Raw genomic sequence first — 144,179 nt, 5'->3', positions numbered from 1 at the left:
TATAGGTGGAAATGTCAGCTCTCTTGGTGAATGATAGAGTGTGTAGACAAAAATATCAACAAGAACATAGAAAAAATGAATGGTGTGTGTACCACCTTAATATAAGGCTATTTGTAGCATACTTCAGCCAAAAGCAATTCAACACATATTCTTTTCAAGAGAATATTCACCAAGAGAGAGATCATATTCTAGGCTAAAAAAATAACATTATATGGAGCAAAAAAAAAATGAGACATTAAAAAGTGCATTCTGCATTTTTCCTGTGTAGGAAGTTCTCAACAAGTCACACTAATCTGAGCTGAAAGGAGACTCATAAAATGATTGCCCCGCTGGCCGGGGTTGACTAGGAAGGGACATGAAGGAGCATTCGAGGGTGGTTAATATCATTCTGCATTTCGATAAGGGTTTCAGCTGCACAGGTGTACGCATTTTTCAGAACGCATTAAATAACACACTTAAGATTTTTGCATTTCATTACAAGTCAATTTTACCTCAAAGAGAAAAAAAAAATGGCATTGAACTCCACTTAGCAATTCTGAAGCTACCTTCTGCATTCCCCAGGCTTGAGCAAATGAGTAAGTTGATGGAGGAAACTGGAGCTAGACACCTCATGTTAGAGGAGGAAGTGAAACATACAGGAGCACCCTAAAAATAAAGGCGTAAAACGCCATTTGCACTAAAAGGAGCCAGAAAGCCTGGAGGGAAATGTTGATCTCAGAGATGAGGCACAGAAAGTACACAGGGTCAGAAAACATGCTATTCCCTAAGTGTAACGGGGATGCATCAACATCAAATGGCTGTCAGCTTGAAGGAACCCTCACCGATCAACTCCGATGGAGCAAGAGTAACCACGAAATGATTGTTACTTTCTCTAACTCAGTGAATGGAATAGCCCCTATATCAACCCAAGCCAATTCCTCTGTTGGCTGAACTCATTTTGCCAAGAAGCTGGTAGGCCTGTCTGCCAGAGGGGAAAATTAAAGCAAGGGAGTAAAACAAATCCCCTGGCATTTCTCAACACTACCTTGGCACCTGTAGCATTGTCACCAAAGCTACGCATCACAAGCGAGTCTGGAGCATAGGTGCCGTATTTATGGGCTGATACGTTTCTTTCAAGTTGGCTCTGTCTTTGACAATCTTATCTTGAAAAATACAGGGGAAGAAAAATACTTATCTGTGCCTTGGAAATTTGGGAAAAACATATCTATTGCTTTGCAAATGGGGCACCATTTTAAAATTATTAATTTGTGGCCGGGTACAGTAGCCTAGTGGCTAAAGTCCTTGCTTTGTATGTACTGGGATCCCATATGGACACCAGTTCATATCCCAGGTGCTCCATTTCCCTTCCAGCTCCCTGCTTGTGGCCTGGGAAAGCAGTATAGGATGGCCCAAACCCTTTGGACCCTGCAACCACGTGAGCAACCTGGAGGAAGCTCCAAGCTCCTGGCTTCAGATAGGCTCAGCTCTGGCTGTTGTGGCCACCTAGTGGGTGAACCAGTGGATGGAAGATTTTTGTCTCTCCTTCTCTCTGTAAATCTGATTTTTCAATAAAAATAAATAAATCTTTTTAAAAACAATTATTAATTTATTTGACAGGCAAAGTGACAGAGAAAGGAGGAGTGTTGACTGATTTCTCATTTGCTATTCCACTCCCCAAATGGCCACAATGGCCAATGCTGTTCCAGGTTGAATGCAGGAGCAGGTACTCCATTCAGGTCTCCAAAAAGGTACTCCATTCAGGTCTCCAAAATGGTGATAGTGGCTCAAGTTCTTGGTCATTTCTGTTGCTTTTCAGATACATTAGCAGGGAGCCAGATCAAAAACAGAGCAGCCAAGACTAGCCAGCACTCATATATGGGATGCTGCCATTGCGGGCTTAACATGCTGTGTCACAACACCAGCTCCTAGAACTGTACTTTCATGAATCCTGTACACATTCTACAAATCTTGTGTGTACTCTTTGTGCTGGGCAGTGCCGATGGTCAATATGACATGATTCCCAGCATTAAGGCACTCACAGCCAGGTTGGGGAGAGAAACACAGGTAAAGACCATGACAACTTGATCAGAGAAATGTCAATAAAAACCTGGTCAGAGAATCTGGGAGGGTTACAAAGGGATAGCTGAGCTTGAGAGAAAGGTGGGGAATGTTTCACTAGAAGAGGAAGTTTGAAACTCACAGGAAGAATAAATGTTTATCAGGCAGATTATGCAGGGTGTGGAAGAGAGGAGCGTCATTGTAAAGGCATGGAGGCAGGGAGCAGCTTTATAGCTCAGAGTTCTGCAAGTGGCTTTCTTGCCAGGAGTCCAAAGGGGAATGAAGGTAAAAAAAAAAAAAAAATCAGACTCCAAAGAACTGAAATGCCAAACCATCAACTTTAACCTTTACACTGAAGGCAATGAGAAGACACTGAAGATTTTTCCAAAGAGGAATGATGATATTGGTGTCTTATGCTGAGAGTTAAGTGTATATGGGGTAGTATTATAACATAGTGAGTTAAGCAGCAGCCTATGATGCCAGCACCCCATATCAGAGTGCTGATGGAGTTCCAGCTGCTGAGCTTCCTATCCAACTCCCTGCTAATGCCCATGCGAAGGCAGTGGAAGATGACCTTGGGCTTCTGCTGCCCACATGTGGAAACCCAGATGGAGCTCCTGGTTCAAGGTTTTGGCCTGGGCTGTTGCAGCCATCTCTGGAATAAATCAGCTCAGGGAAAATCTCTGTGTCTCCTTTTCTTTCTCTGTAACTCTGCCTTTCAAATAAATAAATCTTTGAAATAAATAAACATGTACATTCTATAATTGTAAATAGAAGCAATAACCATAAAATAATTTTAAGGCAGCTATTAGACAACAACAATGATGGTGTCAGATCTGTGATGTAGCAGAGCTGCAGCACCAGCATCCCACATGGGTGCTGATTTGAGTCCCAGCTGTTCCACTCCCGGTCTAGTTCCCTGCTGACACATCTAGGGAAGCAGCACAGAATGGACCAAGTATTGGGCAGAGCAGAGTGACTCCAGCACCCAGTCAAAGTCAAGCAGACACTCCCATGCAGGAATGTTTGCAATACTGGGTCTGCACAGAAGGTCAACACATCAGCCATGATGACACATCACAAGCATGCGCAAACTGTGGAGCTGCTACCATCTCCCATCCCCCACACCTGAGCTGTATAAAAGCCCAGTACTGTATACCCTTAGCGGCCAATTCCCTCACATGGTTACCCTGCCATGTGGGAGTGGTCCCAGGCTGCTTCCCACCAGGGAGCAGTTTGTCAGATTCTCTCTCTTCTTCTGATTAATCAAACCCTTTATCTAAACTAAAGACACACATACACACACACTCTCTTTCTCAATCACTTTCGTTTTGCTTTCATGCTCTACTAGCAAGCTGCTGCTTCTTTTGCTTAGAAAGATAGCCTTGCTGGTGGGGCCCTGGCGAATCTGTGTAATTCCTGGTGTGGTGTGGTTTTGTGGTTCTAAGAGCTAACACAAAGTGCTTGGGTCCCTGCACCCAAGTGGGAAACCTGGAGAAATCTCCTGGTTCCTGGCTTTGAATTGGCAGTTATGGCCATTTGGAGAGTGAATCAGCAGATGGAAGATCTCTCTCCTTTTTGCCTCATGTGCAACTCTGTCTTTCAAATGAAGAAATAAACCCTAAAACCAAGTGAAAAGAAATGTGAACCTGGGTTAGAATAAGGGGTTTCTAGGTATAAAACCATTTGAGAAAGCACAAAAAATAAAATACAGCAGATTAAATAAAAACATGAGGCATCTATTTGTTAAAAAAAAAAAGGAAGACAATTAAAATTCAGACTACAAACTGAAAGAAACATGTGCCACACGGGACAAAGAAGGTCAGGTTATCCACATGATGATGTGGAATATCCCCTCTGCCAAAAGCAAAGGAGCTAAAGAGAGACCTCACAGAGGAACTCCAGCAGCCAACCCACGTTCTAATGATAGTCAGGGGGAAATGAAATGGCCTGCCCTTAGGAGCTGTATTTCAGAGTAAACAAACAGTCCCCATTACAGAGGGAAAGCTGTAATTAACAGCATAATGGAAAGAACCATAACAGCAGGAACGATTGAATTAGAAAATCATCATGTTCAGCCCTGAATGAAAACATTGAGTTAGATAGAAATTGACAGTCTTTGGTAAAGCCATCGGGGGAATGACAGGCTGGCAAAAGATATTCTTATGGTGACAAAGGTTACTGTTCTGTCCCTAGCAGAAGCCTACCAGCACCATGGAGGAAACAGATTGTCACTACAGAACCTAAGATCCAGTTGAGCGTCCTGAATGAGTGTTCAGCCATGTGATATGAATCCATCTCCCAGTATGAGACCAGAACAAGTATACAGCCTCTTCTAGAATGTGTTCTTTCCAGAAAGGTTTCACTTGAACACAACTGGCCTTGAGGGTTGGCTCCTCATTAGCCAAAGCACAGGGGTCAGAGGATGAAGGCAAACAGCATCACTCTGGAATAATCAGACCAATGTTGGAAAACGAAAATTCTGAAGGCGTCTTCTGTAAGTCAGTGGAGAGAAGGAAAGAATAAAGAAGTTAGACTGAAGGACTCTCAAAGGACAAGACAGCCACGTGTAATGCAAGGGTTCCGGCTGAATTTCATCTGAATGAAGCAGAAAATACATTTTGAGATAATCAGTGCGATTGAACTATAACATAAATATTAGATGAGATTAGGAGGTTGTTGTTACTGCTTTTAAATATTTATTTATTTTTGGAAATCAGGTTGACAGAGATCGAGGGAGAGAGAGAGAGATCTTCCATCTACTGGTTCACTCCCCAGATGGCCACAATAGCCAGCACTGAGTCAAGCTGAAGTCAGGAGCCAGTAGTTTCATTTAGATCTCCCATTTGGACCAGGGGCCCAACACTTGGGCCATTCTCTGCTGCTTTTCTCAGGCCGTTCCTAGGGAGCTGGATCAGAAGTGGAGCAGCCAGCATAGGAGCCAGTTCCCATGTGTGGTGCTGGCATTGCAGGAGATAGCTTTGCTTACTGTGTCACGCAGGTGCCGCCTGCTATTACTTATTCAACTGTGATAATGCTTTTGGGTTATGAGGCAAATTTTTTAAAACTACAAACAGAAATAAATATGCATAAATTTTTTGAACTACACTCTCAAATACATACAAATTTCAAAAAGCAAAAACAAAAAAAATTGTACCTTATAGGCCAATAATTTCATTATTTATTTAAAATTAAAATGAGGCCACTAGCCACAATAAGATGGTCTAAGCTTCAGCCTGTCTGATTCCCTTCTGGTAAAAGGGAAATTAATTCAGCTTTTCCGGGAGCCAATTTGTTACCCTGAGAATCTTTAAAATATTCATGGCAAATCTTAAATTTAGCCTTCCTTTGCTGGAAATGTATACTGAAGAAACAATCAGAGACAATGGAACATGCACAAATTTATATGCATGCTTACTATTCATAATAGCAAAGAATTGGAAATTATCAAAATGGTTAAATCACTAAACATATCACAATATAATGTAACTGAAAGTTGTGCCAAAAATGATTTAAAAGATGATGAAATGCTCATAATAAAATGTTAAGTGAAAAATCAGTGTAGTCTACCTGTAATTCCATTTTGTTAAGAATTTATGGTGGGCCTTATGCAGTAGCCTAGTGGCTAGAGTCCTTGCCTTGCATGTGCTGGGACCCCATATGGGCACCAGATTGTATGCCAACAACTGCTCCACTTCCCATCCAGCTCCCTGCTTGTGGCCTGGGAAAGCAGTAGAGGATGGCTCAAAGACTTGGGACCCTGCACTTTGTGTGGGAGACCTGGAAGAAGCTATTGGCTCCTGGTTTTGGATCGGCTCAGCTCTGACCATTGCGGTCACTTGGGCAGTGAAGCAGCAGACAGAAGATCTTCTTCTCTGTCCCGCCTCCTCTCTGTATTTCTGACTTTCCAATAAAGATGATAAATCTTTTTTTTTTTTAATGCCATCCAGAACAAAAACAGAAAAAAAAAAAAACACAAACAAACAAAAGAAAAATCTGGGTTAATGCTGTGTGCTGGACGGGCTGAAAAAAAAAGAGCTATAAAAGCCCCTTTGTAAAATTACATGCTATTTTTGGGGGGGCTGGCACCATGCATGGTGGGCTAAGCTTCTGCTTACGATGTGGCTCCCCATAGAGGTGCTGGTTCGCGTTCTAACTGCTGCACTTCTGATCTAGCTCCCTGCTTATGGCCTGGGAAGGCAGCAGAGGATGGCTCAAGTCCTTAGGACTCTGCACCCATATTATATCGGAGACCCAGAGGAAGATTCTGGCTCCTGGCTTTGGAATGGCTCAACTCCAGCCATTGTAGCCATTTGGAGAGTGAACCAGTAGATGGAAGATCTCTCTCTCCCTCTCTGTCTCTTTCTCTTTCTCTTTCCTCCTCCTTTTCTCTATAACTCTTTCAAATTAAAATAAATATTTTAAAATATAATTATTTGTTATTTTACAACAAAAGTAATCTATACTTGCTATGAAAATAGTGTAGAGGGCCCGGCGGCATGGCCTAGCGGCTAAAGTCTTCACCTTGAACGTGCCCGGGATCCCATATGGGCACCGGTTCTTATCCCAGCAGCTCCACTTTCCCATCCAGCTGCCTGCTTGTGGCCTGGGAAAGCAGTTGAGGATGGCCCAAAGCTTTGGGACCCTGCATCTGTGAGGGAGACCCAGAAGAAACTTCTGTCTCCTGGCTTCGGATCAGCATAGCATCGGCCGTTGCGCTCACTTGAGGAGTGAATCATTGGACAGAAGATCTTCATCTCTGTCTCTCCTCCTCTCTGTATATCTGACTCTCCAATAAATAAATAAATCTTTAAAAAAATAGTGTAGAAAAATATAAAATAAATAAAGAAAAGTCATCCATTTCTTTTTTTCTGCAACATTCCTATTATTTGTTTAGAGGATATTCTTCATTTTGCCAAAAATAAAATTATATTCTATATATTCTTCCATAACTTGTATTTATGACAATATTTTATGGCCTCTCTCCACCACTGTCTGTCAGTATGTGTGGATTTACTTCATTAGAAATCACTTTCTATTAAGGGATGTAAGTGTGTTCCCTTCTCATAAACACCAAGTATGCATATTTAGGTAGCACAGATTTCTTGAAGTATTATTAATCAAGGTTTAAAATTAATCAGGTTTAAAATTTTTGAACGACTATTGGGCTGCTGTAAAAACTTCTGCAATGTGGCCTAGCAGGTAAAGCCATCAGGATGCTCTGCTTCCTATCTGACTTTGCTAATCAGCCTAGGAAGGCAGCAGAAGATAACCCAAGCACTTGGACCCTTGTTGCCCATGTGGGAGACCACAGTAGAGTTCCTGGCTCCTGGCTTCAGCCTGGCCCAGAACTTTGTCTTGTGGCCAGTTAGGGAATGAATGAGTAGATATAAGATCTCTTTGTTAGTCTCTCCCTCTCTGTCACTTCACCTTTTAAATAAATAACTAAATCTATTTTTAAAATCTTATGGTAACTTAAACTGTCATCAATAATGTGCCTATTTCATTATCAAACTAGACTTGTATCATTAGATTTAAATTTGTTTAATTTGAAAAATGAAAAGAAAAAATCCACAAAACTTAACTCATTGTTTCCAATTTTTATATTACTGGTGGTGTCGGCCATTATTTTATGGTTCTTTGCTAAATAGCATGTGAGCACTGTTGATTTGATGAAGCTCTGGATTTAGAGTGGTTTCTTTTGTGGTCGAGTACCTAGAATGGAATGAAGTCTCACCTTTGCTTCTGATCCAGCTTCCTGCTAATGTCCCTGGGAGGCAGCAGAGGATGGCCCAAGGACTTGAATCCCTGCTGCCAACCTGAGAGACCCATATGGAGTTCTTGGCTCAACTTGGCTTTAGCCTGCCCCAGCTCTGGCTTCAGTGGACATTTGGGAAGTGAAAGCAGCAGATGGGAAATCTCTCTCTCTTCCCCTTTCTCTGTCATTCTACCTTTCAAGTAAATAAATCTGTCAAACTTAAAGAACAAATACAATACATTGGCTTCTTTAAACATTACAAATCCTGCCAATAAAATATAAATCCCAGGATTTTAGAGTGTCATTTTAAATGCTTGCCTGTTTGGTTGCAAAAGCCCAAATGCCATATTAATGTTCTCCTATATTTCAGAAACAGAATCTCATGTCATACTCTCCAGATAGTCAGATTAACATAATTTTACTGGTGAGGAATCAGAGCACGGAATCTTGTTCTTGGTGAGACTCACAAAATGATTCAGAGGCAAACATGAGTCTAAAATCCATCACTCCATCTTATTTTTCAATTATCTGTCCAATCCTTTCACATCTCAATTCACTCCCCACCACAGTCTCATTTACTGGAATAAAGAGCCAGTTAGTATTCATAGGTTTTACTCAAACCCATAAATATGTAAGCTCATGAAAGAGTGGAACAATGGCACGTTGGCTATAAATTATTTCTTGTTCCTGTTTACAAATGTTTTAATTACAGTCTACTTCTTGGCCATAGGAAAAATGACTTGGAAATGATTTTCCTTCCAACCAAAACTCAGTAAGCAATATGTTTAGTATAGTGGTGCCCGCACCAAGAGAGAGACCTCAATGTGACATTGCCGCTATAGTGTTAGGGAATACACACACACACACACACACACACACTCTCTCTCTCTCTTCAGGTAAGCTGCAAGGAAAAGACTTTAAACTTTTATTACAGGAGGTTTAAGGTGAGGGAAGTTCTCTCCATTCAAAATACACTTTCCCGAACTGCTATAAATATATATATCATTTCCTCACTATCTCTATGCGACAGTGATCTTGTTGGGCAGATGGAAGAGAGAACAGTCTATTGCTCAGAAATGAGGAGTCAATTGTGTGATACAACAATCCTCTGCTTTCACTCTTCTCTGCATTCTTGGAAATGCTGCTGTTAACACTGAGAAAAATTATTTTTAAAATATCTGTGAATATTTCTAATGTGCTAATGACTTTGCACTCATTTCTTTTTTTCTAACAACCCAATGCATTAAGGCTTATTATTATTTCCCCAGAGGGAACCCAAACAGGACAGCGCAAGAAATGTGAATACAGACAAAATTCAAGACTAGAGAGGACCCAGAGATGGGGAAATACAAACAGCAGGAAAGCAAAAGTCAGAGAAAGTAAGACCAAGTTATGCTGGAGCGGTCAAGGCATTGAGTAGCCAGCCAAAGGGCCATTAGGAGCTCCAAGGAACAAAAATGGCCTCTCCTACCTAGAGAGAAAGCAGTCTGTACAATGCTTGCTGTGAGAGTCAGCAACGTGGCAGAGCAGGTAAAACCACTACCTGTGTTGCTAACAACCCAAAGGGGTGCTGCTGGTTCAAGTCCCAACTGCTACACTTATGATCCAACTCACTGCTAATGTGCCTGAGAAAGCAGCAGAAGATAACCCAAGTGCTTGAATCCTGTACCCACATCACAGACACAGAAAAAGACGCTCTTGGCTTTGTTCTGGCTCAACCTCAGCCCTCTGGGAAGTGAACCAGCAAATGGAAGAACTCCCTCTTTGTATTTCTTTCTCTGTAACTCTGCCTCTGAAATAATAGAAGTTTTTTTTTTTTTTAAAGTATCTTAACAAACCTCCCCATCCTAAGGATAAAAACATTTAATTTTTAGATTTATTGTTTTTAATTGGAAAGGAAACTACAGAGGAGAGAAAGGTCTTCCATCTGCTGATTTCCTCCCCAAATGATTGCAATAGCCACTGGTTTACTGCCCAACTAATCACAATGGCTCGGACTGGGCCAGGCTGAAACCAGGAGCCTGGAACTCCATCCGGGTTTCCCACAAGCTCTCTGGTGTTTTCCCAGGTGCAATAACAGGGAACTGGATTGGAAGTGAAGCAGCCAGACTCAGAATGGGTACTCTGATATGGGATGCTAGTATCATAGGTTTGGGCTTTACCCAATGTGCCATAATACCACCCCTCCAAACCCCTTAGTTTTCACATAAAGCTTTACTTATTTGTTTGAAAGGCAGAGCTTTGTGGATCTCAAGAAATTATGGGTTGGAGGCACGGGTGCTTACCCTCCCAGGTGCATGGCTACAGCTGGAGGAGTTTAGGCCGGTCTGGCTTGAGGCTTGGGATCCTAGCTCCATCCACTGTTGCCAGGTGGTGGGCAGATCTTGAGCTAGTCTAGGTTTGAGGCTCGAGAATTTTATCTGTCTAAGGCACCATGCTGTGGGTAGATCTTGAGTGGGTCCAGGCATGCTTAGAATCTTGGCTCTGCCCACTGCCGCCATGCTGTGGGCGGCTCCCAAGTAAGTCTGGGCTGGAGGCACTGGTACTTACTCTCTCAGCTGTGCAGCTACAGCTGGGGGAACTTGGGACCAGGCAAACCTGGGAGCCAATGGCGCTGGGTGAAACCCCCGGGCTGACTGGAGGTGTGCTCTGGGGACTTGGGGGTGTGAGGTTACAGGTAGTCTGGGGAATGGCGCGAGTGGGGGATGAGCAGGGACCTGAGGCTTCATGCACAGGTGAGGAATGACTTCTCTGGGACTTCTATGGACAAGGTGACTGTACTTGAAGGGCTAGAACATGGAACCCACCAGAGAGCATCAGAAAAGAGAGTGGGAACTGTAGACTGAACAATGAAGCTAACAAATACATACTTGAGTGAATCAGGTCTGGGGGTAGAATCTGCGGGTGAGTACATGGGCTCACCCATGTGAAACAGCAATCTCCATTGGCACACGCAACATCTGTGGCTAGGAGCTAAGGGGATGCCCTGGCTGGGCCAGAATTCCTGCTGGTGAGCTCGAGAGCCAGTGTCAGGGCATTGTGCTGTGCTGGACCTTGGCATGGCTGTGGACCGGGTCTGGTTCATGCCAGACTGGGCTAGACTCTAGTACCCACTGGTCAGGGTAGGTGTAGAACAGGCTGAGGTAGGTCTCAGCTCCCGCTGATCCATGTGAGAGCTATGTCTGGACACAGACCAGATATGGCTGGGCTGCAGCACCTAACAGTAAGAACCAGAGAGGGATGGGCTGGTTGGGCAATGACACCATTCCTGCCAGGACAACAGGTGGACAAAGTCAGCCTACGCCAAGGACCCACCAGTGTGTATAAGATCTGCTACTGGAAGGAGACCAAATGAGGAGTTTAGTGATTGCAGTCCCTATAGGCAAGCGCAAGAACCAAGCAAGTATCAGCCCAATTCAGATCAGGTTACAGTACCCACCGCCATACATGTGGCTCAGGTCTGGGGCTAGGCCAGGCTGGGCCAGTTCCTAACATCCACTGGCAAATCTGAGAACCAGAATGAGGTGCAGGAGGGACTGAGCTGGGCCATATCACCAGCCAGTTTACACTGAAGCTGGGATAGGGGACTGAAGCAACTGTTGGTAGATCCAAGGTGAGATGAGCCATGCCAGTCTGGAGGCAGTAGGTGCCGGGTCCATAAGCTCCAGAGACGGAGGGGCCCTTCAGTCCACCTGCAAGGAGGGTGCTGGATCCATGAACCCCAGAGGTGGCTCCAGGTACCGGGTCCCACCAGCATGGTAGATGTTGTGTCTGTGAGTCAGGGGTCATATGGCCTAGAACTTTCAGCCCCCCTGTAAGGTGGGTGCTGGATCCATGAGCCCCATGGGTGGGGGGGTCCAAAGGGGCCTGGGTCTCCTGGCCAAGGTGTATAAGCCCACCTATGAGATCTGATCCTCCTCAATGTAAAGGATGGCATGCTGGTGCACACAGAGGACATCGTAGCCCGTTGGGTCCTGCAGAGGACATCTGGTACTACAGCAGAGAATGGAGAACAGAACATATGGACAACAAGCCCAACCAAATGATGACAGCAAATATCGGGGCAGCCAATGGATATTTCTTTATTTTAGATTTATTTTATTTTTATTGGAAAGGCTGATACACAGAGAGGAGACAGAGGATATACAGAGAGGAAGATCTTCCGTCTGATGATTCACTCCCCAAGTGAGCGCAATGGCCGATGCTATGCCGATCCGAAGCCAGGAGGCTCTTCCAGGTCTCCCACGTGGGTGCAGGGTCCCAAAGCTTTGGGCCATCCTCCACTGCTTTCCCGGGCCACAGGCAGGGAGCTGGATGGGAAGTGGAGCCACCGGGACTAGAACTGGCGCCCATATGGGATCCCGGGCGTGCAAAGCAAGGACCTTAACCACTGCACCATCGCGCCAGGCCCAATAGATATTAAAAGGGATTCCTCACCCATAGATTAGTAAGATTGACAGCATTTCAGAACTATCGCATCCACCTTGGGAGAACCTTCAGAGCATGTGCCACATTGTGATGCTGGGTTGGTATCGGGTGACTTTTCCCCAACCTTGGGCACTGGGATGATTGGGAGGTTGGATATGGCCTTCCCCTTCTCTCTCCCCTCCCCCCAGAAATGGGAAGAAGAAATAGAAAGTTTGGAAACAATGATCACACCCACATCTCCCTAACTTTAGATCCTAACCCCACACCCCATCCACTATGTAAACAGTTTCTAAAATAATAATAATAATGATAATAATAATGATGATGATAAGAAGAAGAAGAAAGTATCACCCAGAACCAAAATAAAAGAAAAGCAGAGTTACAGAGATAGAGAACAATCTTTCATCCACAGGTGAAATGATCCCACAAATGGCTGCAATGGTCAGGGCGAGACCAGGCTAGACTGAAGCCAGGAACCTCCTGAGCTGCCCTTGATTCTCCCACCTGAGTGGCATGGGTCCAAAGCATTCAGGTCCTCTTTCACTGTTTTCTCAGTCCATTAGCATGGGGCTGGATCAGAATTGGAGCAACCAGAACACAAAAGGATGCCAATATGGGATGTTGGTGGCTCAGAGAGTAAAAACGGGTTTTTTTTTTTTTTTAGTTTCTTAAACTGGTTTCTTATCTAAAACCCATTCTGACAAAGGCACTGCTTTATAAAGAAAAGTGCCACTGTATCCACAAAAAATGAGATGAACCTTCCTAGCAAGAATTCATAGGTGGCATTCATGGGAAATAGAATTAACAACCAGAACGTCACTTAGTGAGCAGGCTGTCAGAGCCCTGGGTGCAGGATCGTCTTGTATGAGATCAGCACCCATGGAGGCAGCAGCCTGAGAGGACTCCTCCCTGGGAAGCAGGAGAACTGAGCAATTACTGAGCATCTCTGAAGGAACCTTAGGTGGTACAAAGGAACGGTATCATTTAGTTCCCATGATCCTATCTTTGACTTGTAGAGTCCGAGGCTCCAGGAGGTTAACCAGACTGGCCAAGCTCACACAAGGAAGAAGCAGTTGAGTTCAGAGTCAGAGCAATTCTCCTCTTGAACAGTTTGTCATTCAGGGACTAAAACACGTGCAGCCAGAACTGCTATCCTTTGCCTTTCGGAGCCTAATGGCCAGTTTTATGTATCCCCTTGGGTGGGTTGTAGTGCCCAGATATTTGATCAAACATTGGTAGTAGACTGGATACTTCTATGAGGGTGTTCTTTAGGCAAAAAGAACATTTAAACATTTTTAAAGATTTATTTACTTTATTTGAAATGCAGATTTACAGAGAGGAGAGAGAGATCATTCATCCACCTGTTCACACCCCAAATGGTTACAATGGCTGGAGTTGGGCCAGTCTGAAGCCAGCAGCCGGGAGCTTCTTTTAGGTTTCCCACATGGGTGCAGGGGTCCAAGCCCTTGAGTCATCCTCTGCTGTTTCCCAGGCATGGTAGCGGGGAGCTGAATTGGAGGTGGAGCGGCCAGGACATGAACTGATGCCAGTGTTGTGGGTGGCAGCTTAACACTTTGTCTTAGCGCTTGCTCCTGGGACATTTAATTTTGGAGAACCTTATAACTAAAAATAGATCACCTTTTATTAAGATGTGTGGGCCTCATGTCAACTAGTTGAAAGAGAACATAGGCTGACGTTCCAAAGGCCAGAGGGAATCAGCCAGAAGTGGCTTTCAGATTTGAGCTGCAACATTGCCGCTCCCAGGGCTCCCCCAACTTCGCTACAGATTTTGGATTTGGCAGCTTCTGTAATATCATGACCTGATTCCTTAAAAATGAATCTCTAGATATACACACATGCATGGTAATTTCTCTGGCTAGAGAACCCCAACTTTGTGGGCAATGATGGATAACTGCTACTACAGCTCTGTTTTTCCAGTCAGTACAATTTAGGGCTGTTTCTTTGGGCATCTCACGCTCAAAGAAAAGAACACTCAACACCACAAAGTAAAATACGTTATTAAAAAGAAAAACCTTCCTCCCTTTGTATATGAAATCTCATTAGATTCCATCTTGGAGGATGGCTTTCCTGACCTTGTCCTCAGATTCCAGCTTACTCAGTGTCTCCAGGAGAGGGAATATATAAATTAACTAGGGTATTAACGTGTCGTCCTTTAACACCAGAGGTAATAAGCATGAATTCTGGACCTATATTCTTCAGCACGATTGCAAATCTCTATAACCTCTACCCAAATACAAATGTCATGGGTACACCTGCAAGTGCCAGTGAGGAGATGCTAATTTGAAAACTTATATTGGCTGTAATTTGTGTGAGGATGGTGAACTGAATCGCAAATCAAGGTAAAGGTGTGCTGATGCTTCTTATTAACATGCAAAGTTGTTGGGAAGGCTTTGGGGATGTTGAGCAAGGCTGCACTCTTGGATCATTCAGGCCATCACCCAGGCCTACTTTTAAAAAGTGATTTACTGATTTATTGGGAAGACAGAGTTACAGAGAGAGAAGGAGAAAAAGAGAAAGAAAAAAGAGAATCTTTCATTTATTGGTTAACTCTCCCAACAGTTGCAATGGACTGAGTTGGGCTAGTCTGAAGCCACAATCAAGAGCTTCATGTCTCTTCATGGCAGGGCCTAGGGACGTCCACTGCTATTTTCTCAGTGTATTAACAGAAAGCTGGACTGAAAACGGAACAGCTGAGACTCAAATCAGCATCCATATGGGTGCCATGGCACCAACTCCTTGTGCTTTATTTTGAAATGTCTTCCTTACTATAGAAAACCAAGAACTCTTTCAGAGGGAAAAGAGTACTTTTTTTTAAAGATGTATTTATTTTTGATGATTTCTTATGTAGTTAATTAGGGTTATAAGGCTCAAGGGTTACAGGTAGGTGAATGAGACCATTATTTTCACATTCTCTTGTTCCTTCCTGTGTCTGGGGGAAGGGTTGAGGGAAGGGGAGAAGCCTCATCCAGCCTCCTGACCATCCCAGGGTTTCCGATGTGGGATATGCTCCAAGGGTCTTGCTCAAGAGGTTTTGATAGTTCAACAGTTCTGTATTATTGCTTATCTTGCCACTCCAAGCACGATGAAATTTTTCCAGAATCCACTGGTTGATATAATCCACCTTGGAGTCTCAATTTGCCCAGATACTTGCTACCAACACTTGACTGGGGTAGTTGATCAATTTGCTCTGTCCTCTGTTACGGTACCAGGTGTCCTCTGCAGGCTCCAATGTACTGCCATATCCTCCATGTGCACCTGGATATGCTATCCACTGTTCTGTCTAAGCCACTGAGGAGACCCAGCTCTGACATATACACTCCAGTTAGACCTGCAACCCACCATTCTCTCCATGGTTGAGGTTCTGAGTTCAGCAGTTCGGCTGGGGGGAATTCCCAAAGAAACTTCATCTGAGATGATCCCAGACCTGATTCTTGTATATGCTTGCCAATTCAGGGTCTGGCACAGTCCATCACTCCAGTCAGCTTATGCACATGCTGATGATTGCCATTGCTGGGTCAGTTTGGTCTTCAGCCCTGTATTCTACATAAACCAGTGGGTGTTGCAGTCCAACTTTATCCTGCCCTCCACACACTTGGCCCTCTTGCAAACCAATGAGAGCCTAGTCAGCGTGACCCACAATAACACCCACAAGACCCACTCCCTACCCTGTTTCCCATGCCTGCCAGTATATGCAGCAGACTGGTTCAATCTGTCCCACATCCCATTCAGCTCTCATATATGTCAACAGGCATTGAAGCCTAGTTCAACCCAACCAGCCCCACTATCCAGCCCACACATGTGCCAACAAGTGCCACTCTCTGTCTAGCCATGCTTGCCCCAGTCCTGGTTCTCAAGCTCACCAGTCAGAGTAGCAGCCCAAGAGGGAGGTGCTCACTGTTTCCCTACTAGGCCCACTCCCAAATATTGCACTCTCCAGGTGGTTATGCAATTTAACTTGACAGAATTTTCCTCCCATGCCAGCATCTGCCAGCTGATGCTCTGGCAAAACCCAACCAACCCACACCTACTCTGGCTTATGCATGCAGCAGTAGGAACAGTCAACTCAGCATGGCTTTCCCCTAACCCAGCTCACATGAAGCCACCAGGTGTTGTATCTCTGCCAAGCCTGGTCTGCCCCATTCCAACTCTCTTGCTTACCAGCGGTATCAGTGGTTCAGCAGGTAAGCCCTATGCAGTCCCCTTTCCAGATTTTCCCCCTTCCCCCCTGGGTCTCATGTGTATTGTTTGGGTGCTGAGGCACAGTCTAGCATGGCCTGTCTCACCTCAGCATTTGCCAGTGGGTGCTGTAGCCTGGCTGGGCCCAGCCCACCCTCAGTTCCAGTTCACGCCGGTCGGGGCTATAATGTAACCCAGCCCAGCTGGCCCCCAGTTCCAGTCCTTGTGTGAACTTGCTTGTGTTGTAGCCCAACCCAGCCTGACTCACATTCCATCGTGGTGCTCAGATTCACCAGTGGGTGATATGAACTAGCCCAGCCTGGTTCTCTCCCATCCTGTGCCATATGTATGCCAGTGGGTACCATTCCCTGGCCTTGTCTGGGCTGCTGTCTATTGTGGTTCTTGTGCTCACCTGAAGGGACTGTGCCCCAACAGAGGAGTTTCCCAAGTTCCTCCATCAGAACCTCTCCCAATGCCAAATCTCGTGCCTGTCAGTGGGTACTTGGGCCAGCCTTACTTAGTCCACTTCCTGTCCTAGCAGCAACAGTGGCCTTTCCTGATTTGCCTTCAATGATTCCAGTTCTTGTTGGGTGCTACAGCCCAGTAAAGCCCGATCCACACCCAGATACAGCTCACATATGGCTCTGCAAGGGCATCCTGCACCTACCCTGGTTCTCACAAGCACCAGTGGGTGCTGGAGTCTAGCCCAATCTGGTGCACCCCAGACCCAGTCCACACTTATGCCAAGGGAGACTCCAGCCATGTTCAGACCAGACAGCAGCCCCCACTGTGGTCCTCACACTCAGCAGAGGGACCCACAACCCAGCCAGGTGTCCCCTTTGCTCCCCAGCCAGGCCTGTTCCCAGCCACATCTTGTTGCACGTGCCAGTGGTTATTCTGATCCAGCTTGGCATAATCCCTCACCTGTCTTGGCCTTTGCCGTTAGATGCTGTAGCTTGGTGCCCCCATCCCAACTCTTGATGGCAGGAGTGGGAACCTGGCCCTGCTCAGTCCGTTCCCATTCCTGGCTCATGCAAACCTGTAGGTGTGACAGCCTAGCCTAGCATGACCTGCTTTCCAGCCTTGTTTCCTCACTTACTGGTAAGCTAAGGTTTTCTCGGCCTTGCCCAGTCTGCCCCCTTCTAAAACCAACCCACACACTTGCCATCAGTTGGAGCTACCTTGCCCAGCCTGCTGACTCCCAGGCCTGGACCATGTGCTCACCAGCAGAAGCTACGACCCTGTAGGGGAGTTTCCTAAGTTCCCCCCTTGGCCACTCCCAGATCCAGATTTCACACATGTCAGCAGGCGCTAGGCCCTTGTCCAGTATCACCTGCCCCTCCATCTTGGTCTAGTATGAGCAGGTGAATGTTGCAGCCGGGCCTGTCGCACACCCTATCTTAGGATGCATTTGAGGGTGCTGCAGCCTGGACCTGCACAGACTATTCTTGATCCCCGTATGCATAAGTGTTGGCAGGTTCCATGGTCACATCTCGTTCAGCCCATCACTACTGCAATTCTTAAAATAAGCAGCAGGACTTATATTTCCACAGGGTTTGGCCCACATGCCCCCCACAGAATCTACCCCTGGACCTGATTCTCTTGCGTGCTGGTTAGTGCCTAATGTCACCTGTCCCCTGTTTCAACATTCAGTCAGATACTGGGATCTAGTTCTGCTAGACAGGCCCCAGCCCTAGCTTTTGCATAGACTGGCATGTGGTGGTCAGCAATGTTCCATGCTAATTAACCCAACTCAGGATTCCCATGTGAGCTGGTGAATGAGTCTGACCCATACAAATCTTCAAGTCTCTCCCCTCCAAACCACTAGGTCTCAGTCCCCTCACTTACCAACAAGTACAGTGGCACTGTCTTGGGTGTCACTCAAGATTCATTCCTCACCTACATGTACAGTGGCGTAATCCATGGATGTCCCTTGGCAGTAATTCCACATCTCCAAGACCCCAGAGCTTGCTGCTAGGTGGCCAGTGGGAAAAGCCTGGCGCCGTTGATGCTCTGGCCACCGCAAGCCCAGGTTTCACCCACTGCTTGGCAGTGGCGAACAGGGAGCTAGTATCCCCAGTAGGGAGCCTGGCTCAGTATGGGTTCTCCCAGCCACAGATACTCGCACCTCTGAGCAGACTTACCTAGTAGCTGGACTTACCAGGTAGCTGGATCAAAAGTGGAGCAGCTAGGATTCAAGGAAATGTCCCTAGGAGATGTCAGCATCACAGGCAGAGGTTTAACCTCTCATGCCACAGCACCAGTCCCAATATATAAATCTTCAAAAAAAAAATAAATGTATATTGCAAACCTTCTGCCAAACAGCAAGGCTACAGTGAGAGTGCTTCTGACTGTGGTAAAATGAAATTTAAAGTTTGTTGTGGTATTAAACTGTTGTGGTATTAAAGTTTGTTGTGGTGTTAAAACTGTTGAAACCAATGTGTAAATTTTTAGAATACACATTTTCCATGAACTTTTGGAAGGCTTCTCAAGAATACCCATGTTTTAATAAAGTAGAATGAAGGCCAGGCATGATGGCTCAATTGGCTAATACTCACCTTGCAAGTGCTAGGGTCCCAAATGGGTACTTGTTGATATCCCAGCTGCTCTACTTCCCATCCAACTCCTTGTTTATGGTCTGGGAAAGCAGTGGAGGATGGCCCAAAGCCTTGGGACCCTGCCACCCACACGGGAGAGGTGGAAGAAGCCCCTGGCTCCTGGTTTTCAGATCAGTTCAGCTCCAGCCACTGTAACCACTTAAAGTGAAGATGAAACCAGAAATTACTGAAAAATAAATGATACAGCCATGAACAAAACCCAACCGGTTACTTGAAAGACTCATGGGAAGGATGAGTGCTCATGGTCCTGGGTCGAAGAGGCAAGCAGAGCACAAAGAAGCCATCCTACCATGAAGAAGGGAGATGTCACTAGACTACCAGACAGGTCAAAATTGTGGAGAATCACGGAAATGAGGGTCATACCACATGCTATAAATGCAAAGGAGGGCAGCCAGCACTGTGGTGTAGTAGACTAAGCCGCCACCTGAGGTGCCATCATCCTACATGGATGCCAATTTGAATTTCAGTGACTCCACTTTCAATCCAGCTGCTTGATAATGGCATAGGAAGGCACTGAAGGATGGCTTAAGTACTTGAGTCCCTGAACCAACATGGAGAACTCAGAAGAAGCTCCTGGCTCCTGGCTTTGGATTGGCTCATCTAGAGAAGGAATAGAACATCTAGGTAAACCAGTAATAATAATAATAATAATAATAAAAGAATCAGGGATCAAAAATTGACTCCTCTCCAAAAAGGCACTAGGACTACAAGAGTTTAAAAGCCTTATATTTATCAATAGTCTTTGCTGTAAGGAAAGCTGTACAAATAATGCCAAGAGTTTTTCTATACATATATAACTACAATAAAAATATCAAAAGCTGATAAATTAACCTTGGAGCAATACCAATAACAACAAAGAAAGCCCTACAAATGTGGAGAGTGTCACTAGCTTTTCTGTTGGTACTCTCTTCCTGTTTGAGGGAATTCAATCCAGGATCCTACTTGACGGCATTCATAGTCCTATCTTCTTAGTTCCCAGACTGTTACATTTCTTCCATCATTTGTTGCTTTTTCAATAACTGTGATATGGTTAAAAAGTGCTCAATGCTTATTTTGTAAAATGCCCCTCACTTGAGTTTGTCTGATGATTTAGATGGAGGTTAGATGGAGGTTCTGTGCTCTGTGTGTGTGTGTGTGTGTAAACTATGTTTTGTAGTTCTGCACGCCTCCTACCCTGCTGGGAACGAGGCATTCAGGGGTCTTATTACTGGTGGCTTTTTGCTATCTCAACTGTTCTGGCTCTGAAAGCCTGCTGCTGGCTGCGGGATATGGCACTCCCCATTTTCTTCGCTCTAGAAAAAAAGCAAGCTTGAGTTTAATTAAGATCAAGGGAGCAGTATCTGTTGTGTTTTTTTTTTCAACTTAAATGCTCACAGTTCATTTATATTTCTCCATTTCTAGTAAGCTATCATTATCAGACCTTAGAAAGGCCCTCTCCTGCCTGGCATTCACTCCACCCCTAGATAATTACTTGCTGGTGTATCTAACATATGAAAGTACTTCAGAGAGATCATGAAAATCTGTAATGAAAGGTAAGTTTAGTGCAAAAAATTTTTGGAAACTCATGCAGGTTTTTCATACTAAGCATTTTGCATAAACTTTTTAAAGTCCTTTGTATGCATGAATTTCAATTTTTTTCACCAAAACTAACCCTCTAAAAATTTCTAATGTGAGACAGGGTTACACATAGAGGACACACACACACACACACACACACACACACACACACACACACAATCTTCCATCCATTGGTTTACTCCCCAAACGACCCCAATGGCTAGGGCTGGGCCAAACCAAATCTAGATATTGGGAGCTTTGTTTGGGTCTCCCATATAGGTGCAGGGCCCAAGCACTTGGGCCATCTTCTGCTGCGTTCTAAGGCACATTAGCCAGAAACTGGATTGGAAATGGAGCAACTGGGAAATTAATCAGGGCCCATATGAGATGCTTGAGTAGTAGGCAGTGGCTTAACCTGTTAAGTCACAATGCTGTCCCCCAACTTATCTTTTAATTCCATTTTTTTCTATGAACTTCATTTTTAAAAAGATTATTTTTTTTCTATTAGAGAAACAGAATGAGTGAGAGACATCTGTTAGCTCACCCCTAAACGCAAACAGCATCCAGGACTAGGCCAGGCCAAAGTTATGAGGTAGAAACTCATTCAAGGTCTCTCACACAGGTGGCAAGCACTCGGCTCCCTGAGTCATCACCCACTGCCTCCTAGGGAATACACGTTAGCAGGAAGTTGACATGGCACCACAGCCAGGATTTGAATCCAGGCACTCCAATACAGGATATGGTCATCTTCCCTAAGAGCTCACTGACCTTGAACTCTTAGAAGCACTGTTGTATACGTTATTAAATATGCTTATATCTTCATGAAATACGATGTTGTAGTGTGGTATGTGTGCAAGCATTTTTCCTCCTCCATGAGTATAAGGTGACATTACGTGAAGTCCCATGGGAAATCGGGTCTGGTTTCTAGGGTTAAGCTGGCTGCTGCTTTTACTAGGTTTTGAGACGATGTGCTGATGAACTGACTACGCAACTTTACTGCATTTACATGGCTGCCAATGTCCTTTGGAATATGATTAGCTCTTTTAAGGATCATGGACCCTGATGATACTCAGCTCATAAATAATTAAATCCAATTAGTGCACCAGTCTGAACCAAACTGAGTTTATTTCACATTGTGATTCTCAGCGGAGAAGGCCTTACTTCACTATTTTTAATATGAGATGGCTACCACATTCCATCGTCATTTGTGTCCTAATAGAGATGATGAAAGAAGGAAAGTATACATGCAGCATTTACATTAAAGTGTGGTGTTTTACTAATTTGCAAAAACAATCTTTAAAATGTAGAGCAGTAGAGAGAATTGTATAAGCAACAAAATATTTCAATTTTTTTCTGTAAGAATAAATTATGAAATAATATACAGAAAGGCATCCAAATGCAATGAGATAGGTCACCATGCCAATCCCTCAGCTTGAAACCTTACAAATGCAAGTGACGGCACTGCCCTGAATCCATTCTTCTCCATCTTTCTACCTCCCAAATTAAAATAAATTGGGAAAGATTAATTGGGGGTAGGAATCTATGGTGGGGGGTATCCCAGACCCTATGGAATTGTACCATAAAATTCAAAATAAAAAATAACAATAAATACCAAAACAAACAAGAAATGCATCCTTTTGTATACTTGTGAGGGAATGTCTCTTAAATATGTGACCGCTTATTTAGAGATACAAAAGGCAAACCACTGGAACAATTGATCCTGATTTTTGGGTTGATTTCTACAACAGACTTAAGTTTAAAGAGAACAAAACTGCAGCCTATTTGCCTAGATGTGTAAGAACCTAAACCACTGTTGGTAGAAATTGTGATACTTCTGCATGACAGTTCAGACAAACAACCTTCATATTCCTTTAGCAGCCATTACTTTGTGTCTTTCAAATATGCTTCTTTTGAATTAAGATAATTTTAGTAATTTGGGGGGAAAAAAAGCCTAAATTTGATCTTTTATTTTGATAGTGACACAGAAAGAAATACTCTACCTCCTGGCCTCTGTGAGCTTAGAGGAAAATTAAACAGAATTAGGAGTTCAAAATGTTCAGAAACTTTTGACATTTTTCACAAAAGTTCTAAGGGTTGGGAAAACTTCCCGTGTAGGCCAAGAATATACCTGGTAACCATGGTGTTGGCAAGGAGTGGGATTTATAAGCTTTTCGCCTTACGGTCTCTTATGACTACCACTTAGTATCCATATCATTACCACCTTTCTTTAAAGATTTATCTGCCTTTATTGGAAAGGTGGATTTACAGAGAGAAGAGACAGAAAGATCTTCCATCTGCTGTTTCTTTCCCCAAATGGCTGCAAGGGATAGAGCTGAGCCAATCCGAATCCAGGAGTGAGGAGCCAGGAGCTTCTTCCAGGTCTCCCATGTGGGTGCAGGGTCCCAAGACTTTGGGCTGTCCTCCACTGCTCTCCCAGGCTACAAGCAGGGAGCTGGATGGTAAGTGGAGCAGCTGAGACATGAACCACATTAGATGCTAAACTTGGAGGTGGAAGATTAGTCAGTTGAGCTATTGTGCCTTGCTCCAGTACTTTTTTTTTTTAATGCCAATTGCCATGTACGAGAGCCAAGGGGGATGTGGGACAGACTGGACTTGTCTGCTACACATACTGGCAAACCAGGGTAGGGGGCAGGCCTGGTGGGGGTTATTGTGGGTCACTCTCACCAGGCTGCAGCTCCCACTGATTTAGGTGAGGGCCGAGTATGTGCTGTGCAGAACCAGGCTGGACTGCAACATCCATTGGTTCCAGTGGAAGGCGGGGCTGAAAACAGAACCACCCAGCAATTGCAACCACCAGCTGATCAGGGAGATGGACTGTGCTGGGCCCTGTACTTGCTGGTGCATACAAGAATCTGGCTTGGGAACACCTCAGACAAAGTTTCTTTGGGGATCTACGCAATTGAAATGCCAGACTCAGAACCCTAACCATGAAAGGACAGAAGATGGAACAAGGTAATCAACCACCTCAGCTATATGTTGGCAACAAAATACCGGGCAAATAGAGACGCTATGATGGACAATGTCAATCAGTGGATTCTTCAACGACCTCATAGTGTTTGGAGAGGCGAGACTGGCAGCGATTCATAACTGGTGAACTATCAAAACCACTTGAGCGAGTATCTCAGAGCATGCCCCAAATGCGGGACTTGGAGTGGGTGGGAAACCAGGTGGGGCTTCTCCCTCAATATCCCCCTTTACCTCAGATACATGAAGGAAACAATATGGAAATAATAGTCTTACCCACTTTCCTGTGGCCCTTGAACCTTTTTACCCAAATTAACTATGTAAAGATTGTCAAAATTTTTTTATTTAAAAAATTTTATTTAAATTTTATTTAAAATAAAAAATTTTATTTTATGGAGAGAGATGGAGAGGTGACAAGAGAAGGTCTTTTGTCAGTCAGGTGGTCGAGCAGTCACTTAGGCCCTAAAATGCAGATCTTTGTGAAGACCCTAATGGGCAAGACCCTCACCCTCAAGGTGGAGCCCAGCGAGGCCATCGAGAATGTCAAGGTTAAAATCCAAGACAAGAAGGGTGTCTCCTCCCCCCCCTAGTCCCTACTCCCGGCCAGCAGCATCTGATTTTTGCTGGCAGGCAGCTGGAGGAGGACTGCACACTATCGGACTACAATATCCAGAAAGGTCCACTCTGCATGTGGTGCTCCATCTGCGGGAGGCTTCATGGCCCCTCCCTGCGCCAGACGTACTACTGCAACAGGATGATCCGCTGCAAGTGCTACAGCTGTCTGTACCCCTGCACCATCAATTACTTCAAGAAAAATGTGGCCACACCAACGACCCGAGCCCCAATACCAGGGTCAAATACACCAGCACCCTCACCCGCTGCCAAGTCTCAATAAAGTTTCCCTTTGGTTGACCTGAGCAGGAGAGAGAGAGAAAGAGAGAGAAGGTCTTTCATCTGCTGGTTCACTCCCCAAATCGATGTATTGGCCAGAGCTCAGCTGATCTGTAGGTGGGAGCCAGGAACTTTTCCTGATCTCCCAAATCCGTGCAGGGGCCCAAGCACTTGGGCTATCCTCCACTGCTTTCCCAGTCTGTAAGCAGGGAACAGGGTAGAAAGTGGAGCAGCTGGAACTAAAACAGGTGCCCATATGGGATGTTGGTTCTAGCAGGCAGAGAATTAACCTCTGTGTCACCGTGCCAGCCCTCACCACTGACTCCACTAGCCCTGCTCTTACTGCTTCTGTGGCTCCCTGCACTCATCAGGAGTTTGCCACAAGCTTCTGCTCTGTAATCCCAGGTACTTTCTGAGCTTCGGCTACAAAGATCTCACTGGGGCAGGAACTGCTCCGAGGGTCATTTGAGCATGAAAGAAACGAACGCACTGAGAGGGCAGGAGCCTTGTCTGTGATTTCACAGAGAACGGTGAGGATCCTGGAGCACGGATGATTTGTCTGCCTTCCTTTTTTCCTTCCTTCCTTCTTTTCCTTCTTTCTTCCCTTTCTTCCTCTTCTTCTTTTAAAAATCTATTGATTTGAAAGACAGAGTTACAGAGAAACAGAGAGGGAGAAAGAAAGAGGGAGATCTTCTATCCATTGGCTTATTTCCCAGAATGACTTCCAGTAACCAGGGTGGGGTGAGGCTTAAGCCAGGACCCTGGAACTCATCCAAATTTCCTACTTATGTGCAGGGACCCAAGTCCTTGGACCACCTTCTGCTGCTTTCCTAGGCATTGACAGGGAGCTGGATTGGACGTGGAGTAGCCAGGAGTCAAACTGGTGCTTATATGGAACATGGCGTTGCATCTGTCCATATGGGATATGGTGTTGCAGCCAGCAGCCCTATATAGGAATTTTAAAACACACATACACACAGCTTCATTGAAATATGATTCACCTACTTAAAGCACAGAAAATAAATGCTCTTCAATACCTGCAGATGGGCACAGCCATTAATGCAATGTAAGTTTTAGAACATTTTTATCTTTTTAAAACAAAGTCCTATATCCATTCTCCCATCTTCCTACAACCCAGCTCTAGGCAACCACTGATCTACTTCCTGTCCCTGTGTATCTGCCAGTTCTACACATTCCATTTAAATAGGAGCACACAATGTGGCCACTTGAGAACAACTTCCACTCTGTGAGTTCAAAGTTCATCCATGCTGTAACATGTATCAGAACTTCATTCCACTGAATGAATTTCCTTGTACCTCATTATGTTATGCCTTAGTTGATTGTTGGACACTCTTGGGCTGTTTCCACTCCGTGGCCATTATATATAATGAACCCGAGAACATATTGTACAAACCTATGTTTTCATTTCTCCTAGGACAAAACTGTTGGCTCATATGCTAACTCTAAGTTTAACTTTTAGAGGAATGTGGCCAAACCAGCTGGACCATTTTCCACTCCCACCAGCAGTGCACATGGATTCTGACTGTGCCGCATCCTTGCCAAAACTTTGTCCCCCCCCCTTTTTTTTTTAGCCATGCTAGTTAGTGCTGTGAAGCATTTTACCGTGGTTTTGCTTGTATTTTCCTAGTGGCTATTGAGATTGAGTATTTTTTTCATGTTCTTTTTAGGCTAGTTGCATGTACTGTTTGGAGAAATGCCAATTTAAAAATATGTATAAGTAGAAGAAATATATGCTTCTCAGTCCTAGAGCTTGGACATGCAAGATAAAAATACTACTAGGCTTGGTGTCTGGGGAAGACGACACTTTGCTTCCAAGATTAGTAAAGTTTGCTTAGAGCGGCCAACCCAGTGGCTCAACAGGCTAATCCTCTACCTGCTAGCACTGGCATCCCATGTGGGTGCCAGTTCATGTCCTGGCTGTTCCACTTCTGATCCAGCTCGCTGTTTATAACCTGGAGAAGCAGCAAAGGATGGCCCAAAGCATTGGGACCTGCACCTGCATTGGAGACCCAGAAGAAGCTTCTGGTTCCTGGCTTTGGATTGGCTCAGCTTTGCCCATTGCAGTCATTTGGAGAATGAACCAATGGATGGAAGATGTTTTTTCTGTCTCTGCTTCTCTCTGCAAATCTGATCTGTCTTTCCAATAAAAATAAATAAATATTTTTTAAAAGTTTACTTAAATCCTTTGTCTATAGTTTAACAATTGGATTATTTTTTTGATTCTTAGGTTCTAAGAGTACTTTATATTTTCTGCATAAAGGTCTAGATCAGATATTTGATTTGTAAATATTTTCTTCCATCCAGTGGGTTATCATTTCACCTTCTTCATGGTGTTCTTTAAGGCAGCAAAGATTTTTAATTTGAATTCCCCATTATTGCTCGCACCTTTAGTTCCCCACCTAAGAAGATATATCTTATTTCTAATAAAAATATTTTAAAACAAAAATCAGAGTATAAGTAATGTATGGTGTTTGCATCTTCTACTCATATTTCATCATGAGCATTTTCATTTATAATTTACTAAAATTTTCCTCTGAAAGTTTACTTTGAGTTTAGGCTACCTAGGTTTACTAAGCCTTCAGAAATTTGGTGACATAAGGAAAAACTAGGAGCCCAGCACTGTAGCCTAGCAGCTAACATTCTCACCTTGTATACACCTTGATCCCATATGGGCACCAGTTCTAATCCCAGCAAGCCCTGTTTCCCATCCAGTTCCCTGCATGTGGCCCAAGAAAGCAGTCGAGGACAGCCCAAGGCCTTGGGACCCTGGATCCACATGGGAGACCTGGGAGAGATTCCCGGCTCCTGGCTTCAGATTGACTGAGCTCCGGCTGTTGTGGCCACTTGGGGAGTAAATCAGTGGATGAAAGCTCTTCCTCTTTGTCTCTCCTCTGTATATCTGATTTTCCAATAAAAAATAAAATAAATCTTTAAAAAAATCTAAAAACTGGAAAAATATTATCCTCTCTTTCCCAAAACAAATTCTAAAAAGTGAATCCCCATCCCCAATCAAAACATTGACTAATGTCTCCATTTAAAAAGCAACATAATCATGTGCAAAAATGTAGAAAGGGAGAGAAAAAGAACAAAAGTTTCCATACCCTGATCACACTAACAGCCTCATCATTATCTTTTTCATGTCTTTTCTTCTGGTATTTTAAGCATAAATTTAAAGAATTGCCTTCCCGTGGCACACATTTACACTCTGCTGTGAAGATTTAAATCACCCTAAGAGTTCTTCAATGTTTCTTCTTGGGTTTTGTAACTGTCATTTTTACCACCTGCAGAATGTATCAAATGCATGTTTTATAATTTGCATATTCTTTGGATATTTTTCAGGGTCCTCTTCCTCCTCCTTTTTTTCCTATTATGAAAACACATAGATGAATAGTTTCTTGCTGGTAGCTTTTCCACGTTTGGGATGATTTCCTTAGGAAATATTCTTAGCATCAGAATTGCAAAATTGAAAGATAACCTTTCTGCTCCTCTCAAGATACATTATCTGATTACTTTCTAAAAATGTTCAAATCTCTTTAAACTTCCAGTGGTGAGGATTGCCGACGTGGCTTTGGGTACCATCATTGTGAAGACACTTTCCTGAGGTGAGTATTATGATGCAGTGGGTTCAGTCGCCACGCGGGACACGTGCCTTCCACACTGGAGAGCCTGGGACGGAGGCTTACCCCTGTTTATCATTCAGCTTCCTACTAATACACACTGAGAAGCAGCAAGTGACAGATCAGGCACCTGGGTCCCTGCCACCTACGTGGGACCTGGATTGAGTTCATGGATCCCAACTTTAGACTGGTCCAGCCTCGGTTGTCGCAAGTATTTGAGAAGTGAACTGGTGAATGGAAGATCTCTTTCTTTATCCTTTGCCCTTTAATAATAAATAAATAAATAAATAAACTTTATAAAGATAATTTCCTACTTTAGAGCTGGCATTGTGGTGCAGGAGATTAAGCTGCCATCTGCAGTGCTGGCATCCTATATGGCTGTCAGTTTGTGTCTTAGCTGCTTCCATTTAGATCCAACTCCCTGTTAATGGTTCTGGCCCCTTTTACCCCTCCCCATGTGGGAGACCTGAAAGAGGCTCCTGGCCCCTATTTTCTACCTGACCTAGCCCAGCAGTCACAGCCATTTGGGGTATAAACTAGCAAACTAAGTTCTCTCTTTCTCTGTAACTATTTCAGAAAAATAAATAAATTTTTAAAAATTCTCTTAATTTGAATGGAGAAATTAAGTCTCATTATTTTAATTTGTATTTGTTTGATGTCTTCTTAGGTTATACTTCTCTCTCTCTTCTATCTCTATCTTTTTAAGATTTATTTATTTTTATCGCAAAGTCAGTTATACAGAGAGGAGGACAGACACAGAGAAAGATCTTCCATCTGATGATTCACTCCCCCAAGTGACTGCAACAGCCAATGCTATGCTGATCCAAAGCCAGGAGTCAGGAACGTCCAGGTCTCCCACACAGGTGCAGGGTCCCAAGGCCTTGGATCGTTCTCCACTGCTTTCCCAGGCCACAGGCAAGGAGCCAGATGAGAAGTGGAGCTGCCGGGATTAGAACCAGCGCCCATGTGGGATCCCAGGTGTGTTCAAGGCGAGGACTTTCAGCTGCTAGGCCACTGTGCTGGACCTATTTCTTTCTTTTTTTTTTTTTTTTAAGACCACTTAAATTTGTTTATTTAAACGGCAGAGCAACAGAGAGAGAAAGAAGAAAAAGCGATTGAGAGAGAGAAAGAGATGATTTATCTGTTGGTTCATCCCCAAGTAGATTCAATGGCTGTAGCTGAGCCAGATTGAAGCAAAAAGCCTGAACCTCTATTCAGGTCTCCCATGTGGATGGCAGCGGCTCATGTACTTGGACCATCTGCTACTCTCTCAGGTTCAATTATGGGGAGCTGGATTAGAAGCAAGGCAGCCAGGAATAAAACCAATGTGAGATGACTGCATTGAAGATGGTGGCTTAACCTACCATTTCACAACATCTGCCCACTAAACTTTTTTTTTTCTTTCTAACTTTCTAGCTTGAGTTCCTTTTATTTATTGATGAACTTATGTTTCTATTTATTTATTTGGAAGGCAGATAGACAGCTTCCATCAGCTGATTTTCTTTCCAAATGCCTGCAACAGCCAAAGGCTAGGTTAATCCAAAAGCAAAGAGAGAGCGCTCCATCCCAAGTTTCTCACATGAGTGGCAGGGACTCAACTGCTGGGGTCACCACCACAGCCTGCCCTGTGCAGGAGCATCTCCTGCATCAGGATGCTAGCCAGATCACCAGAACTGGGAGAGCCTGGGGGATTCTCAGCCAGGCATTCCAGTACGGGATGTGACTGTGTCAAACACTGATCCTCCAGGCCAAACTTTCACCTCTTGACTTTCAAGTTACTTCTTAGTGAGAGGAACAAGCAGTCCTATTGCATATTAAATACACAGTTTTCTGTATCTCAGACATATAATGATATATTTGGGGGTGACGGAGGATTCCATTACTGTCATTTCCATGGTAAATGTATGTACCTTTGTCACAGAGCAGTGTATCTCCAGTAAAACAATTCCGGACCTGCTGAGTCAGGGTCTGTAACCCTCTTCCCAACATAAGAGGGCAAGTGGGGTGAAAAGATAGATTAGAAAAAAAAATATTCAAGTAGACAAGGTATTATTTTATGCTTTGATATTGCTCATGTTAAAGTGTTCTAGCCAAGTTCCCCTCACTTTGTAGATATCTTTTGGTATGCAATTATTTTAAATATAGCCTATTCTTTTAATTATCTCTAATTAAAACTACTTTTACATACCAATGTATATGCTATTTGAAAAGGAGCTTTGAATTCCTTCCATTTACAACACAATCTCTAGTTCTGTTTAAAGTCATCTTGTATGTAGGCAAGAAGTCCCAAGGAGTTTCTGTAGATAGGCTGTGAATTTTAAAACTAACCCCCCATTTTGATTTTATTGTGCTACAAAAATAGATGTGAAAAGCCTTTTCACTAAGTATTCTGTGACTTCATTAAGTGCTTTTCTTTTATCTGATTATTCACCTGCTGCTCTCCATGAAGACTACCCACTGCTATTTCCTAGGGAGAAGAGGACTCACCACAGCCCAATCAGCATTATTATTCCATTACCCAGGCAGTCCTTGGAGACCATGAGGATATATCCTGCTATTTGTTGGTACGGTCAGTCATTACCACATGGAAGTAATGCACAATTAAGTCAAGTCATGAATATCCTGACTCAAACACCTCACTTGAAAAACTAGTGTTATGAAAGCATTTGGGGAAATTACAGCATATAGTTTTTATTAACTCTATTCTGAAAGAGACCATCTAAAGTTTACAAAGGATATCCATTTACCTGCTACTTGACTTGCACTTTTTTCTTCCCTCACATTATCATTGATTTATTATTAAGAGTGACTGATGGTGGGCAGGATGGGATAAGGTAGTGTTGTGATTTTACAGGTTAATTTTCTTCCTGTAGCGCTGGCATCCCATGAGGGTACCAGTTCAAGTCCAAGTTGTTCTACTTCAGATCCAGCTCCCTGCTAATGCACCTGGGCTAAACAGTGGAGGATGGTCCATGTGCTCAGGTTTCTGCACCCACTTGGGAGATCCAGATGAAGCTCCTGTTACTGACTTCAGTACGGCCTAGTCCTGGCCACTGTGGCCAACTGGGGACTGAACCAGTGGATAGAAGATCAACTTCTGTGTGTGTCTCCCTCTCTCAAATAAAGACAGGAAAATTACCTAGCTTCCTGGTGTCTTATTTTCCTTGTCTGCAAAATGGGTATAACAATAACATCTGGCGCTATGGCTGTGGCATAATTGGTTAGGGCTTCACCTGTGGCATCCACATTGCAATTTGGGTGCCGCTTCAAGTCTTGGCTGCTGCACTTCCAATCTAGTTTCCTGCGAATTGCCTGGGAAAGCAGCAGAAGATGGCTCAAGCACTTGGGACACTACATATACATGGGAGACCTAGAGGAGGCTCCTGGCTGACTTTGAACTGGCCCAGCTCTGGCCGTTGTGGCCATCTGGAGAGTGAACCAGAGGATGGAAGATATTTCTCTCCCTCTCTCTATCTCTCTCCTTCTTGCTGTACAATGTCTTTCAAATAAAAAAAAATGAATATCTTTTAAAAAATATCTTTTTTTAAAAAGATTTATTTTATTTTTATTGAAAAGGCAGATATACAGAGAGGAAAGACAGAGAGGAAGATCTTCCATCCGATGATTCACTCCCCAAGTGAGCGCAACGGCCCATGCTATGCCTGTCCGAAACCAGGAGCCTCTTCCAGGTCTCCCACGTGGGTACAGGGTCCCAAAGCTTTGGGCCATCCTTGACTGCTTTCCCGGGCCACAAGCAGGGAGCTGGAAGGGAAGCGGGGCTGCCGGGATTAGAACTGGTGCCCATATGGGATCCCGGGCGTGCAAGGCAAGGACCTTAACCACTGCGCCACCACGCCGGGCCCTAAAAAAATATATCTTTTTAAGAAAAGATTGATTTGGGACTCAATGAGGGTGGGTCTTTCAGTCTGTCACAGTGGGGGACAGCCCCGCTGACTCTTCATCCCCCTGGTACCATCTCGCCTTTCTCTCACCAAACTCCCTCATTCCTGCTCTACCTCCTCCTTGATACCCTTCATTTGTCACCCCGATCCTTTCTTTGAGTACCAGCAAATATCTAGCCACATTGTCAGCTGAATAGAATCTCATTTTTTTCTCATGTCCAAGTCTCCATTCTTTTGTTCACAGTAACATCTATTGTTTTAATTTTCATGCATTATCAAACTAATTCATACCCAATATAATATATGAGGAAACACAAAAAAGTTAAAGTAGAAAGAAATGGAGAATACTTGTTATCCCAACTTCCATTATCAAATTGTTATTGTATTTCCTTTAGGTCTTTTTTTGCCATTAAGAACACCTTTAAATTAGGACCCTCGTAGTCCCATCTTAAGATTTATTTTTATTGGAAAGTCAGATATAAAGAGAGGACAGACAGAGAGGAAGATCTTCCATCTGTTGATTCACTCCCCAAGTGGCAGCAATGGCTGGAGCTGCGCCGATCTGAAGTCAGGAGCCTGGAGGCTCTTCCAGGTCTCCCACACAGGTACAGGGTCCCAAGGCTTTGGGTCATTCTTGAATGTTTTCCCAGGCCACAGGCAGGGAATTAGATGGGAAGTGGGGCTGCCGGGATTAGAACTGGCTCCCATATGAGGACTTTAGCTACTAGGCTACCATGCTGGGCCCAGTATCTAGCCTTTTCATCTCATATTTCACCCAGAATATTTCACCTCTAATTATAAAGTAAAATTTTAAGCACACCACTGGAAAGAAATGTAATTGTTAAACAAACAAACAAAAAAAGGCAGGATGAAGAAAATGGTATTTAGCCATGGTTTTTATTCTGAGATGATATTTGAATGTTTTGCTCTATTTCTGTGTTTTCCTATGTATGATTATCTTTTAAAAAAGAGTCATACTTAATATATATTTTATAAAACATAAAATTCTATGTGAGATTTAGAACATTTACTCAACAAACACTCATGGAGAGTTACATAGCAAAAAAGACAGAGAGAGAGAGAGATCTTCTATCTGTTGGTTTACTTCCCAAATGGATGTTAACAGCCAGGACTGAGCCAGGGTGAAGTCAGGAGTGAAGAGCTTCTTCCAGGTCTCCCACCTGGGTGCAGGGGCCCAAGCACTTGACATATCTTCTGTTGATTTCCAGGCACATGAACAGAGAACTGGATCAAAAGTGGAATGGCCAGGACTTAAACTGGTGCCCATTCGGGATGTTGGCATCCAGGTGGTGGCTCAACCAGTTGTGCTATAGCACTGGTCTTGGAGATGTAACTCTTAAAGATCAGTGTTGACTGACAGTTTCTGGGAGATCAAGTTCCAGTCACAGACGAGTCCAGAAGTAGGCTTCCCTCACAGAAGTTGAGTCAGGTTTAGAGTTAGGAGACTCCAGGCACATCAAGGTGAGGCTGCCAGTAGGGATATGAGATGTACCTGAACATGTGCAAGCGATCTTTATAGGCCACAGAAAATGCACATTATGAAAGCATTACATGGATTTGAACTTTTTTAAAAAAATGAAAATTATTGATTTGAGAGGCAGAGAGACTGAAAAAACTCCCATCCACTGATTCACTCCCCACTGCCTACAGCAGCCTGAGCTGAACCAGGTCAAAGGTGGGAGCTGGGAACTCTGTCCAGGTATCCCGTGGGGGTAGCAGGGACCCAAGTCCTTGAGCTGTTACCTGCTGCTGCCCACGATCTGCAGTAGAAGCAAGCTGGCATCTGGAGCAGAGCTGGGACTCTAAGCCAGGGGACTGTGATGTGGGGTGCACCTGCTAGGCCAAATCCCTCTGCTTCCTCCTACTTGTCTTTTCACTCCATTTTCCTTGAGGCTTTTGAATCGTCTTCATAGGACAACTACACCCCAGATCCCAGCTGCCTCCATGTATATTAGAACAACCTCCTTCCCCACTCAGGCTGGTGTGCCTGCCTCCTCAAAGTCACTCTCGAGGCTATTGCTATCAGTCACTTCCCCACTGAAGACATCTCTTTATTTCCCAGCAAGCTAGAAACTTCTAATGTGCAACGTCTGCTCCCATTCAGATAAGCCTCTTGACGCTTTTGTATGTTGGCTTTTTAATTTAAACAATTTTGCAACCTAGACCAATTTCTTTTTTTTTTCTTTCTTCCTTTTAAAAATTATATTTCTGACAATCTTTACATAGTTAATTAGGGTAAAAAGGTTCAAGGGCTACAGGAAAGTGGGTAAGAATATTATTTCCATATTGTTTCCTTCATGTATCTGAGGTAAAGGGGGATATTAAGGGAGAAGTCCCACCCAACCCAGGTCCCTGATGTGGAGCATGCTCCGAGGGTCTTGGTCTTGCTCAAGTGGTTTTGACAGTTCAACAGTTATGAATTGCTGCCAGTCTCGCCACTCCAAGCACGATGAGGTTGTTGAAGAATCCACTGATTGACATAGTCCATCTTAGAGTCTCCATTTGCTCCTAGACCAATTTCTGCAGATGGTGGAATATTGGAAGGCAACTGGGAGTTGGCAGGAGCAAAAGTCAGTGCATGCCAAAGCCTTAACATCCTGTGTAGGGGGGCATTTGCTTTGTGGAATCCCAGCCTAGAGCCCGAGCTGGACACTTAATATTGCAATCCCTTTGGAAAGGATACTTTTCCTGGCTAATTCTTCTGGTTCCCACAAGCACAGAGGTAGAGTTGGTGTCACCTGTCTGGCTGCCTTTGAGTCTTTGAGCCAAGATCTTTTCAGAAGCATGGGAATAATATTGTAGGGATCATGTGCATGGACTTTAACAGAAATGTTTATTTGGAAATCAGAGTTACAGAGAACAAGAGTTATGGATGGAGATCTTTCATTCACTCCCCAGATGGTTGAAACAGCCAGGGCTGGGCCAGGTTGAAGTTAGGAGTCAGCAGCTTCATTCAGGTATCCCAGGGGATTTCAGGGCCCAAGCACTTGGGCCATCTTCTGCTTTCCCAGAAGCATTGTCAGAGAACTGAATTGGAAGCAGAGCAGCTGGGACATGAACTGGTTCCCAAATGGGATGTTAGTGTTATAAACAGTGGCTTTTATCCACCAGGCTACACTGCCAACTCCTATATACTTGGATTTTGCAGCTTCTTACTGAATATATTTTATAAACAATTCCTGAGAGAATTAAAGATAGCAAAATTAGCACCTTAATTATTTGAGCATAAAAAATTCTATTTAAAAAAATTATTGAATTTATTTGAAAAGGAGAGTTAGAAAGATGGAGAGACAGGGAGAGAGATCTTCTGTCTGCTGGTTCAGTCCCAAACGGCTGCTGCAATAGCTGGGATACTAAAAGCCAAATCCAGGAGCCAGGGGTTTCCCCTGGGTCTCCCATGTGGGTGGAGGGTTCCAAGCATTTGGAACATTAGCAGGGAGCTGAATCAGAAGCAGAGCAGTCTTTACAGAATAAAATTGTTGGAGAAATCTCTTCCCTTTGATTTTTCAATTGATTCCAGCCTTACTTCTGTACATATAAACATATGAGAGGCCCTTCAAAAAGCTCATGGAAATTTTTATCACGAAGAAGCTATGCCTGGATTCAAAAGGGGCCAGAGTTTTGGCACAGTGGCTTAAGAGGTTGTTTGCAGGGCTGGAGCCATGGCATAGGAAGGTAAACCTTTGCCTTTGGAGCTGGGATCCCATATGGGTTCTAGTCCTAGCTGTTCCACTTCCCATCCAGCTTCCTGCTTGTGGCCTGGGAAGGCAGTGGAGGACGGCTCAAAGCGATGGGACCCTGCCACCTACATGGGAGCCCTGGAAGAAGCTCCTGGCTCCCAGATCATTTCTGGCTATCATATCCTTTTGGGGAGTGACCAAGTGGATAGAAGATTTCTCTGTATCTCATTCTTTCTCTGTAAACCTGCCTTTCAAATAAAAGCTAAATAAATCTCAAAAAAAAAAAAAAGAAAAGAAATAAAATAAGAGGCCATTTACAATACCAGCACCCCATTTGCTCATTACTCAAGCTTTGGCTGTTCCATTTCCAATCTAGCTCCCTACTAATGCACCTGGGAAAGCAGCAGAAGCTGGCCAAAGTACCTGGGCTCCATACACCCACATGGAAGATCTGGGTAAAACTCCTGGTCCCTGGATCCAGCCTGGCCAAGTCCTGGCCATTGTGGCCATTTGGGGAGCGAATCAGTGAATGGAAGGTCCCTCTCTCCATCTTTCATATTCTTCCTTTCAAATAAATCTGAAAAACCTTTTTGTTTTTGTTTTTTTTTTTAAAGTCTGGGCATCAAGATCAATTTATTTTTTAATCCTATTTTCTGTACACTTTGTGGAGCCCCCGGGCATCTATGTAATCTCAGTGTTGTGCAGCCTGCAACCCTCTCCCCATGGTATCTCAGCAGGTAGAACAGCCTGTGATTCTCCTGGAACGCCAGAAGCTGCTGTTCTGGGCTGGGGCCCTGGGGCTTGCAGCTTTTAAATTTCCCCAGGTGGCTGCCCACACAGGCAGGATTGCGAACCATTGCATCTGGGTGGGTAAGAACAGGTCAGGCTGTTGGTTTTGTCTTTATCCAGAGAGAATAGTGGCAGAAGCTAGATCTGCAATTGCAGAAAATTCAGCCCCTTGGAGTTCCCAACTTCCCGTGGAAGAGATGCTGTGGGCATCTCTTCTTCATTATGCATGAGGAACATGGGCTACCTCTGTACCTTGTAGCTCAGGCTGTGACAGTGATGGCCACAGAAGGTCCTCTGCATTGAAGTGGCCAAAGCACACCGTATGGCCTGAGAGGCTGAGGAAGTTCCCCCAAACATGTTTCTGGACTTGGTGAGTGCAAGTGATCTGACCGCTACAGCAGAGCTGCTGAGAAGGGCCCAATGTACTTGGGGGATCATGAAGCATGGGAAGAAGCCAGGAGGGTGTGTGGAAAGAGAGGAGTGGGGTGCACCTGGCAGCAGGTTCTGAGCACCCAGCTGACTGGGGCCGGCAGCAGGAAGGTAGGGCAGTAAAGCCCCAGCTCTAATGAAGTCTGGAGACAAGCGCTGCCTGTGCGAGGCCAACTCCACAATCTCAGTGTACAAGAGAATGAGGAGAAACTGCACAATTTTCATTTCATACTTCCTCCATTAAAGAAAGTGGTGACTAATGTGCTGAACGGATCGAGTGGCCCTTGGTTGGGAGAAATGGAAAACCAAGTCAGGAGAGCTCAACTGGAAGAGTATGCAAAAAAATACAACTCAAAACAAAACAAAACACAAAGCCAAGGAAACAAGAATAGAGAGACTAACAGCAGGGCATTAAGTACAGCATCCAAATACATTTTGAAATTTTCTATACGTAAAAGTAGCATTTAGGTGCAGGAAAAATGAATTATTCAAAATGTTATAGGGGCAGGTGGTTTGCCAAAAAAAAAAATTCTGTAGCCCAACTTCATTCTTAAATAAAAATAACTTTGAGGCTGTTTTAAAATACCAGGAAAAATACAGATTTAAATATGACATTGGAATGGAAAAGTTTCCTGAAACTATATGCCTACATATGCATAGATATACATGTGTACAAGATTATACATGCAAAGCATACGGGAGACTCCAAATAACAGTGGTTATTCCTGGGACATGAGACTGGAGGTCAACTGTGGGTGTGGACACAGTAGCTAAAGAAGCGCTCTGCCTACATCCCGTTTCTGTTAGCTTCCTGATAGTGTGTAGGTGATGGCTCGGACTTTGGTTCCAGCACCCGCAGCTGTAGGCCCAGATGGAGACAGTGGCTCTTGGCTTCAGCTTGGCTCATCCTTGGCTATTGACACTATTTGGGGAGTGAACCAGTGAATGGAAGATCTTACTCTATCTCTCAAATAAATTAAATAAGTAAGTTTTTTTTTTTAATAAGCAGAAAACAAGAAAACCAGATGGTTTTTCTCTCTCTCTAAACACACACAAAATTGCATATTTTAGTGCCCACTTTGGCAGCACATATATTAAAATTGGAACGATACAGAGAAGATTAATTAGTATGGCCCCTGAACAAGGATGAAATGCAAACTCATAAAGCATTCCATATTTTTTGGAGTATGCCCCAAGTCGTGGACCTGGGATGGGTGGGAGGCTAGGTGGGGCTTCTCCCTTTATCTTTTCCCTTACCCCAGATACAGAAAAAAAAACAAAAACAAAAATGTGGAAACAATGGTCTTACCTACTGTCCTATAGACCTTGACCCTTTGTGTCCTAATCAACCATGTAAAGATTATCAAAATAAAATAATTACAAAAATGCACATTTTACATATTACATACATATGTATTTGCTAGGTATTATTTTTTGAACAGAGATATCCAGGATAAAAATAACCAGATTAAGAACTTGAAGGAAATCACTTGCTTGTTCTAGTTACAATGTCAAGGTTTCTGGCTCAGATTCCAGCGAGGGTCCTGGAGGAGACAGCTCACTCACAGTACAGGAAAGGGAAGGCTTCACTGAGCAGGTGTGATTCCGACAGAAGGGAAGCAGTCACCCTCTCAACAAAGCATGTGACCTCGACTTCTGCTGTATCCATTAGGAAGGCTAAGAGTCACAAGTTGGACACTGGAATAGCTCTCTGGCTCAGGAATTTGCTGGATAGCTGTTCAAGGATGTTAGTCCCATGTTACTAATGGGACTTTTCTACAGGCCAGCTACAGGGTTCTAGCCTGAATATTATGCAGGACTTACTAATGCGCGTTTAGATATGACAAAAACGCAAGGTTTAGGGCCAGCACTGTGGCACAGTGGATTAAGCTGCCCCCTATGACACTGGATGCCAGTTTGAGTCCGTAATATTTTACTATCCATTTACCTCCTTGCTAATGCAACAGGGAAAGCGCCAGAAGATGGCCTTAGTGTTTGGCCTCTGTCACCTACACGGGAGATCCACATTGAGCTCTAGGCTCTTGGTTTCAGCTTGGTGCATTTGGGGAATGACCCAGGAGACTAAAACTTTCTATCTGTACCTCTTTCTCTACCTTTAAAATAAATAAATTCTTTTTTGTTTTTTAAAAAAATACTTGTTTTATGAAAGAAATATGTTGATCTTTATCAAGATTTTAAAATTGTGCTCTTTGTCAGTGTTGTGGCACTGTGGGTTAAGCCACCTGTAACACACATGTCCTATATAATCAGTGGTTCTATTCTTGGGCTACTCCGCTTCCAATCCAGTTCCCTGCTGATGTGCCTGGGCCTCTGCACCCATATGGGAGACCCAGATGAAGTTCCTGGCTCCTGGCTTTGGCCTGGCCCAGTCTTTGCTGTTGTAGCCTTTTGTAGGGTGGGGCATGGGTGAGGATGAACTAGTGGATGGAAGATCTCTCTCCCTCTCTATCCTTCTCTCTGTAACTGTGCTTCTCAAATAACACGAGTAAGTCTTTTTTTTTTTTAATTTAAAAAATTTGTTCTCTGAAAGAGCTTACTAAATGATGAAAAATCAAGTAACAGAAGGGGAGAAAATATTTACCAATCACATAGCTGACAATGGCTGAGTGTCTGGAATATATAAAGAACCCTCAAGATTCAACGTAACAACATGGGCAAGAGACACAAAGTCATATTTCACCAAAAGGATGTACAGATGGCAAATAAGCATGTGAGAAAATGCTCAGTGTCACTAGCCATAACCTAGGGAAATGTAAATTAACATGCCATTGCACACCTTTCAGAACAGTTAAATTAAAAAGAGTAGTGACAGGGGCCCGGCGCGGTGGCGCAGTGGTTAAGGTCCTCGCCTTGCACGCCCGGGATCCCATATGGGCACTGGTTCTATCCCGGCAGCCCTGCTTCCCTTCCAGCTCCCTGCCTGTGGCCCGGGAAAGCAGTCGAGGACGGCCCAAGGCTTTGGGACCCTGCACCCGCGTGGGAGACCCAGAAGAGGCTCCTGGCTTCGGATTGGCATAGCATCAGCCGTTGCGCTCACTTGGGGAGTGAATCATTGGACGGAAGATCTTCCTCTCTGTCTCTCCTCTCTGTATATCTGCCTTTCCAATAAAAAAAAAATAATAAAAAAATAAATCTTTAAAAAAAAAGAAATAAAAAAAAAAACTAAAAAGAAAAAAAAAAAAGAGTAGTGACAATAATAAATGCTGGTGAGGATCTGGAGAAATTGGACCTCATGCCTTGCTGGTGAGAATATGAATGGTACAAAAAAGTTTGGTAGTTTCCTTCAAAACTAAACACAATCATACTCCCAGGCATTTATCCAACAGAAATGAAAGCTTACATCTATGCAAAAGGCTTTACTCAGAAAGATGTTGTGGTGCAACGTGCTAAGCCACCACTTGCCATGCCGGCTCTCCATACTGGAGTGCTGGTTCGAGTCGCAGCTGCTCTACTCCTGATCTGGCTCTATGCTCATGAAGCTGGGAAAGCAGTGGATGATGTGGCTTAAGTGCTTGAGCCCGACATTTATGTGGAAGATCCAGGTGGAGCTCCTGTCTCCTGGACTTGCCTGGGCCTAGCTCTGGCTGTCAATGTCAGTGGTGAATCCAATCAGTAGATGAAAGATTCTGTCTCTCCTCTTCCCGGTCTCTCTTTCTTTGTTGTTCTGCCTTTGAAATCTATGTACACAAATAACAGTAATGACTTTATATTTTTAGTAACTTTATGTGTAAAGGCCTTGGATTGGAAACCACCAAAATACCTTTTAATGGAGGAAATGGTTAAGCAAACCACAGCACATCTATACCATGCAATACTTCTCTGCAATAAAAAGGACAAATAATTGATTCTTGCAACAACTTAAATGCCTTCGTGACAGACGTCAGTCAGTCTTGAAGATTCCATGTTGCATAACTCCATTTGTATTCCCTAGTAACAAAATTACAATGGTGGAAAACAGGATGGTGGCTCTCATGGCTCAGGGGAGAGGAGAGACTGGGGGTGACCAGGAAGGGGCAGCCTTGGAGAAACTTTGTGGTGAACGATTAGATTTACATTTGATGGCAGTGATGGTTATGCTGGTCTATGTGGATGGTAAATAGCACAGACACATGAACCCTCAAATATCCAAACAATCTTGAAGAACCAAGTTGGAGGACTCATACTTCTTGACTTCAAAACCTTCTACAGGGGTGAGCAGGTTAAGTTACAGCTAGGAGGAATTGCAGGTTAAGTCACAGCTAGGAGTGCCTGGATCCTATACTGCAGAGCCAACTGGAGTCCTAGCTACTCCACGTGCTATCCAGCTACCTGCCAATGCATTCTGGGAAGCAATAGAAGATGGTCCAAGTCTTTGGGCCCCTTCACCCACATGGGACACCCAGAAGAAACTCCAACCTCCTGGTTTCAGCCTGGCCCAGTCCTGGCCATTGTAGTCACTTGGGAAAATGAACCAGCCGATGGAAGATCTCTTTCTGTTACTCTACCCTTCAAATACATAAACTTTAAGAAAATGAAACAGAATCACTTATATTCCAGCAGTTCCATTTTCTAAAGAATTAGAAGGAGGCTATCAGCAGGGCTATTTCTACACTCACATGCTTAGCATGTCAAACACTCATGATAGTCAAACACTAAAAATGACCCAGATGTCCACCCATGGACAAACAGATCAAGACGTGGCACCTTCATACGGCACAGCATTCAGCCTTACAAAGCAATAAACGTCTAATTCATGCTGCACATGGACGGCTGGTCCTTGTAAACACTGCCCTAGGATAAGTATGCCAGATACAAGAGGACAAATGCTGTAAGATTTCTCTGACCTGAGACTCCAGAATACAATATATAGAGACCCATCGTAGAGTGTTACCATTAAGGATTGAGATGGGAGAATGGAGGATTATTCTTTACGAGACATAGGGTTTATATTTGGGATGATGAGGAGTGATGTCGGCCACCTAGCAAGTGTGCACCAAATGTAATGCCTAAGAAGGGTTAGCACTCCTGACAGCCACTCTCAAGGGTGCCTTGTGGAAATGGGTACCTAACCGATCAGGGCATATATGCATGATACCTTGGTTCTGGTATCAAGACTCACGTGACAGGAGCTCAGGAGAAGTATGGTGGTGTGAGCTCAGAGGAAAAGAAAAGCGGCTGAATCAATGGTAGGTGAACTGGGAATGCTGGAGACCAGCACCGAGCATGCCTTTAAAACCCTGCTTTCACTTATTGCACTGTGGCACCATGGTCTGCACAATCTTCCCAGGCACCTGAGGCTCAGAGGGGCTTGGTCCAGACGCTCACCAGCAGGGAATACTGCAGCTGCTGCAGGAAGGCAGTGCTGGACCTGCAGGCCACATCCCTCTGAGTCATTGGAATCCAAGCCTGGGACTGCTTCTCCTTCTACCACAGGACCATGGATGGAGAAATTGTCACTGAGCAAACACGTCACCTGGGTGCAAGTCATGCAGGGACTGCAGAAGGCAAAGGAGGCCAGGAAAGAGATGTCCACGGGCAGGAACTGGAGCAGGGTGCCCAGAATGTGCTGGGGCTGCTGACAGGCCTCATTCTGCAGCAAGCATTCCTTCCTCCTTCCCGGGCAGTGGGTACTGTGGGCAGCCAGGGTCCCCTTCCCCACTCCTGCCACTCTTTAACTGTCTCTAAAGAGGGGTGGGAGAGAGGGAAGAAGAGAAGATAGAGAAGTAATTCAATGAGCTGCAGGAACACCCCCAGTGGACTTGGCAATGACTCAGGGCAGCCCATGCTTGCTTACGGTTCATCAGCAGCTCAGCTTTCCAACATCTTCATATCCAGTCACTTCCAGATGAAACTTGGTGGTCCATACCCCCGATCCTGCTCTAGTGGCTGGGAGGTGGAGCCAGCACCCAGTGCCATCAACCGTGCCAGGGAGCTACCTCCTGCAGCTGGGGCTTCTCCCCCTCCTGGGAGAGGGCATGAGAGGAGGGAAGAGGTGAGGAACCATCCTTGCTGGTACAGGTGAACCGTGACAAGAAGCCATGCCACCAAGTAACAGGATTCATTTTATTTCAAAATTGTACAAAACGGCCACAAGTGGCTATAAAAAAGGTTGTCCTTGGAACATATGGTAATTCAGAAAGAACAACAAATGGGCATCATTCACAGTGTGATGGGAAAATTTTCCGGAAGACAGCCGTCACAGCTCTTCCTTCCGTTTCCCTAGTTTCTGCAGATCTCCCTCTCGGAGGTTTCGAATGAAATCAGTAAATCCTGATTCCTGCAAGGCAAGAGAGCGTGCATGAGCAACGGCTTGAGTCTGCACCACAGGTATGCTCCTTCCCTCGCTGAGTGTCACCCCTGCAGAGAGGTGGGCAGAACTGGCCAGGCTGCCTGAGGATGCAGACGGGAAAGCTCTTGACACCCAGGACCCTGGGGACAGCTCCTCAGGCAGGACTCGGTGAGGAGAGCACACTGTAGGAGCTCATGCACGGAGTTGTGGGCAGGCGGGCGGCCTCTCCCGACTCACCGTCCGATCGCTGTCGTACTTCTCAGCAAACTTGCCATAGTGGTAGTAGTGGAAAGTGGGGTAGGCCTTGATGGCCTCCTGCTGGCACAGGTCCTGGTTCCGGTCTCTGACACAGTCCACGGCAGCGCAGGCGATCTGGAGATGGGGTGGGGTAAGGGCAGGTCAGCACAAACATTTGCTGGTGGGGGTGGGGTCGCGCCAGGAAGTAGGGGAAGGGTTCTGAAGTTGCGCTCCCCAGGTGCAAAACTTGATGTGTTTGCTGCACATTAAGACTTCAGGAACACCATGATTGGCATTGTGGTACAGCAGGTAAAGCTGTCAACTGCAATGCTGGCGTCCCATATGGGTCTTGGTTAGTCTTGGCTTTTCCACTTCCAATCTAACTCCCCACTAATGCTCCTGGGAAGGTAGAGGAAGATGGCCAAGTGCTTGGACCCCTGTACCCAGGCGGGATACCCAGAAGAAGCCCGTGGCTTCAGTCTGCCCAGTCCTGGCTGTTGTGGTTGTTTTGGGCATGAACCAGTGGATAGAAAGTCTTCCCTCTATGTGTGCATGTCTCCCTCTCTGTAATTCTTCAAATAAATAAATCTTTTTTTTCCCAAAGACTTAAGGAAAATTACCTAACTCCCAGTGCCTTGCTTTCCTGGGCTATAAAATAGGTATAACAATAACATTTAGGGCTGGTGCTGTGGTAGAGGGGTTAGGCCTCGCCTGTGGCATCAGCATGCCATATGACTGATGGTTGAAGTCGCAGCTGTTCCACTTCCAATCCAGCTTCCTGATAATGGCCTGGGAAGGCAGTGGAGAATGGTCAAAGTGCATGCGCTGCTGCACTCATATGGATGACCTAGAGGAGGTCCCCAGTTTCAGATCAGCCCAGTTCCAACCCTTGCGGCCATCTGGAGAGTGAACCACCAGACAGAAGGAAATATCTGTTTTTTCTGTCTCTCTCTCTCTGTAACTCTGCCTTTCAGATGACATTGAGTGCATTCAGAGTAGTTTGGCTGTAGACTAACTCTACCATTCAAACAAAAATAAATAAATCTGTGGGAAAAAATAATTTACCCCCTCTCCACAACATCCAGGTTACTGCATTATTCTGAAGACCAAGCACAAAAATTTAGGTGGTGGTCATTGGAGCGGGGGCAATCAGCACAGAATCTGGCACGATAAGTTTAGTAGTTGGTAAATGCCAGATGCTAATTTAGTTAGTCTAACTGATCCCCAGTCAGGTGGCTCCCCTAGGAGTTCAAAGAATGTGGGCAAGGTGTCGGCCAAACAGAAAAGAGGCAGACCCATATGATGTGCAGGAGTCAGAGGCGTAGGTGCACTGTGCATCACACGCATGGAGGCAGGGTCGGGGAGGAGGAGAGCGCAGGGCAGTCCCTCCAGACTCCAGGGGAGTTCAGAATGGCAGGGCAATCCTAGTATTCAGTCAGCAAGGGGTGCCCAATTGACCACTGGCTGTTTCTTGCTTGTCTCCCAAACCCCACATCTTGGGTAGCTTTTCCTTGTTTGTTCTTTCGTAAGAAGAGGGCATGATGCAGAAATGAGTTTGGGGAAAGGGTCAGTTGCTGGCAAAGTATTAGGCAGGAGGGGAAGGGTAAATTCCGATGAGTGGAAACCTTGGCAGCAGATCAGCTGCAGTTTTGGCCTGTTCTAGATGCCAAGGGTACAGAGGTGCCCTTGGCCAAGCCATCATCTAGCACTACCAGATAATGCATGAGCTCACTGAGGGCCCAATGAAGAAGTGAGACAAGGAGATTTGGGATGGCAATGCAAAACTGCTAAATCTCTAGAGGTCACAGCATTGTGGATACCAGCTATTTCCATTTAGACGAAAACTCTATTTCCAGATAGGAGAGCTTGGCAGACCACCTAAGACCAGAACTCAGTGAGCAGGCTGCTGCTCTGGGAGCAGTCGGAGAGAGGAATGAGGTACACCTGCTCCTGAGTGACCAGCACAGTCACTCTGCCATCCATCACCCTCGTGTTTCCCTCCCGTTCCCAGGACACAGGCTGTGTGAGTGTGCGTGGCAGAGTTTGCAAACTTGCCGCATTCCAGTTGGAGCTGGCTCTCAGTCCTGCTCTATTTGGCCCACTCAGAGTAAGAAAAAAAAAAATTAGCTGCTGCCAACATAGAAAGGGAGCCAGATTTAATATAAAAACTTGGCTCTTCTGCTTCCAGAGTCAGGGGATTGGATGGCACTTGCCCTGGAGTGACAACTGGCTGCAGGAGAGAAGCATCTGTCTCTTCGAGCAGGCTAAGCACCCACATATAGCACAGCTCACTCGGGTCAGTAGGCTGCTCCGTACAGCTCGTGAGGGCCCTGGCTCACCCTCCAGGGCACTTTGGGAGTGCTCCCCTGGGTCTGGGTATCCCGCAGAGCCGGCAGCTGTGGCTTGCTGTGTCTAGCTCCGGGCCAGCGGCTGCTGCTTTTCCACCATGCCGGGAAATGTTTGATGTGCACTGCCTCGGGTTGTGGCTCTCTCTGCATCTGCTTTAAATTATGAATATAATTTGTAGACATGCCCTGCAGCTGTTGGAAATGCAGTGTGTGATTTTATAAATCTGCAAAATTAAAAAACATCCTCCTTCTGAATCACCTAAACTAGCCACCAGTCCTATCTATGGAATGCAACTTTCAGCTACACAGGGCATTTGTGCTCCACTCCTCCCATGGGAAATTGGGCCCATATGTCCCGCCACAGGGGAGTGTCTTGGACTCCTGGGAAAGAAACCAGTTCATGCACCTGTGTTCCACTCTCCCCAGTTCTATCTGAATGTTCACCACTCACACCCACTCCAGACCTGCACTAACCCTACCGTACAAACACTACAACTTCTGCCTGTGTCCTGCAGCAGCTAGCACGAATTCTTGGAGCACATGCTATTGGTGCTTGGCCTAGCACTTGTCACAGCACCTGCAACTGTCAGCCTGAGAGTTTTTTCGCAGCCACAAGAAGATTCATGTAATGGCTGGTGACAGGCAAAAGTCAAGGAGAGGGACCCTGGCTTCTTTGGCTCTGGAGCAGGACAGCTTGCTCCAGAGCAGGACAGCACCATGTCCTGGTGAAAGCTGAGCCTGTTACTCATGGTCATCTGCCTATCACACACCTGCTTGGGTCCTTTTCCTTTCTTGTCTTACTTCCTTGGTACCCTCTGGCGCCATTGCCTTCATGTGAGACCCCAGAGCAGAGGTTGTCTTCTAGGAAGAGCTCAGACTCTGCCAGGATCTGCACATCCAAATGGACTTGGTCACATGAGGATAATGTCCTTCCACACCATCCCAAGGCCAGCACCAAGGTCAGCTCTTAGAGATTACTGATTTCTGGAAACACATCCCAGAATTGCAGAACGGTGCCCCTGTTATTGGTGCATTGCTTTGATGCTGCTGCTCCTTCCAGCTGAGGAGTTTGGGGCTGTTCACCTATGCTCTCTAAGAGCCAGAAATAGGTGACTGTCCCCTCCTGCAGCCAGCATGGGCACAGCTCTAAGGTGTCAGTACTGTGGGGGATTCTAAAACCAAGGAAGAGCCTGCCCTGAGGAGCTTTGCCTGCTGATAAGCTGAGCGCCAGCCTTGTAAACATCTATACATGTTGTCAGAGAAGACAGTGATGTGAGCCATGCCGGCTCAAGGGCTGCACTGCTGGCCTCTCTCCGCCCACCCCCAGGCTGGGTACACCTTGTAGTGCGGTGTAAGGTCATCCCTGCCACAGCCCACCTGCTACTTACCATGGAGGCTTGTCCCCCATGACCCTTCAGTAACACCATCTATCCTGACACTTAACAGTCTGCAGTTCTCTCCACCAGTGTGTCAACCGATAACGTCCCCAAGCAAGCTCCTGGGAGGTGGCACAGGCTCCCCAGCTAAAATATGAGCTGCCTCACACAGCTTTATTGATTCAGTAAAATAAATCTCTGCAGGAGCTAATATTGACTTTGGCTATGAAAATGGAAGTGAACAACCAACTGCATATTGATTGGGGGAAAGAACCGAGACTGGATCCTGGGAGGGAGAAGATGGAGGAGAAAAAAAAAATTCCAGTTAAGAGGTGGCAGCATGGCTCGCAGGAAGGCCAGGAGACACAGTTCTGGCTGTCGATGACTCACTGGGCAGCCCTGGGCACAGACTCAGTTCCTTTTTCAGCTTCAATCACACACAAGGAAGAAGAGAGGCTGAACAAGTCAGCTGCCCCACACAACATCCTGGGCCAGCACAAAAGCCAGCTCTTAGAAACCACTGCTTTCTAGAAACATGCCCCAGAGTTGTAGGATGACCCCATTGAGATTCACAGGGTGGGCACCACTCATGTCAGTCCCCAGGCTAAAGAGAGGTTGGCTTCCTGCCTCCAGGAACCCAGGCAAGTCAGCTGTCTTACACAGAATGGTGAAACAATGCATTCTGGAAAACCACAGTTGAGGATGAGCCATGGCTTGGGAGTTGTAAGAACAGAGGGAATAAAAGGCAAAGGGAATGACTCCAAGGAAAGACCAGCAATCTTGCTGGGCCACGTTAAGATCATTAAGCAGAGATATCAGTGTCAAGAGAAGAAGCTTTGAGGAAAGGGAGCCCCAGGCATGTGAGAGGGCCAAGGAGGAAGAGGAAGCACCAGCTTTTAGCTACCCACCGTGGGCCTGGACTCAGGTGGCCCAAGCTAGGTTCAGTTGGGCGGACTGGCATCATGTCTCTGAAGTGCAGTGTCTCAGGGCTACCCTGGAGCCTTGGCTGGGGGGCTGCTCCTCGAGACCACCTGCCTGGCCAGGAAAAACCAACCCAAGCTCTGTGGATTGCTGGTGTTTCAGTTTTCCTCCCAGATCTCCTGGTGTCCACGGCATTGTGAACGCTCATATACGCTTTTGTTTGCTCACAGCACCTAGTGTTCTGGATGAGGAGTGAAGGAAGCCCTTGTGGGTCCAGCTGTAGTCACAGTCCTGGGGATGGGCACAGGCAGTGTCTGGTCTGTATCCTTGGAGCTCCCAGGAAGGTGTACATAGGGGCCTGCAATTCACAAGTAGGTGGGGATGGTGACCAAAGGCTCCCGTCACCATCTCCCTTTCCATGTGGGGCAAGTGGTAGGAGGAGAAGAAGAAATGTTTCTCGTCTTGTAATTCCTCTTGGCAGGATTGAGGGGCTCCCCCAGGACACAGTGGGGAGTTGTGGATGACACAAAGTACTCCCTTGGGCCCAGGAAGGGTCCTGGTCCTGGGTGTAAGTGGGAGTCTGCTCCCAGTTTGTCCCTGCCCTGAACATGTATCAGTGCCTGCCTAGATTCCTTGGACTTAAAGTCCTGGATGGTTCTTCCCATCCCATCAGGGCCTAGCAAGGAGTGCCTAGCTCCTATATATCTCTGTCTCTACTGGCCTAGAGGGCACCGCAGGCCTCACTGGACTTGAGCAGAGCCTGGACACCCTGTCCTATTCCTACCCATGGCCTAGAATGGTCATCTGTCTACTCACCTGGCATCACCTGCCCTTCCTGGTATTCATGATTTCAGCTGGGCTCCCTGCTTAGCTTATGCCCAGCCTTCTTCGCTACCAGCCTGTTCTGGCCCAGCCTGGGGTTCCCTCCCAAGAGAGTAAGGCAGGTTTGCAAGCCCACATACTTCTGAGGCCTGGTATGGGAGAAGTTCCCTGTAGTACATCAGGGAAGCACCTTTGTGGTCAAGGACATGAGCATCCCAACCGGCACGGAGAAAAAGGGGACTGGAAAACTTGGAGCTGGGATGAGTTCCTGAGTTCAGGGGGGCTTTTTCTGGCCCGTGAGCCCTTAACCCAGAGGCCACCCACGATCCTCTCCCTGCAGCTGCCTCACTGTCCTGGCCATGCCTGATGGCTCCCATCCTAATCCAATCTGTGGCTTTAGCTTGTTAATTTTCTGCTCCATCAGTTGGCAGCGGCAGGAACCTCTCACTCAGGCAGGATGCGGCTGCAGCATGGCAAAGCCTGGCTCTCCTCCACGGCTGCCTCCTCCAGCTGCCTTTTCCTGCTTTTTTTTATTTGTATTTTTAATTCTACAGGCAATGCATGACTACAGTCCTGGTTCCAGCACTACAAACACAGATGACCCTTTCACTATCCCTCTCCTGCAGGGATGTGCTGCAGCAGCTCCGATCAGCCTGCTCTGCTTCTACCTTATGTTATGGAGAGAATGTTCTGTTTCCCAAGAACCCCCCACTTGCAGTTCTTAGCTAACACAGGTGACAGGGGACTGGATCAGGAAGGTGGAGGTTGCTGTAGGAATCAGATGTGAAGTTGGCATGGGGCAAGGTGGGAAGGGCACCTTACCTTCCGGTCATCTTTGAAGGCGTCAGCAGCGGCGGTAAACTGGGGGATGACCTTCTTACAGTGTGGGCACCCTGCACGACATGGGGAGGGTCAGGGAGGTGCAGAGACCAGGGGGTTGCACAACCTCGGATTGTCTAGGAGCCCCACTTGGTGCCACCCCATTGTCAGGGCCCATGCATTATACCTGCCACACAAATTCTCCCTAGCAGCTCATTTTATCTGTTCATGGGGCATGGCAGGAAGCATTAGGTGCACTCCCGCTGGCTGTTGTGGTCTTGTCTTGCAGGTCCCTTCCATAGGAACTGCCCTTGGGAAGAGCCTGAACCAGGGAAGGAGCTTGGGCTTAGAAAAGGAAGACAGGTGCACCGCCTTTCATGACAGACAGGAGAGAGGGGTTACTAGAGGCCACCACCCTTCTTGAGATCCCAGCTGCTAGCATCCATATTTCTAGTGTCTCCATCCTCACCACAGACCCTGGGTAGCAACCCAGGCTCAGGTCCACACACTCTGTCCTTCCACCCCTCGCTCCACAGTCACCCTGAACTTGGATACCAACACAGGGGTGCCAGGAGGTCTCCACACAGCCCCAGGTCCCTGGATACTTCCTGCCCAGGGACACTACCCACCCATCAGAGTGGACGAGGGGCCGCAATGTTCATTCTTCTAGAGTGCGCCTCCACCACCTGCCATCTTGCCCCATGGTGTAAGTACCATCCCGAGTCCCTCTAGCTTCAGTAAGAGGGTCTCAGGCACCACATGGGCTGGGCTGTGGGCCACTTCCTTCTCCTGTCCTCTTTCAACCAATCCCCAGCCACTGCCAACAGGCCAGCAAGAGTACAGGATGACTTTTGTCCTGAGCTCATATCAAAACCTGGTGTGTGTGTGTGTGTGTGTGTGTGTGTGTGTGTGTGTGTGTTTGCAGGCGAGGCTATTTGCCTGTGGTGGGGAGCTGGCCCAGCCATAAGGTGCTGAAAAAAGCCAGCCTGGCCTCCGGCCCTGGTCCCATAGGTCTCCCAGGCCTTGGACTCAGAGAAGGACACAGGATGTAGGGTGGAGAATGGAAACTGCTTTGCTCATTTGAGTTCTCCTTTTAAAATAAGATCCCAGTGGCTGGTACTTCAAAGGACTTTGTGAAACCAAATAAAAGCCAAGCTACAAGTTGGATCTGGAACTGAGTTAGCATTTGAGCCAATTCCCAAAGCGCACAAGTGGTGAGAAACTGGGGCTGGGGCTGGTGATAGGCAAGGTCAGGATGGCAGAAGACAAGGTAGAGCCTGACTCACAGTGGGTGACCTTGTAATTGACCAAGATGGTGATTACAAGCAGCTCTTCACTGACCAGACCAACCAAGTCAAGAAACAGATTGCTAAGGAAGAAGGCGAATGCCATTTCCAAAACTTTACAGGGGTGTAGCTTACTGGTCAACCTGGAACCCTCGAGCCACAAGGACTGCCAAGGAGCCCAATGAACAGTGCATGTCTGCAAGGAGCCCATGCTGCTTGGGAATAACCTACACCTGCCCTCAGCATCAGCTTTCAATCTTCTTCCTTCTTATGGTCTACTTTCTGTAATTGTAAGGGTAACTGTGAGTGAAGATTCCCCACATCATCAATGGAAGATTGCGAGAAGCTTCTCGAGTCAAGAATCGAGACAGAGAGAGAGAGAGAGAGAGAGACACTGGGGCAGATGGCTTTAGAAAGAGCGGGTAGGGCGGGCAATGTTGAATCTCAGCCAAGGGGTCCTAAGAAGGGCAGCACATGAGTGACACCCAGGGTAATGAGGACAATGACACCAAAGGGACAGTTCTGTGTGGAACTCGCCAGGCAGTAGGCGGGGGGCCCCAGGGACTAGCCAGCTGGGAGCAGAGGGGAGAGGTGGGATTGGGGAGGCAAGGACGTTTGAGGGGGGATGTGGTGGGTGAAGGAGTGAACTGTGGAGTTTTCTTCCACTTTACAGCTTTGTCAGGTGTCTGACCTATCTGGCCTTCTTAGAATATTTAGATTCTTAATCTGGAAATCCACATTAGGTAGATGTCACAAATTTCTACAGGTTGTAAACCGACAGGAGTTTTATTTTTTATCAGTGAAAAAAAAAAAGGTTCAAAAGATCTTGTCCCCTTAACTCTCCTGTTTCCTTCCTAAGAGCCCTGGGGCAAGACTAAAGGATGGAAAAATTAGGTGAAATAAATGGGAAGTCTAAGGACCAAACTTTTGGTCAAAATTCCCTCACTTGGTGACACAATTGGCTTGCATTTGAGTTGTTTTTCCAGGGAACCTGGAGACCCAGCCAGGACATGTCTGCTGCCCTTGTATCCTGGGCCAAGAAAGCCTCCCTAGCATGCAGCAATTATTTCATAAATGAAGGAATGAAGGAAGGACCAGGGCTAGCAGCACAACAGGGCTGGGATCCCTATCTGGCAGTCCCTGGGATTCAGGACCAGCCTGCCAACCAGCCTGGGGTGGAAGAAGGGCAGGAGGCTGCCTCCAAGTCTAGCATGAGGCCCTTCTCCCCGCCAAGATCAGACACAAGGCCATGCCTCTGGTGCAGAAGTTCAGGGTGGCAGGAGTGGTGTCTCTGAGGGAAAGCATTTAGCCTGGACTTGGTGACAACCCCCCAGGGTTTGGCCAAGGAGTCCTACTTCTCTGGCCAGTTTCTCAGTTGCAGTGGAGAGAACACCCTGGCTCCCAAGTCTACTTCCCAGGGCAGATGGACCTGTGCATGCACAAGAACCCCGCTGGGAAGCAGCCAAAGGTGAGGGACAGGGACATTAGGTGGGGTCACCCAGCCAGCAGGTGGCCTATACTTGAGCAGTGTGTGTGTGGGAGGCACACAGTGGGGCCGGCCATAAGCGCCACAGGCGGGTGAGTAGATTTACGACTCGATCGAGCCGCCTGGCTTCCCTGTGGACAGCGGCTTTTATTATCCTTACTCCATTAAGCTGAGCCATAACCTGGGGGAGAGAGAATGAGAGAGAGAAGGGCAACTGCAGAGTGTGGAATTCTGAGACCCTTGCCTTCCAAGTGTCAATTAGTGACTTCAAAATAGGAACGCACAGACGTCCAAGGTCACAGACACCAGTGTTGGCACACAAACCACCTGCTCAGCTTAAGCTATAACTAATGTGGGAACAACATGGGCGTTTCCAAACCCCACAGCTTCAGAGCCTCAGGGAAACCTAAGGTTCCCAAAAACAGAGGGAGGTTGGGTGTGAAGAAGTGGCTGGGTCAGGGGCAAGTGCAGAGACATAAGGGGAGGGGTCCTGAGCACAGGCAGGAGCTGAAGGCTGCAGGAGGGGAATGCTGGACCTCCCAGCATAGAGGAAATCAGGGAGCCTAGCTCGTGGTAGAGATGATACTGGAGCTGACCCATGGCTCAACCAGGCCAGTCACCCAGGCCAGTCACCTCGGGTAGCAGCTGGGCACTTACAAGGGGCGTAGAACATGACCAAGGCGTGCTTCTTCTTCTTCAGGGTCTCCCGGAAGCTGTCCCCTGCCAGATGCAACACGCTTGTCTGCTGCTCTTCCCAAGTGGGCTCTGGGGGTGGGGGCGCCTCAGGGCTGCAAGAAGAGAGGGGCAGCAGGATGAGGAGAAGCAGTGGGTGGCACATGCCTGCTGCTGGGGTGTATACAGGAAGAAACCTCAACTTTCACCTCAAACTTCAGGACAAACACACACCAAAACACACATGGTCAGCACTGGTACTGTGAATCTCTGTGAGGAGCCCACTGGGTGGGAGCTGGAGGACAGAGCTGATCAATTGCAGGACAGGTAGTCTCTCTGGGAAAGGGCCACCATCACTTTATCATGAGTATACCTGACTCCCTGGTCCCTCCTCCAACTGACTCCCCAGGGCCTCTTCCATTTGACTCCTTGGCCCTTTTTCCATCTGACTCCTTGGTCCCTCCTCCACCTGACTCCCTAGGGCCCTCCTCCATCTAGCTTCTAAGCACCTCCCTCCTGAGGCCTTGGGGAGTCTAAGTGGTCTTCCGCTCCCAAGCCTTGTTCTGGTGGCGAGAACATGGGCCTAGGAATAAAGTGGGCCTCGGGTTCAAATCTAGCTGTGTGACCCTAGGGAAGTGATAACCAAGAGCAATTGCCTCTCATTTCCAGCCTCTTCTTGGCCTCTGCTGCCCACTGATGTGGACCCCAGGGTCTTTGAGAGCCTTTGCTGTCCTGCTCCCTTCTCCACAACCTTCTTTCCATCCATTCCTTCTCTGGGGAGCAGGCTGCACCTAGGCTGCCATGCCATCTCCTGCACTCATGCCACAGCCCCTGTACCCTCACCCTGGTTGTGACCACCAGGCACACCAGTCCCCCATCTTTTGGAAGCCTTCTACACCCAAGGGTCTGCAGCACCCCACTCTTATCTGTCCTGGAAGCCTTTGCAATCCTCTGTGCGACTTCAGCTGTGGATAACCTGGATCCCACTTCTGGGTGTTTTGCAGGTGTCTGCAGTCTGAGGTCCCATTGCTGCCTCCAACCCAACATGGTTCATCTCAGAACAGATCATTCTTGCCTCTAGCATGCCCACCCAGCTCTCTACACTGATTAACCATACTCTATGCTAGGGATCTCAGCTGGCCCTCTCTTCACCCTCCTGACCCTATGGTCAACACCCCTGACTTGACCTTTCTGCCTTCCCTATCCCAGCACCTACTGGTGCCTCTCAGTTACCTGCAGCCCAGCCACTTGTGCACATGTTTAGAAGCACCTTGCATCTCACTTAACACCATATGCCCAGCTCCAGTCTCAGTTCTGTGGCCATTTGCTATTCAGGCTCCACTTTGAAGGTCCTTTCCAAGTTCCTCCAAGAACCACCATTTGTCTTAGACAGGGGCCCAACCTAACTCTGAATAAGATTCTTCATCAACTAAGAGGTAATAAACTTAGCCCCAGGGAGGGTAGCTTGTACAGCCATTAAAACCCTCCATCACATACTGTAGTACTTGGTCTGAGTCCCAGAATTTCAGATCTAGCTCCCTGCTAATTAATGCAGCAGGTGATGGCTCAGGCACTGGGTCCCTGCCACCCACCCAGATGGGTGTCCCAGATGGAGTTCCATGCTCCTGGCTTTGATCTGACCCACCTCTGGCTGTTGCATACCTTTGGAGAGGAAATCAGCAGATGCAAGATCTCTGTCTCCCTTTTAAACAGATGAATAATAAATGAATAAATATCTATTAAAATTTCAAAACAAATGCTGGCCTCAGTGGGTCTGAAGGATGAAAGGCAGCGAAAGGCAGGAAACATCATGCAAAAGCAGTAGGTGTCGTCACTCGTGCGCTGATGCTGTCAACTCAAACCCCATGACGGTGAGAAGCAATTGGGACATTAGCCTCCATGTGCCTTCCACCACAGTCCAACTTCAGCCAGATAAGCCCATGGGGAAAGCAGTGCCTCCACTTGACAGACTGGAATGACAAACAGGCTCTCTCCATTCTCACTGCTCATGTCCAGGACTCCGCAGCCCTGTGCAGTGCTCCTGAGCCCCTCAACTTTGACACCTCCAAATCTCCTATCTCACTCAGTCTTTCCCCAAATCAGGCTGGAGAAACAGGTGTGAATAAACCACCTGTACCTTCCTCTCTCATCTCTCAGACAGACTCCTCCCCTGTGAATGAGTGGGAGGAGACAAGGCCAGGACCTTGGCCATGACCTCTCCTGGGCCCAGTGCTAAATCTGCTGTATCAGCCTATATTTCTCAAAGCAGCATAGCTGAGGGCCCCTTTACTCCTCCAGAGTCTGCACTTCAGGGTCAGGAGTCCCAGCATCCGTGCTTTATGTAGATGCTGCCATGTCCTCACAAAGTGACTTCACCTAGAAGCTGCGGTTCTGCCTGCTCCCATGCTCGCCTGTGGCTCTCACACAGGTGTGCCTGCAAAGGCCAGAAGAGGTCTCCTCTCAACCGGTGCTGAAAGCAGGAATACCCTTTTATGCTCAGGCTGAGCTGGGGAGCAGCCTGGGTGGGAGAAAGGCAGTTCAACTGTGAGTAACAGCCATTTCTATTACATTGGCAGAGTTAGGGGCTGCCGCCATTTCCTGAGCTTATGGGTGACGTACTTGATTCATCTCCCTACTGGAAGGGAACTGCTAAGAACGGCAGGCTCCAAGCTCCTTGAACAAGCATAGGACTTGGGGCCAAGAATCACAAAGCTGCCCAGGTTCCATGTACTGCTGGGGCTGTGTTGGTTCTACCATGTCTCTCTAAAATTCCTGTGTTGGAGCCCTAGCCCCCAGGAGCTCAGAATGTGGGTGTTTCTAAGACACAACCTTTCAAAGGAGTGAAGATGAGGTACAAACAGGTGTGACAAGCCAGGATCACAGACATCAATGGAGCCAGGGACTGTGTGAAGGCACAGGTGGAAGATGGCCAAGGAGAAAGGCCTCTGAAGAAACCTCACCTGGCCTGGCTCCTGGACCTTCCCCCTCCAACTCCCAGAGCTCCATTCTAGAACACTCACAGCCTGAGGAGGCTCTTCCACCTCTCTATGCTCAACCCCAAATGGCAGCAGCCTGCAGGTCAACGCCACAAGAGGCCCAGTCCACCTTGGGATAGAGAGAGCTATGCATGTGTCTCATTTGTTCACAGCAGACAGACTAAAAGATGACAAAGTTGGGGCTAAAGAGGCTGAGATGGAGGAAAGGAAGCTTGTGGCTTAGTGGACCTGGTAAAGGTGCACCTGCTGGTGCTGGGCTGGCATGGGGCCAGTGGTCAGTATGCGCCTGGTGGCCTCTGTCCTGGCTCCTGACAGCATTTCCTTGGGCTAGACACACGCGCAAGGCCATACAACTTACTTTTGCATCCACTCAATGAATTTCTTCTTTGTCCTGAGTGCAGGTACCTCGTGTTTCTCTCCATCCTTAAAATACTTGAGTGTGGGAAACTCTGAGATGTGGAATCTTTCTGCCAGGCCCTTGTTGACGGTGGCATCGACAGCTGCAAGGACACCAGAGCTCTAGGATTGGGGAGGGGGGGAAGAGGTCAACTGTGTATTACAGCTTCAGATGTGGCTGGCTTCCCAAGCCTTCCTTGGCCTGTGGGATCTTCTCTGGGGTGACTGCTTCTGGGAACCACTCGGATGTGGGCTTGTCCATCATGGCTCACTTAGATGTTGCTACGAGGCTTTGGATTCTGCCCCACCAACCACAGCAGCTCCCAATAGCTAATGGCCAGACAAGAGGGACAGAAAGCAGGGGTTGCCTGAAACAGAATGGTACTGTGATCCCACAGGCTTTCTGTTCTCCTTGATCCCTGGCAAGGGCCCCACTCCATCTAGCACACACATGTCTGGGTACATGGGAGTTGCTACACGGGAAGGTCCCTGTAAGGATGCAGCAGGTCAGGGGACAGGGAAGGCAGAAGAGGGAAACTTACGTCAGCTTCTCCATGCAGGACTTCCGCCGCCTTCTCAAACTCGGGTTTCATTTTCTTACAGTGGCCACACCCTGTTGGGGAGAGAGAATAAACCATTCCTGTGGGACAGGGGCCCTGAGGATGTATCTCCTGCTGCCTGTGTGACACAGCCCAGGCCGCTCCTGATGCTGGAGCTCCTAGAGGCGGAAGCAAGGACACTGCTCTTCAATGCATGGGGCAGGTGCACAAGCCAGACCGGCCTCTGCACCCGTGGCCTGACCTGGCTCTCATCTACTGCTCCATGACCTTGGAACAACCCCACCAGGCATGAACTCACACGAGCCCCAGTCTGCAGCAGAAAAAAAATGGAGGTAGCAAGAGGGTGGGTGACTGCCCACAGCTGCAAACACAACCACAAGGCATTTGGACAGGATGGAATGGCTGTGGGCAATGAGTGCTCCCTGACACTAGGTCATCATCACCATCATCACCTTCTCCAGTTAGAAGTGAGTTGGGGTCTCCCTCATGGGGGAGTGAGAATCCACAGGAGCAAAATATGTGCACACTTCTGTTCCTGATGTATCCCCAGGTGAGAGGGGCATGATGTGACAGGTACCAGGCTCTGGCTGTTAACAGGGCTTTCTCTTTGTACAAAGAACATGCTTTACCTTCCCTTGGCAACCACAGGGATGCCTTTAGATGTCACAAGTAATAAAAACACGGTTCATCTTAAAGGCAATATGCATTTTGTGCACACACCAATGGGGCATTTGTTAATTGCCTTACATTCACAGAAAGGGTGCTACGCGGCTGTGGAGAAATGCTAGACAGCTCCCAAGGTGGGCCTAACTGCACGGGCACCAAGTATAAGCCAGGCTCGACAGACACCATGCCAGGATGTGGTACAGCCCTGCGGCTGTGCTGTTAGGTGAGGGACAAGGACAGGAAGACAGAGGCTCACACCTCTGTTATCACAGGAGTTCTGCGTCCTCCCTGAGGCCACCTGAGTGCTTGCCTGGGACCAGAGATCTCCTAGGTCATTCCTATACAGCTCAGTCCCAGGCAGCAGAGTCATGACAAGGATGACTGTTTAGTCCCTTTGTGCTATTCCAGCCTGACCTTGGCTTTCCCAGTCCACCCCTACTTCCTGATAACAGAGAATCAGTCTGATTGTCTTGCTCTCCCTGGACTGAGCACAGGGGACATGACTTGGTGGAGTCAAGTGACCCCGAGGGGGCAGCTCAGTTATACCTTTTTCTTTTCTCCCAAGAAGGAAGGGGACCCCAGAGCTCTTAGTTTGCAGGCTCTGCAATTCCCCCATATGCATCATGGGTGGAACTGCTGAACTGAAAAACCAGGCATCTGGCTCTGGTAGTACTGGGGCCTCCTTCTTCTCTTAGTTACAATGCAGAAGGGTGGGAGGTTTCAAACTTCAGGGCTTTGTAGCTTCAGGATCTTGGATCTAGAGGGGAATACAGCACATGCAGGATGGCTTTAAAAAGGATGCATCTGAGAAACAGAATCCCATGGGCTCCATGGGACTGGTGACACCTGCTCCATGCTTTACACACACTGTGCACATGCAACACACTGGGCTCTGAGGACCAGACGGCAACTTCATAAAGGCAGATCCCAGGGACTTTGGCCTTATACACTTCTACCTGAAGCCAAAGTGATCAACATTCAACAAGGTCATGGTCAACTTTACCAGCCAGCAATGAAAAACCAGATGCAGCTGCATCATTGACACATCAACTAAGGGTGATCAGGGAACCTAAGGCTTCCTGGAGGAGGTAGATAAAAGGACACAGCACAGTGAGACAGGAAGGGACAGGGACAGAAGTGTGCAGACAGGAGGGCAAGGGCCTGTGTCTTCCCCAGAAGTGTTCCTCTGGAATCTCAGAGCTCATGGATCCCCAAGGGGCTGGCCCAAGCCGGAAGGGGCAGTGTGGCTCTGCCCTACTGCCTTGCTCCTCAAAGCATGGGTTTCTGGGGTCTCTGGGAGTTGGATATCTTTGGGATCCAGGAGTGTGTGTGCAGGATCACACATGCAAGGTCATGAACCAATCTAGGTGGATTCATAGTCTGATTCAGTGCCCCCTGGGGACCCATACAGGAATCAAGGCCAAGGCAATTTTGGATTTTAAGCACATGATTTCCCAAAAATGAACACCTAGCGTCATTACAACCCATTTCCAAGCAGTCAGATGACAAACGGGTTGTTTTGTAAGCTGGCTGGCTGCTTTCCCACAGAAACAAGCTTGCCCTTGGATGGCAGGCACAGCTGTGGCTGGGTGTGGGTCTGTCTTCCAGGAGTTCAGCCTGCCCAGGAGAGGGGTGAGTAGCAGGGTCCCTGCTAAGTCCCTAAAGGTCCACTGTCCAGCAGCCCACAGGACATCCGGGTTTAAGGCTATAGGTGACCTCAGGGGGAGGTAGGAAGGAGATGCTCCTTGGTTACCCCGACCCCCGACTGTGATGTGAAAGGCGCTATTAGGGTGCACAGTCAAGGGCATCTGTGGGGCTGGGATGAGGACTGGAGCAGGGGCCTGGAGGAAAAAGACAGAGCTGGCCATTGCCCCCGTGTCCCAGTCCCTGTGGCCAAGCCCCTGCACTGTCTCCCTTTGTGCCTTTATCAGGCTTGAGGTTGTAGGATCCGCTTTGAATGCGACAATGTGGCTGGGATGCTGGAGCATTGTGCTAGGAAGCTATGTGGCTCCTGCCCCAGAACTGCCCAGGAAGGAAGTTCCTGTGAGCTGCACAGGCCATCTGCTCACTGCGTTTGAGCAGCCCCAGGAGGCAACACTGGACAGAGCTCAGCAGGTCTGTTCACCTGAGGAATACAGCACTAACCAGGGTTACCATCATCTGCCCTGATGGACACGCCATGCCCCACAGTCCCTCATGATCCCACCTTGGCTTCCTCCCATCCACACCAGTCCTAGTGAACAATTCAATTCTCTGGTAGTGGTACACACTTCTTTGGATATTTTCTACAGCAGATAATTCCATGTCATTTGTGATTGTCCTATTGCTGTCTCGATATTTAAATGCAACCAACACATTAGTTCCAAACACAAATCACATCAAATTCCTTTGCTTCAAAACTTTCCAACAGCTTCTCCTCACCAGTGGGGGAACATCCAAACTCCCTATAGAGTCCACAGACACCTCATAGTCCAGCTCAAGTCCTCTCTGCAACCTGGGCTCAGGCCAGTCCCTGCCGTCCTCCACCCTAGAGCTCCTGGCCTTGTCTCTCTCGCTCGCCTTGCTTTCCTTATAAGGTCTTCAAGAGGAACACCTAACAAAACAAATGCCAACATTCCCTAAACAGTATTGGTTCAAGTCCCTGCTGCTGCACTTCTGTTCCAGCTTCCTGATAATGTACTTGGGAAAGTAGTTTAACACAGCTCAAGTACTTTGGCCCCTGTCTTCCATGCGGAAGACTCAGAACAAGCTCCTGGCTCTGGTCTGGCCCAGTCTCTGCTATTGTGGCCATTTGGGGGAATGAACCAAATAGATGGAAGATCTCTGTGTTGATTCCTTTCTCCTTTCTCTCTATAACTCTGCCTTACAAATCGTTTTTTTTTTTTTTAAAGAAGCTTTCATATCTATGGATGCTGTTCCTGCACAGCCTAGAGTTCTCTTGGTGTCAATAAGATTTTCAATTCCAGCATCACCCCTCAGGGCCTGAAGGAGATATCAAGATTAAACAATGAACTTCTGCAAACAAAGTTTCTGATGAGGACACTGGCCAGTCTCAAAGGGGAAAAGTTCAGCTGAGCAAGCGCCTCTCTCTCTGATGCTCATCTGTCCTGGGAATCTGCAGGTGGCAGGTAGTGTTGGCCTTGACCATAGCCCCAGGCTTCCTGGGCTGGGCCTTCCAAGTGTCCCTGGTAGTGTGGGATGTGGTACAGCCAGAGGAAGAGGGTTAGGTGCAGGGAGCAGAGCTCCAGACGCTGTGTGGTATGTCCTGTTTATGATTTGATAGGCCATTAAGTTTTATTGCCAAGCTTCCTTGTTGGGTTTTTATCATCTGTGTAAGTGCACTTTCATTCTTGCCTATCACCTCAATCATGTTCTTCTCTGGCTGTGGAGATGTCAGCGTCCTGTCAACCCTGAGCCCCCAGCTGCTTCTGGATGTCATTAGATGCCATTACATGTGTGATTCCATTACACGCAGGCTGTGGAGCATTCCTGGCTGTTGTCTCTGGAATTTTCCTGGGGAGCAGGATCACCTGTTAGGCTCCTGGTAGCTAGGTCTAGGGTAGTAATATTTGGAGCTCTTGGTGAGCTTGGCTCCTGCCTTGCCTGGAACCTGCTGTGGTGGCACAGCCACATCTTAATGTGAAGGGCTCTGTGGAGAGTGGCAGGCTCTGCCCTCAACACCACCACACATACACCAGAGCTGACTTGGTGCTGTTGCTGCTGCTGTTGCCCATATCTGTGGCATCCATCTCTGCAACTCACACAGCCCCTGCCCTTGTGCCGAGAGATTTCTCATCCCCTTGATGAGTACCACAGTGAGGGTGATAAGCTATCCTAAGGACATCCTGTGGCACGTGGACACCTGAAAACACTGGCAGTGTGATTTATAAGGAGCACTACAGTGAACGGCTCTAAGCTTTGGTAGCGTGGCGCAAGATAAGTGATTGGTAGTACTACTGTGCAATAATGGATTATGATGGGGCCACAACAAAAAGCAACCTAAACAAAAAAAGCAACCTGAACAACACAAGGAGATATGTCCCAGACAAGGTTAAGGGTAAAAGGTAAAGAAAATGCATGGGGAAAGAGTTAAATCCCTTTGTGTCACTGGGTCTCAACCAACAAGTGAAAATATCCAGACAGATTAAAGAAGGACATGAGAAAAACAAAACAAAACCAAGGACAGCATTTTGATATTAAGGGGTGAGCTTTGTAAGCATCCTGAGCAAGCTGGGGTCCAGACAAGAAGACCCAGTGATTAGGCTATGGCCTCCTGGAATCTCCTGCGTTTTAGTTAGTGCTATGCTTTTTTGATTCTGTGACCTGTGGTGAGTGGTGACCCATTTGTGCCTCCCTTTCTTTCCTTATAAAATGGGAAAATTCAGGTCTATTGTGGTGTAGCAGTTAAGGCCAACGTCTGCTGCGCCAGCATCCCATATGGATGCTGATTCAAATCTTGGCTGTTCCACTTATAATTCAGTTCCCTGCTGATGTGCCTGAGAAATCAGTGGGGACAGTCCCAGAATTCTGATCCTTGCACCCACATGGGAGACCCAGAAGAAGCTTCTGTCTGCTGGCTTCAGCCTGGCCAAGATATGGCTGTTGGCAGCTATTTGGGGAATGAAGCTGAGGATAGAAGACCTCTGTCTCCCTGTGTGTCCCTTGTTCCTCTGTAACTCTGCCTTTCAAATAAATAAATCTTTTTAAAAAGAGAAAGAACAAAATGGAAATAATCACAACAGGTTTGTTGTGAAGATTAAATGAGATAACACATGGAGAATGGCTAGAACAAAGCCTGATCCAATCGAAGTGCTGCAGGAGCATCCTGTCATTCATCTACAAAACAGCTTTGTATAATAAAGACATTTAAAATGAAGATAAAGCAAGCAACTTACCAAGAAAATTCGGAGAAGGTGGGAAGCAGATAAAGAATAATATCTGTAATTCTACAGCTCCAGGTCAAGAAGAAAAAAGACAACCTATCGGGGGATGGGCAAGGGCTATGAGGAGGTGGTCTCCAAGAGGAGAGGCTGGTAGTCACGGTAGAGTAGGCCTGACTTCCCTGGAGGTCAGCCAGCTGTGGCCAAGCTGATCCCAGGTCTGGCTTAGCAGCCGTGGGAAAGGCTTACCGTATGCAGGGGAGGGAGAATCTTCAGGAGGGCAGTTGGGCAGGAACCGTCAAAGTACATGCTCGCTTCCCCAGCCACCCAAGGATCACTTCTAAGAATTAATCCTGACCACTTAAACAAACCTCTTGCCAATCCATGAGTGCTTCAAAGAGTTCATGGGAAAATAGGTCTAAAAATAAACTTAGGTTCGTCCAAAAAAAAAAAAAAGTGAAATGTATGCATTGCTTCTCTACAGTATGCAACCTTCCCACATAGATGTTGGCAAATGCTCACTGCCATGTTCAAACAGTACAAAACTGCGCTCAATGCTGATGGGGAAAGGGTTTTGAATTCACGGCATGTCTGAATTCTAACACAATATTCATTGACTAGAAAGACTGAGGTAGATTTACTTGCCCATATGCACATTTTCATAAATTCATCTCCAAGACCTCCTATGAGTGGGGAAAAGTAAGTCTCAGAGAAACAGAGAAGTAACAACACTACTTAGGTTAAAAAAAAAATCCAACCAAGAAGCATAGAAGGAAGAGGGCCAGGAAGGGGTGGGGCCAGGAGACCACAATGCATTCTCAGGTGTTCTTGAACTTTGCTCTTGTCCAGAATAAGAACATTCCTATTCTTCCAAAATTAGTGGTGCAATGAAAAAATAAAAGCCGACAGCATGTTTTATGGCATGATGACTGCACACATCTGTATCAGTGCTGACAGACGGTCCACCCGACTCCGTGTTAATTCATACCACAAAGGTTAAAAAGCAAGGGGTTTAGAACCTAGCAACAAGGATGTCAGAAAGCAAAATATGGACAATGAGACTAGAGGGTGTCCTTTTCCTTCACCATCTATAGTCTCAGTACCATGTGGATTTTCTACGTACATAAGACAAACAGGAAGGGAAAATGAGTAAGACCAAAGGTGGGAGCATGAATTCAGCATTGTGGGTCAGCTCAGCTTCCCAGGGGCACACTGGCATCTGCACACACCAGTGGGAGGCGAGCTGCACCAGAGACATGTCTGGTTATAGAAGAGGGGCAAGGGCCGAGAGCCCCTGCGGTGCTATGGAGAGGAAGGCAAGGGGATGCTTGACACTCTAGTGACCTGAGGTCACTGGGTCTGTTGACACTGCATGGGTGTCAACAGGCCCAGCAGACTACAGGGACACCTTGCTCCAGGATGCCCCACTTAGCTGCTTCTAACATCCGCACTTGTGTGACGCTTGCTCAGGCAGTAGAATTGTGATTCTGCTGGAGTTACATTAAAAGAGACATAAAGAGCAGCCAAACAGCAACAGTGGCAGGGACGCAGGGCCTCTCCTCACATATGCGCTGAAGGAACGGAGGTTCCAGGGACCATTAGGGCTCTGCTGATTTACCCTTGGGGGCCATAGTATGGTCCTCCACGGTACTCACACATCTGTGTCATGCCCAGGTGCAACACATAAGGCGCCATGCTGTGGTTGCCTGAGCCCTCTCTCTCTCTCACACACACACACACACAGCTCTTTGCTCTCACTCAGATGCCCTGGCACAGCTCCTGGGGGAATGGAGCCCATAATGCCAGGCTGGCCTCCCCTCTGTGGAGGGCCTAGCACTGGGGCTGTTTATGCTTGGTTGCTGAATGAAGACCCAGGCATCAAGGTAAGAGCTGGGTGGGGGGCATGTGTATGGGCTTCTGAGGACTTCTGTTGGGTGTGAAGTGAGTGGCAGGAAAAGTTAGAGAGAGGGTAAAGATGTGACAGGTCAATGGTGGCCTCAACATCAGATCAATGTCATGGTGCTGCTAATACATAGCTGCACACTTATGCTGATGAGGGCCCCAGGAGTGTGACTCTGTGACATCTCATGCCAAGCAGCCAGTGCTTGCCTCTGAAAGCAACAGGTGCCAGTGGAGCACTCCACCTAGGGCAGGCAGAGGTCAGGAGGAAAGCTGAAGACCACTTTTCCCTCTCTGGCCTTTCCAATCCAGGGGAGAAACTGATGCAGACTGAGCATTTTCAACATGTGCAGGAATACTTCACAGAAGCACCGGGGCTCTCTCCGGAGAGCAGCACCAGCAGTGATGCTAATTTTCTTCTCTATACTTTCCTACATTATCTTTTGTAAGCCTGGCATTTGCAATTAGCCAAAAAGCACCAAGATAAATTCAGCCTCTTAGTTGGAGCCTAACTATGTCAATCTGTTGGAATGTCTTAAAATCGTAAAGCACTTGTGGGCTGTTTTAGCTATTTCCCCAGCTCTAATTCTTGTACACCTCAAGGTGCATCTTGCCTATCATGGCTCTAACCAAGTAGCTAATAAAAAACAAGCCCAGCTCCGCAGCTAGATTCATGATGAGAAAACACCAAGGGCTTCTGTGTCATGTTCAAACCTCCCAATCACATTTGGAGAAAAACAATAAAACAGCTTGTTAATCTTATCAGTTCCAAGAAACAAAGCAAGCTCACCTGGCAATCAAGAGCACAATCTACATATATAAAGGTATGTATTTAGGGAGCACACTGACTGCCTCCCACCCTGTACACATGCATTCACGCACTGCGTTCACATCACAGGTCCAGGCAGCATGCACTTCTGGCTTTTTTCTTCCTGTACAATCCTTTCCTCACCCTTGCTGGGCCAGAGTTGGCAGGGGGATAAGGAAGAAGAGTGCCACAGAGACACCCAACCCAGGCTGTGCTGTGGACCCACCTCTTCACTGAGCGCATGGGCCAGTCCCACCATGCTGGCCCCTTGTCCCGTGAGACCCTCGCACATCCTTCCAGGATCAGCATTGTCCCTTTTAGGAACACCCACAGTCAATTTCCCACAAGATCCCTGGGCTGGAGACCTTGTAGGTGAGACCGCCAACACTCATATAGGGCATGCTGGATCCTTGGCATCCCCTGGTTGGGCCATGCCCCCTCAGCTCCTTGCAGGGAAGAGAGGCCCTCTTGGTCCCCATGTTCCACAAGATGGGGTGGGAGGGAATCCATATCCTGGGGAAGAGCTAAGGGCTTTGAGTCCTAATCCTTTCAGCTCACACTCTCTTGGGAAGAAGCCACTGAGGGCTGGCTGCAGGCAGGTCAGGGTCCCCATGGCATCCCCCTGGCTTGGCGCAGCTCCTGGCACTCAACAGCTAAGGATGGTGCCCATTGGACTCTGAAGGGGGGCAGGGGAGAAGCAGGGAGGGGGCACGTTCCACTCACATGGGGCGTGGAACATGACGAGGACAGAGGAGTGTTCCTTCACAAACTGGTCAAAGTCTTCATCGGTCAGGTGATAAACGGAGCCGCCCTCATCTGCCCAGGGTGTCTCGGGCACCTGGGGCTGTGGCGGCTGTGGACTGGAAGACCAAAAACAGGCAGAGCTCAGAATGGGACCCTTCCATGATCCAGCCCCCTGGACAGACCAGAAACAGGGCCCCTGGGGTTAGGAGGCTGGGGACAGGGGAGGAACACTGGGTTGAGTCCTCAAGCCCCGGAGCCAAGTCCTGACTGAGGAACTGGCATATCTGATGGCTTTTGGCCACATTCCTCCAGGTAGCTTGAGCAATCCCTTCCTCTTGGAGAACTGGGGGCCTTATGAACCTTCTTAAGCCATGTCCAAGTTTTCAGTAAATGGGTGAGACTAAGTGCAATGACAAGCAGTGGCCTTCAACTGCTGCTCATTGCTCATGGAGCAGAGAAGATAGGAGCTGAACACACTGGCTGAGGTGGCAGAGAGGGGAGTGAGGGAGTGGAGGAGGGCTGGCAGGGAAGGCCACAGCTGCAATGGGCAGGACAAGTGGCCACAGTGGGCAAAGGAGTTGTGTGTGTGCAGAAGAGCGTTTACTGAACAGGCTGTGGGAAACATCATGATGTGGGGGATCGGGCTGGGAGTTCTCTAATTACAACAGTGTCTATGCTAGCCCACTAGTCTACCCCAGAGACCAAGAACACACAGTTCCCTAGGGGGTCCACATCAACCTGATCACTCCACAGTGCACAGCCAGGCACAGATGACCCTGATCCCTGCACCGTTACCCATGGGAGGTTCCCAGCTATCATCTCTGGCTGGTGATGCCACCCCCTACTTTTTCCTGTTACTAGTGCCCTTGCCAGAACACTCTGATTGCCAGAGAGCACTTTGGGCCAACAAAAGTGAGAAGACAGCATTGTAGAAAAACCATCATGGTGTCAGCAGCCAGGGCTAGAAGATCCAAGAGCAAGTAAGCGAGAGAACAGAGTGGCCAGCACAAGGCAAGTTGTCATTCCTCCCATACACGCCCTCAGCACAGGCATGAGTTTTCATGTCACCTCCATGCACAGTCTGGGCAACCATTCTGACTGAGCCCCAAGCCTCCCTGGTCCCAGGGACTACAAATGGTAGGAATAGGACAAACCACCCCCAGCCTTGCACATCCAACATGAGGTGGGCTGCTGTAGAAACACAGCTCTGGAGTGAACCACCAGGCAGACAATGGACTAGACAATATTACAAGCCTATGCTTGGGTTTCAGACACAGACCCCTCCACACACAACCAATCCCACTTTAGGGAATTCATCTGTACCATTCACCTGTACAAAATGACGTGTCTTCCAAAGGCATTCACTGCAGACTGTCATGTTAAAGACTGGCATCAGCTCAGTGCCAGTCAGGCCGGGGGTCTACCCACAAGGAGTAACCTAACCATGATACTAGCCTGGATGCCAAGAACATGAAATGGCTCTTTCAGGATTCCAATCAATCACTGCTCAGCTGCTCAACCTGGTATCTGGGTTGGCTGCCTGAGCTCTTAGGGACCTGTCTCCAGAGTGCACTGCCATGCACAGGTGTCTGTGTCCCCAGCTGACAGCAACAGGAGGCTTGCAAGTGTCCTCTCTTGCCCTGAACAGGGGGCTCAGCCACTGAAGGGGCAGTAGGTCACTTGCTAATTTTTGCACAAAATAGGGTGGGGAGACAAAATCCACTTAGGCAATTTGTTTGGGCCTATAGGAAGATACGCTTAAACAGCCTATAAGATACTCATGGGCCTCACCTCTGGGAGTGGGAAACAGAACAGGAAGGAACAAACAGGTGGGAGCAAAACTTTTCCAAGTGTGTCTTAAAAAAAAAGTGTTTTGTATGATGTATCATCAAATCCAAAAATTAAAATAAACTTTTATACACTCAGCCTGGGCATAAACAAAGGCTGGAGAGGCTGGAGCGCAGCGGGTACACAGACACATCCAAAAGTGCCTGAGAAACTTGTAGTTAACTGGAAAGGGGACATGTGCTAACGTTGCTAAAATAACAGCACAGGAGCTAAAATAAAAACTGTATGAACCTACCAGAGTGAAGAGAACAGGAAAGAAAGGCACAAGAAAAAAAAAAAAGAGGTCAATGCAATTTAGAAGCTAAAAAACTCACTTGGTATGGAGGGGAAACACAGGGCAGAAATCCAAGGTGTTGGTTGGCGGGTCAGGGGAAGGAGCAGAACCACACCTGAGTGTAAAGACAAGGCTCCGTGGCCCCAGGGGAGCCACCCCTGGCAGCTGGCTGATACCCTGAGGCTTCACTGGCCACTGGGACCCTCAGACCCATCCCCACATGCTCCCAGGGCACAGCCCTGTTCTCCCCCAACCCAGGGCACAGCCAGAAACTGACTGTGAAGAGGCCTTCACACACAGCAGATTCCTAAGAAATGCTTGCTGAATCAACAACTGCAGGAGAGATGTAGCTAAAAGAATCAGAGGCATTTAAGCTTGGAGAGAACACATTGGCTCTCTTCAAATGTCTCAAGCTGTGTCCAGGAGAGACCTGGACATTCCTTCTTCAGAGGCCCCACAAGCAGAGCTGAAAGCACCAAGAGATGCCCCCTGCTCCCAGCAGAGGGAATCCAGCATGAGGAAGAGCATTCTATTTGCAGTAAGCAGGATGGGAGGCGGAGACCTTGGGGAGGATCCCTTTTAACAGCCCTGCATAGCCACACTTAGAACTTCTACCAGACATTGCAGTGGCACCTCTAGGCATTACGGATGCCAGGCATTTTCTAAGTTTATATGGTGCTATCCAAATGCATGTTGTGCATGATCTATAGCACAGCAATCATTTCAACACAAGCAGGTCACCTCAAAAACAAGTAAATGGGAACACTCGGGGATACTGATGAAGTAGACTTCTCTGTGCCTTTGCGGTCCTGGGGTTGGTTCACCTGCTCTGTGGAATGGGGACTCCCCAGCCACACACCAGCTCCTCCTCCGATAGGGGTGCGCCTGCTGGGCAGGAAACCCCAGTGCTGCTGGTTTCTGGTTGATATAAATGCACATAGGCAGGGAACCAGATAAAGCTGCTGCCTGCAATACCAGCATCCCATGTGGGCACCAGTTTAAGACCTGGCTGGTAAACTTCCAATCCAGTTCCCTGCTAAAGCATCAGGGAAAGTAGCAGAAAATGCCTGAGGTATCTGGGTTCCTGCCACCCATGTTCAGCCTGGCTTGTCAATCCTGGGGGATGGACCAGCTGATGCAAGAACTCTTTCTGTCTCTTCCCCTCTCCATATATAAGTGTCTTTCAAATAAATTACTAAACACATCTTTAAAACACACACACACACACACACGCAGAAATGGACAGGCAGGGCAAAGCAGACTGCTGCAACCACTTTCCAAACATCCTGCTCAGCCTCTCCCACTAGTGGAAGGTCTGAATGACCATCAGGAGCACCAGGGGGCAACAATGCCAAGGTCAGTGCCTACTCCAGAGCCCCTTCCTGGGAACACCAGGACTAGCTCCTGGCCCTGCCTCAGGCCCCAGCGCACCCACCAGTCACCCACTGGGATTAGCTGTGTGGAAATCATCTCCATTCTTCCGCACACAAGCCCTGAACAGCTAAGGGTGAGGAGCTAAGAGGTCCAGGGCAGTAGTAAATTTGAGACTCCTGCTCTCTGCTAGGACGTTGGGGGAAAGGCTGGTAAAGACTGAACACGTGGGCCTGGGAGAAACCACCCACAGAGCTAGCCAAGCGTAGGAGAGAAATCTGGACGGCGATCCACCAAAATATCACAACACGGTATCTGGAAAATGGGCGGGGGACTTCTTGTTTAACTACACTTGCAAGTGTTCCCTATGATAAGCATATGTTCTTTGAATATTCTTAAGATCAGAAAAGCTAATTTTTTGTGTGTGTCCTTTTTTTAAAGAAAGGAAGCCAGTTGGTGCCGGGGATGTTGGCAGCTCCTGCTGGCGAGCGGGATCTGGCAGCTCCTGGAGGGTCCTCCAACAGGTTCCTTTCCTGTCCCTGACTCACAGGGGACAAGGCCTGGAGCCACATCCTCAGAGGACTGCCCTGCAGTGTGTGGCTGACACAAAGGGCTCCCCCGGGGTGGGGTGGGGGTGGGGCCAGGAGGACCTACCCAGCAGATCCCTGTCACCCTCTCATCCTGAAGATGACAAGAGGGAGGGAGCACAGGAGGTGGGACGGGGCAGAATGGGGGAGAGGAGCCAGTCCTGGAGGGGCTTCTGTAACAACTCCAGGCAGGCCTGACAGGGCAGCTGGGTGCAGTGCTTATGGCACTGGGTGCCAGCAGGAAGATAATAACCTGTTTCAGCAACTCCACTGCACTGATAGGCTACTCTCATCTAGGGTGAGCAGGCAATTTTGAACATTTTTTTTTTAATCGAGCCTTATCCTTCCAAAGAGATAGAAGGGTGTTTTGAAACCAGAAAAGGTTAGAGCAGGGGAGGGAAGCGGGCAGATTTTTATGCTCTGCTGACAAATGAGATTGCTGTTTGTGGAGCCTTTTCCTGGAGCAGAACGAGGTATGTCTGGCTGCAGGAGAGGACATGGTTATTATCATTATTTTCAAAGGAAAAAAAAAAGGGACACGGGGGAGTGAAAGCCCAGTGAGAGCACAATCACGGGCACTGGCCTTCCCAGGTAGGGGCTGAAAATGATGCTGTGGTCCTCGGCGGCTGAGATGCCAGGATAAGAGATGCCATGAAGACCCAGTGCTGGCCCTGGCGCTTCGTCTCCTGGGGCTCCTGGGAGTTGCAGAGAATGGAACACTCAGCTTTTCAGCCTTTAGAAATCACAGTGTTTCTGGTAGGTTTTTTTTTTTTTTTGCTTCTATATACAAAATTCACCTTTCTTTCCTATTCTGAACAGACATACTTTCAACCTCTGATCCTTTGGATAACTAATTCTTTAACTCGTCCTGAAGGCGATGATGTCAACATGCTGACACCCTAAGGTTAGGGAAGGGGTGTGGTGGTGCCCCAGAGCTCAGAAGAGAGGGTGCTGGTTATGGGCAGCTCACAGGTGCGGGACCAGCTTCTAGGAGTGATTCCGGCATCCCGTGATGAGCCGAATGACCTTGGGCATGTGATGTCATCGCCCTCATCAATAGCTTCCTTAAAGCACCACAATGAGCATTAAATGAAAACCCATCCAAGGTGCTTGGGACAGTATCTGCCTGCCATAGAGCAGCAGCTGCAAAAACATTAGCTGTTCTTATTTCAAGAATGGGAGCCAGCAGGGGCTGGTCAGTATCACAGCAGGGTGAGTACTTAGCTGGACATCCTGAGCACTGCACTGTGAGGACTGGGAAGATGCCGACAGGTGGAAGGAGGGAAGGAAAAGGGGCGGGGCCACAGCAGCCCCCAGGGAGTGGTGCCAGGGCAGAGAGGTTTGGCACCCCACCAGTCTGACCACACTCCAGCTGGGGAGCCTCAGGTAAGGGTGGGGTATAAGGCATGCTGTAGCTCTTTGACATTTGGCATTTCTCAGCCCCTCTGCAGCCCCTAATTCACACCTGTGTGTGCAATCAGCGTTCCATTGACATTCCCATTTTCAGAAGGCCCCATGGGTGGGATATCTCTTAAATTTGATCTAACCTGGGTTAGAAATTTGTTGGGAAGGGGGTAGGATGGTAATGCAAGTTTGGGAACATTCTAGAAAGCCCTCTGATGATGCCAGGAGGAGTGGACAGCTTTAGGTAGCCCCAGCATACCAGTCTGATCATCACAGGCCCAGGGACACCTCAATGCTCCTGCACCCCACATGCCCATGGCGATGCCCCCACACTGGCCAGCCTGGACTCAGCCCAGAGTCTGGTAGCTGCCCCTTCCTCCTACTCTCCTCCATCCCACAGCCCAGACTGGCACCCATGCAGCCCAGCCCCACCCTCCGGTGCACACCCATGGACGCCAACATCCATTTGACTTACTTCTTCAGCCATTCCACAATGTCCTCCGCTGTAGAACCATAGTTGTCATACTGGAACAGGAACTGCCCTTTCCTGCAAATGGTGGAGACAGAATGTGGGTGGGCTCAGCCAGGGACACCTGGACAGGTCAGCAGGGAGGGAGCTACAGAGGGAAACAGGGGACTTACTCAAAATAACAGATAGTAGGGTAGCCCCGCACACCATACTCCTCCTTGATGTTTTCAAATTCCGAGGGGTAGACGTTCATCCCAGCCAGGACCTGAGTGGAAAAAGAGAGCCAGCTCCAGACACTGGGGCCAGAGCAGGGCTGATGCACAAGAAGGCAGACTGAACTGGCGGGAGTCATGACCAAGAGCTTGGGAACAGCCATCTGTCCAGCCTGCCCAGGGCCACAGACAAGTTCTGAGAATTTGAAGAGAAGTCCCAGCCTCACTATGGAGTTCCAAGGCCTTGAGAGCAGCTGCTGCCATTCAAGTACACATAGTGCACTTTCACTGCAGCCCTGCCTGCACTCTGCTCCACGGTGATGGAGAGAAGGCATGGCTAGACGCCTCTCAGGCCTGGCAGCATGTCCTAGGATGCCTTCCTGGATGCTGCATGGCCGGTCCGCTGTCTGTCCACTCGGGGCTCAGCGCATGCTGCTGTCAGACCTCACAGCTCAGACGCAGCCAAGGAGATGGCATGGCTCTCCTGACACATGGTGAGAAGTGAGGTGTTCCGACGCCAGCCTCCCCAGCTCTCCGCCATGTGTGAGCATCACCCTCCAGCAGTGTACATGCAGGGAATCGGAGAGGAGGAGGCTGGCACAGAACTGGCCCCCAAAGGAAAGAGGCTGTGTGGAGTTGGTTCTCACGGGAGCATATGCCTGGCCAGAGGGGTCAGCTACTGTAAGGCTGTTGCACAAAGGACTGCTCAGAAACGAGGAACACGAACTTCGAAACATGAGGCACAGCTCAAGCAGCAGAGAAGAAAGCAAAAACTACAATTTACTGGATGAACCCCAGGGATGCACAGTAAGAGAAAAAGGAGAAGGAAACTTCTCGTGGACAGTGAACTTGAATCAGAAGACTGCATTCATCCTGTGGCATAGTAGGCTAAGGCCGCATCCTGTGAGCTGGGGCAAGAGTTCCCCCACCTAGAGGGTCCTCCCAGGAAGACACAGGTGGCCAGTGGGACAATCACCAGGCTCTGAAAAGAGGTGAATGCCCTTGGGATGACCCATGTCAGAGGTTCTGGCACAAACCAGGGGCTCAGGAAGCATCACATCCCTTATGTCACCTTGTCACCTGTTCCACCAGAAGTGTCTATCTTTAGAAGCAGCAGAGGGGGAGGTACTGTGGCATAGTAGGCTAAGACCTCATCTGCAGCACCACAATCCCATAAGGGCATCTGTTCCACTCCCCTTAATATGCTACTCCACTTAATATCCAGCTTCCTGCTAACGACCTGGAAAAGTTGTACCCATGTGGGAGACTCAGAAGAAGCTCTTGGCTCCTGGCTTTGGACCAGCCCAGCTTTGGTCATTTGTGATCACTTGGGGAGCGAATCAGCAGGTGATTTCTCTCTATGTAACTCTGCCTTTCAAATTAATAAATAAATCTTAAAAACAACAAGAGAAAAAAAAGCAGCAGCCAAGTTGTCTTTCCAACTGTCTCAAGTACTGAGCACAGTGTCTGGCACACAATAAATGCTTGTTACATCCTCATTTCCTTTCCCCAGCTCATCTGGGGATGCTATAAAGAACACAGGCAGAATATACCTGGAGCAGAACTTACTAGAAGTCCTGGAACCTTCTAATAGCCTCTCTGCTCATTTCCGAGATAGATTCAGTCTGTTCCAGGAACATCCGTCTCCTTTAGAGTTCTTTTTTCTGTCTAATTGATCTCTCTAATGTCAGTGCACATGCACCACAAGATTAATTGTCCACATCCTCTCCTTCATTACATCACTTCTCTGCACCAAACCTCCCCAAAATACTGAACACAGGCTGGAACATCCAACCTCCAGCCCACACAGTCCCCCCCCCACCTCATATCACTCCATCCTGTTTCCTCACAAAGTCCTTCATGGTGCACATGCTGGTGCCTCCATTCTTGGGTCTCCCAGGAATGAGGCCATCTGAGATGCCTTCCCTGCACAGCGCCACTGCCCTGCACAGTGGCTGTAGCTCTGGCTTGGATTCCCCACCCCGTCTGGATCTCTGTCTGCAGTCACAGTTGCCATTTCTGCACCTGCTGACATGCTGGTAGTGATGACGATGGTGATAACCTGAGTCCAAGATCTGGAACACCCGAGGCGCATGAGCTGCTTGTATCGAGGCTACTGAGGGGTCCTCCAGCTCTTGCCAGGTTTCCAGTACTCCCACTCTTCTCTCCTGCCACACTGGATACCTCACAGTTCCCCCTCCCTGTCACCCCGATCCCCACTTCTTGCTTCCATCGAGCCTCTGCCAACAAATCCTACTGCCCTGGGCAGGCTTTTCAATCCTCCTTTGCCTGGTGTTGAACTCATGATTCTTCAAGATTCTCCAGTATTTCTGTATCGTTTGAGGAGCATTTATTAGTGAACAAGACAAGTTACGTGCTTCTTGTTTAAGGAGCTATGTATAAACACCTGGTGGAATTGGAATTTGTGAAGTCCCAGGAGGCACACCTCTGACCCTGAGCAGCTGTGCTGGGGGCCATGCAGCCAGCCCAATAAGCTCAAGTCTAGCCATTTTGCCACAATAGTAGCTCCCCGGTGTGGGTAGCATGCAGGCCTGTTCAAAGGAGGGTGAGGCTTCAACAGATGCGCCAGGAGGGAAAGATGCAGGCAATAGTGACAAGATGTGTCCCCAGCAATGGAGAGCTTCTCCAGGTAGCAGGCCTGCAGCCGAGGAGCATGGAAAGGAAGAGCAAGAGACCTGGGGCCGCTCTGGGAAAGGCAGTGTGGATCTAAGAAATGAAGACTTGGGGGGGGGGGTTGTGGGAGGAGTGGGGGGAATCCCAGTGCCTATAAAACTGTATCACATAATACAATGTTACTAACAATAAAAAAAAAAAAAAGAAATGAAGACTTAGGAGGCGGCAGTGGATGGGGTTGCTGGAGCAGAGAAGCAGTCACTGTCCAGCTGCCTTTTTTTTTTTTTTTCTTAAGCATAGTCATCCCTGAGGGTCTGGGTTCAGGACTGTGTGGATGTCGAGACCTGTCATTGCTCATGTCCCTTACACAAACAGGCTCAGCATCTGCATTGAATCTACATGCATTTTTCAAGGGTCTCTGAAGCCACCCCTAGATTATCTGTAGTATCTAATACAAGGCAAGTGCAGGGTAAGAATCATTCCCATGCTGCACCATTTAGGGAATTACAAAGGGGAAAAAATCTGCATGTGTTTAGCATAGGTGCAACTCTGTCATGGAGTCCGTGTGTGTGTCCATGAATGGGAATGCCTCCAACGTGGACAGCTGGTATGTAAAGGTGGGTGGGTCAAGGAGACAAGTCGGCAGTCTGCGGCAGCCAGAGACCTGTGTGGCTGATCCAAGCCTGGTCAGTCCAGTGGGTAGGAAGAGCACAGAGAACAGGTACAGGAGGTGTCTGAAGATGCCTGAGCAGCCCAGCCACTGGTGAAGGGTCCTGCAGCGGGCAGGGTGCAAGCCTGGAAGGCAGCTGATATCTGACCCAGACATGCTGCCCTGGGAACCCTGAGGAGGAAGTTCAGACAGCTGCCTGCCTTGTGTGGTTCTGGAGCGGAGGTAAGTGGCTCAGATAATGCAGTCACATGCCACTAAAGCCACGGACCTAATAAGCTCACCGAGGGCCATGCTGCCGTAACGCGACAAGGCAAAGCATATGCCAGGCTTGCACTGCAGCTTGCTACCAAGAACAAGAACAGGGTGGGCAGGAGACCCAGTAAACAGAGAGCAGCTGGGGGGTCAGTTGGCCACTGGTCTCTGCCAAGTTTCCACATTCAGTCCATTTGCCTCTCACAACAATCCAGCAAGGTGGGCAGTGCTGACTTTGTCATGAGGAAATAGAGGCACCAAGAAGACTGGGCTTGCCCAAGCTCTCCCAGTCAGCTAGCCAGAGCCAGTTCTGGAGCCCAGCCTGTGTACACAGCTGTGATGGCCATGGTCATGGCGTCTGTACCCTGCCTGGCCAGTCACAGCCGTGGTTAACAGGAGATGGGGCAGGGCTCAGTGTGGGAAAGGCTGGAAAGTAGAGGCAGATTGGGGAAGGGCTTGCTCTGATGGTGGTGGCTGCTACTGAGATTGACAGTCAGCAGGAGGAGAGGGCACAGATGCCAATGTGTCAACAGATGTCAATGACGGTAAAAGAAGAGAGGCAGGCCCAAGTTTGGAGAACGCCAAAGACTGCGGGTCCCTGGCCTGACCTGGCTGCCTTATGCTGAGTGATATCTTTGGGTTAGACGCCTACCAAAAAGTCTGCGGAGAGGTTTCTGACCCACGTCACAGGCATGGTCAGCAGTGAGGACTCTGAGATGACAGGGAGCAGAAGGGACAGTGCCTGGGGCATGACCCTTGGGGAATAGCAGTCTGCTTTGGTTGGGGGGGTGGTCCCTACCTCTGCTATGTGTGTGAAGACGCAAAGGCTGCCCTCCTACCTTGCCCTGATCTAGGTTCCTGGGAGCTACCACTGTGCAAAATGTGCCCCAGATTCCCAAGTGAGAGGCCTGTAACAAGTGGGAGCCCAGTGTTGTCAGGACAAGGATGTTTTCCTAAGAAACCAAAGGAAAATCAGAACAGAGCAAGCCTAAATAAGCAAGAAACCACATGAGCCAGCAAATAGGCATTCACACAGCACAGATCTCAGGCTGAGGTCACTAGTACCTGGGGCCACAGTTCCAGGAAACACACATCCCCTCTGCACCCTACCTTCTCTTCTAGAATGGGGCCGTCTGTATTTCTAGACCTGGGTCTAGGCACATGACACAGGGATAGGTGATTCGGGGGCTAGCTTTGTCAAAGTCTTGTCCAGAGGCAGGGCCACAGGGGAAGGTCCCCATGACACATGTATCCTTCCCATTGTGCCTGTGTCCTCCATGGTGAAGCCTCTGAATAGCAGTGTGAATGCCTGTTTGCCTGCTCATGTGGTTTCTTGCTTATTTAGGCTTGCTCTGTTCTGATTTCAAGAGCTCAGATCACTGTTCAGGAGGGCTGTGTTGTGGAGATCTGCTGCCCAGCACTGTAATTGTATCTGGGGTTACACAACTACATGCTGGCAGGGGTCAGGAGGATGGATGCTATGCCTCTGCTTCCGGACACACACATGGCACAGCAGACAAAAGCCTGGGAGGGTGAGGGCTTCCCAGCCCTCTTCTGAGGGTGCCTTGGCCACTGTCCCCCTACTCTGCTCCCTCCCAGTTGTTCTGAAGACCATTTCCCTAGTAGCTCCTCTTCTGCCTCTTGTGCCTTGATGGTGGGCCCTGTGAGGGCACATCTGTCTCACCTCTCCTCCTCTAGCTCTCCACCTGGATTTACCTCCCAGTGAGTCCATTCTTGTCACCCCAGGGTCGCCCTGTCCTTTGCTGCTGAGCTCCCCCAGCAACTGCCTTGGACCACTTTGGCACCCAGTGTCACCAATCTTGGGTACCAGAGGGTCTGCTCTTGGCCCCTGGCCTCCCAGCAACACCACGTGTGCATCACACGTTGTCCTAGCCATTTCATCATTCTGTCTCTGACAGCTGCCTACTTCTCTGGACCCCAGAAACTTGTTGTGAGTTCTCACTCCTCAGAGAGCAGGTGATTCCAGGTTTCGTTTTGGACATGGCCTCACAGTAGCCACATGATCGGTCTTCCCTGACACTTGTAAAACCCACCCTCCCCAGCTTGCTGCCTGCTTCACTTACAGCGTGGCCTCGAAGCTGCGTTGCGGCCATCTGGAAATGCGGCATCATCCTCTTGCACATGCCACACCCTGGTCATGGGCAGGAAAGAGAAACCAAAGGCAGTTACAGCCATGGCCGTGTGTTTTGGTGCCCTCCCCTAACCCCCCTTCCGGGCTGTTCTCCACCCAAAGCAGGGTTGGGTGGGTTGAGCTCAGGACTGTCCCAGACCCTGAAAGCACAGAAGGAGGGGTATGCAGTGTCCCTAGCCCCTGAGGGGCCGACCCAACAGGGCCAAGCATTGTGGTCAGGAGAGGCATAAGATGCAGGATAAATGAAGAAAACAGAACAGGTGTTGGCAGGCACAGCTGGAGGAACAGCTGAAGGGGACTGCAAATGAACTGGGAAAAAAAATGCTACTAGAGAGGAAGAAATGCCACTGCATGTAGAATGACTTTTGGGATTGCCATGCTTGCCTTTAACAAGGATAATGAAGCAATGACTGGAGATGTGAGCTAAGTGCAAAAGGTGCTGACTCTGGGCCACACAGAGAGCCGGGCACAGGGCTATCATCTTCCCTGATTTGCTGACGGCCCCAGACAAGCCACCTCCTCTCTCTGGGCTGTTTCTTCTTTTGGCAAATGAAGGGAACTGGATCAGACACCCATAGTCTCCCCTGTCCTCCCACCTTGCCAGTTCCAACACAGGAGGACTGTGTGAGGATGTGGCTCAGCCCTTGAAGGCTCTGGGGTCATGACAGCCACGCCCTTCTTTGACAGATAATGGGGGCAAGTCTTGGGGGGAGAGTCCAGGCCCCCAAACAGCCAGAGTGACCCTGACCTACACCTTGTCCTGCCCTTAGACAGCAGTAGACCATGTTGTCTGTACGGACCATCCTGCAGGACAGGTTTCCACATGTATCTGAAGGCCATAGACATAGAAGCCGCCCAGAATCATGTGAAAGGCTAATTCTCATCTTAACTCAGCAGAGCAGGGACTGGGTTGTGAGGTGGCAGGCTGACACCCTGGTTGGCTGCAAGCAGAGTCACACACACCTGAGGCTCTCCAGTCATGGCAAAGACACTGGGGAACTGGCCTTGCCCGACAGCAGAACTGACACTCCCTACAGCAACGTGACCCCAGGCTGAAGTCCCTGCTGTTAGTTCAGGCTCTGATTCAAGGGTCAGGAGGGAAGGGGCTCCCACTAGGCCAGCCCACAGCATCTCCTCACAGCTGACCAGTGATGCATCTCCTTGGGACTTGGTGCCACAGCAGACATTGCAGAATATGAAGGAAGGCTGGGGGACATGGATTCACGGAGAAAAATGGACAGCACTCCAGAGACAGGTACCAGATGGATGCCACACACTGGGAAATGATAGGCTGCATGGCCCCAGGGAGCATGAAGTCTAGGCATGTGTCAGCCCACAACCCCTACTGGGCAAGGCTGCATGAACCTCCAGCATCTGTCTGTGTTCACATGCATGTGTGGCTGTGTAAAATGGAGACGCATCAGCCCTAGGGCTGAGGGACAGATCCTAGCTGGCAGGAGACATTCAACATCCATCCAGATGGCCAAGTTCAACACAAGACCTTGTATTGGCCTCCTGCTATGTGAGAGGGGGAGGCTCCAGCCAGTAGAGCCCTGTAGCCTCTCACCCTCTCTCTTCTCAGTGACTTGGGTGTGACTACCACTGTGATAGGAGCTGCACAGCAGGGGCTCAGCTGATTACCTGTCCACATAGGCGCGGCCCCCTTCCCTTCTGTTTGTGTACACCCTGCATTCCCTCCCCCAGGCCTCCCCAATGCAGCTGGCCTCGCGGACAGACACTGGTGACCCTGGGTGGAGATGTCATGGCTCTAGACTCACAGAGTCCTGGCATCCCCTGGAGCCCAGGAGGCCTTGGAGTCTGCCCCTGCTCCCCAGCCTAAAATGAACCCCCAGAACTCTCCTCCTTCTCCTGCTCTGAACATGTTCTGTGACACTCACCAGGATCCCAACTTGCCCTTACCCTGACTTTCTAACGCATAACCATCTCTGCTCTGACAGATGGGTTGGCTGGAAGCCCAATAGCCCCGTTAATGGTGGGTCAGGTGGCATCAACACTCAGGCGTAAGCTGTTACTCTTTCTAGAACATAAGAGGCACCACCCTGAAGGCTAAGGTGTTTCCTGTGACACACACTTCGACAGATCCACTAACTGATGCATCGAGTTCTGATGGTTAAGCTCTATGTAAGGCAATTCCTGGAACAGTTCAACAAGCCCCCTCCAGGAGGAAAAGGGCAACATTAACAAAGACAGTGAATGGGACAGGTTTCCTGTGTGGGACCAGGTCTACAGACATGGGCCGCAGGGGCCTCCTCCCACACCTGGCGGGCCCTTGGGACCAGTTAGGTGCAGAGGGAAGCTAGGGAGAGGCTGCTGTCAAGAGCAGGAAGCATGACACCCCCACAATCTGGCAGGGGTGCAGGTGGGAGGAGCCTGTGTCGGATGGAGGGGGAACTCAGCCCGGGCCTTTAGCAGTGAACAAAGGCCTGAAGACACTGCCTGTCATGCCCCTGAACCATGCAATGCCTGGACACAGCCCCTCCTAGCACACCCAGGCCATTCTGAGAGCCTCTCCAGGCTGTGCAGCAGGGACCAGTACTCTGTGGGCTAGGGACTCCCTGGATTGCAGGGGGGACCCAGGCAAGGGACAATTAGAAGCCTTGTGGGTTATTGAAAGCAGCCACAGATCAGCAGGAATGAGGAGGAGGCAAAGGCCTTGGCATAGCTGCGAGCCAGCAATGAAGGTGGCCAGGCCAGGGCTGCCAGTCCACTGATAGCAAGGTAACCAGGCAGTACTGGGGATGACCCCCCCAGTTTTTCTCAAGACAGAAACCATGTGAACTAGGGCTGGCAAAGAGTAGGTGGCAAGGATGGAGGAAAGTATGGTTTTGTGAAACTTCTGTTTCAAGTAATTGCAGATAACCGACATAAGCATACAGTCCTAGACTACAATAGAAGCTATTTTCAGCTCTGTGGATGCTGTCAGAAAGCCCCTATACCCATGCACTGCCTCTTCCAGCAGTGGAAACCAAGGCCCAGAGATGTGAGGGGGTGGACCCAGCTCATGTAGCTCGTTGGCAGCATCAGGCCTTCTGGTTGTCATCTCAACCTTCCTGCCTTCCCCCACAGCTTCCTGCCTCCTCTAAGGTCTCAGCCCCTAACACTAGTTCCCCTCCCCCAGCCTTTCTGGGGTTGAGGGCCGCTGCAGAGACAGGCAAAGGACAGAGCTGGCTGAATTGAAGCCCCTGTAAGCAGGCCAGGCTCTGGACAGGAGGAGTAGGGCACCTATGACCAGGGTATGGTTGTGCCAGGCAGGAGGCCAGCAGGGAGGGGAAGGCATGGTGAAGCAGACAAAAGACTCGGGTGTTTGTAGAAGGAGAACTGATTCTGGCAGCAAAGAAAGCTGATGCAGGTGGCAGGTGCAGAAGTAAGAGTGGTGTGACTGAGTGGGGCAGTGCCCAGCACCCCTCTCCTAAGCTCTAGCCACCTGCCATTTGCAAAGATGGAGCTCCTTACATGGGTCTCAGGAGCAAGAGTACTCACAGGGGGCATAGAACATCATCAGCAGTGGCTTGTCTTCCTTCTTCAGCAGCCGTCTGAAGTCCTACAACACAAAGAGAGAGAGCATGGCAACCAGCAACTACCACATGGTCACAAGATGCCACCTCCAGCCCCTTCCTGCCTGCTAGGACTCTCAGCAGCAGGAGCCATAGGGACCTGCCAAGAGGCCCAGGAGGATGCAGCAGGTTCACAGCATACTGGGAGCTGGAAGAACACAAGATCGTCGACTCCAGACTGTGCCAACAGGTGACACAGTGGCACACAGGCCGGGTGAGAGCAAGAGCCAGGGCCAGGCTGTGACCTTGCCATCAGCTCCCCCAGAACATCAAGTGGCAGCACAGAGCTCTCTGGCTCACAGGGCTGTGCTGAAAGGCTGTCCCTTGTAGAGGAGGTTTGCTGAGAGGGAGGAGCCAGGCTCCTGGCTGCCTGACTTGGTAATATGGAGTTCTGCTCATTGCAGTCGCAGGGGTTAACCCACGTCTGCTGGTCTCCTCCCAAGGACCAATGCCACCATTACCACCAAGTGCCTGAGTATCACTACGGCCATGGGACAAGATGCAGCCTGACCCAAACACCCAGGTGGGAGAATAAGCAAAAAGGACTATTGATTCTTGGCCTTTTGGCTAAGATCAAGCATAGCATGTATTTCTGACTTCCTTAGAACAGTGCCTGGGGCCCGGCGCAGTGGCCTAGAGGCTTAAGTCCACACCTTGAATGTGCTGGGATCCCATATGGGCACCAGTTCTAATCCTGGCAACTCCACTTACCATCCAGCTCCCTGCTTGTGGTCTGGGAAAGCAGTTGAGGACGGTCCAAAGCCTTAGGACCCTGCACCCACATGGGAGAACCGGAAGAACTCCTGGTTCCTGGCTTCGGATTGGCGCAGCACCAGCCATAGCAATCACTTGGAGAGTGAATCATTGGATGGAAGATCTTCCTCTCTGTCTTGTCTCCTTTCTATATATATCTGACTTTGCATAAAAATAAATCTTAAAAAAAAAAGAATAGTGCCTGGCATATGACCACACAGAGCTTGTTAAATATATGTGATAAGCAGGGAGGCATATGTGGTGCAGCAAATTAAGCCACTGCCTACAACACAGGCATCCTACATGAGTTCCAGTCCAAGTCCTGGCTGTTCCATTTCCCATCCAACTCTGATACATATTTTTTAAAGATTTATTTATTTGTTTGGACGTCCCCTACAGGTCTGGCATAGTGGCACACCTGGCTAATTCTTGCCTAAGGTGCTGGCATCCCATGTAGGTACAGGTTGCTATCCCAAATGTTCAACTTCTGATTCAGCTCCCTGCTTATGACACGGGAAACCAATGTAGGATGTCCCCTACAATTACATGGGAAGCCTTGCTCCCTGCTTTAGATCGGCTCAGCTCCAGCCTTTGTGGCCGTTTGGAGAGTGACCCAGCTGATGGAAGACCTCTGCCTGTAAAATCTGCCAAAAGCAGAGGATGGCCAAAAGCCTTGGGACCCTGCACCTGCATGGGAGACCTGGGAGAGGCTCCGGGCGCCTAGCTTCGGATTGGTTCTGCTCTGGCCATTGCAGTTGCTTGGGGAGTGAATCATCGAATGGAAGATCTTCCTTTCTGTCTCTCCTCCTCTCTGTATACCTGACTTTCCAATAAAATAACAAAAAAGAAAAAAAAAACCAAGCTTCTCTTGCAGGTCTCACAGAAGAAAACAAGAGGCTTGTCTTGTTGGAATAAGAAAAATAAGACAAAGTTTCAAAACATAATTTTCTGACAACAATGAGAAATTAGGTGTGTGCATCATGGCAATGCCCTATGATAAAAGGTTCCTGCAGTGCTGAAAACCAGGTGTGGAATATTTAACACAGTGCAAAGACATGTGTGCTACATTAAGTCGGGGGAGGACTAAGTTACAAATCAGCAGCTAAGATGTAGTGATGTGACTGAGCAAAATACTGATGTTCATGCATCATGGTAAAAGCCTGGAAGCTCCAAAAGTATCCACAGTGGGTGTCTCTTAATAGAACAGAATGCAGCTGATTTGTCTTCCACGTGGAAGGCTGTCTTTTTTTCTGCATTTCCAACAACACATGTAGATTATTTAAAATTTCTCAATTGGGTTAAAAATGGCTGCAAACATTTGTGGGCCTCTGAATCACTGTGTACAAAATTCTGGAAAAGATAATGCTTGTGGACACAACCAAAAAGTTTCTGCACTGAATTAGTAGTCCACTATTAGGCTGTAGTGTGGATCCACACATTCCAGAAGCCACAGACGGGATGCAAAGGAGAATGAAGAAAGGCATACTTTTAAAGATAAAATGAAGAGCTGGTAACAACGTATTGCAAGGTGGTAATCCTTGCCTGGGAGGGCGTTTGAGGACCAATGGCAAGGTCAGCATCAGCCCAAGGTGGCACAGGCACTCGAGGGGCAGAAGGGTACTCTATGTGAGGCCGCCATGGCCGCTGTGCAAGGCTGCAGTCCTGGCATTCTCCGGTGACAGTCCCTGGTATCAGATGTATGTGCTCAGCATCCCCCTCCTAGGTTTGTGTTATTTAGCCTTTTAGGGCCAAATACAAATGCTCCTTTCAGATTCTCCTAAGATATGTGTCCCTAACTAGGCATGTGGGATGCAAACACTTGAAAAATTGTTTTCTGGGATCCCTGGAGATAAAGGCCAGCCAAAGATGTGAGAAAAACAGGTTTCCTGGAGCCTGTAACCGTCATATCCTGAGCAATAACAAATAGTGCATTCACAGAGGATTAATCACCTTTGCCAAGTATACAATTTAAAATGCAAGTTGAAGGGTGGGTGCGATAATGCTTCTACTCCAGCTCTCTGCTAACATGCCTGGGAAAGCTGAAAAAGATAGCTCAGGTACTTGAATCCCCGTACCACATGGGAAACACTGATGGAAGTCTAGGCTCCAGGCTTCAGCCTGGCCCAGCCCTGGCCATTGTGGCCACTGAGGGAATGAGTCAGCAGATGAAAGATCTCTGTTTATGCTTCTTTCTCCATCTCTCCTGCCTTTCGGGTACAATGAAAAAGAAAGATATTTCAAAGTGCAAGTTGACTCCACCACTCATAGCTGAATATGGAGCTCTTGGTGATTTTTCACATGTGTCTTGTATTTCTACGTGAACAAAAGGACACAGGGTATGATGACAGGGGACAAGGTACAAGTGCATGGCACCGCAGCTGCAGAACACACGTGATATCCAAGGGCAGAGGTGCTGCCAGGCAGTCACCTTCAGAGATGCTAAAACTTTACTGCAGGGACAATGACCACTCAGGCTCTCTGGTGTTGCACAATTACAGGTATGTGTGCCCCCTCTCCTGATGCTTGCCCTTCTCCCCAACCCTCTGTACTTCCTACCCCCAAGAAGACAGATGCCCAGACCTGCCCCTGCATCACCACCCACCCACATGAACGGCTCAACACAAGAGCCCTCTTCCCGAAGGGGAGGAAGGCATTATGTCCCTTTGGGCATGAAAGCGCTGAGTCAATCATAGCAAATGAAAGGGGAAAGCAGACAGAGTAAGACAAAAGGATGCTTTGTTTGATCAAGCAAGCAAGCATTCCTCCTTCAGCTACAGAAAAACACTGCTGGTCTCTGAGACCAGCTGAGTCCCTGTCCATCCCCATGGGAAGGCACAACCAAGCAATGATGCAGCATGACAGAAACATAGGTGTGTGTGGACAGACGTACCCTGAGGTCAGCTGTGGCAGGCCTGTAGCACAGCCTCTGTCAAATACTCCAAGAGTATTCCATAGGAGTGCTGGTTCAAGTTGCAACTGCTCCACTTCCTATCCCACTTCCTGCTTGTGGCCTGGGAAAGCAGTGGAACCCCGGGGACCCAGTACCCTGGAACCACATGCGAGACCCAGAAAAAGCTCCTGGTTTCAGACTGGCTCAACTCCAGCAGATGCAACATCTGGGAAATGAACCAGCAGATGGAAGAGCTCTGAGTGTGTGTGTATGTCTATAACTCTGCCTTTAAAATCAAAATCAAAATAAGTCATAAAAACAAAACAAAGCAAAGCAAAAAACATTCCAAGAACTAGCCAAGGCTTTGGGACAGGCTCATCCTTCACCCTCAATGGAGACCAAAGCTTAAGAGCTGTAACTGCTACATTCAGTTACACAGAGACTCAAGAACTGCAGCGATCAGACTGAAGCTTCTGGAAATCAACCTAAATCTTGCAAATCACTGTTTAACAACAACAAAACGCAAAGCCAATCCTGGCAACCCATAAGCTATACAGTCAAGAGAGCCAGGGCACTTACACCTCTGTCTTTGAGAGGAAAGGTTAAACACAGTAAAACACAGTAAGTAAGCTGGTGATGGCAGGGGACCACTTTCAGTGTTGGTATGGCAAGTCCTTTTGGTTATGTTGCCCAAAGTGGGGAAGGAAAGTTGAATAGCAGGGTCCCAGTACTCCCAACTCTCTGCTCCCTGGGTTCCTCTAGGGATCAGGGGCTAGTAGCAGGAGCACATCCAGTACCACCTGGCAGCCAGAGGATACATCACCTTCTCACTGTCTATGTGGACCACGTCTTTGGCTCCAGGGTCTTCTTCCCACAGCGGTGGTCCTTTTGGATCCTTCAGGAAGGCCACTATGGACTGAGGGGAAAAGAGAGATGATACATTTTCACTAGAAGAAAGACCAGCCTTGTCCCTCTTTACCCAGAGACTGAGCTGCCTGCATGGTACTGGGCCCAGGACCACTGGCCATGTCTGTTAGGTGTGCAGATTCCACAGTTGCCAACATCACTGCCTCAGACCCTCAATGCTCCTCCACCCCCGCCACCGGGGTACCCCCATCACATGAACCCTTCCTTACTCTGGTCAGCTGGCCCACACCTATTGGAGGTCTTTCTGTGCATAAGGAGAAACTGGAGACAGTGGCTGGCGTTTCAGAGTGACAGACACTTATAGCCCACTAAACATCACCTCCCCCATGAATCCTTTCTCATCTCCTGAATGAAGGTTCCCAAGCTTGTCACCTCCTCCACAAATCCTTTCTCATCTCCTGAATGAAGTTTCCTGGCTTGTCTGAAGTCAGCTGGCAAGCCATAAGTAGCTCAGCACACTGACTTACCACCGCATGGTATAGCAGGATCAGAACCCACTCTGGGATATGCAGTGGGTAGGGGCTCAGGCCTGGTGCCCAATGCATTGCTTTCTTTGCTCCTCCCTGCACTGTCCCCAAGTAGAGATTCAGGGCTTAACCAGCTCTTCTGGTTTGGACAACTGACCCAGCCTCCACTCCTACAGAGGACACAGTGGGCAGTTACATGGGGTACCACCTTCCCTCCCTCACACAACCTGCTCCATGGAAATGGCTTTCCCTTCGCCTCAGTCCCGCAGACTGGAGTTTAATATCTGTGAGAACTGAGAATTCAGAAAGCAAGGCTCCTTCCCCTCCAGGCCGAGAGAGGAGCCACTGGTCTCGGCAGCCACACTGAGGGATGAAGCAAGATTTCCCTGCTTTTCTCCACTTTGGCCAAACTCCAATGGGATGTTCCTGTGTGTGCACCTGCATGTGTGTGCACATCTTTGTGTGTAGAGTATGGGAGCATGTCATGCGCATGTGTGTATACATGCGAACATACACATGCAGACTGAGTGTGCACACATCTGAACATGCATAAGTGCAAGTACATACATGAAGTGTGCACATGCATGTGTACTATGTGAGTATGAGTATACATATGCATGTGTGCATCCATGTGTGTCAGGAGGAAGGCATGAGGTGAGAAGGGGGGATGCTATTTCAGAGTCTATGTATTCATTGCTCCTGCTGACAATGCATGAGAGGTCCTCCATGAGGCATATTATTTCTGGAACTTCCATTGTGGAAAGAACTAGGATGGGAAAATGGGAGGCAGCCAAACATGGGCAGAATTTTAGTCAGGTAGTGCTTCCTGCCTCTCCAGGTGGGCTGGGAACCAGCTCCCAGCAGAAGAGTGACTGATGGACAAATGTAGAGACAACACGGGTAGGGCCACCCAACTCACCCAAGCTGCAGGGGCATCTGCCCACCTGGCCACATTACAAAAACACTTGAGGGCCTGGTGGCGTGGCCTAGCAGCTAAAGTCCTCACCCTGAACACACCGGGATCCCATATCGGTCCCGGTTCTAATCCCAGTAGCTCCACTTCCCATTCAGCTCCCTGCTTGTGGCCTGGGAAAGCAGTTGAGGATGACCCAAAGCCTTGGGCTCTTGTGCCTATGTGGGAGACCTGGAGGAGGTTCCTGGTTCCCGGCTTCGGATCGGCACAGCACTGGCCATTGCAGTCACTTGGAGAGTGAATCATCGGATGGAAGATCTTCCTCTCTGTCTCTCCTCCTCTCTGTATATCTGACTTTGTAATAAAAAATAAATAAATCTTAAAAAAAAAAAAGAAAAAACAAAGACACTTGAAAGGCCCCCTCTGTCTGCTCTTCAGGAAACTGCTGGTTTGGGGGAGTCTCCATCTAGAATGCCCAATGGACATGAGGGGTGTGTGGGCCCCAGATCCTGAACAGTATGCAGTGTGCCCACCAGACTCACTGGGACCAAGACCCAAGCCAGGTGAGGAACTGAGTGAGCACAGTACCCCCGGCCTCACAACAGAAAACAAAGGTGGAATTGGATGGAAGGAGAAAAGAAATGGCATCTTTTAGTGTGCCATAAAAGCTTCCTTCTTGAAGAATTTAAAAAATGATTATTTACTTGAAAGTCTGAGTTACAGAAAAAAAGGAAGGGACATAGAGGGAGAGAGATCTTTCATCTACCAGAAAACTCCCCATATGGCTGCAGTGGCCAGGGCTTGGCCAAACTGAAGCCTGGATCTCCTCTGCATCCAGGTCTCCTACTTGGGTGGCAGGTGCCCAAGCACTTGGGCCATTTTCCACTGCCTTTCCCATGACACTATCAGGGAAGTGGAGCATTTGGGACATATGGGATGCTAGCTTTAGCTGCTATGCTACAGCACTGTCCTGTGCAATAAGCATTCCCGGCTCCTGCCTTCTATTTTCTGGTGGAGAGCTTTCTCCTTTCACTGAAGTTGAACAATCCCATCTTTGCAATCCCTCCCTTCCAGGTGGTCTCACCGACCTTGGAATGTTCGCAGGGAACAGTGTCTGGCATCCCACCCTCAGCTGCCCTCGCCTGAGTGCTCAGACAATAGTCAAAGGCCTGCACTTGGCCTTCAGATGTCCTCACAGCTGTTGGCATGGTTTAAGCTATGGGGCCTGAAGAGGGGGGTCAATGGAGGGTCTTCTGGATTGGGTCTGCCTGGGACCTCTGGTCCTCATTGACACTAATGTGTATGTGCTGAGATGCCAAGGCTGCAAAAGTATACATGCAGGTGTGCATGTGTGTGTATGTATTCGTGTGTATGCTGTATGCAAGTATGTTCATGTGTGCAAGTATGCATATAGGTATGCATGTATGCTATATACAAGAGATTCCCTACTATAAAAAGCTCTCACTTATCTGGCCTCGAACATCTTGGGGACCTCAGAACAGTTCCTGTGATGAGGGAGCTGCCCAACCACACAGGACAACAGTAACATTAGCCTGAAGCCTACATGCCCATCCTGCCAGGCACTGCTCTGTCTCCCTGGAGATGAGAGTCCTAGGAGAACCATGAAAGAAAGCTTTCCAGTGAGCTTGGCCACTGCAGCTGCAAAGGCAGACACTGCTAAGCAGTCATGAGCAGGTTCATCAGGCTGGGACCTGCTGAAGTAAAGGCAAGAAAGAGGCTGGTGACATTGTGGTCCAGTGGATAAAGCTGTGCCACCTGTGACAGCAGCAACTCATCACATCCTGGCTGTTCTATTTTCCATCCAGCTTCCTGTTAATGGCCTGGGAAAGGCAGCAGAAGCCAGCCAAGTACTCGGTCTCCTGCCACCCACATGGGACACCTGGATGGAACTCCTGGCTTAGTCCTAGCTTTTGTAGCCACTTTTGGAGTGAACCGGCAAGCTCTCTGCCTCTCCCTCTTTTCTGTAACTCTGACTTTCAAACGCATAAATAAATTTCTTAAAAAAAGAATTGGTGGGTAAACAAGAAATCAGCGACCTGGGAAGATGGATCAGAGACACAGGGAGAAGGATAGAGGGTGAGGGGCCATGACAGCTGCACAGTGAGAATGGAAGGAGGAATGGGCAAACAAAGATGGGAGTCCAGGGTCTGACCCAGTCTGAAAAGCAGGAGTCAGGAAAAGTGGGTTCAACCCCTGCTGGGACCAGAGGAATCACACAATCCCAGGTAAAGCAGGTCATGTCGCCTGACCCAGGAACAGAAGGCCAGCTTGAAGGCTAAGAGCTGGGAAAGGGCTCAGGGCTAGGCTGTTTTGTCTCCTTCAGGATCATGGTGGTGGCAGGAAACATCTTGCAGAGGGCTATGTCTCCTCTGGATCAATCTGCATCGGCATGAAGCTCCCTGTGCTCACTAACCCTGGCACAGGAAGTCCCTTCCAGCATCCAGGGTGCCACAGCAGCCATCTCCATGGAGGTGAAAGAAGGTCCTGGAGCCACACCCCAAGGAGGCCAGGCCTCTGGTTGGGGAGAGGGTACAGGCTGCACCTCCATGGATAACTGTGGACTCATCCACTAAGCCAAGTGTCATCAGTTACAAACTCTTCTGGATACCCTGCTGCCCTTTGTGCTAGGGGTTAGGGGTGGGGATTGGGGTGACACAACACAGGCTTCAGTCCCTCAGATGAGCAATCTGTGCCACAGGGTCCTTCCTTGTCCCGGGGCCAGCCTGCCAAATGCCAGGCACCCATGCAGCTGCACTTCCATGGGGCGCTTACCTTCAATGTCAGGGCTCGATTATATTCCATATGGAATGCGCCGTCTCTGTTGAGTGAGGAGAAAAAGACATCAGTACACAGAAAGGCCACGCAAAGACACACAGTCGTGGCTCCCTGCAGTATCTCAGAGACTCAGTAACGGAACACAGTCAGGAATCTTTTTTTTTTAATAGAACTGTACACACTGGAGAAAAAAAAAATAAAACCTCTGGAGATACAATGACTGTAATTGGAAACTGCCGTGCATGCAGCAGAGCCTGCCGTGCTTCTGTGCACAGTGGAGAGGCTCGCGTGTACTCACTGGTAATGGAACAATTCGACTGTTTTGTCCTTCAGGCTCAGGTCAACTTTCATCTTCTTGCACAATTTCCTACTCTCTGCATCCCTGGAAGACACAAACATTGGGATATATCGGTTATCTGCAGTCGCCATGGAGGTATTGACAGCAAAATTTGCGGATGGTCCAAGTCATATGCTGGTGATGTTGGCACCACGTTGGCCTCTGTAACTGCCGTCGATGAACTCATGGAGACGGTTCTCAGAGGACTGGAGGATGAAGAGGTGTCGACAAGATGTGGGCTGATCAGGAAAGACAGGAATGAGCAGGTGGAGGGTGATAATTACCACCGCTTGTGAGAGGCCGCACAGACAGGCCTGGAAAGCACTGTGGCTGAGTGGCCACTGTCACATGAAGAATCAGCTCCAGTCCCAGGGGCTTCCCTGGGAAAATGCAGAGAGAACCAAGTCCCTGTCCTCCCAATTCATTCCCTTAGCATGTCTGGGAGGGCTGGGATCAAACAAGATGTGTGAAAATATTTTTTTTAATGTATTTATTTATTTTTTTAATTTGGAATCAGGCAGGCAAGCAAGAACATTTCCCATCTGCTGGTTCACACTCCCTAAAGGCAACAAAACTATCTGCCATCTACTATTCTATCTTCAGACCAGGATTGGAAGAAAGCAGTCTCTTATATGGAGGAAGCTAAGAAATCTGATGAGGAATTGAGGAAAGCCAAAAGGAGAAAGGTTACGACTTCCTCCCTCACACCAGCAATGCAACATTCTAGCAGCATCTACCAGGTGACCATCACTGTACCCCAAGCACCACTTCACCTAACTTGAATTCCTTCCTAGTCCATTGTTTCTCAAAGTGTGATCCTTGGACCGAGGGCATGAGCATCACCCAGAGACACATCAGAAACATCAGCTGCCAGCTCCATCCCAGGCCAAGCACATCCAAAGATACGGGGGACACTTGAGCACTTGTGTTTGACCAACACAAGTGGGCAATTCTGGTGCAAGCTCAAGTTTGGGAACCATGTGTTAGACCAGCATCCTTCCCTGGTTACCTCCGACACATCTACCTGTGAAGGTCTTGGGTCCCGCCTGAGCTCTACACCAGCCCTGCCTACATTCACAGCTTCTCCAGCCTCACTGCACATGGCAGGTACCCCAGAGACTAGGCAGCCAGGTACCCCAGACCTGGTTGTTGCTGGAGGGCCCACTTCTCAGGTCTGAAAGCATCCAGAGCAACTGGCACCTGCTGACCACCATGGCTGCACAGCAGTTGGGCACTTCAGGGGGGCTGTGGAGCAGCTCTGTTGCACCAGGCATGACAGCCATCTGAGGAAAGTGACTTCCTCTTCCACCTGTTACACATCCTACTTCCACCCACAGCTGTCAGCCTCACAGCTGAACACATGGACTCATCACCCCACGCAGTCCTAACACCAAGCCTCAGCAGCAGCAGACAAGCAAACCTTTGGAAGCTCTTGATAAGGGCAAAGAAGCAGTGTGCAAGTCAAGAAGTGAGATTTCACCAGAGATGGGGTGGAGAGGTACATGGTTCCTTAGGGAATGGTCACTGGACCCTCCTTCCCCAGAACCCCTTGTGCAAGTCCCAGCTGTCTAATCACAGGCAAACAGTGGGGATACCAAAAGCAGAGACTAACAACCTTGTTATGTTTCTTCCCCAGAGTGCAAGGGCATTTTAAGACAGAGGGAGTCCAGAGAGAAGGGATAAGCTAGGGGCAGAGAGGAGAGTTCTCGTCCTCATCTATCAGCCTTGGCATGTGATTTTCAGCAAGCGGAGGGAAGAGGGCTGGGGTGCAGGTCAGCCCTGCCCCAATCCCTGCCAGGCTACTGCTGCAGCCCTAGGGACCACTGTGAGCCCAGGACAGGCTTTGGTGGAGCTGTCTGGTCATGCTGCTGCTAGGACGAGAGTGTGCACTTGTTTCCTGAGCGCCAGGAATCCTGCCCAGGGGCAACTCCTCCTCTCCCCTCTCTCCTACACATCTGTCTCTCAGTTATGTGTGAGTATGCACACAGATGCTTGTACCATTTGTTCAGTGCAGACAGTAAGAGGCATAAGAGTTCAAGAAGGGGAGAATATTAACCAAGCTCAGGGACTTAAAAGGATCAGCATTGATAGAAGAAGGACAATTAATTGATCTCTTGCCTTTGCCTCCTCCTCCCACCAGGGGCTGGGGTCTTGCAGGAGAAAAAAAAAGAGACAAAGGCAGTGAGCAGAGATGAGTGTTTCGCTAGAACTGCGGGTGGTGGAGAAAAGATCCTGCATCAGGAAGGATGGTTGTGGCCATGTAAAAGCCCTTTCCTGGGCCCTGTCCTCAAGTTGGCTGAGCCCTACCTTCCTCCATTCATGACCAAACAGTGTTCCAGGGAGCAAGGTGTCAGGGCCACCCACCTGCCCCATCCCAGCCACTCTCCTCTGCAGAAAGCATGGAGGGTGAGACCAGGAGCTGCACACACCTCACTCCCTGCCCCACCTCCTACCTCCCAGCCCCATACAGACACGTGTGCGTGTTGCTCCCATGGGATGTGCTGGCTGCCTGCCTCGAGTGGCTGCTGCAGGTGCATAACGTAGTGCTTGTTAGCCCTTCACACATAATAATAATCACCCAAGAGACTGGGGACTTACACTCCTGGGAGCCAGTCCCAGAGATGACAGGTGGGATGGCAAGAGAAGAGCTGGATGAAAGAGAAAAAACAGGTGCTGGGGGCTAAGGCAGTGTGATATCTTCATTCACAACCCACAGACTTAAGACTGAAATTTCCCTGGAGGAAGGTGGGGCCTTAGGTTTCCAGAGTTAGAATGCCCTTGTGACTCACATAAGCTAATGGAGCTTCTGAACCCTCCACAGGGTTCACAGCACAGCAGAAACATGCCACCCTATATCCTGAGAGATGGACCAGGACCCGTAAGAAGACTTAAAGTGTCTCCAGATCCGGTCATCTCTCTCCTGGCCATCCATCAGCTCAGCCACTGTCCATGTTCTGATGCTCACTGCAGACCACAACCACTCTCCTGCTGATGGAGCAGAAAAAGACTGCAGCCACCCCAGCCACTGACTCTTCCCTCGGTGACCCCAACTAGGTTCCGAAGCTGGAAGTGACAGGCTGCGAGCATGGGAATCTGTGATCTCTGGGAACAGGGTGGGGAAGAAAAGCAGGAAGTGTCCCTGCTTCAGGGAACATGAGGAAAGGATATTCTGAATGTAACTGTACACAGTGCCCCACAGCAAGGACAATGACAAAGCACAGAGTTGTCACGTGAGGCCAGGCACAGGACCATCACATAACGGCTGAGCCCTTGGTGTCCGTGAAGGGTCTCCTGCAGGGATTCTACCAGACTTGCCTGTTGTCAGAGCAATGGCAATCAGAGAGAGAAGAATGCGACTTCCCTCTGACAACATCAGGTAACCCCTCCACACTGTTTTTCCAAGCCCAGCAACTCTGACGTTCTACTACTTGGTGGGGACACAGCACCCAAGCACGTGCACAGAGATGTATATGTCAGAGGAATCTGAAGCCACACATCAGCACAGCACTTCTGGGAGTTGACTTTACCCCCTGGCTGAGTCATGTTGGACATGGTTCCTTTATAAAGGAGCAAATGTTAAAATCCAACAACCTTGAGAAGAAAACCCAAGACTTTGAAAGTACACTACACCTGCATTGGTAGGCCCCTAACCATCTTGGAGAGCCATTGCTGCTCCAGGGAAATGAAGCACAAGGGAGAGGAACAGGAGGGAAGAAAAGCAAAATACCCAGAACCCTCAGGGAAGGAAAGCAGCAAGTCCCTGACTGGCCGGTCTGGCCCCTGGTTTAGACAGCCTCAAGAATGAGCAACAGCAGGCACAGCATCTGCGGCTGGCTTCAGCTCAGCTTCCCAGACAGCAGCGATCCAGGCCAAGGCCCAGCCTGAGCGCCAGCGGGCAAGGCACGAAAGGAATACCAACTCCCTCACACACAACCCACTTAACAGCCAAGCTGAGTGTGGCTGCTGAGGTCTGAGCCAGGAGGTGGAGGCGGGGAGGAAAGAGGACAAGCTCCTGGATGGAAGCCATGAGAGAGAGGTTCTGGGACTAGGAAGCAAACTAAAACAGAGAGGGGTGTGTGTGTGTGTCTCTAGAGGTGCATGTGTAGACAGGGGAGGAAAGGGACACATAAGTGAAGAGAAGAGAATACCCAGTGGAGGAGAAGAGAGACCAAAAGCATGGGAGACGCAGCAACCCAGTTCCCTTCCAGGATGAATTCATGGAAATGAGCTACGGGGAGAGGGACGGGAGATGCCCAGAACTGGGAGAGACACAAGGAAGAGGTACAGTGGCTGGAAGGCACACACTGGATCAGACAGCTTCTAGCATTTTTTGCACCAGGTTACTTATGTCTGACAGCGACTTGGAAGATTCCACTCCACAGTTCACAGGGGCTCAAACTGCAGCCCAGAAGAGGGCAGCAGCTCTCGCTGGCTCCTACGGTTCTTTGATGCCACTGCCCGAACACCAAATCAAATCTCCTGACCCACAGTCCTACAAATCCCACTCTGCCCCAGGCTTCCTCAGGGTCATAGCTAGGCTACTCTGTCAGCTGGACTCACAGGGAATCCTGGCCCCATGAAAAGGCGCTGAATGAGCAAACTCTCTCCAGCAACTACCCCCCATCTCCCCAGCCTTTTCCCAAACCATCTTGCCCAAACAAACAATAACAGCTGCAGAAGGTACCTCATGTATAGATCATGTTTTCTATTCCAGAACTTTCATTTGCCCCATTCTCACCATGGTCCTGGAGAGAACTTGTGCTGTTGTCTCCAGGTTATAGAGGATGACTTGGGCCAACCACCATGTCTGACATACAGGAGCCGACCCTTTGGCCCAGGCCTTGCCTCCTCCCCACCTCTTGGCACTAGCCAAGACTCCTCAGGGTCCTCCTCTCTCTTCCCCAACCACTTAAAGGGGAAATGCAAAGTGCTGTGCTCAGCCTGCCTTTCCTAATCAACCCAGGTCAGGCCCTGGCATCCCCGCTCGACCTGCCAGTGCTGGAACAAACAAGGGGTGGGACTTGAGCAGGGTCCAGCCTGCTCTGGACAGGTGTGTCCTGCTGACCATCTGCTGTTTTACTCTGCTGTAGGTTCCATGCCACGTAGGCCATCTCCATCCATTCCTGGGAACATTCCAGTCCCAGGCTCACAGATGGAATGCACACACTAGGGACAAGAGCAGAGGGCTGCAGAGTGAATCCAGTGGTCTCCCTTGGGGACTGACAGGATCAGGCCAACAGTCTGGCAAAGAGAGAGAGAGAGAGAGAATAGACAAGGGCAGATGACAGATCAGAATTCCCCCTATTAGCTGACATGTGGACTGTAGCTGGAGTTCCATGCCCTTACTGCTAGTGGAAAGCTTTAGCTGACTCATGCCTCTAATCCCAGATTCACATCTTCCTGCTTCCAGTGTCATCCATAATTCACCCAGTAATTGACAACCTGAGACAATCTGCCCTTTTGCATTCAAGCTCTCAGATAGGCCCCTGACCAGTTCTGGGCTTTTAGCACACCTGCCCACACAGGGTTTTCCGGCTGGTACTTCCATTAACGGCAGACATTGAGTCTCCAAACCTCAATCCTGAACTCCATCCCTCTTGGCCTGTCTTCACGCACCAGCCATGACCCCACTTGGCTCGGCACCCAGCTTAGGGTATCTTCTCATGCCTGACAAAGGTGGACTCCGACCTCTACATGCAGAGCCAACGGCTGCAGAGGGCATAGCCAGGGCACTCCCAGCACGTGGGACTTTGAGCTCTCTGCCCAAAGTTGGGACTTTACCTCCTCTGCAAAGCTGTTTCTAACTTGGCCAGGCAGGCTCAAAGGACTCACCCTGCAAACATGGAGCACCTGTGCACAGCACATGGCCCTGGAACTGGTGCTATGGGACTACACAGCCACTCCTCGCCCCTGTGCGCAGTGCTCCCTGAGGACACTGTGTATCCCCACCACACACAGCAAGTGTCCAGGGATACTTGCAACTCAAGCAAAGCACCTGCTCACACCTGTGCCACCCATACACCAACAGCGCAGCTCCATCAGCATGACAGGAAATGCCAAAGTGTCCCCCATAGTCGGTCCCGGCACTCTGCTGGTCACCTAGCACATGCCAGTCAAACATGGCAGACACACAGACACCAGGAAGACAGGACAAGAGAGCTAACTGCTGGCTGACATTTCGCCAGCTGGGGCCAGTGCTGTGGCACAGCAAATGAAGCTGCTGCCTTCCATGCCCATAGCTGCTCCACTTCCAATCCAGCCCTCTGCTAATGTGCCTGGGAAAAGCTATGGTGAACAGCACAAGTGCTTGGGCCCCTGTCAATCATGTAGGAGACTTGGGTGGAGCTTCCACTTGGTCCAGACCTAGCCATTGTGGCCATTTGGGAAGTGATCTGGTAGATAAGAAGATTTCTCTCTGGGTCTTTCTCACTCACTTTAACTTACTAATCAATTAATTAATCTAAGAAAAGTACTGGCTAGCTGGTGAGCAGACTTTCCTGACCAGCTAGGCTTGAAGTGAAGCTGGAGGTGGGAGGAAACTCCACTTCCCCTGTTCCCACAGCTACAATTTGCCTCCTTCAGGGGTTGGTCAAAAAAACTTGATCTCCTTCAAGCCTCTGTAACTTGGGCAACCAGCTTGAGGTCATCAACTTGTCATGTAGCTTTGTCCCCAAATCCCTTGTGACACAGAAGTCCACCCCAGAGAGATGGCCAGAGATGACTGCTGAGTATCCAGGTGCAGGGGACATTGCCTTCTCTCCTGGCAGGTGTACCCCCTGCCCACAGCCCACCCCGGGCCTGGGACTCACCCGCAGTCCACCCAGCAGATGGTGCCCTGTCCTTTCACTGCCTGGGCCACCGTGGACAACAACTTGAGATGACTTTCAGCTGCCGCCTCTGAAACAAAGAAGCAAAGTCCATATCTGTGTGCCCCAACCCGAGGTCCAGGTGTGACACCAGCCTCCTGTGGGCCCATGCCATGTGTCCTCAGGCAACAGTTCACAGCCCACCATTCCCAGCAGCCCTGGGGAAGGAGCCAGCCATGGTGACATCTTCAGGGTCAGCTGCAGGCACAAGGGTGGGATGGACATTTCTCACCCACCTAGCTATCCATCCCTGTGGGCCTGGGTGACACCAGGACACTACCACAAAAAGCACCCAGACACTACCACGAAGCTGTGGCCCGGATCTCAGCCCTGTGTTGGATCCCTGCCCTCATCCCGCTCCACTGTTTGACACCTGTGAATTCTCTCAGAAGGGGCTATCAGGCAGAGGCTGATGGGGAGAACCTCCCACTGTCTTCTGTCAAAAACTCTAGGACAGAGTCGTAGCCGGTAAAGACTTACTCTGAGGCACCGGCAACCCACATGGGTAACAATTTGAAACCTGGTGGCTCTATTTATGATCCAGCTCCCTGCTTATGGCCTGGAAAAACAGTCAAGGATGGCTCAAGTCCTTGGACCCCTGTACCCACATGAGAGACCTGGAAGTAGCTCTTGGCGCCTGGTTTCAGATCGGTTCAGCTCTGGTCATTGAGGCCATCTGGGGAGTGAACCAATGGATGGAAGACATCTCAATCTCCCCTTCTCTAACTCTGCCTTTCAAATAAAATTTTCAAAGGCCTAGCATACCTCCACAAGAACTGCATGCCCCACAGAGCTGCCCTCTTACTGAGCAGACTAGGGGAACCCATTGTGAATCAAGGCATGCTGAGCCTTATATGCACACATCATGGCATAGCCTCTCCCAGTCAGGTAAGAGGCACACCCAGACAACCACCACCAGGAGGCAGGAGGAGGGCAAGGAGCCCCAATGGCGGCCAGCACCAGGGAGGGGAGGAATCAGCAGCGCCATGGGGGGAACCCCTGCTCCAGCACTGAAACAGGAGGCAGGCCTGGAAGGACAGGAAGAAGGGGGAGGAAACCTCTGAAGTCCTCACTGCTGACTGGCACATAACAGCAGGAGGCAGAAGGGGTCAGAGACTCATCCTGGCCTTGCTGGCTAACGTCCCAAAGCAGGCAGGAGCCTGAAAGGGGCAGCACTTGGGGCTCAATTGTCCACAGGGGCAGAGGGTGAGTGCAGGGAGGGAGGGAAAAAGGGAGGGACAGAAAGAGAGACAGACAGCAACAATATTCCAGCCCTGCCTCCTGCCCCACACAGTGCTAACACGAGAACAAACCCCAATCTCCCCATGCTGCAGCCCACCATAAGGATAGCCTGGTCTCAGTCTCACGCTGGCCCCATGCCAGATACCATTTTTCCCTGCCCTCTATCCAAGCAAACAGGAAGCAGAGGCAGCATGGAGGACCAGCCCCACACTCCATGGGCTGGCCGGTCGATCTCCAACTGGTCCATTTCTCTCTTAGCTTCCCCTTAAGAGATAGTGAGCTCTGTTTGTGGGCTCTGCTCTGGAGAGAGGACAGACTACACCCTGCCCTGACAACCACCACAGTGCCAAGGGGCCATGCCATGTTTATTGCAAGCCCCCTACACCCCAGAAACTCCCAAGGGAAAGAAACACTGCTTTCCTCTTGCCTTGGTTTCTTCCACCTGCTGACTGCACAGACTGCTACAGCTGCATGCTGACTTTCGACAACAAAGTCAGGGAAGTGTATGCCAGCCACAGGGAGGGGAAGGAGCAGCAAGTGGCAAGGAACAGAGCCATGTGCCAGGGATGCCCGAAGGTCACAGGCTTTGGGAGAGACACACGCCTGAAAACATCCATCAGGCCCCAGTGCCAGGGAGTGTCACGGACTGAGCTGCCAGAGGGAGGGCTGCACCCGGAACTGGCCCGGCCAAGGGCCATTCGCTGCTTCTCTAGAGGCACGGGAAACCTGGCATCCTTGGGAGCAGTTCAAACCACTTCATTCTGCTGGAACCGCACCAACCACCAGCCACTCACCCCTCCCCAAAGTCACTGCCAAGAGCCAAGCGGACCTCTCTTGGCCCATGCCAGCCTCAAGGTCAGAAGACTGGCAGGGCACAAATCTTGTCCCCTCTATAAGGCTTCTACAGCTTTGGAAATTGCTACAAACTTGGGGTCTACCTCAGGTTCAGTCTCAAGTCTGACCCCAGAGTAGGACAGGTGGGGGCTGGACAGGGCCAGGGTGATTAGTCTCATGTGTGTGATGGGAACAACTCAGCTGGTCAAAGGCCAGCTTAGCGGTCACCAGGGCAGCTGAGGCACGCCCCTGGGGCTGAGCAGGAAGTTTGAGAGTTCATCCCGGGGAGCCTACCACGTGGAGCTCTTGTCTTCTCATTCTTGCCCTTTCCTTCCCCAGGGAGTAATGGCGCTCCAGAGGTCTTCTCCTAAGAAATACCCACTGGAAAGGAGCCCAAAGAACCCACTGGAAGCCCAAAAGTGGCAGGCAAGGCCCCTGAGAGTTTCAGCACCAACTCCTGGGGATGCTGGGAAATCCTGCATTCAGTGTGCCACCTCCTGCTACTGCCTGCCCCCTTCCCATCTCATCCCAGCTGACCCCATGGGTAGCCCCAGGACCTAGGGCACTCACCTGACTTGGAGTAAAGCACTAGCACGTTATTTCGGGTCCTGAGAAGCTTTTTCAAGTCCTTAGGATCAGAGATTCTCTCAATGAGTGAGGAGACCTTCGCTGCGGACAGCCAGGCCAGTAGCAGCACCTGGGGATGAAGGTGACAAGGAGGGTAAGGTTCTGCTTCCCGCCTGGCCCAAGGAGGAATCAGAGACAGCCAATGGGCTGTGCTCCCACGGAAGGAGAGCACCACACAGTCTCTGCAGCCTCAGAGATGCCACCTCCAGCCCCTCGCATTCTCCCCATGCCTTTCCACAAAGCTGCACACACTGCACAGGCCACAAATGCACACCACATCATGACCCATCCATCAATCAAGAACTGCAGGTCTGTATTCCACACAGCCCCAAAGGCCATACCCTGGAGTAACATGGAAATTCTGCGCCACCTAAAAACACCCACTGCACTGACCAGGGAGGTCAGCATGTACAGAATATAGGATGGGGGAGGGGTACATGGAAAGGTTCTGGGCTACTCCCATTCCACTGAGAGATCTCAGGAGGCTAGCCAACAGGGAATTTAGGAAGCCTTGGGAACTGGAGGCATCAGCACCTCTGCAGGCACAGGGCTGGCTGGGCTGAATGCTGGAAGAGGGAGGATGGTGAGCAGAGCATAGGCCTCACCCAGCCCTTTTGTGGACCACAAAGGAGATGCCAGCTGTGGTGGGGTGCAAGTAGGGTAAGGACCACCCTTAGACAGCAGAGATCAGTGGAAAAATATGAACTGCACCTGGACACCACCACTCCCTCCAAAGCCCTGGTATGCAACATCACCCTTCTTTTCCCAGCATGCTGCCTGCCAGTCTCACTCCCCAAGCCAGACATCAGGGAATTCTCTGGGGAAACCACCTGAAGGTGGTGATTAAAGCAGCTGATTTCCCACTCAAGCCTCCACTGCAGGTGCTCCCAGCAAACAAGTGCCCTTCCCCTCATGCTCACGGAGATGCTAGCCACCTGCAAGCACCTGCTCTTTCACACAAACACCTTCCCCAGGATCCTCTGTCTCAACACAGAAGCCAGCCCCCAACATACCAGTAGGAATGTGAAATGCAGAAAAAGAAAATGGAAAGAACAAAATTATAACCCTTATTCTCCGAGAAATAACATGCATTCATAAAATGAGAACAAAATGCTATGAAAAAGAAACAGTCATAGAGAACAAAAAAGAACTCTCAGATACTAAAATGATTGTGGGAATAACCAGAGCTGGATATATAGAACTGAAGAAATAAGAGGGGCTAGTGTTGCAGTACAGCAGGTTAAGTCGCAAACTACAACACTGGCATCCTATATTAGAATGCTGGTTCAAGTACCAGCTCCTTTGCTTCTGATCTAGCTCCTTGCTAATGTGCCTGGGAAAACAGTGGAAGATGGCCTAAGCAGCTGGTCCTCTGCCACCCACATGGAAGACGACTGGAGTTCTTAGTTCCTGGCTTCAGCCTTGTTCAACTCTGGCCACTGTGGCCATCTAAAGAATGAAACAGCAGAGGGAAGATCTTGTTATCTCTCCCTGTCTGTCACTTTGCCCTTTCAAGCAATAAAAACGTAAAAAAAGAAAACAAACAAGAAATATATATATATGTATGTATATATGCACATATATAGAAAGGCTCAAGAAAATGTTGATGAGAACGGAAGGATGAGTCTTCAGTATAAAGTCCAGCCCCATGAGTTAATTAATTAAAAACAAACAAGAAAATCCAAATGAATTAAAAACAAAAACAAGAGGTATATCACCGAAAACTTTCCAAACACTGCCAAAAAAGGGTCCTATAGGTTTTGCATAGAAGCAAACTCCACAGGAGGCAGATGTGGCCCCAAACTGCTGTCCAGCACAGCAGCCGGCAAGGATCTGTCACCTCCAGTCATCAAGGGTACACTTTCCAACTGGGGTTCTGGACCCAGCCAAACCCTCCACCAGCTGGGATCAGATTTGCTCCAATAGCAGTTGGGGCACCCTCCCTCAGGGTGCTCCTGAAACCTTTGCTGGATGGAAATAAGAAGCACATGAAAAGTGAGAGGGGAGTGGAACCCAGGAAATGAAGGATCCAACCTCATGAGACAGTCATGGAGGAATGTGCTCTGTACCATGAGGCAACCAGTATCTGAAGTGCTTGAGAGCCCTGGGAGGGAATCTAGGATCTCAGAAGGATTTTGCAAAGAAATAACCTTCCCAGCATTGCATGGTTAAGGATTAAGAAGAGCTGGTATCTGGACCCCAGTCTCTGTGCAAACCAGGGCTGAGTCTCAGCTCTTCCTTTTCAGGAGTTTAGACACCTCGAGCAGCTATATGCCGGGTGCCTGACATGTGGATGATAACACCTCCCTCCGGGAACTCCTGCAAGGAGGCAATGCAGTAAGTTATTGAACATGCCTGATACATCAGCATGCACTCTGACAGTATTGGTTATCTAATCTATATCACAAACTTCCGGCTCAGCGGAATGGAAGACAGAAACAAGACCATATACTGGTGTGTCTACGTACAACCTGCCATGTGGATGCAAAAGCTCCTTCTCTCAGAATGCAGCCCTTTCTCCTCCATTCCACGTGTCAGAGCTAGGCATGATGCCTAGGGGCCCACTGGCCTCATGCAGGCCACCTTCAGAGCCCACCTAAAGGCTCTTCCAGGTTGCCACCTGCTGTTCCCAGACAGCGGTTGGACTTCAGGCTAGAGTCCACAGCTGAATGCACATCATGATGGAGGGAATTAGAAAACAAACAAACAAACAAACAAAAAACTACTGGGAAAACACCTCACCTCACTGCTCGGTTTTTAATTCTCACTCTGACCAGTCGTGAAAAACAGCTTGTGCTGGCCTAGCACACAGTACTCTGACCTACAGGCCAAGCTCTGCTTGAGGCTGGCAGGGACCTACACTTCCAAAGCAGCACAGGCCTCAGCTAAGCCAGAGACCAGGGCAGTGTCTACTTCCTTCCTGAAAGTCAACTGATCCCTAGGGTCACCTGCCCCAGGGCCACCTGGTGCTCAACAAGCCAAAGTCTCGATATATCCTACCACACAGCATAGAACTTGAACTCAACCAGAAAAATGCTGAGCAGGCAGACCTTGCCTGGAACCACAAAGGGGAAGAAGGCTGGGTGGGAACTCGCTGCAGCTGGCCTAGCCTGACTTTTGGGTGCAGAGAGGAGCCCATGGTATCTCCACCCTCATCTGCACCCCCCAAAGTTAAGAACTCCGGAGGGCAGGGGGTCACCAAAAGCCCTGGGAAAATGTTCTGCTCCACAAACATGACAAATCACATCCGTTGTCACACTCCTGACCTGTGGGAAGTCACCCACAGTTAGCCTCCTGTCATTCACAATGTCCATCACCGTAGTCAGTGGTGGTCTAAAAATATCAAATGGAAAATTCCAGAAATAAACGGTGCTTAACTTATAAATGACATGCTCTTCTGAGCAAAAGGAGGAAGCCTCAAGCTGTTCCACTTTCTCACCTGAGATGCAAAACCACCTTTGGCCTGGCGAAGCCACAGGGCATCCCTGCCCACCATTATCATTAGTACTTTGTGTTGCTAACCTCTTGTATTAAACTTTATCATAGGCATGGTCCATGTGAGGCTTGGCACTATGCCCAATTTCAGGCATTCACCGGGGGCAAGGGGGATCCTGGAATATCTGATCTCAGATATGGGCAGGGCAGGCAGGGGGAAGGTGGGCTACTGCCTAGCAGCTCTGGGAAGCCCAAAAATGACCATGGTCCTCAGACAGACCACAGTGCAGAAAAGCTGGTGGGAATGGTAGGTGAGGCCGCCAGATATCTGAAGGCCCTATCCCAACAGCTGACCTGTGTGGGAAAGGAGTAACAGCTTTGCCAACCACCCAGCAGGAGAGTGAAACATCAGGCCATGGATGAATTCAGGGAGATGAGGTGCAAAGAGCTAAGACCCCAGGCTCAGCATCTTCGCTGACCTCACTCACCCCAGCCAGCAGGAGGCGGGGGAGGCCCTCCTCTAGCCACTGACCATTCCCCTCCCCACAGTGCAGCCTGCTGTAACCTTTCCAGCAGTTACGTGCCTTCCTTTCCTGCCTGAGCTGCTCCTCCAGGAGCCTCTGAGGCCCTGCCAGGCGCCTTCCTGCAGACTCTCTAAGTCATAGGCACAAACCTTGAGAACAACAACCATCACAGCAACAATAACAACGTTAATGATGCGTGCACCACTGGGAGGGAGAGGGTGGGGGGAAGCCCAGACAGCCCTAGCATTGCTCCTGGGCTTGGCAGCGCTGTGCACAGTTCTCGGTCAATTGCTCTGGAGGCAGAGGAGAGAAAAAAGGCCCTTTTGTTCAGCACGCAAACCCTTTGTGACCTCCCTGTGATGATCGGCATCTCTGCTCGGCAGCCCTCAGCTGCAAGTCAGTGTCTTCACATCAGGGCTGAGCTGCCAGGCACACTAGGCAACCCACTGCCCCCAAAGGAGAGGTCCTGCTCTGATCAGAAAACCAGCATGCTCACCTGCTGTCAGATACCAAGCCTGCAACCCCTGATGTGGTGCCAGCACCCCCACCACAGTCCTGTTCACCCCAGCCCCTTGGCCATAGGAGCACAAGGCTCACTGCACTACCAGAAGTGCTCAGGATGCCTGGCACCAAGGACCTCAACCCAGCATGCACCATGGCTGTGGCAGTGGACATGGGAGACTGTGTTCTTCACTCATCTTCCAGCTCCATGCAAGGCTTGTGCAACAGGTATCTGCCCACCTTAGCGCAGCATGCCTCTGGCTCCCTGCAGTTTCCCACATATCGCAGAATGAGCACCGCCTTTGGAGTCTGACAGACGGGGAGCAGGAGGGGTGGGGTGACCCAGGTGTCCGGGTGCTACCAAACACACTGGGATGTTCTCAGAGTCACATGTGGGAGGGGAAGAGGACAGTCCTGGTGTGTGCTGTGTGGGGCTGGTACAGGCTCCAGGAGGGCTGGAAAGGACACAAAGACCTGAAGCTAATGCTGAGCACACAGCAATTGCTAATGATCTTTATTAGAACACAGGGACAACAGTCAGATGGGGGCCACCTCTTCCTCTCTGGGGCCCTGCCTGCAATCATGCCAAACAGCAGGAAGGAGCAGACACGTATTCACAGGCAGCCTCAGAACAGCCACTCCCTACCCTCAACCCCCACAGCTGCATGATGACCCAGCCCATGAAGTCATGTGGTACACCAAGAACACACCTACTGGCCAGGGTTCAAACTCAAGACCTCCCTTACTACCATAGTGACCCAGTGCAGGTTTGGGCATCATCCTATAGGAGAGGAGAAGGGGCTCAAGAGAGGTTCCACTGCTTATTAAGATCACATGGCAAATACACTGCAGAGCCAGGACTAGAACTCAGGTCCCTGGCTTCCTGGCTGGAGCAGGAGGTTTCTCCTCCTCCATCCCCAGATGCTCCCGGGCAGCTGCAAAAGCAGGGCCAATCCAGGCAGAAGATGATCCCTTCTTTCTCAGTTAGGATCAGTAAGGCCTCCCGGAGGGCCCCCCAGCAAGAAGCGGCCCAGTAGGGTCTGACACTTCCCCCTCTGTTTCCTGCAAGCCTAGAGGCTGCTGGGGTCTAGCCAACTTCCCAGGCCAGGGAGGGAATATTAAGACCTTAAACATAGCAGTCCTCTCCCTACCCAACACCTGCCCATATCATGCGCATAAGTGGGGGTTTCCTTCCCGCCCCGCTGCCCACATGGTGTACCCCAAGTGCCTTGTCTTCTCTGGGCCACAGCCCCCCACCCACCTCCTCCATCACCACCAGACTACAGAGAAGGAAGGTACCATGCTGGAAGATTGGCAGAGAGAACAGTCTTGCCACATGGCGCCTTCGGCTTAAAAAAAAAAAGGCTCCTGTCTCCACGGGCATGTGCCAGCACCCTCACTTTCCCCTGCTGTCAGCAAAGATTCAGTGTCCCCTGCAGGCTGGGAAGCAGGGAACCTCTATTACACAAAAGTGCTTGCTTAGGGAGGAGGGCTCGGGGCAGGACTTGAGCTTTTTAGGAGAAATGGGTGGGGTGGGGGTGATGGCATGGGACCTTTTATTCTTGCTGTCACCTGGCCAAAGATACCTACCCATCTTATGTGCTGGGAGGTGCGAAGAGGAAGGTTTAATTTAGTGTAACCCACATTTTGCTCAAAATAGTTTTGAAATGTCAGAATCTCAAAGTCTAGACGCTTCAGAAGCTGGTGGGAAAGGGAGTGGCAACAGGGTTGAGGGGGAGAGATTAAAAATAGATAAGGGCCTGAAGTCAAGGTCAGAGAACTCTGGATGAGAACGGCAAGGGTACTGTCCCCCAAGTTAGAAGCCCTGAGGTTGCACTCCTTTGGGTGGTTCCTGGCTTCGTGTGTGGCCTTGATAGGTTGTCTTGCTCACTGGGACCCTCAGTTTCCTGCTCTGTATAATGGGCAGGCTGAAAGGGATTTCTAAGCTCCATTCCCAGTTGTGACTTTTGCCACAACTATTTTCAACAACTTCAGAAACTGCTCAGCCTCTCTGGGAGTGTGGCCACCACAAGGAAAGCCTTGGCTCTAAGTCTCACATGCAGCTAGAAGGGCTGTGGCCAAATTCCAGGCCCTAGAATGTAAAGTACAAAGTGGCACCTTCTAGGAACATGACAGACTCAGGCTATAAGTCTTCTTGGTCCTCTCCCATGCCTTCTCTACAGCTGAAATTTGGACAAAACGACTGGAGCTTCAGCAGCCACGCTGAGACAATGAGCACGGAGCACTTAAGATGTGAAATGACCAGGACAAAAGACACCCTTGTCCTGACATCAGCCTTGCCTTGAATACTCCTCTCCAAACATCTGCACCAGTGCAATCATCTTTTTAGGGTACTGGCACACACCTGGGGTCCCTACTAGAACAAAAGCTTTAACTAGAAATAGTAACATCTGTTCCAGTTGGGCTATTGCAGAATGCACCCTCTTTCACTGTCCCTTGGATAAACTGCTTCTATGGATGGAGACAGAGAAGATGGGCTGGGTGTTCCATTCAGCCCATGGGCCTCCCGATCACCAAGCCTTCACTGGGCCTGTTCTTAGCAGGGAGCTGGCTCCCTGGGTGACAGCCACCCACACACGGTCAGCTGGAGGGGTGGCCGGGGGGGAGGTGCAGTTCTGCAATTGCCCAGCTCAGCCCTTTTACAGTAAGGCCCAGGGCAGATCATGAAGAGGTCGGACATGCCCTGCTGTCCTCAGATCCCACCAGGGCTGCTTGGCACCAGGATTCAGCAATCCCTTTGGCATTCCTCATGTGTTAGCTCCCACCTCCAGGTAGCCCTCCCCCGTTCACAATCTCTTGATACTGCTTGGCACCGCTGGACCAGGAGGCTGTAGGGGCCTCTGGCCTCCCACCAACCAGATCATTCAGATCATTTCACCCAGGGACAGCTTTGACCATTACAAAGCCTAAACGCCATCCTTTGCATACCTGCCTACCAGCCTGTCCCACCCTGAAAGTGGCAGCTATAACCCTACACCCTTGGGGTTCTTGAGGCGAAACCTCCCAATTCCTCATCTGTGACCATAAACCCCTGGGTGCTGTGACCACAAACCTTCAGCACCTGCCGTAGGCATGACTACCTCAGAGTTTGACTCCGAGAGCTCAACCCACATTGAGTGGGCAGTGGAGTGGGACTACTTGGGAAGAGTAATTGGCTGTGTTAGATAGACCATAATTTATTGTTGGAAATAAATACCTACACTTTCACAACCCCACACAGAGGAAATTAATCTCAGCACAAATCCTTACTGGTGGGCCACAGTTTAAAGTGAAAAAAAAGAAAGGTTGATAAATACCATTAGTAAATCTCTTAAAATATAGAGCCCAATTGTCACATGCAGCTGGCAAAAACCTGAGCCAGTACAATTTTTTTTCCAGAAAGCTATTTGGCATAATTTGTCATCCTTGATAAGATCCGTTTTCCAAGTATTTATGCTCTCCAGTTTGGCAATTCCACCTCTGGGAATCTGTCCTGTGGAAATGAGCAGAGGTTGTGACATGAGCAGCTCGTGCAGTCCAACCTACAAACAAATGAAGTGTCAGCAGCTGGGGAACGGTTACACACAGGGGACTAGGGAACAGACTATAGGGACTGCAGAACACAACAGTGTTGATGACTTTTTAAATTATTATTAAAGATTTATTTATTCTTGGACCTGACACAATGGGTCAGTGGCTAAATTCTGGCCTTGCAACTGGTAGGATCCCATATGCATGCTGGTTCATGTCCCAGCTGCTCCACTTCGCATCCAGCTTTCTGCTTCTGGCCTGGGAAAGCAGCAGAGGATGACCCAAAGCCTTGGGACCTTGCACCTGCCTGGGAGACCTGGAAGAAGCTCTTGGCTCCTGGCTTCAGATTGGCTCAGCTACAGCAGTTGTGGTCACTTGGGGAATGAACCAGTAGACAGAAGATCTTTTTTTCTGTGTCTTCTCTCTATAAATCTGCCTTTTCAATAAAAATAAACAAATATTTAAAAATTTTACTTATTCTTATTGGAAAGGCAGAATTACAAGAGAAGAAGAGACAGAGACAGAGGTCTTTCATCCACTTCAGTCCAGCAGGGAGCTGGATTTGAACTGGAACAGCTAGGGCACAAACTGATTTGCTATGCCACTGCACCAGCCCCAAATGTTTTATGTTTCAAAGTAGCATTATAAAGAAGGGAATTGCAAATATACATGCTAGGACCACACTATCAACAAAATCACACACAGAAAAGTAGTAGAAGAACTGAGACAGGTGGTTTGTCTTCCCCTTTCTTTTCTAACTCACCATAATCAGCATATCCAATTTAAGCATTTAGAAGAAGACATGACCACCATTTTTGACTATCATTGTGGAAACAAGTTAACAGTCTCAAAATACTTCCTCACCAGATACAAGACACAAGGTGACAGTGGAAACTCCTTTACCGCCACCAGGCTGAACCCTCAAAGCAACAGCTGCGTCTCCTGGCCAAACGCACCCAGTGGAAATGTCATTAAGAGTTACGCCGTCGGAAATTCTTCAGAAACATCCAGGGCACAGGAAGCGAAAGCCATGGCCTGGTTCTAAAGAGAGGTGGCTAGATAAGGCTGTTCCATGCAGGGAGCGAGTCTTGATGGGTTCTGGATCCCAGCTCTTCCTGAACTGCATTCTTGAGCTGTGACTGCTCAGAATTCCCTTGTGTGCTGGCAAACCCAGAAGTGCTTGGCAGGCCAAGCCACACGGGATTTCCATCTTACAGAAGAGTGTGGCCACAGTGACAGACTCAGGGTTATGTCCTCGGGACAGAGGATGTGGGAAGGTGACCTTCATACCCCTGTACCTATCTATCTCTTCTGAGAGTCTGATGTCACCGCCCATGAAAGGAAAACAAAACAGAACAAAACTTGCCTCCACAAAGAAACACCCAGAAGGATTACGCCCCCATCCAGTCCCCCAGGCCTTCAGATACCTGTGCACAGGCCCACGGCAACATCATGCTTTCCTGCCCCTCTTTACTTCCCCCTGGACTCTTAGGTAAGATCTAGGAAACACTTTGTATTCAACACATACCTAGCAAACACCTGTAAAACAGGCCCAAGGAGACTAAAAAAAAAGAACATTCATTTTCAAAAATGGGTCATTTATGCACCCTTCAAAGAGTAAAATTTAAGCATCTGTCACCAAGCACCATGGCTAAACACCACTCATCACCAGGAGTGAAGGCTCATCACAGATCAAGCTTCTGAAATTTACCACCAGCATAAGCTTCCCATTCTTCAAACGTCCACCCAGCAGCCTTTGAAATGAAAACCAGTGAGTTGGACCCAATGTTGTGGCGCACTGATAGGCACTGCTGCCACGACTTGTCACACCAGCAACCACATCAGACACTGGTTCAAGTCTGGGCTGCTCTGCTTCCAATTCAGCTTTCCCGCTAACGCACCTGGGAAAGCAGCAGACCGTCCCAAGTGCTTGGATCCCGACCCATGTGGGAGACCAGGGTGGATTTCCTGGCTCTTGGCTTTGGCTTGGCCAAGACCTAGCAGTTGGACCCATTCAGGAAGTAAATCAGCTGTTACAAGATCTCTTTCTCTCTCACTCTCTCTCTTTCTCTCTCTGTCTCTCTCTCTCTCTCTCTCACACACACACACACACACACACACGCTCTGCTTTCCAAATCAATAAATTTCAACAACAAAAAAAGAATGTTGAGTTCCTCAATGGTGACACTGTGTGTTGGATGGAGCGGAAGCTTGATACTGGAATGTGGAATCCTTGGCTAAGAGTAGTTGAGGGAGCTAAACATACTAATGAAGAGGGGGAAGTGGAAAAGTGCCTGACAAGGAAAAGGCTTTACAGCTCATTTATGGTTAAGCCACGGCTTGCATTCGGCAGCCCATATCCAAGTGTTGGTTCAAGTGCCAGATGCTCCTCTTTCAGAGCCAGCTTCCTGCTAATGCACCTGGGAAGGCAGCAGATAATGGTCCAAATGAAGTTCCAGGCTCCTGGCTTCATCCTGGCCCAGTGCTTGCTGTAACAGGAGTTTGCAAAGTGGATGGAAGGTTCTCTCTTTCGTCAAATAAATACATATTTTTTAAAAAAGAAGAAAAAAACTTGCTCAAGGTGACACATGGAGTTAAGAGGACTCTGATTCAAACCTAAATCTGACCGACTCCAGGGCCCGAGGCAGAACGTAAAGGAAATAGACCCCTAGAGCCACGCAGAGCTTACAGCTTGTCCCGGCACGCACAAGCCAGCTGCGTTTCTTATACAGACTGAGCATCTCCAATATGAATGCCTCAAGCCCCAAACCTTCCTAAACATTTTGAACATTGACATGACATCATGGTGGCAATTTCCACAGGTAACATCACTTGGCAGGTCACAGTCAGAACAAGACGCACTAAAACATTGCATGATACGCCTTTCAGGCTTGTGTAGAAGGTGGACATGAAACGTACGTCAGCTTCTTGCTTGGCTTGGGTTCCATCCCTGAGACATCTCATTGTGACAGACTGCAGAGTCCCAAATACTTCTGCTCCCAACCCTTTCAGATAAGGAACACCTAACCTGTATTTTTCTCCCTTTCTGAAGGCACAACTACATAGTACACCTGTTGTCTCCCGGGCTACCCCATCCCCCCACAAGTGTAGCTGTCAACTGCAACAGTTCAGGGGCAGGACAACTGAGCCGGTGCTTATAAAAACAGGTTTTCTTATCCTGAAACTGCACCAGCAGTGCATTTAGCCAGGACTAAGTCCCTAAAGCTTTTAATGTTTTGGAAAACCTCTTCTGGAGCCAAGAGAGCTTTGGGCAGCTGCCAGCCTGGTGTGGCAGATGTGTTAACGAGGAAGAACGGGCAGAGGGAACACTGAATTGATCAGCAGCGAAGGAGGGAGGAAGGGAGGGGGAGCAGGTGAATTCCCACTCCAGAAACCCAACTCTGTCAGCCCCAGGCTTCTGGTCATTGACATGAGAGGAATCTCTTAAGTGCTTATGCCCCTGGGGTCTGTCCAGGCTTTTACACACGCCATCTCCTCCCATCCCTGGACGCAGAGAATCCAAACCCACATTTTCAACCTTGCAGGTCTCAAACCAAGAGCTGAATTACAAAACCAACATACAGAGTTATCGCAGAATCTTTACAAAGGACATTCAGTAGGAACTGTCAGCAAGGACCGCACACAGCAACACAAAGCACTGAGTGGAACACTTACACCTGTTGGAATCCTGTGTCTTTGTAAAGGCTATGTTGCACAATGTACAATTTTGCTGGCAGGAGCTGCCTCTGCATGACACTCTGTGTTATCCCCACTCTAGAGATGGACCAATTGAGACAGAAGGAGTCTGTGAGCACAGCTGACATCCCAATCTTCACACACTGATAGAGGTAGCCCTCGCCCTTTCCACTCCCTGGAGCTGCCTAGGAGTGCGGCCCCATGGGGCCAGTAGGTATGCTTGCCCTTGAGGTCTGATGGCTGAGCAGCAGTGACAACCCAACCCAAGTTCCCTCTGGTACCTGCAGGCCCACCACTCCTCAAATGCCCTCCAAGTTAGCAAAAGCAGCAAATACTCAGGCCTTGAGCCGCACCCTGTGCCACAAGCAAGTTAGGGAGTTGTGATTCCAACCCAGCAGGTGCTCTGGCTGCCAAATCACTCCCCAGCATACCAAATTAAAGCTGTTCACACACACCCTTGGTGGTTGGACACAGCCCCAAGGACTACAATCAAGGGCCTCAATCAAGAAGAAAATCACCCTGTGGCCCTGGTAAGCCCAGGGAACCATCTCCACACAAATCCCCGGAAAAAAAAGGTTTTGATCCAGAGTCAGGCTGGCCAAGCCCTCTCCCTGGAACACAAGTTGCCCCCTCTCCATTCATACCTGTTGACTGTCCATCTCCACTCCCATCCACACTTCCTCCAAAATCTGCCACCCACCCGACCACTACCAAAAGGGCTCCGGGTAGGAGATGAGCCAGGATTCCCCTGGAGGTGACCCTGTAGACACCTCTTGTTCTTATTTTGCTCAGCCCCTGCACTTGGACACAACACTCTTGGTCTCTCCACTGCCACTGTAACCCTCCTGTCTTTTTCCTCAACTCTGCTCCTCTGTCCTCCAAATGCTGGCCATCCTCAAAGCCCCCTGCGCCCTTCTCTATCTGTCCACCCTATATTCTCACCAAATGGTCTCAGTCTCTGACCTGAGCAGCACCCCCTAAGCAACATCTCTGGCCCAGGCTGCTTGATGGTGCCTTGCCTACTCAGCAGATTCTAAACTGAGGCCAAGTGTGATGTTCAGTGGTTAAAAACCCAATTCTCTCGTACAGACGTTGAGCAGTGGTCCAGTTTTCTCCCAACTCATGAATTAGGACCCCACTGAAATGACAAAGCCAGGTCTAAGAGGATAAAGACAAAAAAAAAGTTCTAAAAAATATTGTGGGGGCTGGCATGGTGGTACAGCACGTAAAGCCTCTGTCTGAAAAGTCAGCATCCCATATGGCACCAGTTCTTGTCCCAGCTGATCCATGTCCAGATCCAGCTCCCTGCTAATGTGCCTGTGAAAAGTAGTAGAAGATGGCCCAAGTGCACCAACACAGGGAAACCCAGGTGAAGCTCCTGGCTTCTGACAGCTGGCCCATCCCTGGGTGCTGTGGCCATTTGGTCAATAAACTAGTGGATGAAATACCTCCCTCCTGTCTCTCATCTCTCTCTCTCTCTCTCTCTCTAACTCAAATAAATCAATAAGTCTTTCTAAAAGCACTGCCTTTAAAAAATGTAAGAAAGCAACATACACTTGGTCAGTAAGATATCCAGAGACCACAGGATGCCAAACTGGTCAACATTGCAAGGTAAAGCTCACTGGTGTCTTATTCCTTCACGACTTGGATCCATGTCCCCCACGCAACAGTCCAGCATATGGGTCCCCAAGACACCCACACAGAGTTGCCTCCCTGTGGGTGGGCCCTGCAAAAGTCACAGAATCATCTTTGATTTCCAAGCTTCTGGATAATGTATCTGCACATGAGGTTCCATGAACTGGGATGGAGGGAAACAAACTCTATCTTCACAGCCACTGGAATCTGGCCTTTCTTTTCTCACGAAGGTGGACACATCATCCACACTGGGGAAGGCAGGCAGGAAACAACAGGAGCTGCAGCTCTGTCCCCATGGAAATGGCTTCCCCTGTGCGGCAGGTGTGCTCACAGCTACCTATCGCCCCAGAAGGCATGGAACCAGCCAAGATCTTACCTGGTACATTCATGGTGTCAGAACAGTTGAGTGAGTAACTGCATTTCCATTTTTGTTTCCAAATGGGTCCCTTTGTAATTCTATACACTGTGCTCTGGGGGCAGATATTTAACCTGGTCAATGAGCAGCTGCTTGGGACACTGCTGCCCCCACCTAGCTGCCTGTGTGCAACAGCTGTCTTGGCTCATGATTCCAGCTATGCTGGGAGGTAGCAGCAGTGACAGTGCATCTACCTGGGAGACCTAAGTTAAGCTCCAGGCCCCCAGCTTTGGTTAGGTCTAACCTCAGTCACTGAGGGCATGTGGGGAGAGGGCCAGCAGATGGGGACTCTCTCTTGGTCTCTGTCTCTCTGCCTTCAAACAATTAAAAAAAAAATCCTAAACAGGGATGGCACAGTGACTCAAGAGGCTAATCCTTCATCTACAAGCACCAACATCCCATATGGGCATCAGTTCATGTCCCGGCTGATCCACTTCCAATCTAGCTCTCTGCTTATGGGCCTGGGAAAGCAGCAGAGAATGGCCCAAGTCCTTGGGCGCCTGTACCCACGTGAGAGACCTGGAAGGACCTCCTGGTTCCTGGCTTCAGATTGGCTTCAGGTTGTCTCAGCTCCAGCCAGCCACTGCAACCATTTGGGAGTGAACCAGCAGATGGATGATTCTCTCTCTCCTTCTCTATAAATCTGCCTTTCAAATAAAAAAGAAATAAATCTTAAGAAAAAAAAGTCACCCTAAGCAAGAGTAGGCTCTTGGACAGACTTTACTAACTTAATGTTAGAGATCCGTGGGACGCATTCTCTTACCAGCTGAACTAAAGAGCTCATTGGCTCTTTAAAAGCGGTTCTTGCCCAGGCCACAGAGAAAAGGATGGTGACCATCTTATTCCCCTTCATACTACAATGGCTTAGCGTGGGACCTGACTCATAAAAGGCTCTCAAACAAATGGCTTTTTTGGGGGAGAGTAAAGTACCTGTTGAGTGAATGAATGTGTGAGAACCAGAGCACACACAAGCAGTCCCTGGCATGGCAGGACAAGCCCAAAACCCTTACCAGGCACAGGCCCAGCAGCAAGAATACATCTACTTGTTCCTCCACAGTTGTTCTTCTCAGCACAATAACAGAGCTCCCCAACCAGGCTCAGATGCTGGGCCCCTTTATGCTGAGCCCAGCTGATGGCTCCAACCTGGGGCCTTACTCACAGCTCCCAGCAAGAACTGACAGTCTGATGCCAGAAACCTGCTGATGCCAAGCTGCTGCAGGAACTGCAGGATCCTCTGCAATGGGACACCCTACCTGTGCCCCACTTCAGGCTTGGAATCAAAGGCCTAGGAATGACTTGGGGGGGCAGGGGAAGGATACAAAGATGGTTGCAACCCAGCACTGAATGCCTGAAGTCCCCACCCCCACTCCCCTTCAAGATGGCAAAGGCGATCATTGGGAGGTGATGACAGAGTATGGAAGACATCCCATGGTAGCTGGGTGGTCAGAGGGAATAGCACACTGGAGTTCCAGGGACAACAGCCTGGCCAGAGCCACCAGGGAGTGGAAAAGCAGCTGCAGCGATACTCCAAGAGAATGAGTGGTCTCCAAGCAGGCCACTGTGGAGTCCTGGGCCATCCCTTACTCCCATGTCCCATCTAAAGGGTGATTGGGTAACACTCTGCCCTGCTTACCTCACCAAGTTAACAAGGAAGCACAGAGACCCCCTGCCAAGGGACTAGGTATATCACTGTTTATCCTCAGCCCATGGCACCAGCCATTGTGATAGGCAGCGGGGCGGCCCACAATGGGTAGGCACTGTTGTCCCTTCCCTCTCCCACTGAGCTCAAGAATGCCAGGAGGACAAATAAACCACTTGACTTCTAGGTCATGGACAAGGCCTTGAGCTCTATCCCTACCCCATGAAATCATTGCTGGCCTGTGGTCACTCAGCCAGCCTGGAAATCCTGCCACAGCTACCCAGAGATCTCCAGAAACAGAAGCGCAAAGCTGGGGCAACACGCCCCAGGAACTAGTATGGCTCTGTTCTCAGAGAGAGGAGCTACTTACAGAGGAAGGAGAGACAGACCCCTTTAATCCGGGCACCTAAATCCCTGGCTCCTTGGTTCACTACCCCAGGCACAGTGAGAACAAGGAAGGCACGAAAAGCTCAGCCCAAGGGCCTGGGACACAAAGGTTCCAGCAGCACAAGAACCCTCCAGCCTGCCACGGATCCACCCTCATCCAGCACCTCTCATTTAACAGCAATGCAGAGAGTGAGTGTGTGCTGGGGTGTGTCCACCTGGAGGAGCCCCAGCTAGAGTTTCCTGTGCTAAACCAAGTGCTTTCAACTGCCTGAGATGCAAACTGAGGCCTGGCTGTGTGTGGCCTACACAGCCCACTGAGTAAACAGCCTAAGAGCCCTCAACCCTTCTGATAATTCTCACATGACTTTATCTTGCAGCTAACCAAGAGGAAAGCAGGAGGATAAAACGCTGGGGACATTGACCCAGCAGCAACCCTCCAGCAGCAACCCTGCGTGGGGCAGCTTTTGGCCTATCTCTCCTGGACCCATGGAAGCAAGGGGACAAGCGGGGACGCACTCATCCAGTCCACTTCCCAGAAGCCTAGGCTCGCATCCTTCCAGCAGCCTGGCCTATCACTCCTCCCAACCTGCAACACTTTTTCCTTCAGCCAAACTCGGACTGCAGCCCACAACTTGCCAGACTGTGGGTCAGGGCCTGGGAAGGTGACAGGACACCAGGGTCCCCCTGTTGTCACAATCTGCTCAGGCTGCCCCCATTGTGGGAGCCCAGTACACTCTTGCTCCTTCTTGGAGCCCTCTCTGGCTGCCCAGTGCCCCAAGGCCTAGTCCTGGCCCAGGTCTACAGTTCCTCAACCCCCAGACCAAGCCAGCCATTTGTGTGTGTGTGGCACTGAGCCACAGCCCTGCCTCATGCAATGGGCTTGTTTGAAGACTTCCTCCATAATGTGTTTATTTCTGTAGGAAAAGTGCACTTTCAGCTCCAAACAGCATTATAAATGGCAATTAGGTCCCCAGGCCAGCCCACAAAAGCCTATTAAATATATAATGGGCCCAGAGAAGTCAAGAAGCCTGAGGAGAGTACCTTAAAAGCTCTGCAGGAGAGATCGTAGGCAAACAGCCACCTCCTGTACCCATTACTCCCACAATGCCAGCTGCAGGCTGGCAAGGGCGGGGAACCTCAGACTAGCAGAATAGACTAGTTTAAATAGATTATGGACCAGTGCCATGGCATAATCTGTCAGACTCTGCCTGACGCTAGCATCCCATAGGGATGCTGGTTTCTTGTCCTGGCTGTTCAGCTTCCGATCCAGCTCTGTTAATGGCCTGGGAAAAGCAGCAGAGGATGGCCCAAGTACTCAGGCCTCTGTCACCTATGTGGGAAACCTGGCTTTGGACAGGTCTCGCCCCAGCCACTGAAGCCATCTGGGAAGTGAATTAACAGATGGGAGATCTCTCGCTTTCTATTCCTCCCTCTCTATATAATCCTTTCAAATAAATAAATCTTGTTGAAACATACAACAAAATGTATCACAGATATATTTTAAAAGAAATTTATTAAGAAAGGACTTGTGAAAATGAAATCCTCCCCTATAACAAAAATAAAAAGAAATCCCAATGTGCCTCCTCCATGAAATGCCAACTTTTTTTTTACGATTTATTTTTATTGAAAAGTCAGATGTACAGAGAAAAGGACAGAGAGAAAAATCTTTTGTCTGCTGGTTCATTCCCCATGTGGCCGCAATAGCCGAAGTTGAGCTGATCTGAAGCCAGGAACCAGGAGCTTCCTCTGGGTCTCCCACATGGGTGCAGGATCCTAAGGCTTTGGGCCATCCTCAACTGCTTTGCCAGGCCACAAGCAAGGAGCTGGATGGGAAGTGGAATAGCTGGGACTCAAACTGTGCCTATATAGGATCCTGGTGCATGCAAGGCAAGTATTTGGGGCACTAAGCTATCACGCTAGACCCCAAATCTCATTTTTCAAAACGATACCAGAAGCTGCTCCTCACATACGTCACCTTGGTGGTGCTGAACACCTTATCAGAAAAGCGGACATGTGTTTAACTTGAAAATAGGAAGGTTGCCACTGGACAAACTCCACCGGGCCTGACTCCAGCTCTTGGCTGGAGTTCTAAGGACCCTAAGCTGGGACACATCTTCAGTGCTCTCTGGGTTAGATATTTCTCAGTCTACAGATTGAATGGCAGTGTACAATATCAGCATGGACAGTCCTAGGGAAGGGTCAGCTGTAGGGAGGAAAGGGTGCTGGGCGGCAGGGATCAAGGGCAGAACCCCTAGCCTGGACGCTGCTGGGACTACCTAGTCCCAGGTGTCAACTAGGATTGTCTCCACTCCAGAATTCTTCTGGAAGCTGAGGGTCCCCATAGCAATCTTTCAAAAGTTGTTATTAACTGCTGGGGCTACAAAACTAACGTAGCATGGTAAATCTGTATGGCAACTTTGTACTTACGGCAAAACTTTGAAAAATGCAGGAAAGCATTAGGCAAAGTGTGCAGAGGTCTTGCACAGCTCTGTGTGACATTATGATGGTTGTTTTGCTTTGTGTCCAGGTTCCTGGCTCACCGCCTACTCCTCAAGGCAGTCACAGAAAGTAGAATGTCTCACCCTCCACAGTAGAGCTCAGAAATTCTAGTTGTCCCCCTGGGTTCCCTAGCCTCCTTGGACTGACAGCAGTTGATGAGACCTGCATTTCAGAGGGGCCCTGCTCTACACTCAGGGGAAAACACACTGCCCAGACTGCACAGAAAATCTGAACAGGGGCTGATGCAGTGACATAGTGAGTAAAGCTACCATTTGCAATGCCAGGATCCCACAAGAGTGCTGGTTCAAGTCCTGGCTACTGCACTTCCAATCCGATTCCCTATTATTGTGCCTGGGAAGGCAGCAAAAGTTGTTCCAAGTATGTTTAGACTCTTGTCATCCACAGGGGGAGACCTGAAAGAAGCTCTTGGTTCTATGACTTTCAAATAAATAAGCAAACAAATCTCTTTAAAAGAGAGGCAAATCTGAATTGACAATCCTCACTGGGTATCCCCAGCCAATTAGGCCTCTGCCACGAAATCCCCACAAAAAATCCCAAGGGCCATGTTTGGAGAGAACCCATACAGGTTCTTGGAGGGTAGTACACCTGCAAGATAGCATGGGAGCTCTGGCCCCACTCTCCCACATACCTGTCCCTGCACATCTCTTGCCCTGAAGCCTTGGTAATGTCCTTTATAATCAACTTGCACATCCTCATGTTGTCCTGGATCTGGGTGACCCACAGAACCAGAGGAACCAGTTGTGGTAATCTACCTTGCAGCCAGCTGGCCAGGAGTGCAGGTGGAGTAACCTAAGGGGATGAGGGTTGGGGACAGGGAGCAATGAGGAGGAGGATGAAGTCCCCATCCTATGGATCTGCCTAGCTGCAGGCAAACCGTGTAGGAACTGAATGGAATCACAGGGCCAGAGCTGGTGTCCACTGCCTAAGGGCTTGCTTGCTGGGGATAGGAAAACCTCACACTTGGGAGCTTACAGCCTTCTTGTGCTATGACAAGAGTAAGGACAGTTTGTTTTTCCTAAGAATATCCACTTTAAGACTCACTGTCAACATTTTGATGCACTGCCCATAACTTTCTCCACCCTGGGATTATGACTTTATGTTCTGCTTTTCCCCATCATTCTTGAGTAGTCTCTTCCTCATTCTTACATTCTTCATAAACACCATAAAACATCTGAATGACAACCACTACAGTCTTGCAAACAAATACTTTTTACAAACAATGCAATGGACTGAGTATTTGTGTCTCCCCAAATGTCCTAGGTTTAAATCCTAAGCCTTAATGGGACCCCCGGGAGGTAATTAAGTCAGGAGGGTGGAGCACCCATGAACTGGGTCAGAGCCCTTGACCCAAAGGGCACGCAGGTGGGGACACACAGGTAACATGCTTGAGTTTCAGGCTGCAGGGCCTGGGGTGGAGCTCCAGCTCTGGCTCCTGAGTCCTGCTGAGATCCCGGAAGTGATGATCATGGTTCCAGCAGTTAGGTAAGACCTTAACTGAGTTCTTGGCTTCAAGTTCCGGCACCAGGTCCACCATGGCTACTGTGGCTATTGTGGTTCCTGTGGCATGTGGGGAGTGAGTCAGATGACGGCAGTGTTCTTTGTCTAATACTTCCTTTAAAAAGTAAAAATGGCCCAAGAGAGCTCTCTCCAGCCCTTCCTCTACTGTGTGACGATCTGGTGGAGTGGACAGGTTGCAGCCTCGGAGGCGACTCCCACCAGGACTGGCGTCTTCATCTTAGACTTTCATCCTCCAGAACTGAGAAGTAAATCTTATTTATAAACCACTCAGTCTACGGGATATTTGTTATCCTCGGCTAAATGACAAAGACAAACGTCACTTCCCATAATGTGAACAGGGCTATACATTATTTCTAACCATGCTGTATTCCTAAGCATTTAAGCCATGTCCATTGTAAAATAATGTAAAATAAAATATTGTAAATTTTTGTAAAATAGTATGGTGGGTTTTCCTCCCTGCACACACATCTTGGCAGATCTTGTTATATCAGAGTCCGCCTACCCATATCTATAGGAAATTTATTCTAAGACCTGCCCCCCCCAGTGGCAGGGGCAGGGGCTGTGATGGGGCACAGTAGACTAAACCAACACCTGCCACAAAGGCATCCTATATTTCAGCCACAGCTGGAGTCCTGGCTGCTCCACTTCCAATCCAGCTTCCTGTTACTATGCCTGAGAAAGCAGAGGGGGACCGCCTGAGTAACTGCAGCCCCAGGAAACCCAGATAGAGCTCCAGACTCCTGGCTTCAGCCTGGCCCAGTCAGTAGATGGAAGATCTCTTTCTCTCTCTCCTTCTCTCTGTCCCTTCCCCCACCTTCTATAGCTTTTCCTTTTAAAATAAATAATTATCTATCTTTAAAAAGACCCCCAGTGGATACCAGAATCATAACTAGTACTTAACATTATATGTACCTTCTTTTTCGCTAAATACACAGATTTATGACAAAGTTTAATTTGTAAATTAAACACAGGAAAAGGTATTAATTAATATTTAAACAAGAACAGCTATAACAATGGACTGTAATAAAACTCGGGGACACATCCTTACTGGCCATGCTCACCCTTTTGCTGCCCATAGACATAACTGAATCAGCGTAAGGTGAACCCATGCATAAAGGAGAACGCTCAGCCTTTAGATCCCTCGGGCCAGCCCAGCAGTAAACATTAACAGAAGAAATCCAGCCCATTTCCTGGGACCCAGGAACACCCTTATCAGATGCACATGATATGTTATTTACAGAGACCCAACCTGATGCCCAGACACCAATCGTCACAGTCCCGCTGGCAAGGTCCTCCCTCCTCTACACCTGCCAAGCAAACTCCAACTCAGGGCAGGCGGAAGATGTCGACAGCTTGCTCAGGACTCTAGCTCTGCCGCGCCTCCTGACTGCCCTTCCAACCACCTCAGGAAGACCACAGCCCACGCTCCCTCCAAAGCAGCGCATAGCTTCCATGGAGGGGTGGGGAGGGAGGGTGGCCGATGTATCACCCTTACCTCCCAGGACCTTATCTAGGGTACCCAGAGGGCAGCTCCAGTGTGTATTCTGCTCCCCAACCAAAATCTCACCCCTTGCCAAACACTGGGGTAGATAAATAAATACTCCTACATTAAACTGGAGATTCCCAAACCATTGTTCTCACAGGCTAGAAGGCAAAGGGGGGATAGGATGGATCTCAAAAACTGCCCAAGTGCAAAATCCCACTGTGGTGCGTGGGAGGAGGGTGCATAGGACACAGCCCCTCCCCTGTAACTATCCTGCCTGACCTGGAGACCTGCCCCTACCCACTGGCGCCAAGGCCAGACACAAGGGAGCCACTGCCCCCTCCAGCTGGCTCTCTCCCAGGGCAGGGGTGGAGCGGGAGAGTGTGGAGGATGCAGGGAAACAGGGAGCTTCCCGACTCCACCACTCACCTCCACACATCCATTCTTGCCCCAAAGGACAGGGGATGTGGGAGCATCTCTATGCACACTTTCTCTTCTCCCATTGGCCCAGCCAACTCCTCATACCCCAATGGAAAGCACTGAAAAATCTGGGGGTACTGAGGATTCCTAGAGCAGAAATTTCCCTGAACCTTCAAAGGAAAAAAAAAAATTAAAATTGGAGGTGGAAATTCTAAAACATACCAGAGCAGAAGTTTTGGAAAGGATGTGGACTGGAGCCAGGAGGGCCTAGGGGCCTGACCCCAACCCCACAGCCCTTCTGACTTCTGTGTCCCAGGACTACCCTGGAATCCCCCAACACATACACACACACACAGGCCACTCCCACTCCAGGTTTGCAGGCTTCCTCCTTCCATTTCTTACCCGATCCTGGGGAAAACCTGGCGCCGGGACAGGGGGTGCCTTTATGCGCCCCATTTCAGGAAGGAGGGGAACTAAGTCATCTAGATATAGGAAATGATCCGGCACCACTAGCAGATACAAACGGACTGGGCCAGAGCCTGCCTCACAGGCGTGGTGTAGAACTCCCCGGCGAGGGCGGGCGGCGATGACCCCACCCAGCCCTCCAAACCCTCCAAGTCCACCGGGCCAGCCTGGCCTGCGGGGGCCCAGGCCCAGGTGGTGCCCTGCTGCTTCCCAGCCGCCTAGGGTCGAAACCAAGAACGAGGTGGCCCGGGAGGAAAACAGGGTTTTCGGCAGCGCAGGTGACAAGCACCCCCATCCCAGCCTGCACTCACACAGGTGCAAGCTCCCGAGACTGGGGCAGGGCACTCCTCCCAGGCGGCGGGGCGTCCGGCTCCAGCCTGTGGCGGCCCCCTATGTGTGCCCCCCGCAAAGTTGTGCCGATGGCGCACCCACTCTGGCCAGGGATCGTCCAGCGTCCCCAAGGCGGCTGCCGGTGCCCGCCTGCGCCGGAGAGGAGAGCGCGCGGTGAGGAGGGCACGGGGGCTGCCCCGCTGGTCTCCCGCGCGGCCACCAGGTGTCCGCCTGCCCGGCTTGCACACCCGAGCCCGGGTGCCCTTAGGCAGCTCTCCGCACGTCCGGGGGAGAGCCGAGAGAAGAGCGCCCGTAGAGGCACGCGAGGCGCACGTGGTAGCCCCGGCCCTGACCCCTGGCCCCACAGCCTCCTCACCCAGGTCGCCAGCAGCAGCAGCAGCCACGCCGGCCCGGCTCGCGCCATCCCCGCCGCCGCTGCCCACCGCCGGCTCAGCTCTGCACCCGGGCTCCCGCGCCCGCCCGCTAGCTCCGCCGCGGCCACTTCCCAGCCGCTCCCCGCCTCCGAGTTCCCGGTGCCACGTCTGCCAAAGCATGCGCACCACGCCGGGAGAGGGGCCCGGGGACAGGTGCTTGCTGGGACTTGTAGTTCTAGCAGCAGACTGGGCTGGGACAACCCACAGGACCCAGTCTGGGAAGGACTTGGTCCCGGGATCCTGGCAAACGGAAGCAGTGGAAGACGAAAGAGCAAGGTCAGAGAGTAAGGACAATCTGATGCTTCAGTTATTATACCTCAGTCAACTAGCAAAGTAAGCTTTCTTTTCTGGACTTTGAGGATCGAGAGGCAGCCCAGACAATGAAGTGATTTGAACCAGGTCACACAGCCTATTGCCAAGGATTGAAACAACTCAGAGCAGTAAAGATTAGGCCCGGATGAAGCCAGGCGGCTGGAACGTCATCTTTTTTTCTCCTGTGATTGGCAGGAGCCCAAGCCCTTGAGCCGTCATGACCTGCTCCATGGCACCTTAGGGAGTATCTGGGTCCTGAACCAGCCCCACACAGTGTGGACAAAGCTTAATCTGTGCAACACCACCATGCACTCCCCATCCGGGGATACAGGCAGCTTAACCACCACTTGCCTGCTCCTCAGTGAACTTTATGCTAACCGCTTGCATGCCACATCTCAAAACTTTTGCACCAAACAATCATCTTTAAATTCTGTACACTGTGAAATGTTTGAAGGTCTTTGCCCATATATCTAATAGGAGAGGCGCACAGCAAGGGGTTAATGATCAGAACCCAAAGATCCTTGCCACATCTGCAGCTAAGAAGCTCGGAATCAAAAAGCACCCTGACTCACCCCCTCTTGCTAACAAGCCCATCCAGCCCCTGTCAGTGTCTTCTGTCCCCGAATGTCTCTCTTCTGTCCCATCTTGAGTCTCTGTCATCGACACGTCTCACCTAGGCAAGGATCTCCAACTCTTGAAGAGCTCAGCTGTTTCTTCCCCCACAATCTTCTTATTGTCAGTCTCCTGAAACCCTCCAGTGGGTTCCTGTTGCCTTTACAATGAAATCACGAATCTCTCCATGACATGCAGCCTGGTGTGGCCTGTGCCCCAGTTCTCTCGACCCCATCTCCTGCCTTCCTTCACCTTTACCCACCAAGCTGCAATTGCCCAGGCCATCGCTTCCTGCCTCCTCCCCTCCTAGGAGCTCCTTTCACCTCCCAGCATCCTGTTCTCTTTGCCTCCATACTTCCCTGGCTTCTGTGTGATTGACCCCAGGGAGGGCACTTCTGTCTGTCCTTCTGCCATTCAGAACAATAGTTCTGTGGATACCTTGCCCACCATTTCCTGCAATCTGCAGGACTATCCATGGGTCTTGTACCTGCCAAATCAGCCCATCTCGAGATAAGAGAAGGGGCAGATGTTTGGCAAGGTTGTAACAAGGTTGCTTGGCAAGCCTGCATCCTGTGTCGGAGTGGCAGGGTTCAGTCCCCAACTCCAGCTCCTGCATTCAGACTCCTGCTAATACAGACCCTGGGAGCTAACAGGTGATGGCTGAAGTAGTTGGATGCCTGCAACTCAAGTGGGAACTCAGAATGGTACTCAAACTGGCCCAGCCCCAACCATTGTGGGCATTTGGGGAGGAAGCCAGTAGATGGGAGCTCTATTTATCTAACTCTCAAATAAATAAGTTTTGAAAGAAACAATTAAGGTCAAATGAGGCCGTTGAGGTGGACCCTTATTTGAACTGGTCAGTCTCCTTATAAAAAGAGATTAGGACCTGTACACACAGGAAAGGCCACAGACACAGGGAAGAGATGGCTATCAGCAAACCAACAAGAGGAGTGCTCAAGAGAAATCATCCCTGTCAACACCCTGAATCTGGGCTTCTAACCTTCAGGACTGCAAAAGAATGCGCTTCTGAATTCTAAGCTGCTCTTCTGTGGAGCTGTCACAGCAGCCTAAGCAAACGTTCACAGTGGTCCAAACTGAATACAGCCCAAATGTCCTCACAGAGTAGATCATGTTAGCAATTCTATTTTTTTAAACTTTTTAAAAGGATTTATTTATTTTTATTGGAAAGTCAGATATACAGAGAGGAGAAGAGACAGAGGAAGATCTGTCTGATGATTCACTCCCCAAGTGAGTGCAATGGCCGGGAACCAGGAACTTCCAGGTCTCCCTCCAATCCCCGCAGGTGCAGGATCCCAAGGCTTTGGGCCGTCTTCGACTGCTTTCCCAGGCCACAAGTGGGGAGCTGGATGGGAAGTGGAACTGCCAGGATTAGAACTATACCCCATATGAGATCCTGGCATGTTCAAGGCAAGGACTTTAACGGCTAGGCCACTGTGCCAGGCCCATGTTAGCAATTCTTTATTATTATGTATTTTAAAGGCAGAATTACAGAGAGAGAGAGAGAGAGAAAGGTTGTCTGCTTGCTGATTCACTCCTCAAATGGCCACAGTGCCCATGTCTGGACAAGGCTAATGCCAGGAGTTAGGAGCTTCTTCCACGTCTCCCATGTGGTTGCAGGGGCTCCAGCAGTTGTACCACCCTCCGCTGGAGCTGAATCAGAAGTGGAACAGCCTGGATACAAATTGATACCCAGGGGCCCGGCGCGGTGGCGCAAGTGGTTAAAGGTCCTCGCCTTGCACGCCCGGGATCCCATATGGGCGCCGGTTCTAATCCCGGCAGCCCCGCTTCCCTTCCAGCTCCCTGCCTGTGGCCTGGGAAAGCAGTCGAGGACGGCCCAAAGCTTTGGGAACCTGCACCCGCGTGGGAGACCCGGAAGAGGCTCCTGGCTTCGGATCGGCATAGTATCGGCCCGTTGCGCTCACTTGGGGAGTGAATCATCGGACGGAAGATCTTCCTCTCTGCCTCTCCTCTCTGTATATCCGCCTTTCCAATGAAAAAATAATAAAAATAAATCTTTAAAAAAAAATAAACAAATTGATACCCACGCTGAATGCCCATGTAGCAGAATTTAAAAAAGAAAAAGAGAAAGAAAAATCTTTTAGGGTAGCCGAAACTGGATAAAAACCAACTGTCCTTGAACAAGACTGATAAGTAAATGATAACACATTTTGCAGCAAAAATAACAAATGACTAGGCAGGCATTATAAAGCAGATAAAGCTACTACTCATGATAGAGCAACAATTTTAATGCTGAATACTACTATTTTTTTTTTTTTTTGGTAAAGATTTATTTATTTTTATTGCAAAGTCAGATGTAGAGAGAAGGAGAAATGGGAGAAAGATCTTCTGTCTGCTGGTTCACTGCCCAAATAGCTGCAATAGCCAGAGCTTAGCTGATCCAAAGCCAGAAGCCAGGAGTCTCTTTCTGGTCTCCCACGCAGGTGCAGGGTCCCAAGGCTTTAGGCCGTCCTCGACTGCTTTCCCAGGCCACAAGCAGGGAGCTGGATGGGAAGTGGGGCTTGCCGGGATATGAACCAGCACCCATATGGGATACCAGCGCATGCAAGGTGAGAACTCTAGCCACTAGGCTACTGCGCTGGGCCCACCACTAGACTTCTGAGCCTGCTAACATGCCTGGAAAGGCTTCAGATGATGACTCATATAATTGGGTTCCTGCCACCACGTGGAATATCTGAACCAAGTTCCTGGCTCTGGCTTTGGCCTGGTCTAGTCTTGGCTGTTGTGGGCATTCAGGGAGCTGACCAACAGGTGCAAGGCATCTCGTTCCTTTCCCCTCCTTTCTCTCACTCATTCTGCCTGTTGAAAAATAAATAGATCTTAAAAATAAAATACCAAATATTGATGTGTGCATCACTATGGATAAATCTGAAAACCATGGTGATGTGCAAAAATAGCCAGACACAGAGCAGTATACCCTGTATGATTCCATTTATATGGAGTTTAACATCTTTAATGATAGAGGAAAAACCGTTGGGAGAAGTATAGAAATCAACCTGGCAAAAACACAAGCAAACCTTTCGGGTGCTGAAAGTGCCTTATTTCTTACCAAAGTCATGGTTACAGAATTGTCAATCTATGTTAAAATCACTTTAGTGTTGGCTAGCGTCTGTACGCCGTACTTCAGTCATTAAAAGTCTGCACAATGGAGCGTGGGTGAATCTGTTAGACTTTAGTCTTCAGGATCCTTCTAGCTTTGGTAAGGGGAGGGCTGAATCGTAACTGCCAGAAGTGGTGAGACAGAGGCAAAGGAGGAAGGAAGGAAGCCACATGCCTGTGTACTGGAGACTCGGAGGGCCAGCGCTGAGAGGGGAAGAATAAGAACTGCCAAGAAAACAGGCCATTCCATTCTGCAATTGAAACAAGTTAAATAGCGATGGATGGTCCTTTTGGGAGTGTTTAACAATTCCAGGCTTCACTCTCTCTGAAATACGAGGAGCACAGCACTGGGCAAATGCTGCCTCTCCCCCATTACTGCCCTCGATGGAGAACCAGCCATTGCTCAGCCGTGGCCCGGTGGGCTGGGGGCTGGAGTACCTGCTTGGCTGGCAGTTTCTCATGCATTGTAACCCCACCTTCTGCTCTCACAGCCAGTCCCCCTTCCATCACCTCTGCTGGGTTCATTCCAGAACAACTGATGGACTTTTTTGCAGGATGAGGACTGGTGCCGAGTAACAAAGGAAGGAAGCCAAATACAAGAGCGTTCTGTGTGGTGCCATTTCTGCAGAATTTCCATTGGCTTATTTTCATTTTTATTTGAAGGAGAGAGAAACTGAAACAGACCTGTGGACAGAGAAGAGATAATGCATCTACTGGTTCACTCCTCAAATGCTTACAACAGCTTCAGCTGCAGATCAAAATCAGGAGCTTGGAACTTACTCCAGTCCTCCCTTATTGGCAGCAGGAATTCAGTTACATGAATCTGTTAGCTCTTAGGGTATGTGTAAGCAGGAAGCTGCAACCTGGAGCAGAACTGGCATCTGTGCCCAGGTGCTCTGATACGAGACATTTTATTCCTCTTACGCAAACACCTGTTCCTGTGTAAGTCTATTTATATAAGGTACACAATGAGGTGAAAGCAGGTAGCACCCCTGAAAGAAAAATGTTAAGTGGTCATTGGAAAGGGTGTTGGATGCTGGTACCCTCTGAAATAGAGTGCAAGGGTCTGTGTGCTGTGAACACTCACCATGTGCATTCACGGATGATGCTGCCCCTCTCAACATGTTATATTTAATGAGAAGGTTGCAGTTCAAAACAGAAGAGGAATAAGACAGAGAAAAGTCAGCTTTGAATAGGGAAGGAGAAGAAAGAGCTGAAAAATCGTGCATTAACCCCTGCTCGTGGGTGAACAGCACATCTGCCACAGAGGGGCTGACTGGTAACACCCAGAATGCCCCATGCTGCTTTGCAAACCTTTGTTCCAGGTAGCACATGCACAGTTCTGCCAGTGCCACCCTCCCACCTTGGCCTGGCTAACACCTGCTCCTCCCTGGGGACCCTCCTCCTAAAGATTCTTCTTAAGTCATCCCCTCCCTCCCACATTCTCCCCAGGCAAGGTTAAGTTCTTGTCTGTGCTCCTGAAATTCCCCGTGTGTGCAACATGGTCCTTTAAGATAGTAGTAACAGCCCTATATGAGGAATAACCCAAATGTCTATCAGTTGAAGAAAGGACAAAGACAATGTGGAATGCACATAGAAAGGACTATTATTTGGTCAAAAGAGACTGGAGTACCAATACATGCCACAACATAGACACAGAACACGACGATGACATGCCAAGAAAAGAAAACCAAACACAGGACACATTCCACATGGTTCAATGAACAAGCAGTGTCCAGCATATGCAAACCCACAGGTCCTTCTTAAAAAGAAGGGAGTGGGGAGGGGAGCGTGACTGCTCATGTTTGGATTAGCTGGTGATGATGGTTTACAGCTCTGTGATTATCCTTAAAAATCACGGATACATACACTTGAAAAAGCTTAATTTTATAACATGCAAATTAGAGTTCAATAACATTTTTTTAAGAACATGCTGCGCTACTTGAGAAACAACTTAAGTGTGCATCCACAGGCCTGTGAGGAATTCATTAATTTGCTTGTGCACTAAATTTAAAAGAACTTTAAGACAAATGGTTGAGGGAGGGAAAAGCAAGCTTCAGAGTAGAGTGTGAAAAAAGGGATCACGGGCTGTGACAAATGTGTTGAGACTCAAAGTAGAATGGTGACTTCCAGGATCTAAGGGGGAGGATGGGCAGGGAGCTAGTGTTTAATGGATATAGAGCACCATTGTGGGGTGCTGGAGAATTCTGGAGAAGGAGAGTGGTCCTGGTTGTCCAACAAGGTAAATATACTTAATGCTGCTTTAAAAATGGATCAAAATAGAAAATAGTCTTCTTGGCGAAAAGTATTGGGGAAATTGTACCTCTGTGGGAAAACGAATATTGCAACCTTGCATTATACTACATTCAAAAAAGCACTCAAAGTGGATCAAAATGTGGGCCTGGTAGGGGAACTTGGGGAAATTCCCTTGCTGGGACACAATTCCATCAGAAACACTGTATGATTGCCCTAGGTACCTAGAATTGTCCAAATGACCGGGCAGAGAATGGGATGGTGTCAGCCAGCAGCAGGGGCCAGGGGTGGACTTGCTGTTTCACAGGCACCAGGTTTCAGATTCGAATGGACAGGCCATACAAATTCTCTTAGCACAACTGAATGCATCCTGAGAAAAGGATCAAGATGATACATTTTATGTCATTTATATAGGACCACAATATGTAAAAATGTAAGCAATAGAAATGTAAACACTTGTAAATCAACAAGATGTTTGACTGTTCAATGCCAGCAAGTGCAATGTTAAAGTGGGACATTTTGTTGAGGGTATTTAGCATAGCTAAAAAAAAAATATTGAAAAGCACGGCTTTAGAAAGGCATGGCTATGGAGGAGTCCTGCTTCTGTCCCTTAGCAACCATGTGAACCTAGAGGAAACACAAGATGTCAGAGCCCCTCCTGCAAGGGAGACAGCAGCAGTTACACAAGGTGATATAATGGAGTAATGAGTTGCTGTATGGGAAATACCAAACAAACTCTTCTTTGAGTCCTCTGTATAGGATTTTTGCTATTGTGTTATGCCCCCATTACCCTAACATCTATACACACACATGCACACACAAACACACACGTGCATGCATACACACACGCAGGCAACACATCTTGAAGACCAAGACTGTATCTGGATCATTTTGTTTATTTCCATATCTCTCAATGCTGACATATAATTGAAGTGAATTAAATGTCTGTGGTGAGTCATAGCAAGAGGGTTTGGCATACACACAGGGAAATACACTCTGGATAATTGGAAGGGTACTTCAAAAAAATGAGTGGAAAATGGAAATAAAGAGTAAGTTGAGGAAGTGGACCTATAACCTACTGGATAACATGTCCAGGTACTGGAGAATCAACATAGCAGAATGGCGTAAGAGCAGGTTTAAATAGATGGAGAATCATTAGCCAGGGTGATGCATAGAGGACAGATTCCAGGAAATAGGAGAGGCCAGACTAATGGCAGAGAAGACCTGGAGACTAACAGACACGGGGAAGCAACAGAGACAACAGAGTGGTGTTGCAGAGACCAGATACCCCAGCAGTAGTCAGTAAAATCAAACTCTAGACTGTGGGTGACACAGCTTAGAAACCTGCTAAACAGAAGTACAGTGATCAAGAGCAAGAGACAGAGGCACAATGAATACTACTGAAGACTCCTCTGCAAAAGATCAAAAGCCTTTGTCAACCTCAGAGTTAACTGAGGAAAACATTGAGGAAATGGGGGATAAAGAACTTAAAAACTTGTTATAAAGCTTCTTTTTATTTTTTTGAAAAGATGTATTTGTTTTTATTGGAAAGTCAGATATACAGAGAGGAGAAGAGTCAGAGAGGAAGATGTTTTGTCTGATGATTCACTCCCCAAGTGACTGCAATACCTGGAGCTGAGTCAATCCAAACCCAGGAGCCAGGAGCCAGGAGCCTCTTCTGGGTCTCCCATGCAGGTGCAGGGTCCCAAGGCCTTCAGCCATCATTGACTGCTTTCCGAGGCCACAAGCAGGGAGCTGGATGGGAATTGAGGCTGCCAGGATTAGATGGCCCGGTGCCGTGGCCTAGTGGATAAAGTCCTAGCCTTGAACCTAGTGGGATCCCATATAGGCACCAGTTCTAATCCCTTGCCACAATGGGGAAACAATCAGAAAGCTGGGTCAAGCCAAAAAAAGTATTCAAGAATTGAAAGACACCATTAAAAAGCCAAATATAGGAGGTATGGGAGTTTCAGAAGGTGCAGAAAGAGAAGCTGAGTTTAAAGATGTATTCAATGAAATAATAAATGAAAACTTTCCTAATATGGAGAATGAATTGGGAAACAACATCCAGGAGGGGCACAGAACTCCCAACAGGGTTGACCAAAAGCTATCTGCACGATAATTAAGCTCTATTCAGTTTAACATAAGGAAAAGATCCTTAAATATGCATGTGAAAAAATCAATTGATATATAGAGAAACCTGGCCTCTCACAGGAAACTCTACAGGCCAGAAGAGAATGGAACAACATATTCCAGAATCTAAAAGGAAAAAATTGTCAGCCCAGAATAATGTACCCAGCAAAGCTTGCCTTTGTCTTCGAAAATGAAATAAAATTCTTCCACAGTGAAGAAAAACTCAAAGAATATGCATCTTAAGGACCTGCCCTAAAAATAATACTTTAAAATGCTCTCTTGACATAGAAAAGGAATAGCATCTACCAAAACCAAAGGCAAATGTGAAGAACATCCCAGTAAAATGATAACAGAAGACTAAATCAACGATAATTGCTAAAATGATTGGGCCAAATTACCACCTATCTATATTAACCCTGAATGTAAAATGCTTAAACTCATCAATCGAACATTTTAGATTAGTGGACTGGATCAAAATACAAAACCCATCTATTTGTTACCTACAGGAGACACATCTCACCAACAAAGATCAGCGGAAACTATATCTTTTTTTTAAAAAAGATTTATTTTTATTATTTTTTCATTGGAAAGGCGGATATACAGAGAGGAGAGACAGAGAGGAAGATCTTCCATCCGATGATTCACTCCCTAAGTGAGCACAACGGCCGGTGCCATGCCGATCTGAAGCCAGGAGCCTCTTCCGGGTCTCCCACGTGGGTGCAGGGTCCCAAAGCTTTGGGCCGTCCTCGATTGTTTTCCGGGCCACAGGCAGGGAGCTGGAAGGGAAGCGGGGCTGCCGGGATAGAACTGGCGCCCATATGGGATTCCGGGCGTGCAAGGCGAGGACCTTAACCACTGCGCCACCGCGCCGGGCCCAGCGGAAACTATATCTTATGGGTTTTGATGTTTTTGGTTTTATTTCCATTTCTTCAAAACATTTTTTTTCTCACATTAAGTACTTCACTGACTCAAGTCACCATAGCATCATTTTCTTCAAGAAGGTTCTTGGTTTTCTTTTTCATTTCTTCAATGACACATTAATCATTCAGTAGCATGTTATTTAACTTGATGGTGTTGTAAATTTCTATTTTTCTTTCTGTTGTGGGTTTTGTTTTGTGGCTTTTCATTTAAGGGGATGTATAGTAACTGTGTAAAAGAGACTGTCATATCCAGATGTGAGGATACATTGCAGTGTGCACCTCTGCCTCCAGATCAAAGATGGACTCATAATGAAACTGTTGAATATATCTTAACAATAGGATGCTGGACTCTGTGCCATTATCTGTACTCACAATGTCAGCATATACTTAAATAGCAGAATAATAGACTTATGACTGTTTATGAAGAACTATACTATTGTAATAATTTAGGGGAAATCAGTGTTGGGGGGACAGTGATTTGAGGAAGAGATAAGAGAAATTCCAGAGCCTATGAAACTGTATCATAAAATAGTTTAAAAAATAAAAAACTACACATGTCTATGTACCACATTAGAATGCTTGAGTTTAGGAGCTGTTGCAGTAACTTAGCATGCTAACCCTCCTCCTGCGGCACCAGTGTCCCATATTAGCACCACTTCAAATTCTGGCTGATCTACTCTCAATTCAGCTCCCTGAATCCCTTACAGCCTAGGAAAGCAGCAGAAGATGGTTCAAGGTCTTGGGGCCTCATGGTCACATGGAAGATCTGGAAGAACTCCTGGCTACTGACTCCCAGCTTTGAACTGGCCTGGCTCTGGCCATTGTAGTTATTTGGAGAGCAAACCAATGGATGGAAGGTCTCTCTCTCTGTTTTCCTCTGTCTCTGGAACTCTGACTTTCAAGAAACATAAATAAATATACCTTTAAACAAGCAAAAATAAAACAAAACAAATACCAAAACCTACCATGCCTGGGTTTGCTGACTGGCTCCAGTTCCTGACTCCACCTTCCTATCAGAGTACACTCTAGCAGGCAGCTGGGATGACACAGGTGTGGCACACCTATGGATTGAGTGCCTGGCTCCTGGAAGCTGGGAACCATGCCAGCCACCCAAAGAGTGAGCCAGCAGGTAGAACTCTTGCTCTATCTGTCTCTGTTCCTGTGTGTGCTTCTCTCTGGCTCTCAAACAATAAGATACATTCATTTGGTGTAAGAATGTTGAAACCCATGCACAATTTTTTTTTCACAGCAATGCATTTCCCACACAATTTTTAAAGATTTATTTGTTTTTATTGGAAAATCAGATATAAACAGAGGGGGAGAGACAGAGAAGATCTTCAGTCTGCTGATCCAAATGGCTGTGATGGCCAGAGCTGAGCTCGATCCAAAGCTAGGAGCCAGGAGCCTCCTTGGGGTCTCCCACACAATTGCAGGCCTCCAAGGCTTTGGGCCATTCCTGACTGCTTTCTCAGACCACAAGCAGGAAGCTGGATGGGAAGTGGAGCTACTAGGATTAGAACCCGCATCCATATGGGATCCCGGCAAGTTCAAGGTGAAGACTTTAGCACCAAGCCCTCCACACAACTTTTTAAAGATCCTTTTTAGTGGCACACAGCAGAACATGTTGGTCAGGTAATTGTAAGGCCAAAGACAAAAATCCTTGCCGATCTGAGTTAGGGTTCATCTTTCTTTTTTTTTTTTTATTACATTACATCATGAGACACAGTTTTGCAGGCACTTGGATTCCCCCCTCCCCTCCCCAAAACCCGCTCCCCCACCCATGGTGGATTCTTCCATCGTGTTTCATTACCACAGATCAAATTCAGTTGAGATTTTTTTTTCCTTGCAAGCATCTACAAAACATAGAGTCCAGCATCTTATTGTGCAGATAAGTTCATCAGTTTCATGGGGAGACAGTTTCTGGTCTAAAGGTACAGCCGAAAGAGTATCATCCCAATCAATTGAAAGCCCCGACATTACATCAGTAACAATTTATAACGTACCAGAATTAGTTGAAATGATATTGTGTAACCAGCATGTTCAAAGAGAGAGAGAGAAAACAACAACAAAAAAAAGAGTACAAGTTCTGAACCACATCCTATGACTTCTACATTGACATTACAATTATTAGTTTATATACAGCTGGGTTCTATACAGGGTTCATCTTTCTAAAACTGGGGAACCTGAAAGACAGCTTCTGGGCATGCCTGACGGTCCTTGTCTTCTTGGCAGTCCTGGAAGGAGCCTGTTGGTACCTGAAGGCTGACCACTTGTTCCCTCCTGCACGTGGGTTGACATTCATACTAAACTCATTTGCAGAGTCTCTGAGGTGTGTTTCCTTCAGTAAATATCCTGAGACAGCAGTGCAGTTTCTCCTCTTGCAGATCCTCCTCTTCTCTCCTCGATGGTCTAGTCCTCCTGTCCAGCCACCCAATCTGGCCCCCAAGAGCACGCTGGTTCAGCGGGTGTCCACCACCAGGCCCATACCTTAGGCTTCAATTGGGACCATGCCCTTCTCACAGAGCCAGGATTCCTCCAGCTCAACCCAGTGGTGACCCCATCCCCTGACCTGTACTTTTAGAAGACCAGATCCCGGAGGAGACTAGAAGGACTTTAGGGACCACATCTAACTGTCCTAGTCAGGTCTTGACTGAGCGCTAAGCCCATAATGCACATGTATGGTTTCCACTTTCTTCTTTTTCTCAGAACTTATCTTTCTAACTGGCTCTACTTACAAGGCCCCAGGCTCCAGCTCATTAAAAAAATTGTCTTGCTAAAACTAAATTTAGACTTGACCTTAGAAGGCACATTTTTCTTCCATAACAATAGTGATCTAAAGATCACTATTTATATGCATTTCTTTATTTTCATTTTATTTGGAAGACAGGTGAAAAAATGAGAGTGAAAAAATGGCAGAGAAGTGGTCCATCTTCTGGTTCACTCCCTCATATGCCTGCAACAACCAAAGCTGAACCTGGCCAAAGCCAGGAGCCTAGGACTTCATCTGAATCTCCCATAAGGGTTGCAGGGGCCCAAGCACTGGAGCCATTGTTTTATGCCTTGCAGAATGCACATTATCAGAAAGCTGGATCAGAAGCAGAAGAGCCGGATCTTACACCAGGCATCGAGAACGGGCATCCCCAGCAGCGACTCACCTGCTGTGTCAGACACCAAGTGCTGTAATCCGAAGTATCTTCTGTACTTTTACCTTGCATGGTCATCCCTCTGTTCAAACCTGCACTGAAATGACTCAAGAGCTTATGCCTCGCAGAATGGGAAATCAAGCCCATTCCTCCTATGAATACCTACCATGTCTTAGGACTCTGGGAGACAGGATGAGCTACTTCCTCTTGTCATCTTTAGCTCCAATGTTTTGCTTCCACTGAAACACAGGACATCATTGAGCCTCTGCTTTCTCTCTATGCTGACTCAGGTTATAGCTTCTTTATCTGTGGTACCTGCCTTAAGTCTGGCGGTCAGTGTCAGAACAGGGTGTGGGTACTGGGAAATAGGACAGCCATTCTCCTGTGAAGTTGGGGGTGTGCTTGGGAGATCTGCAACTATATGAATTTTGGTATGGGTCAAGATCCTGCTTCTCATAGAAACCCTGAAGACCATTTTGCAACTATGGTGTTAACATAGTGATCCTAGTTCAACTAAGTAGTCATTGAGGTGGATGGCTTTGTCTTCGGATCAGGTGCTACTAATTTTACAGGAAGATTGACAGGATTCCTGGGTAGGCGGGTTCTGGGCAGCAAGACTTTCAGGGTCCATTCCTGACTACGTTGTTATAGGGTGTGGCCTCAGTTGGGGCACTGACTGCCTGGATTTCTTTCTGGTTTCCAAGTCTAGTTCTCTGCAGTTGTCATATAATTATTTTAATGTAAAACATGCCCAGAAGTTCTTGAACACTCTTCATCCTCGAAAAGCTGAGGCTTGGTCTTAAGACACCACCTAGGATGCCGCAAGCTGTTTTCAGAATCGCTGGGTTCAAGGTCCCAGCTCTTCTTGGACCCCTGCCACCTGTGCGGGAGAAGCAGGCAGTTCCAGACTCCTGGCTTTGACCATGCTGTTGGAGACATTTAGGGAGCAAGCTAATGGAAGGAAAACTTTACCCTCAACCCCCATTCTTTCTTCAAATAAAATAAATACATATTTTAAATTTATTTTTAAAAGCAGAGGAGGGAGCAGCATGATGGCTCAATGGCTAAACCCTCATCTTGCAAGCACCAGCATCCCATATTGGTACCGATTCATGTCCCACCTGCTACACTTCCCATCCAGCTCCCTGATTACAGTCTGGGAAAGCAGTAGAGGATGGCTCAAAGCCTTGGGACCTTGCACCCTGGCTTTGGCTTGGCTCAGCTTTGACTGCTGCAGCTACTTGGGGAGTGTACTAGCGGATGGAAGATCTGTTTTGAGCCCCATCCCACCACTCTCCTTTTTGGGAACCACGGGCTTCTTCCCTTTCCTGGAGATTGCACCTGCTGTGGTTGATCCTGACCTGCTCTTTTTCTTTCTTTTTTTTTTTCAAAATTTTATTCATATATTTAAGGTAAAGGGAATATTGAGGGAGAAGCCCCACCCAGTCTCCCACCCATCCCAGGACCCCTATGTGGGGCATGCTCTGAGATCCTTGCTCAAGCAGTTTTGATAGTTCAACAGTTATGAATCACTGCCATTCTCGCCACTCCAGGCACAATGAGGTTGTTGAAGACTCCACTGATTGACATAGCCCATCATAGAGTCTCCATTTGTCCAGCATTTCGCTGCCAACATATAGCTGAGGTGGTGGAATGACCTGTTTTGTCCAGCTGGTGGTTGCAATTGCTGGGCTGGTTTTGTTTTCAGCCCTGGCTTCCACTGGAACCAATGAGTGTTGCAGTCCAGCCCGGCTCTGCCCAGCACACACTCAGTCCTCACACAAACTAGTGGGAGCTGCAACCCCGTCAGACCTTCTCTTTTTCTATATTCCCTATCTTCACCTCTCTCATTTCCTAAACATGACATCTGCATTCCACTTCTCAGCAGTTGGCCTCTGTTGCCTCCAGCTCCCAGCCAACACACACCCAGGCTCTGCTCTGTAGCTGACCCCTGTCCTGGAGCCCAGGCCATAGGTCCTTCTGCTCAGTTGCCCTAATGAGCTCCACCTCTGGCAACCCTAACCACATGGGGACAGGCCTTCTCACCTTCTCTCCTGACACCCTCCTTCCATCCCGGTGGCACCCTTCCTGGTTCTGGGAACCAACCACCTCTGGCATCCCTTCCCCTTCTACTCTCACAAATCCACAGGCACTGAGTCCCCCCAAAGCCCTTTCCCTAGAATCTACCACGCTCCACTTATAGTCTCTTTCACACTGTGACATGCAGCTCCTCTCTGGTGCCTGCCCCCACAGCCCCCTTCCCCACATGCCACCTCCAGCTCAGCATTCCTAAGAAACAATCTGCCTCCTCTTTTATAGCTTCACTAAAAACCTGCCATTATATTCAACACTTATTGAATTCCTACCGCGTGTGTATTATTCATGATGCCTTGCCTGTAACCTATCGAAACCAACTTGAGCCAGTTTAAACTAAAAATGTGGGGAGGGGGGGATGGATTTCATGGAGATGTGGGGTGGTCTTCCAGAACCCAAAGGCAGGAATGCTGCCAAGACAGGGAAACTCTCAGCACTCCGTGTTTTCTTGCTCTGTCCTATGAGTCTCCCCTGTTGCCTTCCCCTCTGCCCGGACCCTGAGGGCCTGGCTCTCTCTAGTGTCCAGCCTCTTGCAGGAGATGGCTACATCCAGGGTTTCTTATGATTCCTGTGCTCCAAAGACCACCTCCCAATAGGCACAGAGTCTTTCAGTCCCAGTTTCCAATTTGAAGAGAAAAAAAAAATCTTCTGTCTGTGCATATGGAAACCTAATGAACCCAGCTCAGACAAAAGCGTACATTGAAGGCCCTTGTAGATAAGATTTGGGAGGAGCAGGGTGAGAGACAGGCCTCCTGGACAAAAAATAGGAGACAGTGACACAATTCATCTCTAACTGTGAGCTACCTTTATTACTTTGTTTTATTTAAAAGGCAGAGAGACAAAGGGAGAGGATGGACAGACAGGCATAATGAGATCTCCCATACACCATATCACTCCCTAAATTCTTGCAACAGCCAGGAGAGGGTCAAGGCAAAATCAGGAACTGAGAATTCAATTTAGATCTCCCACAGTGAATGTTAGGGACCCAAGCACTTGAGCCACCACTTGCTGCCTCCCAAAGTGTACATTAACAGGAAGTTGCTATTGGGAGTGAAGCTGGAAACTGAATCCAGGCACTCTCCCATCTTCATGGCTACCAAACAATTGTCACATCTCTAACTTCCTTTAATATGGGCTTAGTCCTTCCACATGCTAAAGAATGTGATCACTGATGGTAACTGACAAATCCTGCACCCAAGAAATTTGGCTCATCTTCCCCAAATTCCAACTTTAAGGAAAAATCCTCAGCTTGGTACAGGCTTTCACCTCTGTGGCCAAGATGCAGGGGCACAGGGCAATGGCAAAGGAAAGACCACCACTGGCTCTGAAGTCAGATGGCCTGGGTTTAAATTCTGGCTCTGTTATTCAGTAGCTGTGTTGCTTTTGGCATTTAAACGTCTGTGTCTCCATTTCTGATTCTGGAAAATAGAGACGATGAAGTTATTAGAGTGCTTAGAAGGGTGCCTAGGACAGTCAGACTCTGTATGTGTAAGTGATGATGTTGATGATAGCAATGGTGGTGATGGAGAAGAAGAGAGGAGAAAACTGAAATACAAGGAGAAGTTTACACAGAAGAGAGTGTATTTGTTTCCAGGGTTGTTGCAACAAAAGACCAAAGATTGAATGGTTCAGGACAGAAGTTAATCATCTTAGTTTGGAGACCAAGAGTCCCAGCAAAAGTGTTGGCCCAGTGGGCTTTCTTTAAGTGTTGGGAGGGGGATTTGTGTGGAGCCTCTCTGGTAGCTCCTGGTGGCCACATGGTGCTCTGTGGCTTGTAGGCAGCATTTCCTCAGTGTCTACAGATGGTCTTCCCTGATATACATGTGTGTCCAAGCCTAGGTTTCTCCTGTCTTAAGAGGACATTAGTCATGTTGAACAAGAGCCTTCCTAGCAACCTTATCTTAACATGATCATCTACAAAGAACTTATTTTATAAGGCTATGTGTTCAGGGACTGGGTGGGTGAGGACTTTATTGGAGGATATAATTCAAGTCATGATAGAAAGAATGGGACAGTTCTGGCTATCATCAGTAGCTATTCCCTCCAGCTCTAGTTCTGAGGGTGAATATATTGATTGGTCCAGCTTGGGTCAGTTGTGCATCCACAGAGCCATCAACACAGGCTTGGGGAGGGGGCGGTTTGGAGAGAGGTGCCATGCATAGAACAATGACTAGGGACAGTGAGCTTGTTGGAGAGAAAGGCCAGGATGTTGCCTGTTGGATGAAACACCTCCAGCATCATTCATGTCCAAGTACAAAGTGCTAGTCACTCACTGGCAGGGTCCTGGGAAGGAGCAAGAGGGAGGTATTGAAGCTCCTATGACAGCACCCATGCCAGCACAGGTGCCACAGCAGAATGCTCCTGTGGTGGCACTATAGAAACAAGAAAGGGGACCAAGACCTTCCAAAGCACCCTTCTCCAGAAGAGCTGTTGCACTAGTCATAGACTAGGCAAATCTGGACAGGTAAAGAAGGTGTAGACATGCGGGAGGGAGAGTAGGATCCTCTTGCCAGACAACGGTGAACAAATCCTCTATGGGTCAAAGGTAGATGAAAAATAAGAAATGACGGCCAACTTGACCAAGCTCTGACCGGGTCCCAGATGTGATTTCAACATTGAATCTACAGGGTTTCTGCTCTTTTCACCTGCTGACCTAAGTGCACAACTGTCTCTCTTGCATCCCTGATGAGATTCAGGGACAGGCTCAAGGTCACATGGCCACAAGATGGCCAAGCTGGAGTCTTGATGCTGCATCTGTCTTTATACCACTGCTGCTAGGAACAAGTAGATTGGAAGGTTGGTTAGGCATAGTGCATGGCTGGGTTTGCAAGAAAGAGTGGAATTTATTCTTTGGGTGACAGGGAGCTGCTGAGGGCTGGCGGGCGGTGGAGGAGTTAGTGGGGCTCTTATTTCAGGATGACAGCCCGGTAGAGCAGGAGAGATGGCAGGGAGCAGGCACCTGCCTTCTCTCAACCCACAGGGAAGCAGGAGAATTAACAAGCCATTCTTTTCAGTATGACAGGCAGCACAAGGAGCTTTGGGGACCATTTGCTGCCATGTTCTTTTTAATCTAATTTTTAGTAAAGCATAACCTAAATACATAACGTGCACAGACCCTAAATGTAGCTGAACAGACTTTTCATCAGCTGAGCAGGGCTCGCAGATTCATGCTTATACAACTTCCCCTGCTGCCCTATCACACCTACCTCAGAGTCCACCACGATGCCTCCTTCTCTGTCTCAGGGAAGTCTCCCATGGGTCCCCTGTGGCTCGCGACTTTCTCCTGAAGAAAGGCACCATCACTGGGGAAACGACAAGGCCACTGACAAAACGAGACCCGAGTCACACTTGCTGGCCCTCCAGCTTCGCCTGACTCACCATGGGGCCTCAGGTAAGTTGCCAATAGCTCCATGAGGCACAGTATCTCTGTGGAGTAAGGGCTTCTATTTCATAAGCTTAATAATAAAACTAGGGCCCAGTGTGGTAGCCTAGTGGCTAAAGTCCTCATCTTGCAGGTGCCTAAGATCTCATATGGGCATTGGTTTGTGTCCCTGTGGCTCCGCTTCCCATGCAGCTCCCTGCTTGTGGCCTGGGAAAGCAATTGAGGACGGCCCAAAGCCTTGGGACTCTGCACCCAGGTGAGAGACCTGAACGAATTTCCTGGCTTCTGGCTTCGGATCAGCTCAGCTCCGGTCATTGTGGCCACTTGGGGAGTGAACACAAGATCTTGTGTCAGCAGACACAAAATCTTCCTCTCTGACTCTCCTCATGTCTGTATATCTGACTTTCCAATAAAAATAAATAAATCTTAAAATAAAATAAAAATAGTAGTTAGCTGTAAAGAAATAACTGCCTAATATATGACTGTTCTACATAAATTTGTTAAAATTGGTATAATAATATGTAATGCAAGACACTTCAAGGAAAAATGAAATCAAAAGATATGATTTTTGGGTACGCAAGATTTTTCTTTTTGATATTTATTTTACTTTCATTGGAAAGGCAGATAAACCGAGAGAAGGAGAGGGATAAGGTTAAGGACCTGCACCCGTATGGGATCCCAGTGGATGGCAGGCAAGGATTTAGTAACTGGGCTATCATGCCAGGACCTGTGTATACAAGATTTTTGAGGGGTGGTACTGTGGTGCTATGCAGCTGCCTGTGGTGCTGGTATCCTAGTGAGTACAGGTTCATGTCCCGGCTGCTCCACTTCCAATCCAACTCCCTGTTAAAGCACCTGTGAGTGCATTAGAAGATTCCCACGTTTTGGACCCCTGCACCCACATGAGAGACCTGCAAGAAGTTCTGGGCTCCTCCTTTTAGCCTGGCACAGTCCTGATCATTGTACCATTTGGGGAATGAACCAGAGAATGGAAGAGCTTTCCCTTTGTCTCTCCTTCTAGCTTCTCTCTCTGTAACTCTGTCTTTTAAATAAATAAATGAATGAATAAATAAATAAATAATAACTTTTTTAAGTTTTAAAAATCCTTGCAGAAATTTTTTTCATAATACACATTTTTCTGTGAAATTTTGGAAGAGCCCTTGCATATTATATAAACTTGGGAACATTAATCAATTCATTAATGAAACACCAGTACATTCTCTGGTTGCTTTAGTGCGATGCACTTGAAGGAGGAGCTCCTGTGGTACACACAGAGTTGAGGCAGGTGCATCCCACCTCCTCACCTAACAAGCTCTCAAGATTTACTGGGCAGAGGCGGAGAGGGCACGGTGAGGAAGCCAAGTATATAGATGACCTTTGCCAGAGTCTCTTGGTGGCTGTAGTGTTTTATGGGTTTGGAAGCTGTATGTGCTATTTCCTCTCTCTTTCTGCTTTAGCTCTGAAGGGCTCTACCTGCCTGGGGGGATTTAGGCAAGGAGTTCATGGTGATTGGTACTTCAGCCTTTACTGCCCAAAGCCAGTGCCCCGGGTGGATGGCCAGCAGTTTTGACCTCCCCAAGTGTTACTCCTGTGGCACATTGCATCTGCAGCCATCAGTGGTGGCACTGGGGCCAGTGTTGTAGTTCAGTGGATGAAGCCATCATGGGTGACATTGGCATCCCCTTATCCGAGCACCTGTTCAAGTCCTGGCTGCTCCCATTCTGATCTAAGCATTCTGCCAAAGTTTCTGGAGGATTACAGATAATGGCCCAAGTACTTTGGCACTTACCAACCATGTAGGAGATCCCAGTGAAGTTCCTGGGCTCCTGGTTTTCAATCTGGCCCAATCTGGGCAGTTGCAGCCATTTGAGATGTGAACCAGTGGATGGAAGATCTGTCTTTTGTTCCATCTCTTTCTGTCATTCTGCCTTTAAAAAATAATTAATTAAAAATATATCAGCAATATTAAGAACAAAGAAGGGCTCCAGGTGATTCCCTTATGTTTCCTACGCTCATGCCTCCAACAGTCCCTTTGCAGAACTGCCTTCATCCTCATTTCCTGTGTGTGCATACATAATGTGTAATCAATGGAGATCTTTTGACCCAAATCAGAACTTACATGCCTCTCTTCTGCCTCCATCTGTTGTCATTCGGGTTGTTTGACAAGCTGCTTCTTTGAGTGCTCACAAGCTTCCTGGGGCTGCAGGACCTCCCCCTCTGCTGGTGTGCTGATGCACTGTGATGTGTCTGCCACTCTGCTGAAGGGCACCTTGGGGATGCCCGCCCTTATCCAGGCTGGTGGCTCTGCTGAGGTCCCTAACACTGTGCATTTCCTCATTGCATCCCCTTAGGTTCAGGATGGGAGGAGCCGTGAGAGGCCTGTGTTAGTTCAGCTGATGAAGCCACCATGTGTGACACTGGCATTCCCTGATCAGGCCTATGGGTCTCCATGAATGGAGGTGTCCGGGGCACGGCAGACAGAAGGCAGCAGGTCCAGGGACGTCAGTCTCGGGGTCTTTGTCTTCGTTGACCTCAGCATCTGTGTCTCTGGGCCCATGCAGGCTGCCCCTGCTCCACAGTATTATCAGCCATCTGGGGAACTTCTCTAATCTTGGAACCAGGCCCTGGACCTACTTGTAAACGTGCTGCAGCCATATTTCAGGTGATTCTGTTGTGTAGCCACAGAACTCTGGTCCAAAAGAAGCCTGAAATGAAGAAGGACATGCTGAGTCTAGCAGCCTGGCAGCCTGACTTTCCCACTCATTTCAGCTTGGGGAGAGAGAGATGACCAGCTTGCAGCATTTAAGCTGGGAGGCATTTAGCCATCATGTGTGTGTTGTATGTACATGGAGTAGTTCTTGCTTAATTCCTTGCTAAGTTTTTATTTGGTCACCTTTGACTCTTACTCGAAATCGTTTATGTAAATGTGTAAGAAGCTTTCAACGGGCAATTTGGCAATATGTTTTGAGAACCATAAAACTGCTCAGAATCATTGGCCTACTTAACTCACTTTTGGATGCTCTC

General features: G+C 48.6%; 1 protein-coding gene, 1 non-coding gene and 1 pseudogene across 2 annotated transcripts; 2 read left to right on the top strand and 1 right to left on the bottom strand.

Annotated features, from left to right (window-relative positions):
• The first annotated feature begins 24,047 nt into the window (after positions 1–24,047).
• Positions 24,048–24,492, top strand: LOC121171078 (annotated as a pseudogene).
• A 13,508-nt stretch (positions 24,493–38,000) lies between these two features.
• Positions 38,001–38,111, top strand: LOC121171414. Its single transcript, XR_005886125.1, has one exon. It is a non-coding gene; the product is annotated as a U6 spliceosomal RNA (small nuclear RNA).
• Positions 38,112–42,979: 4,868 nt separating this feature from the next.
• Positions 42,980–123,207, bottom strand: PDIA5 (protein disulfide isomerase family A member 5). The gene is made up of 17 exons (XM_041002903.1): positions 123,111–123,207; positions 100,179–100,305; positions 97,476–97,563; positions 90,628–90,711; positions 90,327–90,372; positions 86,050–86,142; positions 81,510–81,570; positions 77,941–78,008; positions 72,262–72,353; positions 72,095–72,166; positions 66,115–66,251; positions 57,121–57,191; positions 56,541–56,701; positions 53,172–53,302; positions 49,746–49,816; positions 43,457–43,591; positions 42,980–43,207 (listed from the first exon to the last, which is right to left on the bottom strand). The coding sequence occupies exons 1-17, from the start codon at positions 123,156–123,158 to the stop codon at positions 43,127–43,129; spliced, it is 1,566 nt and encodes a 521-aa protein (XP_040858837.1). The 5' UTR covers positions 123,159–123,207; the 3' UTR covers positions 42,980–43,126.
• Positions 123,208–144,179: the final 20,972 nt, after the last annotated feature.

Source organism: Ochotona curzoniae, unplaced genomic scaffold, assembly GCF_017591425.1.
Source record: "Ochotona curzoniae isolate NIBS_2020 unplaced genomic scaffold, NIBS_Ocur_1.0 scaffold_2587, whole genome shotgun sequence".
In the NCBI taxonomy this organism is placed as follows: Eukaryota; Metazoa; Chordata; class Mammalia; order Lagomorpha; family Ochotonidae; genus Ochotona; species Ochotona curzoniae.
This window is presented reverse-complemented; position numbering and strand designations above follow the sequence as displayed.

Coding starts and splice junctions, on each gene's coding strand:
- PDIA5 (XM_041002903.1), bottom strand. CDS start 123,158: ATGGCGCGAGCCGGGCCGGCGTGGCTGCTGCTGCTGCTGGCGACCTGG. Junction 90,712..97,475: donor ATCTGCTGGGTGGACTGCGG/GTGAGTCCCAGG, acceptor TGTGTCTTCCAG/GGATGCAGAGAGTAGGAAAT. Junction 49,817..53,171: donor GGTCATGTTCTACGCCCCTT/GTAAGTGCCCAG, acceptor CATGTCGTGCAG/GGTGCCCACACTGTAAGAAG.